The 121,447-nt window shown below is 40.4% G+C and overlaps 2 protein-coding genes across 5 annotated transcripts; both read right to left on the bottom strand.

The window, feature by feature from the left end:
• Window positions 1-20,134: 20,134 nt before the first annotated feature.
• CYTIP (cytohesin 1 interacting protein) lies at window positions 20,135-47,861 on the bottom strand. Its single transcript, XM_067549423.1, has 8 exons — window positions 47,691-47,861; window positions 42,538-42,587; window positions 42,053-42,107; window positions 35,690-35,792; window positions 35,450-35,543; window positions 34,403-34,472; window positions 26,103-26,169; window positions 20,135-25,375 (listed from the first exon to the last, which is right to left on the bottom strand). The coding sequence occupies exons 1-8, from the start codon at window positions 47,859-47,861 to the stop codon at window positions 24,906-24,908; spliced, it is 1,080 nt and encodes a 359-aa protein (XP_067405524.1). The 3' UTR covers window positions 20,135-24,905.
• Window positions 47,862-70,005: 22,144 nt separating this feature from the next.
• ACVR1C (activin A receptor type 1C) lies at window positions 70,006-93,061 on the bottom strand. 4 transcript variants are annotated; one of them, XM_067549885.1, is made up of 8 exons: window positions 92,893-93,061; window positions 82,665-82,910; window positions 78,643-78,873; window positions 77,369-77,536; window positions 76,351-76,507; window positions 72,338-72,462; window positions 71,367-71,497; window positions 70,006-70,720 (listed from the first exon to the last, which is right to left on the bottom strand). In XM_067549885.1, exons 1-8 carry the CDS (start codon window positions 93,044-93,046, stop codon window positions 70,595-70,597), a joined length of 1,338 nt encoding a protein of 445 aa, XP_067405986.1. In that variant the 5' UTR covers window positions 93,047-93,061; the 3' UTR covers window positions 70,006-70,594. The 4 variants fall into 4 exon arrangements, with proteins under 4 accessions (XP_067405986.1, XP_067405984.1, XP_067405985.1 ...); XM_067549883.1 differs by having other exon boundaries at window positions 82,665-82,904; window positions 92,893-93,046; XM_067549884.1 differs by lacking the exon at window positions 82,665-82,910 and having other exon boundaries at window positions 92,893-93,046.
• Between the last annotated feature and the right edge of the window lie 28,386 nt (window positions 93,062-121,447).

Here is a 121,447-nt window from a genome sequence, read left to right as displayed (position 1 = left end):
TGGCATAGAGCTGCCAGAGGCCACCAACGCCAGGCCACCAACCTCCACTGTCAGTGGTGATCCTGTGGAGTGACTTGATCACTGCAGCACCCTGGTAATCCTCAGCTGGTGGACCCACCCTTCATGGCCATACCCAGCAGGTTAGAGCAGCCCCAAGTCAGACCAGGGGCCAAACAAGTTTGGCTGGTGCCAGACTTCAACCTGGGAGACACCACACCAACGAGAGGCAAACAGGTTTCAGAGGATCATGGCCACCCTTCCAGTTTCTACTCCTCTGACCCTTTCACTTAAAAAGGTGTCTCTCTAGTCCTTATGGTTGCTGAGACAAACGTAAAAATGGGAACTGAACATGAGCTAGTGCAGTGATGCCTGCCAGGATCTGCAGATGGGCTGAAACAATAGCTTTGAGAAGCGTGAACTGCCCCATTCAGTTCAGTCCAGGACCTTTGGACACTGCCATTCTGTGGCCAGGGATTTTGATATCATAAAACAGCAGTTTTGTTATGGAATTCATCATTTGTCTGCAGCCAGGCAGCCAATGCTATTTTTTTCCTCTCTCCCTGTCCTGCCAGGACCTATCTGTAGCTGCTGCTTGCCCTCTAGGTTTTGCTTCAAAGGTAAATTTATGGGATTACAGTGTTTGCTCACTGCACCGTTCCCTACAGGCAGGCAGAAAAGTGTTCCTGACCACTCTCCCACCCCACCACCTTTCTTGTCTCTTCTGTGGATCAGCTGCTTGCAGCCTGACTTTTCGCTTTCATGGATCCAGACCAAAACACTCTAAATTACATATCAACTACCACAATACTGTAAGTAGTTCACAGTAGCTGTCCAAGCATTCCAGGATATGCATCTAGCCATTAAAAGGAGGAAACACTGAGCCATTTGAAGACCACACGTTCATCATGGCTGCAGATGTCAGGGAAAGCTGTTTGGAAGAGTTCAGGAGAGCCAGTTCTTCTCTGTACTAACAGATGAAACAACAGGTGTGTCTTCTTCTGCCCACCTTTTAACATTTGCCCATTATGAGTGGAAAGGAACTATAGATGAGGACTTCCTCTTTCTCTGTTCTCTTACAGGACATGCTACAAGACAAAAATATATCTTCCAAGCTACAGCTATCATGTCTTGCAGCTGGGTTGCATTGGTATCGCTGTATTGGTATGGCTGGTGCCTGAGCTATGACAGGAAACACAGTGGCCTTGTCACTAGAATCCAGCCTTCTGCACCTCAAGCCAACTGGGAATAGTTGGCAGCAAAGAGGATGCTGGTGGAGCTGAGAAAAGTCCTTGATGGGGCTGTAAAAGTTGCAATGTGTACAAAAGGGAAGCTCAGTTTATGACCTCTTCCCTATTTTATATGAAGAAATGGGAACTTGACATCATCAGCTCCTTTTCCACACCAAAGTTCAATGGCGCCCATGTGGCAAAGTTTTGAATCACGTGCTTCATCTTAGAGAAGAGGGAAGAATTTTCCTGGCTGACTCCCCTTGAAGAATGTTTGTTTGACCAGTATTGGTTTGCTTCAAATGCTTCTAACCAGAGCAGTAACATGGGTTCTCACCCTGGGGTCACAAACAGGAGTCAGAAGTTTACAACCACCTTTCCCATATTGCTAAATGGGAGGGAGTCTCAGGAAAAGGGAGTCCCCAGTATGGAAAAAACCACTGATCTAATCTAACTCTAGGATGCCAGTTACTATGGTATTTAGCATCACTTCAGTTGCCAAGAGAGCCAATGTATCTATAATACCCACAACTGGTCAGAGGACTTCAGTTTTGTGTCTGATAGAAATAATGCCAGTCCAGCAGCACAGTGTGCCCTTTCCTTAGAAATGCTACTGGCATCTTTACAGTATCCTACGTTCTTTATTGGAGCGACCAGGGGCATGCACAGCAATAAAAATGTGGCTGCTTTTGGAGGGGCACTTTCTGTGTCCCCGGCAGCAGAAGGAGCTAACTCCCTAACCCTACCCCCACGTAGCCCCGAGGCTGGAGGAACCGGCTCTTCCCCTCTCCCTGCAGCCCTGGGGTTGGTGGACCTGGCTCTCCCACCTAAGTTGACCAGACGTCCCGATTTTATAGGGAGAGACCCGATATTCTTTTATAGGGAGAGACCCGATATTCTTATATTTTCTTATATGGGCCCCAACCCGATTTTTCACACTTGCTATCTAGTCACCCTACTCCCACCGCAGCCCCAGGGCCAGAGGAGCTGTCATCTCATGCCCTAGCCCCGGAGGAGTTCTATGCCCCCTCTTGCGCACACTCCTGAAAGCGACAGGCTTGATATTAGCAATGAGCACCCAGATCTGATTAAACAAGAATTGACCCAAACTTTTGTCCCAGTTTTCAACCAAAAACAAAAGCTTTTTCTAGGTTCCTGAAAGTACTAGGAAGCCCCTTTACTCCTTCTCTAACCGCCAGCAAAACTCCTATTCTTACTGAAATCCAACATCTGGTCTTAGTATTTCCTGTACATTTTTATTATTGATAATAATTATTATTATTTCCAGCAGTCCTGTTAGGGACATTGTAGTTAAGGTTGCCTAACATTTCCCATTGTATGGCTGTTTTCACTTGCTCAGATCTTTGCCAAAATTTAGCTGTTTTGGGCTGAAATTTTCCGGGCTGGCTGTTTGTCTCAGGCTGACTTATTTTTAAGTTTCAGCAAAAAAAGGTCAGCCTTTTCCAAGAACGAGGATAGGGGAAAATGTATTGTTTCACTCATGTTAAAAAAAGCTTACACTGAGAACCTTTAGCCACTCCACGATTTGGAACGGGGACATGAAATTTGTCCTGGGGATCAATCCAGTGTCTGGAACGTGTCTTTTTCTATCCCAAATTTAACCAAATTATAAGCCTCTAAAAACAAAACAAAACAGTTTGCCCATGCTCAGAAGTGGTTTATTAGAAGCCGGCAGTTAAAATATCCAAAACTTCCACCACCACACAACTCCCATGTGCCAACCATATGTATGTGCACCATCCCCACAGAGCAAATGAGCCTGTACCTCTCAAGTCCTCTAGGGCCAAGCAAGATCTCCCTGGAAATTGCCTCTTGCAGCTGCTAAAGGCTGCTGTGGCACTGGACACCAGAGCTGAGAGCACAGAAATCATCTCTCCAGTGCACTGAGTGCTGGCATCCTGGTAGCCTGATTCGAATGCAGAGAGGTTGGAGGCAGGGGAGACAAGGATAGGGTGGGGATGACAGAGGCATAGTGGGACAGGAACAGGAGCTACGCAGGGGGAATTGGAGCCAATGACAGAACGGGACAGGAGATGAGTGAGAGGAGAAATGAGGGTCTATAGCAACTTCTCTCCATAACTTGGAATTGAATCTAGGAGCCCTGAATCGCAACATTCTTCTGCTCTCAGAAAATAGATGTGAAACTCACTGGGAAAATGGGTGTTTCTTCCCCTTCTATTTCTCCCAGTGACTCCAGAGTTCAAGTGGTAGAGAGCTGTGCTGTAGACCTAAAGGTCCCAGCCCAGCTGATGACCCATGTGCATGTCAATACGGTTCCAGGATGGAATTTCTGGTTTTTTCAGTTAGCTTTTTTAAAAAGTAGGGAATTATATTTTACAACTACATTAAAAGAATGTTAAGTTGCAAAGTCAAGTACTCCAAACTTAGTTTGCACGTGCAACCTTAATTTGGCTCCTTTGTATATATGCATACAATCTTTAATTACATGATCACATGCTGTTTTTTCCTCTGGATCTCTGCCTCAGTCAGTGAACGCTGCCTCAATGGGTGTAGCTCAGGAAATGAATCAAAGTTGTGTAGTGAAAGAGGGTGGTGTCTATAGGACCCCTGCCTTATTTGTTGCAGAAATTGGAAGGTGTGCAATGAATGAGACAGAGAAAGGATGGTCGTGTGGTTAAGACATTTGAATGCCGCTCTGAAGAATTGGATTCTCTCCCTGCCTTTGCCATAGAGTTCCTATGTTATGCTCAAAAATTATCTTAAATCAAAATTTTCACAGGTGGCCACTAACTGTTCCTCATTCTCTGGTGCCTATAGTACAAAAGAATTGAATAATATCCCTGCAGATAATTTGGGAGCTCTCTAGTGTCCTGTCTTTCACTGCAGAAACTGTCAGATCCTAATAGAGGAGACTGTGACGACATATACCTGTAGCGAGGCCTTGTATGTTGGACACAGTTAGGCAACATGGTTATTTGGAATGCAACTTTAGCTTCCTCATATTCTTAATGATGCATAGAGAGCAAAGAAACAGCAGAGTCCAACTTGAGACACTTGGGGCCTGATTTGCAGAAATGCTGAGGAATCGCTACTACTGCAAATGAAGGCAAAGGGTGTTGTGCTTTGAAAACAAAGTGCCTGTAAATATGCAAGGTGCTTTGAAAAATTAGACCTTAGGTGTCTTCAGTTGGGTACCCAAGATTATGACTATTTCTGGCAATTTTCTCTTTACTGTCTCTGTTCCTCAGTTCCTCATCCCTCAGATGCAGATAATAATACCATTTTCCTGCCCAGTGTTGTGATGAAGATAAGAGCTGTGATGTTTGTGAAGCACTCGCATACTACAGTGATGAGTACCATACAAAACTCAGGAGGTCATTAACAATTCTTTCTTTGGCCCCAAACCATGTTAGGTTCTACAGTATGCAATACTATACCATCACAGGGTCTGTTTATAACTCCATCCTTGCTATGTATTCATTGAAAAAGTGAATATCGGAGTGTTCAAAAGTTTATCCATTGTTACTTGTCACCAGTCTCACTAGCAGCAAAAAGATACCATCATGCACTATTAACCTGGATTTGTGGCAGGAAGACACTGTTCTAATCCAAGAACAAATTCTTCAGCTTCTTCTTTCCTGTCCTCCCCAGGCAGAGTAGTGACATGATCATATTTCAACCTTCCCAGTTAAAACATTTATTGCAGCACCTCTCGAATCTATTCAATGTTGAACTTTTTGTTCTTTGTGAACCATTGAAAAGAGAAACTCAGATTCCAGCTGGAGTTAAAATATTCAGCATTAAGGGCCCGTTCTGACAAGGTGCTCATCCCCCTCTGCTCCTATGGACCTCCTTGGAGATTGAGGGGAACGCAGCACAACTCAGAAAGTTCTCAGCATTTTATACGGCCAGTCCCTCAAGAGCTTGTCTACACCCCAGAGTTTTCCAGTATAGTTAAAGCTGTATAATGCCCCCCTTCTCTCTCCCACACACACATACACACCATACTAGTGTAAAGGGGCCTTATACTGATATTGTTTATTTTTGCATGGAAAAGGAAATAAGGTATACTGGTATAACCCTATCCACACAAGGAGTGGTACTGATATAACTATTCTGAAATCACACCTTAAACTAACATAGTTATACTGGTACAAAAAGTGTGTATAAAAGGTGGCATCTAGTGAAACCAAGGAAAAGCTAAATGCTCTTCAATTTCCTTTGCAATGTGTAGCCATGTTGGTCCTAGCATCTGAGACAAACAAGGTAGTGAGATAATATCTTTTACTGGACCAACTTCTGCTGGTGAAAGATACAAGCTTTTGAACTACACAGAGTTCTTCTTCAGGCTAGAAGAACTCTGTGTAGCTCGAACGGGTGCAGTAATACCTTTGATTGGACCAGCTTTTGTTGGTGGACGGTACAAGCTTTCAAAGCTCTTGAAAGAGCTCTGTATAGCTCAAAAACTTGTACTATTACCTCACCTTACTTACTCTGTGTCTCTTCACTTTCCTTGGGATCCAGAGGTATCATCTATCAAGATGAGCCTAGAGAAGCTGGCCTCTGGCTGAAGTAGTAGGATCTGTGGTAAGCTTGCGTCAATTTCAGTACTTAGATTGGAAATTTGACTTAACGGGGAAATCCATTCTCCACCTTTAAACCAATCTGCTTTCTTTGCTGATAAATATTGCTTTTCCAGTCAATGAAATTTGAAATAGAAAAGACCTGCCCATCTCCCAGCTTGTGCAGGATTGTTCCCTACAGTACATTCCTTAGTATTTAGTTCAGCCTGGGTTTAAATGTCCCAAGCAATAGGATCCCATTTTCCCTTTGTTTCTCTTGCAAAAGGATATTATAGCAAATTTAGATATTTACTAGTGCCACCTATTGGTGGCAAAATTAATTCTCCCTAATTCACATTTTCCCAAATTAGAGTATTGTAGGAAAACTCTGTTTGGATGATCTCCATTTAAAATCTTTTTACAACTGTCATTTTCGACTGGAAGTTTTTACCATAGGTGCATTTTGAATCTGTTTACTTCAGAAATAGTCCTCACAATATGTCAGGCACTAGACCACTCTGGAAATCTGATAGTGATACTCTTTCAGGTACTAACATAAAGCAAATCCTTAGAGCAGTATTAATCCAAACTCCTTTCAGGGATATTAAAAACTAATCAGAAGGATATTTTGGATAATTCTTTGACACTTGACTATGATTAATTCCCCAGAGCCCAATTTCTCTTTTTAATGATATGCCCTTAAAAGCAACTCTTCTGTTAATCTCTCTACATTTTAAAGATCCTGCATGTTAGCGTACATGCCTCATCTGTGTTTGCTGAATATGCCCTGGGAAATTGAACAAGACAAAGAGAAACAGAACCACTTTTTAAGTGTATTAGGGACATATGCTATATCATCCCTATCTGCATGCCCATAGGTTCAGTTTGTGTTCATGAGATTCTGGCTATTTTCCTGGCTTAGTTCAGTTATCCCTAGTCTTGGCTCCACAAAGCCCAAATATTAGGAAATGATAACACACAGTGTACATTCGATAGTCATCCTTAACTCTTCATCCCTTCCTCAACAAGAGACCCAACAGCCTCCCAGTTTAATCCTTATTCTCTCTCAGTTCCCCAACCTGCCTACTGCCCATCTCTTGCCACTTCACTCACGATTACAAAAGATATCTACTTTCATCTGCCCACCTCCCATCAGAAATGCCCAATCTACAGCCTCACCAGCTCCATCCCTGAGCTTTCTTCCCCCACTTGACACTGGCTCACAATGACTGGTCACAAGCTGAGAGTGTGGTTGGGGGATGGCCAGTGGGAGTGAATGTCCAGGGAATTGGAAAGAGTTTCTAGGAGCGGGGAGGCAAGGACTGCAGAAATGACACTAATACCAAGCAAGAATCCTACCCCATCTCTCAGTTGCTAGAACTCATCACACCTGCACTCCAGTATCTAGACTGGTGCTCCCAGCAGATCTGTCTCCTAATGACCCAACTCATAAATGTCAATGGAAAGTTTCCTGTTAATTTTGATGGGAGTTACATCAGGCCATAAATTCAGAATACAGCAACTTTCTGCACATCACTTCCCTACAAGCTACTCAGTTTTTCAAATGTGAAGATATTTTTCTATGGAAACCCTGTGCTTGGAGTCTCCCCCTAGAGAGACTGTGATGATGATGATGATGTAAGAACATCAGAACAGCCATACTGGGTGAGAGCAATGGTCCATCTAGCCCAGTAGCCTGTTTAATAGAGCTTCAGGGGAGTGAGTGCACAGAATAGGGCAGTTGGAGTGATCCACCACTGTCTTCTCCTCCCAGCTTCTGGCAGTCAGAGGTTTAGGGTCTCCCCGAGCATGAGGTTGCATCCATGACTGTCTTAGCTAATAGCCATTGATGGACCTATCCTCCATGAACTTATCTAATTCCTTTTTTAATGCAATTATACTTTTGGCCATCACAACTTCCTATGGCAATGAGTTCCACGAGTTAACAGTGTGTTGTGTGAAAAAGTTCTCTCTCCTATTTTATTAAACCTGATGTCTATTATTTTCATTGGGTGACCTCTGGCTTTTTTGTATTGTGGGAAAGAGATGTGGTTTCTTTTAGCCTATCTTTAATAATTTAATAAATTCATCAATAACAATTCATCAAAGTGTAAGAAAGGAAATTCACTCAACCTCAATGGCCAAAATAAATCTCTAACCGTGTTAGAGCAGAAAAGGTTACAATTTAGATTGCTGGTCCACATTCACCTTCATCCAGCCTGTCTCTATATGAAATCACAGACAACATTAGAGTTGTATGGATTCAGCTACTTTATTTAATTACTCCACACTCTGTGTTCCGGAGAGTATCACAATAATAAAAGTAGAGTAGAATCGATATTTCACTGCAACTCCTTTAAGTGGGACATCTCACTCTATGTCAATAATGTGCTGTCACCATGGCACTGAGCAGTTAATAAATTTGGCTGTGAAAAGCTGATTGTTTCCTTTAAGATGGAAAAAGTTCCTGCATCTTAATTAACTCAAAGGATTAATAAATTATCCCAGCCTCCTCATATTAACTTGTTTACAGTTCCTACGTATACACCGGGCTTTTGGAATGAAATAATAGTGCATTTCTGCAGTCATCTATAGCAAAAGAAAGGCTGATTTCTGGTTCACACTAGTACGCACCCATGAAGTTTTACTTTGAGTTTCTGGATTCATCCAAATTGAAACTCAAAGCAAAGCTGCTGAGTTTCACTGATATCAAATAGCGTGCCTCTGCTCTAGCCTCAGCAGGGCAGAGAGAGCTTTTCCAGCCTCCCCTCCCTTATACTCAAAGAGTCCCAGGAGAGAAGAGAGGCTAGGCCTCTCCACTGAGTCACAATAGGCCCAGGCTTTTCCGTACGTCGAGTTGCCTTCTTCAGAATGATGGGCTGGAAATTCCACCGTCCCTTTCAGTTTCTGCAGGAGGCTATGGCTATTCAGGGGCTGGCTGGCTGGCCAGCCTACATTTAACATCCTCTCCTTACTCTTTCCATCCCCCATTAGTTTTGAAAAGCTTCCACTCCCTCTTCACTCTGTTTTCTCCATTTTGGTTATTCCTTTTCTTTCTTTCTTTGTTTCAGATTTTAAAGCTTTCCTCTCCAGTGCCTCCTGTTCACCACGCTTCTTTTTCACCCCTTTCAACTTGCTTTAAAGTGTGGTTTTCTCATGAGAAGTTCTCAGGGCAGATCATTTTGCTGCTTTACATATTTGCTCCATTTGTGTCCCCCACTCTCTCTCTTTTCTTTTCCCATATTTGCATGGGAGGGTTTTGGTTTTCTGATGGGCCCAAGGGACAATTCCATCAGCCAGGGATTGCCAGGGTACATGGATGCCCGGCCCTTTTCTCTAGCTTTGCCCATTATATCTAAGGCCAAGAGAAGGGAGTGGAACAGCGCAACTACATCAGCACTGTGTCACTCAGGGATTCCTCCACACTGGTGTAATCCTTAGGTTGCTGGCTAAGCTGACTTTATACCCTTTTCCACCACCATAATGGACAGAGTGATTTAGGAGCATATTGTTCAGCTGTTCCTGGTACTCACTTAAAAGGCCTCATAATCCTCCATTGGGGCATAACGATTGCTCTGAAATATAATTATTATGCATTAATAGCAATGAATGAGACATATTTAGTGCCATAAATGTACATGACACATTACAAATGTAGATAAGGCATACTGACTGCCCCAAAGAGCATACATATCAAGGGTCCTATGCTCCCTTCCACAGCTACTAGCCTGCACCCACAAAAAGAGGGACTTATGCCTCTGTGGCTTGCCCTCTCCTTTCTTGCCTGTCCTGTTGAGATTTTTCCATTCCATATCAAATCAGTTCCAAAAAACATTAAACAGCATTTTTCTGTTGTGATACATTGCTTCATGGGAGTTATCATTTCAGCCCCCATTCTCACCTATGGGCTGGGCATTCTGGTGGATTACATCTCCCTTTAGGGAATGAGCTGATTTTACTCCGACCAAGCTGTGTTGTGTTTCATGGGAATCACATGACTCCAGGTTCTTTATGGGTGACGTAGTCCGGACAGGGAGGCTGGCCTGTAGGACAGAATGGGGCATCAGAGTGCCAAACTACAGCTCCCATAAGGCATAAAGATATGCCATTTAATGTTGAAAAGACTTAAAACGATGCATTTTGGGTCATTTCCACACACTGAAAATGAAATATTTCAATTTCAGGAATGTTGAATCATTTCATTTTGAAAATTTCTAATTGAAATTTCCCAGAATGTCCATTCCACTGAAATTTTAACTTTCTGTTTCATCCTATCTTGGATGAAAACAAGTGATGGAAATTCTGAAATTTTCTCAGCTCTACTGCTGCCTGTCCAGTGTATGCCTAAAATGAGCCCTGCTCATGATAATGAGCCTACCATTGCAGTAATTACCCTACCTCTCTGGTGCTGCTAGCTGCCTCTATTTCTTGCTCCAGTCCTCCTGTGCTTAGCATCTCCTCGCTCTCTCTCTGAATAGAATCTACTCCCACCTCTAATTCCATGAGTGCAGATAGCCTAGATATCTGTCCCCAGAGCTTCTGGGCATGTTTATTTTCTATCACTTGCCTGTCTACAATGAACCCAATACAGCTCAGAAATTTCTGAATGCAGTTTCCATTGTGATTGATAAGACCAAAGCCTTCCGGCGCTCATTAGTGCTATTTAAGCAAGGAGGCAATCTGGACAGCAATTGGGCTCAGGAACTCTGGTGAGATCAGTGACGCTACAGCTGAACAGTAAGAGAAGACATTTATCTGCGCTTGTTTAAACTTTTTACTTGGGCAACTAAACCCAACTCTTGGAAGATAATTTTCTCCACCCTTTTGTCCTGTAAATGACTCTCCTGAAGCAATGAGAAAAAGAGGAAACTGGGGCTAGATTAGGCACCTGAGTGCTCCCTTAGTGCCTACATCCAACATTTAGGTACCACTGACATTCACAAAAGCACCACTCAGCTGCTACCTAACCTTGCAGGCACCTAAATTTCCATGTGCAAAGCAACCTAAGTCCTGGCACAACCCCACAGCTAATGAGCTGCTCAGTGCCTAAGCCCCACAGATTCCCAAACTAGGCAATCCTCTGCCTAGCTTACCTGTGAGGCTTGATCTAGTAATTGTGCTCAGAGCAAGCCTAACCCTTGCAAAAGGCAGACAGAGGCAAGCAGGTCATATTGGGGGCTGGCTAGGTGGTATCTGCACAATTGTAGGTTGCTTAATAGCCTGGTAGTTAGGACCTTTAGTTGGCATGTGGAGAACTGAGAGTTTGAATCCCTACTGTGCCTTGTTTGGAACAATGACTTGAACTTGACTCTCCTCTCTCCCAGAGAGGGCCCTAACCACTGCAGAAGGGAAACTGACTCCTCTTCCCTTTCTAGGGCCCAATGAATAGTCAATTATGTAATACAAAATGAAACAGCGTTGACAGGCGAGCCTGCCCCTAGAACACCCGATAGCTTGGTGGTTAGGGTAGTCAACGGGAACATAGGTATACCTGGGTTCAAGTCCCTGCCCCATAGAGATTAGAAAACAGGTGTTGCAACTGGAATGCTCTAACCATTGGGCTATATAAGAAAAGTGGGGATATCGCTCTCTCACCTTTTGTGAGAAAGGGCAGACCTAGCTTAGACAACTAATTTCAGGAGTGGGTTCACCACTGAGTACCCCAAGTGGAGGTCATCACCTAAAGCCCTGAGCAGTGGATCTGGTTCCTAAGCCCCTCCCCTGTCCTCTGCATTTCACTCCTGGATACCTTTGTCAGTTCCCCACTCAGCTTGCTTGCTTCTGAAAATCCCTTTCTTAGGCACCTAACTCTCCCCATACAATACATGAGGAGCCTGGGTGCCTAACTCAGGGTTGTCTATTGCCCTGGATGGCTGGACACCTAGAAGTTAGGCATTGCATCAGCTAAGTCCCTTTCGTGAATCTAGCCCCTGTAAGCAGAGAAAGGCCAAGGCCGGAGGAGTGAGCTGGAGGAGCAGTAATAGTGGGTAGTCTGTGGGCTCACCTAAGCTTTGATCTGTAGGTGTAACTTCCAGCCCAAGTAGACATACCCACACTCCCTCTGATTGAGCTAGCACACTAACAACTGATAGCCCCTGGGGACACAAGCAGCAGGATAGGCACCCTAAAGAAGTGGCTAGTGTCTTGGACAAGCACATACTCAGGATGTCTATCCCCTCCTGCTGCTCATACCTCTCTGGCTACATGCGATTTTTAGTGTGCTAGCTCTGACTAAGCTAGTGCAGGGATGTCTCCTCGGGCTGGTATCTATGCCTCCAGCTTGAAGAGCAGATGTACTGTTTAAAAGAGTAAGAGGTTTAGTTTGGATAAGCACTTACGCAAATGTTGGGCCTGATTTCTGTGCTTGTTCCACATGGTATTATCCACCTTTTGTCTGATTTATCTGCCATTTACTTTGCAGAAACTGGAAAGTCATGTTAGCGCTAGCAATGGAAGTGCATGGCTGTGCTATGGGGCTAACAATTCCTTTCCGGTTGATGGGCAGACCAGTTTTCCTTAAATATAAAAAATAATGGCAAAAGGCAAAAAATGATAAGAGCCACTGTTAAAGATCTCCATGGGGATAGTTTCCTGCCTGAGGCAGAGGCACAACTATCATTTCCCTGTCACTCCATCAAGGCTTTGTCCATACTAGAAAAATAAGTCAACATAAAATATGTCGACTTTCAGTCACTGCTATAATTACAGCGGTGGCTGATGTCCACACCGTTCTCCTGGGGTCGGTCAAGCGTGTCCTCAACAGAAGCACTTCCACTGACCTAAGGGGCAGTGTGGAGAGCTGAGAGACCCATCTCAGCCACCACGTCCCACTCGGTCCTAGCTCAGAGCCAGGAGCCAGGCTGCAGCTGGCCATGTCCTGTCCGGTCCTAGCTCACAGCCAGGACCAGCCGCCCCGGTTTGAATGACAGCCCCTCCACCGCTGTAAGGGGACTCAGTGTCTACACTGACACTGCATTGCCCTAGCTATGCCAACAAAAGCCCTACACCTCTCGTTGAGGTGGTTTCATTTTGTCAAAAAAACAGTGCAGTTTTGTCAGGGGGAAAGGGGGAAGGCGTGATTGCAGTGTATACACCAGCACTGTTCTGTCGACAAAAGCTGACTTTTGTCAACAAAACCCTCTAGTGTAGACCAGGCCCAAGTGTAGCTAAATCTTGGGAAGAATTTTCTATTAAAGAGCAGGGGGTTAGTACTTACTGGCTGGCAACTTCAGTCATTGCATGGAGAAGTATTTTCTTTCTCTGCAAATTAAAAAAAAAAAAAAAAATCAGTTTAGGGTGAGAAAGCACATTCGGTAATAATTGCCTAAATATGCCAGGTAGCTAAAGCTTTGATAGTAATAGAACCAGAGAAACAAAACATTCCTCCTGGAAATCATTTTTGTAGGTTTCCAAGTGGTTGCTAATGTAAAAAGTACAGTCGTTGTTTGGTTTGAGATATTTGTCTTCGTGGCTTATACTCTTCAGCTCTTCAAAGTAGCTTTCCACAGAAACTGACTAATTGTCCATCAGCTGGGTTTTAGTTGTCATGGTGACAAGTGGTAGGGAAGTTGTCTTGACACCTAAATATTCAAAACATCATTAAACTCACCTGGAGAAGTCGATTTAAGGTCTTCCCACCAAAAGTATTGATTTCGAAGTTAAAGTCTGTATATCAGATCTCTGAATAGCATAGCACTGCAAGTAATTTAGGGGCCAGAATTACACAGGTGTGTTTGTGCCCAAAGATGCACATAGGTACCTGGAGGGATTCGCAAAAGCACCTAAGCAGATTAGGCACCTAACACCCATTGAAAGTCAGTGGGAGTTGGGCACCTACCCTGGTTAGGCAGTTTTGTGAACACCATGAGGTGCTTGTCTGCATCTTTAGACACCTACTCACCTTTGCAAGTCTGGCCCTATACATTTCACAAGACTGGATCACCTGGTTTCCCCTAGGCTAAGCGCCAGACTGCAGCCTAATGATTAAAAAAGGATACCTGAGACCTCCTAGGTTTGGTATATCTCAGCCTCCTTTAAGCAGGGTCACGTGGGACAAAGATTTACCTCTAACGCTGACAGTGTTGTTTCAACCCACAGTCAGTGGAAGCAGACATACTGTGGTGACAGACATGGTGGGTGCCTTCTAGCAAACAGAACTAAAATGGGAGCTTTCTGTTATTGAAAACACTTAGCAATCCATCTAGTCCATGGACCGTGAGGGTGGTGGTGCCTGAAAGTAATATACATGAAATTTTAATGTATCCCAAATTCTTCGAATTCAGAGCTGACAAATTAGTGGCCCATCATTGGTGACTATTTCTTCCGGATTGCCAAAATGGGAAAAGATGTCCTTACTTTTCTATCTCCAGTTGACTTGTAGGTCTAGTGGGGAAAACATTTTCTTCAAATCTTGAAAATGAGTCACTCCTTCCAGCTAGGTATGTTCCTTTCCATAGCAGAGGTCTCTTTGCCAAGATCCGCTACTTAGCTCTGCGAATCTGAGAGGTTGTCTGAATGTGGTTCTAGTCATTTTGCTCAGGGTTAGAAGACATGGTGATTAAAGTGTATGAGCCCATTCTACATTGGTATTTCACCACTGCCACTTCACTGGTGGTGAACTCTGAGTTTGAATTTTGCTAATGTTTCATTTGCACTGTGGGATTTTTTCAGCTTCATCTTGTGGTCTTAGGTGGGCCATGCTGGCTCTTCTCTGCTATGCACACAGTATGGCCACAGAAAGACTAAAGTGCCTGTCAGAAGTGACAGAACATGTGCACCTTAGAATGGTCACTGCTCCATGTAATTCATTACTGTGTCATTTTTTTATAGTTTCTTGGGCCATTTCAAACTATACTTATCTCATATTCTTTCCAAAGTCCACCCCAGAATGCTTTCTGCATTCTTCTTGATGGTGGATGAACATTTTGTATAAATGATTCATCACACAACTGTGCTGGAAACAATTTCTCTTCTTTCTCTTCTACTGGTTGGGGGGTGTTTCTGGCTATTACCATAGCCGCACTTTAAAGATACAATTCAAACGGGTTGTTTTAGCCAGTGTGGTTGCAACATTTTATGTTGCAGCAACATTTGGTTTTAATCCTGAAAACTACAGAATTAGAGCAAGTGTTGCAGGCACAATGAAGCACTGTAATCCATTGATTTGTGAGAGATGATTAGGTGAATTCCAAAATAATCTGAGAGTATTACCATATCTAATACTTGTGATTTTTTTTTATATCAGCGGCTGAACACAGCCAACTGCCAAGTGGTAGATGACTGGGCGAGGTACTTGTAAACCATCAATGTGAGGAAGGAAGTGTCCGATGTTAACGCAAAGAGTAAAATACAGAAGCGAAAACATTAAGGTAGAAAAGATAAAATGATCTGTGAGAGGCATGCATTTAAATGTTCACTGTAAAATGACAGCAGCACAGTCAGTGGTAAACTGAAATGGAGTAGCAACAAGAAATCGAGAAAGAAGTATGCGCAAATCCTTCAGTACCTCATAGGATTGAAGCTTAATTGTGGGAATTAACATACATTTTTTTCAGAAGAACTTGTACATGGAGCCAGAATCATTTTCTGTTTGCATCCTCAAACGTTCCTATCAGAAGCCTGCATCTATTTAGAGATCTTTGGACAAACTTCAGTGATAGAGACAATACATTGAAACCCAACAAGATCTGAGGGGACTGTGGGGTTCATGAGGAGCATCCAAGCTAGCTAGAGAGCAAGAAGCTATATCAGAGACTGAAAAAAAAAACCTGGGGACTAGTCTTATAATGGATCAAATGGGCTTGGGGAGCATCAAAAGATGCCCTTACTATAGGCTTTGTCCTGCAAATTGAGGAATGCCCATTGTGTAAAATGGAAAGACTCCCATTGACTTCAGTGGACTTTGGATGTTAGCTGAAGCTAACATTCTGCTTCTCTAAACAATACCGCAAAGGACTGCCTGCAGTGATACCATACAAATGTTTGATTTTGTACAAAGAACAAAACATTGTGGGGTGCTGTTCCTAAAATAGAAGCTTTGCCCTCTATGTCCTTTATAGGTAGGTTCTTATCCCAGTCTATTCTGAGAAAAAGGTAAAGCGTAATGTTTTGTTCTAAAATCAAGCCCAAAACCTTTCAGGACTGTCTATTCCTGCCACCTCCGGTGAGTCAGCATTCTTCAGCCTAGCTGCCACCAAATAACTGAAATCAGAGGCCATATTCTATGATTCTGTCTCCCTCTCAATTTTATGCAGGGTTTACAAAGTAAATTACAAGATGGCTTAGCTGCGGACCAGTAGGCTATAGCAGTTTAAATAGTTAAGAACTCTTATAGGATCAGGCAGAGTAGCAACGAGCAAATTAATTAAACAAGTTTTCTCTTTTATAGGGAATTTCACTCATTCAGAACAGCAGCTGTTATTTCCTTCTTTAATAAACTCAAGTTGCCCTCTTTATCCGCAGAGGATAAGCATGGTATAAAGTGATCCCTTAACTGGTAGAAAATCAAACAAGCCATTAAAACCTATAATCAGTGAAAGCTTTTCCTTTTCTGAAGACACACAGTGTGCCTTTCATACAAATGACAGCCTCCTGCTGACCTCTGAACAGCATGGTCCTAATTCTTACCCCAAAAGCCAAGTAAAGAATCACTCAAGGCTGTGTGTTCCACAAACCGATAGCCAACCCCCATGCCACAAAATATTAACCAACCAGCTTAAACTTCTGATAGTGAATTATAGGCACAGTTCAGACAAGCTATTTCTCTGGAATGCTCAATGGTCTTCACATGTGATTCGAGAGGTTAAAACCTTCATCCTAGCCTTTAATGCTTAACTTGAAGGAAGTTTTCAATTTGGGAGGCTCGTTTACTGGATGAATATTCTCTTTTTTCAGACATCAACCACTTCAACTGGGTATAAAGTATTCCCAACACACTGACATGCCTGCCCCTTTTTTGTGTTTGCAATGGAACACATAGTGACAGTGCTGGGACAGAATATAGAATCCATGGTGAGAAAGTCCTACTGTTGGGAGAAAATAGTGCGACAATGTACTTTTTAGTTGATGCCCCTACTGCTTTGTGTTTCTAAAGCGGGAAACTGATTTTCCGGTGTTGTCATTATTGTTGTCATTAAGCTGGTTTTGAGAACTTCAAAATAAATAAATATGAAAATACATTTTCATAAATCACAAGCTAATTTGACTACTGGACTATTCCTAAATAGCTCTCTACTTTGAAACTGCTAACACTATTTTTGGTGATAGTCTATGGCATTTTGTCTTTCATACGCCCTAATTCTTACATGGTATCTATAAAGATAGTTTGTCCAGACTATGGACATAGGTAAAAGCTGTTTTTGATGAAATCAGTAACCTCTGTTGTTTTGTATTCTGGCAAATTCACTGTTTCTCCATTAGAAAACATATTTTTCTATGTTTTCTAACAAGATACTCCTTTCAAACACGAGGGCAAATGATACTGAAAAGCTGAACAGGAATTGTTTAAAATGCAAATAAACTCAGAACTAAGTTACCCAGATTACAGCGGCCTAAACTAAAGGTAGTATGCTATGACACTGTGCACCATGTGAATGCGTGGCCATACAGCCTTAACCTACACTTATGCGAGATCTCATATAACTGAGGGGGTTAGGTCTGCTTAGGACTTGAGCAGGGCATTTCCAAGGAACATCCAACATGTCGCAAGTAGTAAGGATACAGTGGCATTCTGCTCTCCAAGTCTGTGGATAATGTTAGGGGTTATGTGCTGCTGGAGGCATTTTTCTCAAGTAAAATTTAAAACCAAGGGTTTCGCCTCTTGTCATTAATGAGCTCATGACACATTTTTTGCTAGTTAGCTCCAGTGCCCCTCGCTAGTACCAATTTGGGTGATTATTATACACTCTACCTTTCTTTCCTTAGTTTAAATAGAATAAATAAGGACAGTTTCTCTTCCAATCCTAAACTGATGTTTGGTGTTGCTATGCACTGGTGATAATGTCTGTGTCCCACCCAGAAGTGACTGCATTAGTAGTGGCTGATGTGATTCCTGTAGGGTATATTGATCATTTTGTTAAATGCCTTAGGATCCTAGTGAATGAGAGGTACTACTGTGTATACTATAAACGTAAGTCACCATTCATTGTCATTACCAAATGACAGTGGCCCGTGGAGAAATGGTAATGCTTCTTGCAGCACATTAAATAACCTTGAAAAATTCCCTGGACTGGATCTTACCCATACTGATGGGACAGCACCTATAATAGAGAACAGAATGACATTTAATGTCGATTCTTTCAATTTCAAGATATACCAGATCACTCAAACCCACTCTAGTAATACCGTTACCTTGTAGGTCAACAAAGTAGCCATCATTCACTCAGCAATCATTTATTTACAGATTCATCAGACACATTAAGGAGAAAAGGAACGTTGGTAAAATCTCTTGTGTTATCCTCTACTCTTTGAAAACACACACTACAAGTTCTTTATCTTCTATCTCGAGCGTGACCTCAGTTTAAAGTATGGCTGCATTCTAAAAAGTGATGACATGGAGGGGCTCGATGCTTACTGTCTCTGAATGGCTCCTTATAAAATGTGCTCCATTTACAAATAAAAATATGGTTGTTTCTCACTGTCAGCGAGGAAAGGGTAGCGCTGTTGTGGGCTAGGTTAGGAAGGGCACTCCATGCATGGCGTCAGCATGGAGAGGCTTGTAGGAGGAGCAGATGATATGAGTGTCAAGGGTAGCATCACTAATGGAACAGAAGGGGTAGAAAAGGCAAGGCGACAAGACCAGATAGGTAGGGAAGAAGAACTATGCAAGCCCTTGAAGGAGAGGATCAAGAGGGCTGTGAATCCCACAGAGAGATTCAAAGAGTGGGGTGATGTGGCCATGTCGATGAGGCAGGCGAGCAATTTTGTCGGCCCACATTTTGAATAGATGAGATGGGGGATAGCATGGGGCACTGTAGGTGTCCGGTGTGCCGGACTGCACAAGGACAACTCTGCTGGTTGCTGCAAAGTGGAGCAGGCCATAGCTCTGCCTTTACCCCTTCCTGTCCTGCCTCTTGTGGGGAAACTGGTGCTACAGTAGGTGCAAGCGTGTGCAGGGAAGAGGAAGGTACAGTGTGCATCATTCTGTGGAGTGTGTGTACAGTCTAGCTCGGAATGTTGGGGAAGCCCAAGTGGTTGAATAGGAGGTGCCAGTCACTGTGTCCTGGAGGAATTGTCCATTACAGAAGTGTGTTCTGCTTATAACAATAATTTCAGCAATGGATTCTAATGGCACATCACTTACATAATATTGGCTACAAACGCCTTCAAAATGCCATGGACATTTCATGTTTCTAGGGGAATAAATAATAAATAGCAATACAGGATTCCCCATAAATGGGGACAGCTTCATAGAGAGCTCACAGCCCACGTAGAGAGGCTGCACTTATATGTGTATGGGGCTGAATCCTGAGCAACTGAACAATAGCCAGTATGCAGCTGCTGTGTGGCAAGTGCTGCAGAGTACAAGGGCAGAAGTGATCATGGGCTGCTCCTCTCTTTGTTCACGAGTTTATGGGCCAGTTTGCAGACCCACTGGCCATGTTCCAAGGTCATCATCATCATCTTCATGCCCCTACCTCTGCTATTCAGTGCAAAGAGCTATTTCTCTTTTGTTAGCTTGTCCGTGGCTGTGGACAGGTGCAAGACGTGGTCTAAAATACATTCTACGTGGAGAAACATAGTCTAGAAAACATCCTTATTTTCTTTGCTTTATATGATATTTAGGTTACATATAGATTCTTTTTTCCTATGAATTAGTCTTCAGCACGCACACATAGGCAGCCTCACATGAATCTCTGGCACCCACATCCTGTTTTTGATCAGCTGAATATCTTGTGGCCTTAAATAGCTTGATGTAAGTGTCAGATTGTGGTGAGCGTAACAACCAGAGTTTGTTCACTATATGTTTGGGCATAGTTTGTTATAGAGTTTTCTCTTTCTTCTGCATGTTATATTTCCTCCATAAGATTTGGTTTGACTACATAAAAAGTAGACAATAGTTAGGCCTGCATAATAATATCTCCTCTGTTGCATCTAAAAGACATGTACAATTAACTTTGCTTAGTTCACATTCAAATGCACGTAAGAATTATGGGTCATAGAGCTATGCCAGTTTACACAGCTGAGAATCTGGACTTAAACGTTTATATCAGTAGATTATTTTAAATAGATTTTTTTTTAAAACTAAACTCATGCTGACATAGAGCTTAAGCAAAACACCAACCCACCCCCCATTTCTCCCTCCCCCACCATTCTGGTCTTTGTAAATAAAATCATTCAAAACATTATTTATAAAAGATTTCTGGAAAAAGAGAAACAGAAATATTTATTTTAAACAATTTCCATGGGTTCACTGTCTAGTCTACATTCTTTCAATACAAAGAGCTACAGTTTAGACTTTGAGGTTGCATTTAATATACTCAACACAAATGAAACGTCTGTTTATCATCACAGGGCAGGGATTCCTTACCCTGGATTTTTACTGCAAATATTCCTCATGCACACCAGTAGCAAGTTCAACACCAAGTGCTTTATAAATGTTCCCTGCAATGTAAGACTTTTCCCCAGGGTTTTACCTAATACCAAAGCATAGGGCAGGAGGGAGAGAGAGAGATCTCACCTCTCTGAGATAATGGGCTCCTTTGCCTTGCCTTCCCCCCTCCCTTTTGTCTCTCTTTTAACCATCTTCATCTGACCAGCTGAATCCCCTGGTTGATTGGTTAATCATTTGGTACTTAATATGTCATCACTTTGGCTTATGAGGGAATGCTTACCAAATGCATGGAGGGGTGAGTCAGCCTTAAGCTACTCACATTATTTACAGTGCAAGTGTTCAAACTTTCACCTTCAGGTCCAACAGGAAAGTCTGAGAACATCATTGGCTTCTGGAGATGAACTCAGACCAAAACCCTAGATCCAAACCTTGGGGAGAAGGAGGTCTGATGACAGTTGGGTTGCTTCATATGGAACAACTTCTTGAACTCTGAAGGACTTGAAATCCACATTTGGATCTGAAATGTGTGGTTCTGGCCTCTCTCTCTAGTTCCTCCACCACTGCTAAAGTGCAGCACAGAATTCAGATCCATATGTTTGGTTAAACTGAACAAGCCCAAATTAAAAGACTTTGACTCCAACCATTTTCATTGATCTAGTCCCTACACTGATGTACAGTAACCACAGATGTAGGTAAATCCCTTAAAGTGTCCAGAGATCCACTGGGGAGAAAAGATTTAGCCACACAAGGCCATATGATCAAAGGGCCCCTAATCCATGTATGTGCATATTGCTTATGCAAAACCCACCTTTGCATATGTCAATCACGTAGTCGTTAACTCCCAATTTGTGTGTATTTCATCACAAAGCAGAGGCCCTTTTCTGCATCAATAGTCTATGGTTTTAATACAAAATCATATTTTTACTTGTGAGTAAAATTTAACACATCTGCAGAATTCCTGTCCCTAATTAGGGTGAAATCCTGGCCCTGTAGAAATCAATGTATTTCAATAAGGCCAGGATTCTTCCCTACATATACAGTAGACATGATAAGAAAGTAAATATTTACTTCGGTGCAGGATTTTCACTTTCCTGAGGAACTTTCTGTACTTAAGAGGCCTGATTTTCAAAAATGGCTTCTAACTTGGCAGGTGCAATTTTGTATGCACAAATAACTCTGCCTCCATATTTGCACCTATACGTTAGATTGTTAGATGTCTAGGTACTACCATGTGCAACTGCAGTTATTTGCATATGCAAGATGTGGGCCCAATTGTTTGCATTTACAAAATTGCACCTGAAAATTTGGGAATGAGGTTCTCAAAGTGTATCAAAATATGTTCTCAAAGTGTATCATGGGCTTAATTTTCAATCTAGCCTTCACTAGATCATCACTGTGCCCACAGTCACTTTCACTTGGACACCTAAACATCTGATTTTGCCCACAAGATATCCTAGTGACACAACATCTGCATATAACAATGGGCAAAAAATAAAAACGAAACAAGAAAGCAACCTCCGAAAATACATGCTATGTATCTTAACACAGTAAATCACAGGCAAAAAGTTGACTCCAAAATGGGTTTCAGCTCTGAAAATTAGGTTGGATCCAGGTCAGGATCCAGGTGTGGGGTTATTTGGTTTTGCTCAGGTGAAGGGCCAGCCAGGAAATTCAGAGCTGGATCAAGTGTTGGACTCTGAATCACCAGAGATATGGGGGGTTTTGTGAGTGTGTTGAATTTTGTGGTTTAAAGCACATGTTCGGTTTTTAGCATAATAAATATATGTTAGACTACACAAAAAAAGAATGTGCTTCCCATAATGAACAACAGAGCATAAAGCTTCCCCCACGTGTATATAATGTTTCCCTTCCCTCAACTTCACATGGGGAATTGCTGTACTACAATCTTTTTAATCCTCCTAGAAAAGGATATAAAAAACTATTTGAAATGTTGGTTCACAGCTCTTGTTGGCCTAGCAAGAGTTGAGTGGCTAAATCACCTTGAAGATGTGCCTTTGAAACAAATTTATCAACTAGAGGAATATTAGGTACAATACAGGATATTTGTTTGACTTTTTGTTTGTTTGTTTGCATGTGGTGGGGGAAGTTGCTGGTTTGACTCTGAAGTAATGTCTGAAGTATAAACTACCTTTTAGTCTTCTTTTTTGTCAATTAAAACCAAGTGACTCATCTAAAACAAAGTATATTCTTAAAGATAATTACATTAACATTGCTTCCATCTATACTATGTTTTGAAAAGGTCTGCCACGGTTTAGAGGACTTAATGTGTGCTTGCTCTAAACTAATGATTTGCATATAGAATGCCTGTTAAATACATAAAGTGTTTCCTCTCCTTCCCAGTCTATATCCATAGTTATTAAATTATTTCATATAATCAGTCTTGGGTAAATGATCGCTTCTATCGTCATTCCGTATGCTATAGAAATGTTTAATTCTAAAGACACATAGACAATGGCTGACTCTTTTGCTTCAGTAACAGTACACCAAAATATTGTATATAGGGTTCCAAGAAGTCCTTAAAAATGCAGGTTGTCTATAGCGTTTGAATCCCAAGCAAGCAAACTTTGCTGACACTAGTTTGTAAGGAGTTTTCTAAGGTGAGACTCAAACCTTGCATTCCATTCAGAAACAAAACAAATCACTGGTAACTGCAAAACATCTCTTGAGAATGGCATAGGAAGGGCTTTCTTTATGTCTATGTGACCTTGAAGAAGGAGAATTAATTTGACGTACTGTATTTAGGTCATTGTTCACTGATCAATATTTTCCCAAGTCTGCTGAAATTCTGATAAACTTCTTTGCCTACAATAATCTCAACAGGTGACAGTGGAGAAGCATAATCTTTAAATGACTTGTTACTAAGCCATATGCACAGTACAGGAAATTATGTTTTCAATAAGCCTGATAAGAATTTCAGAAACCAGTGATGGGACTTACAGCCATATCACCATAAAGCAGGGATAAGGGGCCCACCTGACCTGTCATAGCAGGGCCTTGAAGCAGCCAATACACAAAAGTTATCAGACTATTTCATTAGTTTTCCAGGACGTTGTGCAGCCATTAGATGTTTCTTTTCCTTTCAATTTTCAGTCAGTTCACCCTAGAAGACTCCTCCTCTACCTTCTCATTCCAAACCACTTAAATCTATTCCAAACCCTTTGTTACCAAACTGCTGCAATGGAAGTTACTTCTCTCTGTACACACCTTCCAGCATTTTTCTGGTGTTCATCATTTCAATTATCTTTGTTACCACTGCTGCTAAGTACAAGGCCAATTTATGCTACCAAAGCTAATGTCTGTCTGATACCAGCAGCACCAGAAAGCCACTTCCTCTCTCTTTCTGTACTACCTGCAGGTGCAGATCAGATGAACAACATACCTCAGCTGATTACCTCCCCCACATACTCAATCATAGTCCAATGAGTGTGGCTTTATAATTCTTTTATTTCCAGACACTGCCTCCCTTTTTTTCAGCCAACAACCCTTTATGCTTTTTTCCACCAGGTTTTTTAAGAAAACAGAAATATTTTGGCTCACAAGTTCATTAATGTTCTATGGTCCCAGTTTGTCCCTGCTACCCAGATGACTGAAATACACATATACAATGTCTTAAAAGCTCAGTAGATCAGCTATTGTAGCCAGACCAGCATAAAAACAACAGACAATGGTACTCAATGAGCTGGGATGGTAAAGACTTAGCATGACATATCAGTTACACTCAATGATTTCAGCCATGCGGACCAGGCAGGTCTGATCAAGCGTGGGCCATAGGTTATGATGATGTGTGTTAAAATATGGGTATTATGAAGAGACAAGAAAAATCTCAATGGTAGCCCAGGAGTTACTACTACGGCCCCTGCAGTGACTGCACACTGTCCTATGGGTGTGACTCCGACTGGAGAAATGTGATCTCTAGTTTACTGACTGGAAAGACAATTGCATTTAAATAAAAATCCCTAGTCTCTGCTACAGAAACTCAAGAAACTAAAAAGAAACTCTAGCCTGAGCCACAGTATAGGCAATATATAAGGTTAACAAACATACAAGTAAATCCTTCAGACTTCTAGTTACTGCACATCTTTTCACAGTTTTGTTCTGTGGTGTACACATTTGTATACCTGTGGGGCCTACTCCTGCTGACAATGGGACTTTTGCCAATGATTTCAATAGAAGCAGGCCCTTTATTAAAGATCTTTGAAGAATATAATATTTGGTTTGCTAGCATAGGAAATAAATAGCTGTAACTCTCATATAGAGAGGACAACACAGGTAACACAAGGGTCGATGACAAGTGCTGCAAAGGTTTTTCACATACTAAAATTAACCCATGAAAATCTGTTTCGTACTAACAGAGCTGGGTCCAGAATGTGCTAGCTGTCCACAAGAATAATGAACAAACCCAGCATTTTAAATAATGTCAGTCCTGTCATAAGGTTATGTCAGTGGGGAAATGTGTGGCTGGGTGAGTCAGTATGAATCCAAGGCAATGTATGGTTTTATTGCTGTAATTTCTGTCTCCAGGTACTAACACAGTCCTTGTCACTGAGGAAGGTACTTAAAATGTCAGACCCGACTTTCTTCCTCTTCCACTGCTCGGTTAAGACCCGGAATGAATTTCAAAAGCTTTCGGACGCTTCCTCTCCTATTTTTTCGTGGAAGCGTCCCAAAAATATTTGTGAAACTGCCTTTCTCCCATAAGGGCGACATCGATCCATTGCTAGCCAGACTGATGTTTCTGTTCTTCCTCAGCAAAGATTTCCCTATTGCAGTGTCACTGTCCCTCGGAAAGAAGCAATCGTCATCTGTGCTCGACTGACGGCTCAGCGTCTCATGAGCAGAATCCTCAAAAACACAGGTCTGGTAGAAGCTATCCTCACTGTCCACTGTCATTGAACTCAGCCAGCTTTTACAACTGCTTTCACTGGAGAATCGGGGTTTAATTGGGAAGGCAGGCCGTGGTGTTGCACGGCTTCCAAATAAATTGGACTCCTCCAATTCCAGGGTGTCACACAGAGAGTTGTCATTCACCTCCCCTAGAAAATAGATATAAAAGCATTATACCGTGTAAATTATATAAAGACTAGAGCATGAAAAGTATGTGTATCAAAGAATCTACAACACCACAATCTCAACTTCCTGAAATGTCATTGGAGAGATACGTAACTGGTAATTCACGCCTACGTGTTTGGTTGGTTGAAGAGAGCTGCACAAACCATGTCTTCAGTTTTATTTTGTCTCCTCTAGATTTTCCCATTTCTTTCTTGCTGCCATGGTGTCATCTTTTTTTTATATATGGGGAGAGCCTCATAGGATTTATCATGCCAGATTAGAACACTGGTCTATCAAATTCAGTGTCCTGCCCTCAGGCAGTGGCCAATAACTGATACTTTAGAGGAAGGTGTATTAGCTGTGTACCTATAGCTTCCCCCTAGATCCATAGAATGAAGGTTGTTCCCTGGGTTAGTCAGTAGGGAAGGGAGGAGAAAATTATGTAACCAATGCCAACTTTTGTTTTCTAGAATTCAAACAAATGGCCTTTTGTTCTGTGCCAGCCAAGGATACAGGAATCCACATTCATTATTCCCTGAAACAGTTTATTCCGTTGTCGCCCAGCACCCTCATTAACAGTGAAAAAGAAGCCAAATGAAAATCAGACCCCAGCCAACACCTGCTTTCAAATGAGCACACAGAATTTCTGCAGAAGAAGTTGTGACGGTCATGAAACGTACTGTGGTTTCCTAACAGGAAATCAAAACTTACCATGCAGCAAACGTTGTTCCTGTAATTGCAGAGATCGGAACTCCACCCATTTTTCCTGCAAGGTTTGCTGTGAAGGGTAAATTGTGAATGATGATTAGCACTAACTTTCACAATGTAAAGCTGGGTTAGAGAAATAATGTATTCAGAAAAATTGCAGCTAGTTCTAGGAAGCAGGTACCTGCAATGAAGTCTTTGTTCTCTTACTGGTAGTATTAACAGAGCCCTGTTTGAAAATTAGTAAATTTCTCCCAGAAACAAATTATTCTGTTAATTTTTATTTTACTTCTGCTGATGCAACTAACACATGCTATTATGGAGTATCATCTGGGTTTTATTACTACCCATAGATACCATGACGCTAGCTATTGGAAGCCAGGCTCACCTCTATCAGGAAGAGAATGCAAAGGTTCACAGGCATGATACTATAATTACTAGTACCAACAACATTTGACTACTATCTGCACATCTCATAATAGAAGCAGATAGAATCTTGGAAGCAAAAGCCATAACTGTACTGCAATAATCACTGGGAAGGCCACTATTTAGTAAAATTGTATTTGCCAAAGGAGAGGCTGAAAGAGATATTATCTAGTTGTTTGGTATAAGAAGATCTCCAGAATTTCCAGAACAGATTGCTTTATTGCCAGTCATGCCATTGTGGTGTCAGCATCACGGGTTGCTGGGCAGTGTAGTCTGGATACTGAAAAATGCTCAGCTCCCATTTAGTCACCAAATTGAACAATCAGATTTTTCAAAAAAGTTCAGCACATCAGAAGCCTTAAGACTTTTGACAATTTTGCCCTATTAAGTGCCTAAGTGGGAGTTGATCTCTTCTGGAAACCTACCCCCAGTTGTGGGTGCTGAGCACTTGAAAACAAAGCACATGTGCTTCTGTTGCTTGTTCTGCCACGACCAATGGCTTGACGTCATGGTTAGTGACAGCACACACTGTTCTGTCCAATGCCTATAAAGGCTGATATGTCCTGAGGTTGCTCAACATTTTTGTTTCCTCCCTGCTGCATGTTTATCTAGACACAGCACAAATGCAGTTACGTATTTTAATTAAAACAATTAAACTGCTAACATTTTGCTTTACAGCAGATGCCATAGGCAGTGCCGGCCCTCAGCCAAATGGCACTCCCAGCAAGAAGTTTCTTCGGCTCCCCCCACTCCATTTGTTAAACTTTTGAATACCTTATTTTTTATTGCATTTGTAGCCCATTTCACAGCTTTGGTTCACAATTTGCATGCATGATTTATCCATGTCATATAAGACGATAAATTTGCACACTAGGATCTGTAAATCTGAATTTATTCATACTATATTTAAGCAAAAAAAAAATTCATTTCCTTTAAGCTTATAGAAACTTTTTAATTTTAAGAATAACTGAAATGTACTAGGAGATTAGTGAAAAACGAATCCACATACAGAATACTTTAAACATTTTACTACAAACATTCTATTTTCCCTTTTGCCACTAACAACAAAAACAACACCTTGAGCCCGGCATCCCAGGGTCACCTAGGACACCTACCCCTAAATCTGGACCTCGCAATAGGGTCATCTGCAATGATGTAATTGAACTCAGTGCACCTATATGTAGGTAGTTAGACACACCATTTCCTGATTTACATATGGAGAAGCTTGGTGTTGCACACAAACGTGTGTGCATACATTTGTGTGGACAGACATGTCTGCAATGGAATAGTAATATGTTTCAAGGTCAGTCACATTAGACTACTTCCTCCATTCTGAATTACTAGAGCTGAGTGGATAACTGATTTTTCCGTTTGGGGGCTGATCCAAAAAAAAACCAAAAGAAAATTAGTTTCAGGAAAACACAAAACAGAAATTTTTCATTTTTTCTTGGTGTAGTGAAAAAACTGAGGAAAAGGTGTTTGGAAACATTAGCAGCAAGCCTCTAACAAGCTTTGCTGAACTTTTTGCAAATGGTGATTTTCAGAAGCCTGTAATTTGGCCAAATATGGGCAAATTCTCCTGGGGGCAGCAAAAGACACCTTTTATTGGTTCTTCAGAATAGCCAAGATTTTCTCTATTCTTATCACCACCACAGCAGAATACCAACCGTCCTCTAATTATGGCTTCTGGCACCTAATTGAAATTTGGGAGCAGTTAGACTTTCTAATAAATGTTGTGCATCCATCTGTTGCTGCAAGATGCCCGATAGACCTCTCTTCAGTTTGTCTGCACACGGGTTTGGAATACCTCTCGGTGACAATGTCCTTATATGTTCTGTCCCTAGGACTATATAAATAACCTGTCACATTTGTAAAAATGGTCTGTCAAAAATCAAAACAATTCTTAAACTCTAAACGTGCTTATTCTGTTTGCAGCATTGTTGTAGCTGTGTCAGTCCCAGGATATTAGAGAGACAAGGTGGATGAGGAAATTCTGTTTGTAATTACACTTTTTATTGTGATTACCTATCACATTCTGTAGCAGAGTCTCAGTTATGGAAGCCTTTCTGGGGTGTGATCTTTTATAAACAAAAGTAGGCTTCTTACCATTTTAACCACACTAATATGAAACCAGTGGGCCCAGACCCACACCCTTACAATACTTAGATATATGACAACTATTTTGTGAGGTAGCGGTTTTACACTTCTCGGAAACTATAGTTGTTAAATTAACCCCCCTTTTTGAAAACAGATGCAGCAATTTTGCTTTACTAATGGCTTAGCTTGAAGATGCTGAACTCTCTAATGTGTGGCTCAGAAGATGTTCAAAGTGACCAGTTCCATTAACACCATCAGGGAGCATTACAATGTGGTCTGCATTGCAGTAAGCCGGCCAGCCATTTTGAAAACAGATAACAGCTTTATCTAAATTCAGAATGAGGGCAGAAGGAGGGAACGAGATTCTGAATCTGGAAGGGGAAAGGAGAGTTATGAACTTCCTGTTTAACAAATCCATTTAGCAGGCCTATGTTTAACTGCTAAGAAACTGGCTGGGGATATTTTAAATCCATCACTGTCAAGTAGCTCTGTTCCACCTGCTGTTTTTTAGAATCAAAATGGGGATATTCACAAAGTGCAGTAACTTTATTATGTTTTCCTTAGGCTCAGATGCTTTCCAAAGCTTTTACCTAAGATAGAGAGAGAGATCAATTGTCAGGCACTTTATCCCAGCCTGTACAACTAATAGTAATGGAATCTGTAGTGGTACTGGTGACTGCTGACATAATAATCAACTACCGCAGTCTCATTAACTGCAGCAATGAAATGTCTGGCTCTATAACATGGCTTATTTCTCCTTCTTTCTGGACTAGACGGCAGCGGCTGCTTACTTAGCTGATTTAATCAAAGTTGGGGTTACCATTCCAACATCAGGGCCATTTGGAGCTCACACTCAGGTGGTGGCCCCATGTGATTAAGCAGTGTGGCTGGGCATGTGTAGGTCCCCCACCTGCCCCTACCTTCCTAAATCTGCTGACTGAGGGACAGGGCAAAACATCATAGATTGCATAAAAGCAGCACTGTGTATGAAGGAGCTTTTCCTCAGAGTCAGCTTTGCAAAGGAACACTAGGTAAATATTACTATTAGAGTAGCTGTATTACAGTAGCACCAGGGGCCCCAAGGGAGAGTGAGAGACAATCCCTGCCTTTATATTCTAAATAAAGAAGACTTGCCCAAGGAGACACAGCAGGTTAGTGGCAGAGCTGGGAACAGAGCCTTGGTCTTCTGATTTCCAATCCAGTACCCTAACCACTAAACCATCCTGCCCTGAGAAACCTAAAGAAACCCCAACTTTATAGTAGCTCATTGGGAGATCAGATGTACTGTAATAGTTTTAAACAGACACTTTCTACTTAACACTTCTGGGATACTTTAAAAACTTAAATCCTTGACTAAAATTAATCTGTTTAAATTAGGAGCACTTTAAAGGTCAAGTAACTTCTTTGTAATAAGAGAGTAGGTGCGCACCATTCTGGTCTCAGTTACACTGATGTAAACCTGGAGTGTCTCCACTGAAGTCACTAGTTTCAGCAGTGTAAGTGAGAGGTGAGTTAGGCCCAGCACTATTTAAAAGAAAAGAAAAATAGTAAAGAGGATGGATCAGATTCTTCTCTCAACTGCACTACTGTCAACTCCAGATATGCTGACACTTGTTACTGGAGTTAGAATTCAAGATGTGATGGAGACTCTGCCAAGACTTATCAAGTTCTCAGACCACTACCCCTTCCTACTTCTCCACGTGGGCACCAATGATATTGCCAAGAATGACCTTGAGTGGAACACTGCAGACTACATGGCTTTAGGAAGAAGGAAAAACGAGTTTGAGGCGCAAGTGGCGTTCTCATCCATCCTCCCTGTTGAAGGAAAGGGCCCAGGTAGGGACCATCGAACTGCAGAAGTAAATGTATGGTTATGCAGGTTGTGTCAGAGAGAGGGCTTTGGATTCTCTGACCATGAGATGTTGTTCCAGGAAGAAGGATTGCTAGGAAAAGATGTGATCCACCTAACAAAGAGAGGGAAGAGCATCTTTGCAGACAGCAGGTATCAAGTGGACTGCCCCATGGGTCGGTTTTGTTCAACATCTTCATTAATGATCTGGAGGATGGCATGGATTGCATTCTCAGCAAGTTTTCAGATGACACTAAGCTGGGGGGGAGTGGTAGATACACTAAAGGGCAGGGACAGGATATAGAGTAACCTAGACAAATTAGAGGATTGGGCCAAAAGAAATCTGATGAGGTTCAACAAGGTCAAGTGCAGAGTCCTGCACTTAAGATGAATGATCCCATGCACTTCAGACTGGGGACCAACTGGCTAAGCAGCAGTTCTGCAGAAAAGGACCTGACGGTTACAGTGGACAAGCAGCTGGATATAAATCAACAGTGTGCGCTTGTTGCCAAGAAGGCTAAAGGCATATTGGGCTGCATTAGTAGGAGCATTGCCAGCAGATCAAGGGAAGTGATTATTCCCCTCTATTCGGCACTGGTGAGGCTTATTTGGAATATTGTGTCCAGTTTTGGGCCCTCCACTACAAAAAGGATGTGGACAAGTTGGAGAGAGTCCAGCAGAGGGCAACAAAAATGATTAGGGGGCTGGAGCACATGACTTATGAGGAGAGGCTGAAGGAACTAGGCTTGTTCAGTCTGCAGAAGAGAAGAATGAGGGGGGATTTGATAGCAGCCTTTAACTACCTGAAAGGGGGTTCCAGGGAGGATGGAGGTAGGCTGTTCTCAGTAGTGGCAGACGACAGAACAAGGAGCAACGGTCTCAAGTTGCAGTGGGGGAGGTCTAGGTTAGATATTAGGAAAAACATTTTCATTAGGAGGGTGGTGAAGCTCTGGAATGGGTTACCTAGGGATAAGAATCTCCATCCTTAGTGGTTTTTAAGGTGTGGCTTGAAAAAGCCCTGGCTGGGATGATTTTGTTGGGGTTGGTCCTGCTTTGAGCAGGGGGTTGGACTAGTTAACCTCCTGAGGTCCCTTCCAACCCTAATCTTCTTTGATTTTATGATTTTATGATAATGTGGGATGTTAACTGAAAAAGGGACTTGTCACTGCTGCAAACCTAGATCAGACAACAAAATGTAATTAATATTTCTGAGTACAAAATAATAGGAAGATCAGATAAAGAGAAGAAGAAAACTGATTTGGTTTCCCTGAACCATTAACAGGTTAGTTCCTCAATAATTTGTGACCTATTCATGCCACATGCTTAGAATATTCATGTCCTGCTCCTGCATCTCATCACAAGCCTGTAGCTGATGAAGAGTTTGTCAGCTTATGGAATTTGTCAATTTACAGATGCTATGCCTAAATAGCATCCTGCAAAATTGCTCAGTAGTTCATATGATGCCAAGCAGAGATGGGCAAATGTCAAAGGGTTCAGTCCAGATACAATAGCCATGGTTCAGATGTTTCTCGGAATCTTACCAGAACCACTTGGGTCTGAAACTCATGTACCCAGGCTCTCCTGTGAAATTTCTGGTATTTCTTGGTTTAAGTCAGTGGGAAATGTTGCAAAATTAAATTATTTTCATAATTTCTGTTTCCAGTCCCAGCTGAAACCAGGAAGAGCAGAGGCAAAAAACCCAACAGAGAGACATGCAAACCATTCACCAGACTAGTTATATTTAGCTACAGAGGCATTTAAGCTTTGATCCAATGCCCATGGAAGCCCATGGAAAGACTCCTATTAACTTCAGTGGGCATTCTATGGGGCCCTTAAACAGGTGGTTTTTGACTGAGACTATCTGATGACAATCTGGTTTGCACTGTTTTTTACAAACACCCTGTTGCTATGGCAATGGATGCTACATAAAATGAAATAAATAAACAACATCTTTTTCAAACCTCAAGAAATATTTGGGTTCCATTTCACTGGAGTATTGGGGAAGGTTCAGATCATTTAGCCCATAATATTGGGAGTACAGTACAGAGGGAGTGAGATATAATTGTTAAAACACAGGCCTGGCAGTAAGGACTCAAATTCTGTTCCTAGTCCTGCCACTGATTTGCTTCGGGACATTGGGCAAACCTCTACATACATCATATCTGGTCCATTTCTTTCCTGTCATAGGCATTTCTATGATGCCTGTTATTGTGGTAATCCCAAGAAACACTGCCTCCACTTCCTTCTCATTAAAATTACATCTAATATTTTCCTTCCACTTGCCAGTTTAATGATTTCTCCAGAAAAGGGTGACACAATGCATCTTTCCCTGTGGGTCTCCCAATTTTTCATGTATTATCTGTCTCTGATTTTTAAACTGAAAGGATTTCGAGGTACCGCCTTTCTATACATGGGTTGTTCAAGACCAAATGTATCTGTGGTGCTCCATAAACAACAGCAAAACAACAATGCCACACTGGATGCAACTTATACACCCCAGCTAACCAAGCAGAATTTTGTCTCTCCTGCGCTGACTTCCCACCTGTGCAACAGACACTAGAGTAAAAACATTTGTAAACATTGATGTAAATTTGTTAAACAAAAACAACACAAATAAAAGATGGCAGCACTATTATTTTATGGACAATAGCAAGGAGCGTTACCGCTGCTCAGATCTTCCACGGCTTACTCCTTTGGAGTCAGATGTATTCGTGTTGGATTAATGCTAATGCTCTTTTAAAGTACCGCATTCTTGGATAGAGGGATTGGCAATAACGTTTCAATGAGGGGGAAAAAATCACTCATAATAAACAGTGTCACAGCTCTGAAGGGCCTTGGCCTTTAGATATATAATGCCAGCATAACCAGATGGCTGATGCTGGGCCAGCAGAAGGGCACTGCAGGGATTCAAGACTCCTATACCTAAAGGTTGATTTTAGAAACTTAATCAAGCCCGGGCTCATAGGTGATTATAGATATTGTGTGTGTGTGTGTGCGCGCGCGCACACGTATGCGTGTTTTTTGTTTTGTTTGTTTACTAGTTATGAATTCCCTGGCATGGTACAAAACTGCTGATGGTGTTTGCTAAATACAAATCAAATTAAAATCATACCAACTCTGTTAATAATGCATGAATCAAGATCTGTTCCATAATACCTAGCACTTGTACATTAGTGACACTGACAAACAAATGGCAGAGATTATTATAGGTTTGCAGAAATTGTTGCTAAAGTACAAGTAATTCTATCTTCTACATATTTTAGGTGCTTATATGGCCCTAATCACTGTAATATTTGAGCGCTTCACAAAAGCACTATGAGATAGAGAAGTGCTATTATCCCCATTTTTCAGATAGGCACCTGAAACAGAGAGACTAAGTGACTTGCCCAAGATACACAGGATATCTGTGGCAAAACAGAGTCTTGAACTGCAATTGGCGGGCTAGTGCCCTAACCACTGTAAAATCCTTCCTCTTAATCAGTCTTGAAAATATCATTCAGCAGCTTCAGGCTATCCTGAGTCAGCAAACATTCCTTAGTTCTACTGCTCACACATACTCTGTATGAAAAATATCCCAACCTAGATGAATTTAAGCGGATGATTAAATGAGGGCTTCAGGTATTTTGGGGTTCCCCTTGTGGAGAAGTGTCCTCTTCACAAAGACTGCCAGCACACCTGGTATCCTCGCTGGCAGTAGAACTAGCAAGGTCAAAGGCATAGGAAATTAACTAGCCCCTCAGCACAAGAAGCAGGAAGGTTGATGCATGTTGCCAGGGCAATGCAGAGATGTTGCATTTCCATTGCCTGTTCCTTCTTTGTCTTCAGGTAAATAGATGACTTCGGTCTCCAGGAAGTCAATCAATCAATCTGCCACCTGTGACACGCAACATATTTACATGAGCCATACTGCATTAGAGACCAAATATTAAATTACCTTCAGACACTGCAGCTTGGTTTCCAGTTCCACTCTCCTAAGTATCCTGTCTCCATTAACAGTCTCTAATCTGCAAAGAACAAAATGTTTTCATTACTGAAATGTACAAAGAGCATTTAAACATGTCTGGGTATTACGTTGTTATTCTTAATAGTTAATGTTTATACTGCAGTAGCCCACAGAGGAGTCAAACCAGGCTGGGCTCCATAGGACTAGGCACAGTAGATACCTTAAAGAGCTCACAGTCTAAAAAAGGCAAGTGGAATATGGAGGGTTAGAGAGAGGGATGCAGTTATGATATATTACCTCTCTTGAATCAGCTATCTTAAGGAGTGATGTGTTGCCTGTGTTACAGATGAGTCAAGCCACTTTGGAAATTTCCAAACAATGGAGTGTGGAGAAACTGGAGCAGATGAAGAGAGTGTACTGGGCCAACATCCAAAGAATAGTAAATACAAAAAAGAAGATCTTAGGCCAATTGGGACAAGGAGACAGGTGTAATCATCTTCACCAGTTATTCCTATATGTTTTATGTCAACAACCAGTGAGGGAATCAGCACTACATACCACAAAGATCCAAGTGTGTGAGATTGAGGGATATTGATTGAGGGGTATTAAGGGATTGAGGGAATTCTTCAGATGTATCATCATTGTATAAATGCCAGAGATAAACAGCTTTGTGCTGATTCGCCTCAAGAGCCTGCCTACTTCGTGCTCAATAGTGGTTGCAGTTCCACTCCCATTAAGCCAATAGGGCTCAATTCCAATTTGGACACTTGCATTCTGCAGTTTCAATGGGATATAGCAACTCTGCACTTCTTGTCCTAAACTGCCATGCAGTGCGGCTCTGTGATTTTAAATTGCTCTTGTGTTCCTGCCTAGAGGCAGACCTGTGGATCTTATTTCTTTAGCAGAATTTGATTTAATCCTTTTTGCCTTAGCATCAGAAACAGCAACAGGAGCATCAGGAAACAAGTAAGCATTTCTTCTTTGGCTCATAGTGTGAGAAGTGATTAAACTAAAATGTTTGAAAAAACACTTAGTTACCTTAAATAATTCCCTGAAGATTTTATCAAGTCCACCATTTGCTTGTGATTAAAACCTTCGGTGCTCACTCCATTGATATTGGTTAGAATATCACCTGGTAAATTTAAATACAGGTCAAATGAACAGCTCAAGTACACATCATTCTTTCCATAGTCTCTCAAACAAAAACTAAATGATACAGAAATAAATGGGAAAAGAAACAAACAGAGCCACACCCCATAGGAAAACATAAATAGTTACCAGTTTGCAGGCCAGAAAGATGGGCAGGACTTTCTTCTTGTATTTTGCAGACATAAGTGCATATTTCCAGGGAACAAGCATTCTGGTGTTGTAAACTACGTGTCTAAAAAAATATCAGATTGACAGTGTTACCAATATTAAAATCTCACAACCAATTTCAGAAGTTAAATATTGCCTTACAACCTAATCACTGCACAGTACGTTTTTCATCTTATTTTTAGTGTTTACTTATTTTTATATTACATATTTTATTATTTTTGTTATTATTATGAATGAGAAGTCAGGAAGTCTGGGACTCAAGGAATAGATATTTCCTTCTTAGTAGAGAAATGAGTGGAAACAGAAAAAGGATTACTAAATTGTCCTGTTCGTTTTATTTACAAAATGTGCTGTTCCTACACAATATAGTTTTAAATGAAGATGGCTATTAGACCGCAAAAACAAGAGTTTAGGCCCATTTACTCATTAACTGTAGACAACAACAACTTTCTGTTTCTAGCCAATCTGGACCTAGATTATTCTCTTGTTTAACACTACAACAAGCTACCATCTTGTGGGATCCAGTTACTACATGGTAGAGTCTGACACAACCTGGGAACATAGTTTTTAAAAGTTTGGACCCATCTATGCTACAATATTTCAAATGTCATTTTAACCATCAGGTAATATTGGATGGAACAAGAGGCTGTATCTGAGATGACTGAGAAGGAAAGAAAATTGAACCTGCTCTTGTCCTAAGAAGTTTTTTAAGTTGTAAAAGTTCTGAATCCTAAGGCACAATGTTGTGTCCACACCTCTTCCAAGAATAAAATAGCTGCCTCTATCTTTTGTTTTGAAATGAATATTTATTAAATAATTCTAAGAAAAAACATCAAGCAAAATCTATCATCTGTGTCACATGTATTTAGAAAAATACACAGACAGGTCACGTAATTGTAAATAACTAATCAAAATCTCGGTGTTACCTTGCAAAGATATAAGAAATAATCAATCCTCTTGGTTACCTGGAAATATCAATATTTAACCACATCTGCCTACCACAATTCAGGACTGGAGCTATGCAAAATATAAATAGCGAAAAAACAATGACACCACCACTCACAATTACCACGTCCCCACCAACAGCCATAAGAAAAAAGAATCAACACTTAACACTAGAGAGCAGATGATACTGCACTCTTGATCATCACATTGATTGTTTCAGGAAAAAATAATTGACTGCAAAATCCTTAGTAAACATCACATCCACCATTTCTCAACCACTGAGAGGGTGGGACCATTGTAGACTTCAACTGTGATCACTACATTAATGAGGCCAACTGGCAAGTCTCTGATAGCACCTACTATAAAGAACTCAAAGAAACCCCTACACCACAATTTACCCAGGAACTTAAAGATATCATCAAATCCTTCCCCAATCAATTCTAAGAGAAACTCTACAAACTCATTCCTCATCGGCCCATCCCAGGGACCTTCTACATGCTTTCCAAGATACACAAACAAGGGAACCCGGGCAGACCCATCATATCTGGCCATAACGGGGCTCATAGAAACCATCCGCAAACCACGCAGCACACAAAGGGCACAACTGACTTCCTCCACAAATTCCTCAACGTTAACAATCTCCCTCTCACCTTTCTTGCCTCCATGTATGTCATCTCCCTATATACTGACATCCCTCACAATGATAGCATCGCTGCCTGCCTCAAATATTTACAATACAATGGACAATCCTCAGATATCCACCTCAAATACATCATCAAACTCATCCATTTCACCCTCATCGATAACAATTTTCATTCAACAACAAACACTTTGTCCAAACTATGGGAACAGCTATGGGTACTAGGATGGCTCCCCAATATGCCAAGCTCTTTATGGACAACCTTGAAGAAGAATTTCTGGACGAATGAACCACACAAATCAATGATATACCTGAGAAACATCAATGATATTTTCATCCTCTGGACCAACAGCTTAAACTCCCTCATAGATTTCACCACAACTTCAACCACCACCACCCATCCATTAAACTTTTTCTGGAATACTCCCACACTAGCATCAACTTCCTGGACCAAATCAGTTTCAAAAAATGGAATCACATAGACAACATACAGACTATATACAAGAAACCCACAGATCACCACACCTACCTTCATAGATTCAGTAACCACCCGAAACACACCAAGGAATCTGTTATCTACAGCCAGGCACTCAGATGCCACAGAGTATGCTCTGAGGAGAAAGTTTGGGATACTCACATTAACACACTTAAAACTGCCTTCACCAAACAAGGACACTCCACCAGAGAAATAGATCACATCATGGAACAAGCCAATCAAATACGCCAAGTGAACCTGCTTCAATACAGAAATAACCACACATACCCCCGACTGCACACCCCTAATTGTCACCTACACCCTACACTGGAATCCATCTGGAGTATCATCAAACGGCTATAACCCATACTCATTGGGCACCCCATCCTGAAAAAAGTATGTCCTGAGACCCCTACTTTTGGCCTTCAAACAACCCCTCCTCCCAACCACTTCAAGCTCATCATCAGAAGCAAGCTTCCCATAGACCAGGACACACCAACTCAAAGTGGCACCAGACCTTCCCAGAACAAGAGATGCAAAACCTGTAGATTTATCTTCACTGTTGCAACACCCTTCACAATACACCTTTCAAGATCCCTGGGTCCTACACATGCCTATCACAACATGTGGTGTACCTTATCCAGTACACTAAATGCCACAACAACAACTATGTGGGTAAAACCAGACAATCACACTCTCAAATGAACTCACACATGAAAAAGATAAAAGACCAAAACACCCTATCACCTGCAGGTGAACACTTCTCACAAAGAAATCACTCTATATCTGACCTATCAGTCCTCATCCTCAAAGGAAACCTGCATGTCATTTTCAAAAGATGAGTCTGGAAGAGGGAGCTTAGATTCATAACTCTGCCAGACACTAAAAATCAGGTACTGAACAGAGATACTGGATTTATGGCTTATTACAAAAATCTGTAACCCACTCACCCCCTCTTTTTGTCCTATGACTTCAGAGGTGTTAACAGGCCACTATCTTGAATGGTCCCTTAGAATATGTGCTAACTACTTATGCTAAACAATCTATTCCACCTTGCATTTAGCTGTCAAGGTCCTGAAGAAGAGCTCTGTGTGGCTTGACAGCTTGTCTCTCTCAGCAACAGAAGTTGGTCAAATAAAAGATATTACCTCACCCACTTTGTCTTTCTAATACGCAAACTAAGACAGCCAAAACCCACTCAGTTCTGAGTTAAATTACAACCCTAAAAATCTCAGCAAGTTCACAGATCTTTTTAGTCAACATGGAGCAAATGGTGAGCAAACCTAGAATGAGTTTTCAATAAACCTGGGCTGATTTACTGATTCAGGAGGAAACCATGCAACACTCAGTGATGTCAACATTAGGCATAACTTAATGCTTTCAGCTAAACACAATATTCCAAGTGAAACTTGGGGGTTTCAGAAACACACCAGTACATACCATTTAACATTTTCCTACCAGAGTAAAAGTTTATACCAACCTGAGTAATATTATTTAGATATTTAGGCCTCAATCTTCCATACACATATGCTCATTAGTAACTTTTTAAGCACATGCATGGTCCCATTACAACAGTACTGATTGCCATAGTCTGATTACAACTGATTGAGGGCATATATGGGTAGTACTGGTAGAACCAGTAAAATCTTTCAAACGGGTAGAAACTTTCATGTGCACCCACTGTAATTCTCATGAGCCCCATGCAAATGGAAGCCTAGAGATTCATATAGCCCTATTCAGGGGTGACTAAACTCATACTATAATAATGAAATAATTACATCTAAATAATGTAAAGCCTTCGGGCCAGATTTTTTTAAAGGTGTTTAGGTGTTACAAGGTCTAAGTGTATGTCCACACTGTAGCTGGAGATTTAATTTTAAGTTTAGGCAGAAAAACTCACGCTAGATCTCATCAAGCTGTCTCACTAAAACTAGAAGTGCAGTTGCAGTGTCAGGACAGGCAAGCCGCCTACAGTACAATCCTGCCTGAAACCCTAAGTACATATTCAGGGCGGCTAAGTCTATCCTGCTGCTCATGCCACCACAGCTACACTTCTATTTTTACCATGCTTGCTAAATCAGAGCTAGTGCTGGTGTGCGTATGTCTACCTGAGCTGGAAGTTACACCTCCAACTCCAGTGCAAACATACCCTAAGTGACTTTGGAGCCTAAATCTCATGTGCAGAAGTGACTTAGGCTTTTAGGATCCTAAGTCTTATTGAAAGTCAATGGGATTTAGGCTTCCTAAGAGCCTAAATCAATTTTGAAAATGAGACTTTGGTATTGAATTAGGTTAATTTAGTTAGTTTCATTGCAACACCTAAATACCTTTAAAAAATCTGGACCTACGTCAACCTATTTCAATACCAAACAGACATTGGTTTTTTGTAGACCAGGCTTTCAAGTGAGATGCTCGCATTGAACGTACATTGAGGGAGAAGATATGCCAAGAATAATTATTTTTAATCAGAATGCCACAAATAATGAAAATCTGCCATGTCAAATTCATACAAAAGCACAGTAATTGACTCAATTATCTGCACTTCTAAAAGTTCTCCACTATTCCTGACCCGAATACTTACATACTCATTAGTCAGAGAACTAAATTAGAAAAAGTTATGCTTCTCCTAATACACTAATTTGACTGAAAATATTATTTGATCGCTGTACATAAATATGGGAAATGCTTCAAAGATGCACAGCAACAGAACTGTAAATAAATGGGTGGTTTCATTTTTATGTATTGCAAGTGGGGAACCAGATCCTTATTTCCTAAAATAAGCTTAAATGCCTGATGCTTTCTTGAGAATATTTCTAAATATATTTTGTATTTTAAAGCTACAACCATGCCACCAGTAATAGTTATGCAAAATGATAAATGGACACAGATAAAGACTACCAGTATATAAACAAATACAGTACAAGTGTGTATAGATTAGAAATACAGTATGAAGAGGTGTTCTATAATATTTGTATTAGGCGACTGTCCTGAAAATTGGATCAGTTTTGTTTTTCTAGTGATCACGGTCAAAGTATTAAAGTAGTCAGCTGAAAGAGGAATAGCAAAGATTTACATCTCTCAAAACATAAAAAATCTGCAAAGGCCTGTAATCCTAGATTTAAGTGGGACTAATCAAGTAAGGATTACCTCCATGAGTAAAGGTTGCAGGATCAAGCTCTCAACTTACTATTAACCATAAGTAATTTGATTTAATTTTTATTATTTGATATGTTTTTATATTGACTCTTGTATATGTATGTGTCTCTCATAAGAGAAGATACACACACACTACAAATATATATACAAATATATACACAGTTACTTTTCATGCGATTTACTTAGAAATAAAATAGCTGAATTTATTAAGCTTATTATTTCATAATGTATTCATTACAAGTTCTTAATATATTTCCTCTGTGCATTTACTTCCAAGTATATATCTACTTAAAGTTTAAAAAGAGGTTTTAAAAAGATAATATAGTGTTTTCAGAGGAGAGCATTTTGTGACCTCTATATTTGTGTGTTATTTTCCCATAATATACTCAAACATTTATATTCTATACTTGTTCTATATCCCTTCCAAGTTTGCACTGGACTCTGTATAAAGGACTCTCTGTTGTTTCCCCTCTATGGAATTCCCATAGACGTTAGATACACACATTGAGGCTATGGAAAAGTGATTCCAGAGTTGGGTGGCATGAATGTCTAGAATACTTACACAGCACCTTTCATCTAAAGAGCTTTAAAACCAGCTATTCTCACAGCATCTCTACAAGACAGCTAAGCACTGTGGCTACCCATTTTTCAGATGGGTAAACTTAGGCCAAGATAAGATATGATGTGCCTAAAGTTATTCAAGAAGTTCATGACAGGGGTGGGAATTGATATTAGAAGTCCTCTTGCTTTCTAGCCCTCTATTCTAATTACTCCTTTTGGCAACAAGAAGCATATTATAAATCCAGATGGAGGACTAAACATCCATATCATAGACTAAGTAGAGCCATGGAGGTTGAGGACATCTGGATCTAGAGTTTTGTTTTGTCCTATAATAAAGGGCCACCTGCAAATTTTGGATCTGCATTCAGATCTGACTCTCTGAAGTTCAGGCGTAGTGGTCGAGATCAGAGGTTTTGGTCTGTATCCTTCTCTGTAAACCTTTTGAAATCCATCAACTTCCTGTTCCATCACTTCAATTTCATCATGTACACAGACCTGGGATAGTCAGTGAATTAGATAATCTATGCTCACAGGGCTAAAGTCTCACCTCAATTTCAAATCCAAATGTTTCATTATCTTCTTTGACAACAGCAAGAAGCCGCCTGTAAGAAAAATACGTAAATCTGCATATAAAGAACACAACACCTCATTTTGGGGGTTATTTATTACTAAGAAATGCAAAATGCTGCTATTTATCCAACTGTGACGTATCAGCCCTACCAACTGTCTGGATTCATGGCATGCACATTTTTACAGACAGTCATAAATCTCAGGTGCCCTTCCTCTCAAAATTAAAATTACTTCTTAAGCCAACCTGCTCTACACTGCTTGCTAGCTACTGTTTACAAACAAACCACCATTCTCTGCCTGGTAACTGAACTGTACCTGTTCTTGTTATTAGACTGAAAGCTTTCTGGGGAATTGGTGCTGTCATTTCATTTTCTGTTTTGTGTTTTTACCGTCCATACATCTAGAGCACAATATAAATCAGAGCAAACATCACAGTAAAAAACAAACAAACAATCTCTTTACCTTTGTAGCCCAGAAGAGTCACCTAAGGAACTTGATCTGGTTAAAGCAAGCTGGAAACAGAAATTAAAGTCTGTTATTGTCAATAGGTCCATAAATTAAACTTTACTTTCACAATGAATAAAATCAACAAGTCAATAGAAAACGACACAGTAGAGACAATTCCTCGGACCTTTATGTGTTAGTGAATTTCTATTCCCAAGAGAATTATTTTGGCAAAGTTGCTAACACAGGAGCACTGTGTGAAAAAACTGATGGGGGGGGGGACAGAAGAAAGTGACACCTGTTGAAGTGTTTGGTCCATTTTTCGAGTGCACATAACATGCTGACAGTGTTTTCTTGTGGACTCAATAATGTGCAAATTATACCTTCACTTGCACCAGCCTGGCACCCTGCACCCTAAAGGAAGACAGAAGATGTTATTGCTGCCTCACCTCCTTGGTGTTCCCCTTGGTGTAGGAGCCCGTGCAGAATACTTTGGGGATGTGCTGAATCAATACATCCCCCATTCATTCTCTCCAGCCATTCCTGACCACTTTGGGGACAGCGTTGGCTGCCTGCAGGTCTCTTAGTAGAGGAGAGAGTTTGCAGCCACTTTGCACCACTGCAACCTCTCCCCAGCAGTCTCCATCTTGTAGGTTCATCAGGGGCATGCACAGAAATAAAAATTTGACTGCTTTTGGAGGGGCACTTTCTGTGCCCCTCACGGCTGGAGGAGCTGGCTCCCCGCTCACGGTAGGTGGAGCTTGCTCTCCCCTTCCCCCCCAACCCCTGCCCATGGCAGGTGAAGCTCGCTCCCCCTCCCCCTTCCATGGCTGGAGGAACTGACATTCTTCTCCCCAGGGCACTAGGTCCAGAGGAGCTGTCATCTCCTGAGGCCCAGGACAGAAGTTGCTCGCTCTATCCACCTGGCCCTGGAGGAGTTCTGTGTACCTGCTGATGGGGGGGGGGGGGGGGGGGTGGAGCTGTGTCTCTGCTTGCCCTCCCTTGCGCACACCCCTGTGGGTGCTATATATTAGGTGTATCTGGCCTGCAGAAACCAATATAAATCTCAGATTAATCTAGTCCTAAAATTATGCTAAAATTACGCTGGGTAAAGGGAAACCAGAAAAGGCCCCATTCAAGGACTTGGCACCACCATATAAAGGTTAGCACTTGTGTGCTGTGTTCTTCCTCTATGAATTCAACAGCAAGGTTCAGTATTCTCCTTAGATCTGTTATAAACAAAATCCCTCTGATCTTCCACACCATTCCCAGCCTGTGCCATTTCCAAACGGAATGAGGAGGGAAGAGACACGTCTCCAGGAAGTTTGTAGATTGCATAGCGGTGTACCAGTCAATAAGAAAGGCACTTCTGACACTACATCCCCTCAGTAATAAACACACAGTGGTAAGCAGGAGTGAGTTAGACAGAAGAAAGAAGAGATTTCATTTTGTTAAGCAGTCTCCAGCTCCATAATGATGGAACTGGATGGTAGAAAGGGAAACTATAAACAAATTGGATTTAATTTGAAATAAAAGTTTTAATTAAAAACAGTCTATAAATCTGGTCAATCTGATGAAAACGACAACTGTAGAACATTAGTTTTATAAGCTAAATATAGGACTGTAAACTAATTTCCATCTCTCTTTTCAATGCTGGCTAGCTAATTCTAATTAATGACCATCGGTGCAAAATAAACCTGTCTGTTTTCTAGGGCTGGCATCCCATTTCACACACAACACTTGGTGGTTTTACAGGTCATTCATCAGACATTGTTTCAGTATTGTTATGATACAGAAAGTCACCAGGAAGGAGCAATATTTCCAAATAGGTGTGAAAGTCACTCAGTATGGTCTTTTCACACCATTTGTTACAGAGTGGAAATACTGCATGGTTTCTGAAGCTACCATGTGAAAACATTTTGGACATTTGGGACCTGAGATGCCATTCTGTGACTCTGTTGTAAAATCTGCAATGTCCTTCACTGGAAAAATGCAACAACAAAGTAATGAATCAAGCCTTATTTAAAAACCCCTTTAGTATCTGTACATCCAAATATCAGGCATGATCCTGCTGTTAATAGAATAAAGATGAAACCCACTAATATGTTGTATTACCAGTGGCCAATAGAAGAATGAGGTAACTCACAACACACTTTTGTACTGTGGATGGTCACCTATGATTTTTGTAACCTTTCAAAAACTAAGGAAGAGATGCCCTAAAAAGGAAAGTCCTGGAGAAGTATATAACTTGGTTACCCTCTAACTGCGATACCTGCTGAAGTGTTTGAAAGCTGTAAACATAATGGAAGGTGTTGTTTAGGGTAATGAAAGCGGTTGTAATTAAAAAAGTAATGGGATGAAAATACGAACAGGGAAAGTTGATGCTGAATATCACGAAAATCCTTCTGAGAGTGAGACTAGATAGACTGTGGATTCCAACACCCCACCCCATCCCCTCCACTTAATTGAAGTGGTGGGTGTTTAATTGCTTGGGACATTTTAAACTGGAAAAAGCAATAGGCAGTACTCTGTAGGGGGAAACCCTGCGCTGGTGGCATAGCTGAAGTGTATCCTATGATTCTATCACCTATTTTGCATAATGTAAAGAATGCCATGTGGCAGTATTTTGTGGAACTTTCAGATAGGAGGAATAAGACACTGTTCACCGATATGGTTGAAACTGTACTGCAGTGCACTACGGAAAATGTATAACCTGATCACAGTCTGAGTTGTGTGGGTTTGGACTCCCGCTCTCTGCAATCAAGCACAGTCTAAGCCTATGCATGGGCAGGATCCACAGGCCCCAGACGTGCTATCTTGTCTGTAAGGGGTCGTAGCTATATCACAAATACATTATTTGAAGGGGTGCTGGGATGTATATAATTTACATGAATCACTCAGTGCATTTTTCAGAACATTTGGGAGCCCATCAGAATGCAATCTGAAACGTGGCATTCCAAGGTCAGTAAAGGGTATGAGTATGGCTGGTTCTAGGGGCAGGAGAGCAGGGCAGTCAACTGCTATGCCACTCAGTTCTTATTTTCCTTTCGTGCCAAGGACTGTGGGGGGGCAGTTGCTGAAAATATTTTCCTTCCTGGCCAACAAAATAGATAGGGCTGCTCCTGATGTAGGTTGTTATAAACAGAATTAATATTGCAATTATTATTTATATAGTGTCAGTGTATTTTAATAACACTAATACTTTACACCTCTATGGCAAACACTAATACTTTACACCTCTATGGCACCTCCCAGCTGAGGACTTGAAAGCATTTTACAAACATTAATACTTAACACTCCAGGAGAAGAACAGCTCTGTGTAAGCTCAAAAGCTTGTCTCTCTCACCAACACAAGCTGGTCCAGTCAAAGATATTACCTCATCCACCTTGTCTGACCCCATGAGACAGTCAAGTAGAATGATCCCTATTTTACTGATGGGGAAACTGAGGCAAAAATAATTAAGTTAAGCTAATTGACAAAGCTCACACAAGAACCAGCTGAACCAGCAGTAAAACTCAAACCTTTTTGAATCCCACTCTAATGCCTTTACCACAAAGCTTCTCTCAGCTCTGCCAGCATTTACCCATGAATAGTCAAATGGCTCTATTACCTTCTCTACTTGACACTAATGGGAATTACAGATACATCAGGAAAACAGACCACCTGAGGTGGCTCCAAAAGCACTCAGTTTTGGCCTAACTCTGCTCCCACTGAAGTCAAATTTCCATTGTCTTCAATGGGAGTAGGCCAATGCTGAGCACTTTTGAAAACCCGACATTAGAAGTATTGCGTCCAGACAGTGGTACTTCCGGGAGTACTGTTAGAGCTCAGGAAATGCTGATTTGCTAATGCTAATTCCAGCATTTCTGAAAGCAAATCTAAGTTTCTCCAGCAGTACCTGGGGTGATTAAATCGCTGTGTGTGACCAAGTACAGGAGTGCTTGTGTAGCACTACTCAGTCACGGGAATACTCATATCTCTATGCAAGGCAGATTCCAACAGCGTAACATATTCATGATGCCAGAAAACCATAATGTGATATTACAGGCAAATCGAAAAGTATTGAAGAAATCAAGAAGGATTCTGAAAAGGGCTAACATTAATTTTAAGCAAAGATTCTTGCCAAAATGTAGATTACAAATGAGGAACCACTGGCCCGTATCATTAAATGTCTATGGACTGCAAGTTAAGGTAATAAAACATGTAACACAGACTTCAGTGTGCCTCATCATAAAACAACCATCTCTGAAAAAATATATTACAGAAATATATTAATCTGTCTCGTTCTGGCTCTGCTTTATCTTCTCCAGGATTTTACAAACAGAAGGACAAAGTGCACTTATATCGTTATACAAAGTGAATGCTTAAGTGCACAATCAGTATGCACAAATTCTTTGATGATAATTTGTGTTTATAATGTGTCTTAAGTACTTTCAATTTAGACTGCTTTACACTAACTAGATCTTTAGATATATCCTATAAGTGCTTATTTGCCAATTCATAGCAATAGAAACGGCTTTGTTAAAAACCAATTGCAAACAGAAATCTGTCATGTTCTGAAAGAAAAAAGAAAAACAAAGAATATTGTATTCTGAAACAATCCAAATTAAAATTACTTCTAGCAAAACGCTTCCACCCAGATGGACACACAACTAATGAGAGGTGCTTTCAGTCATAGATATGGAGGACAGTTCATGAAGGAACCTAAAGCCCAAGCAAGCCATTACATACTGAAGTAAATTAAATTTAAACTCTAAGGAACATCCAGAAATCAAAAGTCTGCTCAACACAGCTATAAACTGCAGCATAGCTAGTGCAGCACATTTAGTGACTTAGCTGCAAAAGAACTTTATGTTCCAAGTTGCCCTAGAATTTGAATTCATCCTGTGCACAAATTCAGGGCAGGAAACTTGCCATATTAGGCTTTTGTTTCAAAGGTTTAATCACAATCCAAGAAAACACGCAGGGCCAAATTCCCCAGGGTATAATTCCAGTGACTGCATTAAAGTTAAACCAGGGTTGAATCTGGCCTCTACATTCTACAGCAAACTTTTAAAATCACATGTTGATAACCCGGTAGCTTATACTTAGAAATAAAAAAAACACAGAAAAACAGTTAGCTGTCCTGTGAAAACTGGACCTTCCACAATATAAAAAACTGAAAACATACCTGTTTGCGTCCCCTGGGTAAAGTCCCAACTGTGTTTGCCAGAGTCTGAACTCTTCTATTATCCATCTGGGGGCTGCACATTGGTTCCGAGTAAGGTATGTAACTTGGACTAACACAGTAGTCCACAAAATTGGCATTGTGGTTTTTCTGAATGAGCTTTCTTAAGGACATGTTGGACGAAGGTCACTTAGACTAGCATTGCTAAATAACATTGCACGACTGAAGAAACTAAAACTATAACCTCCTCTACAATCAAAAGTATCAAACAGAAAGAGAGCCCATGTGACTTGTGGTTTAGGTGCATGTTACATAAATCTCTTCTTGCGAATCACCAACGTTACTCAATTTTTTTTTATGCTCATGGGAGAGCTAGGAGATAGATTTCTTTGATTGCAAAACCTACTTGTTTTTCCATTCCTGGATACAAACAGAACTCACATCATGCAGCTTTTATGTTCTGTGATGGCTTATGTTTAAAATACCATCTTCCTTTTAAAAGTCCCTGAATTTGACATATTCATTCTTCCTTTTGCTCAGTATCTCCTCACGTCCCTCAAATTATCTTTGGCATAAAAATCTCATGTTTTTGTCAAATAATGACTTGAATGCCGGGTCTTAGGGACCATCAGCAAGAATTAAAGGCACCAATCGGAAAGTATTAGCTGCAAAAGAGCACTATTCCCACTTGGCAATGCTCTTAAAAGAGAAATTACATTTTGCTGTTAATTAGTAATTAATCATCTAGCAAATTCTGTTCTGAAAAGAAAAATTAAGCTAATTATAGGGAAGCAGGAAGGCAATATCAGGCAGCCTATAGACTGAGCCATGAAAGGAGGAGGAGGAGATCAGGCAGGTCACGGTCCTGACATGAAGATGAAGTTAGGTCTTTGATCCTCAGTTTGCTGGTAGATGGTGACGCCAGGCAGGCATCAGACAGACAAAGAAGTCAGAAAGCGGTTCCAATTTGGCTCCCAGCAACTGGGCTAAAATGGACAGGCAGCACCATAGCTGATAAAGGCACTCCAGAGGTACTGGAGGCTCTACCACCTTTATCACTCATCAATCTGTTACCACACACATTGCATACTCACAAGATATTGAGCATCAAATTGCAAACGATGGGTGAGATTCTCTCCCCCCTGATATGACTCCTTTGTGCCTCTCTCATGATACAAAGGGGCAAGACACTGGTTGTATCTGGCCAGATGAGACTGCTCCTGGTAAAGAGTATCTCTCAGCTAGTGTAAAGTCAGAGCAGGACTGGGACCACCATCCACTTTTACATAGGCCACCACGCAGATGGTTGATTTTTGTAAATATCCATTTCTTGCACTTTCTTGCACTTGCATTTTGTAAATATCCTTTTTCTTGCACAGTTTTGCCTGTTATTGTCCCAGCAGCAAGTGGAAACATTTGAATGGGTCAAAGTCGGTTGCGGTTTTCTTTTTTGTTTGTTTGTTTTGCTCAGGGAGTCTTCTTGATTTTTCAAACTTCCTAGGGAGCCTTTTTACTGCTTGGTTCTCAAAATATTTTATTCTATGGACCAACCAAGAGGGAACCCATAGACCACAATTTCAGAAGAACGACACAAATAGAAAAGGAGCAAATAACATTCCAGAAGCCCAAATTTCAGATAGTCCAGCTACAATTTGGCCACAGTTAAACAGTTCAATAGGAGAAAACAAATAGAATACAGAAACTTTCCAAACAACACAGAAACCAACATTTTCTGATGGCCAAAACCAGCCTATGGGAGAGTCAGGATGGTCTGATGGAAGTTCTCTGAAATACACTTCGGCTTTTGTTCAGTGTATGAAGATAAACATTTGAGACTCATGGATGAGTGTGAGACATAAACGTAAAAGGCATCAGGATTTGTCCCTCTGTAGTGGTTAGTACTACCATGCTCTTGAAAGCCTGAACAGAAGATTTAGAACTTCAGACCTTCACGGCATCACAGAATCTCAAAAATTACATTATTTTTTCTCAACATATCCTTCCTATGCACCTTTAAAAAGCTATGTGGGTCTTGAAGTCCCAAGCACCAACAGAAAAGTCCAACACATCAGATGAGGGGAACTTAGGTCACACAGAATATGGATAGTGGTGAGTTTAGTACAAGAAAGTTCAGGGAACTCTGCCAAAATTTCAAGATGGGGCAGAAGTTACAGATGCTAATTCCTCTTATCTTCTGCTAGCCACATGGATTTTCAGTGCATTCTTTTGTGTCCATTTTATGCAGGGGTGATTTGATACAGTGCTTTGATTTAGATCTACTTTGTACTTCCCTTTTACTTGTTCCGTTTTTGTAAAACGCCCTCAGGGAGTGAGAGCAGAATCTCTCAATAAGATAACTGACGCATTGTGGAGGACACAGAAACCATATATTAACTTTTAAACAGATATCTTCTCCTTGTATCATCTTGGATGTGGGTCAGGCTTTCAGACTGCTGTGTATCAAAATAGAACTAGAGAGACAAAACAGAAGATCAAAGTCAGTAACAACATACTTGGGATGTGGTGAATGGGGCCCCCCTTTCAAATATATAAAGCAAGTAAAATGTAATAGCTGGCACAATTCATTTTTCTTTCTTAGCTGTTTTTAATCACTTTTCAGCAGTTGTAAGTTCATTTCCCCCCATTACTGAACTCAGCTGTTTCCAGTGTCTGTTTCAAAAGTAGAAAAACTTCATTTGCCTTAGCTCTGGTTTCCTGTCCAACTGTGAATTAACATACAGCTGGCCACAAGCACCAGAGTGTGAAGAGCAATAAGGTGTTTTTCAAAGTGTTCCTTACACTTTGCAGCATGTATGTGTGTTCTTCAAGCTACTCTAATGCAGTGGCTCTCAACCAGTGGTCTGAGGACGATTTCTAAAAGGTCTGCAAAAGACTTAGACTGAATACTGACTGAACAGAATTCAACTATATGTCGAGACAATAGATTTCCAAAGGGGTCCGCACCTCCATTTGACCTTTTTTAGGGATCCAGCAAATAAAAAAGATTGAGAACCACTGCTCTAATGGAACCACATTTATTTCACATAGTCACCATTAGGGTTGCTACATAATACCCTTATTTTAATTTTTTTAAAATGATATAGGGCCTGATCTTGCATTCCTTGTCAAGCAAAATGCCCAGTGACTTCAGGATCAAACCCACAGTGTCCTGCAATAGTAGTACAAAACAATGGCAGGTTACAAGTGTGTTATTAAAAGCTGTTGGACAATTACTTTATTGTTTTAAAAGTCTGGAGAAATGCGATGCACACAATCTTTTGTGCTAGGAAGAAAACCTCAAATAACTTGAAGTATGACCTAACATTCATTTTACATACTAAAGAGATTTGAAGCAGCTTATCATCACTTTCCAGATATTATTCAAAAGTGCTTCACATTCACAAATCCTTTCCTGTTGTGCTTGTATACCGGCACTGTTCAAAATGAAAGCCATCGAAGGCAAGATTCAGTAGCACACAGGTTTTGAAAAGCAATGGTCAAATCACCAAAACAGTTCACAAAATGTGAAATCAAATTTAAGGACTATAGGATTTGCCAGACTGGATTAGATCAATGATCTGCAAGTGACCATCTCCATATGCTTTGGAGGAAGATGCAAGAATCCCCACAAACTGACTTGTTTATTTAAACCAATGTAATATTTCAAACAGGGAGAAATTTCCCAAGCAACATCTTATTATTCTTATTAACGTGTCCTATATGTCCTTTCTCTATGTTTTCATTTTATTATCTTTCACATAATTAATGTAACATTTTACCTTTCTCTCCCACCCCCCCATTTAACCCCATCAATTTTTCTGTCTTCGATGCTGTTTCATATTTCTCCTCCTTTATTTAATTTCCCTTTATCCTTGCATGGTATTTATAGTTCAGATTAGAGAGATTTCTAGCCGTCTGAAAAATCAGTCCTTGTAGTACTCAGTCCTGCTGTCAGTGGGCCAACAAAAATTAATGAAAGGATGGGTCTGAATGAATGCTGTTCTCTCAGTAGCACTGGATTCCTAAAATTACCTAGACTTCAACATCGTTAGGGCAGGGACTCACTTTTTACAGTCTTTGTACAGCATCTAAGACAATAGGGTCCTGATCCATGCGACAGGCTCCTATATGTTATCGTAGTACAAACAGAAAATAGAAATAAACGAAACATTGAAAAAGAACAAGTGAAAAATCAGTGGAAATAGAGGTCATTGAATGGTGGCAATCTGGTCTAACTAACAAACCCCAAGATTAGATTACAATTTATCCAAGAGTACAAACATTTCATTCAGTTTAAAACTAATTCGATAATTAACATGGTAGTATTTTAACACAGACGTGACCTTTCCCTGACTATACTCTGAAAAAAAAGTTAGAGACAAAGGATGCATATGTGGTTAAGATATAGCATACGGGAAGAGATGATTCTGGCTCTGCCACAGCTTTTCTGTGCAACCTAATCAGATTTCACAAGCAAAGCAGGGTTAGACTAACTCTTGGGAAATTTCTAAGGCCCTGTCTAGCCTATAGTTTTGGGTTGGGTTCTAACTTATAGGAACATACGAATTGCCTTACTGAATCTGATCTGAGATCCAGCTAGTCCAGTATCCTGAACTAACAGTGGCCAGCACCAAACGCTTCAAATGAAGGTGCAAGACAACCTGCTATAGACAGACATGGAATAATCTGTCCTCCAGGAGAGTCTCCACTTAACCTCTAATAGTTAGAGATTGGCTTAAAACCTGAAGCATAAGCATTTTTATTCTTTCTAATTTTTATTTATTTATTTTAGTATTTAATTTTATAATTCCAGATATTATTATCCATATAAATGTCCAATACCAGTTTGAATCTCACTAAGATCCAGACTTCAGAAACATCATGCGGCAATGAGTTCCACAGTCTAATTACTCATTGTGTGTAAAAGAATTTCTATGTACTAGTTTTGAATTTGCTGCCTTTCAATGTTATTGAATGTCCCCTTTTTCTTCTCTGAGTCCCCTTGGTCTTATATTAGTTAATTGTGATCATTGATTGACAATTAAATTAGCTAATTTGATTTTAAATGCAAATGTAGACACTCCACCAAGTTTTGTTCTTGGTTGAGGATCACCCTCATGCTTAGCTAGGACCACATGAACCACAGACCCAGAGCAAGTGTGTGTGTCCTGGAACACATGTTTGTAGACTGTCTACAATAGTGCTAGTTAACTCAAGTCAATTGGCAATCAGTTAACTGGAGTTAAAACATGGTCAAAAATTCTAGTCACATCAGGGCCTAAGGAAAACTCAGGTTCTGAAGAAAGCAGGGCTGGTGATTCACAAGGAGGAAACAGAACTTTTCCCTCTGTCATTACCAAAATAACACTCCAGAATGGTGAACAGAGGCCGTGTGCTGAGGAAAGTGCCTTTTCTCAAATGAGAAATAAAATTGAAGTCCTGATCACTTGTGGTCATTAATCATCCTATAAGCTCTTTTCCCAATAGCAGGGAAGTTCTAGCTTGGGTAATTTTGCCTACCTAAATCCCCCTGCAGCTCCTACCTAAATCCCACTGCAGCTCCTACTGGATATCATTTTCTTCTTCACATCTTTTCTTAAAGTTTTGTGTAGTATTATTTTGCATTACTAAGTTGAGGTGGCCAGAAATACCGTTTGTTTCAAATGGAAAAATTTGAATTTTGGCAGAAATTCAAACAAAAAATTTTCAACTGAAAATCTAAATATTTTGGCCAAAACCCCAAATATTTCAATTTGGAAGTGCTGTTGCAATGCCTAGTGGGAGTTATAGTTCAGATCTCTTAATTCCTGTTTTCCTCTATGCACCATGGTCCCTGGTCAAGCTACATCTCCCATGATGACTATGGTCTCTTCTCTTGGAGAGGGGAAGTGGTGCACCATAGAGACCCTGGTCATGGTGCATGATCAGAGATGCAGCCAAGTCCGTAGAAGAAAATGGGGAGATAAGACAGCCGAAATAAAACTCCCATGAACCACTGCAACAGAATTTCCAAATAAAAATATTTTGGTTTTCAGGTATTCAGTTTTTCAACCAAAAAAACTGAATTTTTCCATGGAAAGCAGATGTTCTGTACCAAAAAAAATTTAGTCTAAACCCATTTCCTGTCCAAAAGCAGTTCCAATGGAACACTTTCAATCTGACTTACAATTAGGTAGTGGCTGTGTTCAACCCTAGAGATCGTTGCATTTCATTGTATATCAACAGGCTATAAAGTATTTGAGATCATTCCAAATGAAAGGCATTGTATAAATGCATCTAGATGGCAGAACAATGGTTGATGTGTAATACCTCACTGTGATCTCTGTCCCTTTCCTAGTAGACAGCATGCCCATCACAGAAAACAAAACAAGACAACAGATTCAGGCCCCTCACCTCAGAAAAGGGAGATGTCAGGTATTAAAGTGGGCCTAAATACTGAAATAACATCAGAGACAAGAAGTGGTTTCTATCAGTCAAGACTGAGGTAGATGAGTTGAAACAGCTTTCATTGCCACTGTCCATGCTGGCCCTATTCTCTGGTTAATAGTGTTCTTCATCCTAAGTAGCTTCTTTCACCAGCACTCATTCCACTTACATTTATTAAGAGCAGTTTATACATCTTCCAGCCTTCCTCCTCCACACCACCTAATTAGATGAATGCAGTTAGAGGAAAAGGAAACAAATTATGGTAGATCAGAAAGAGCCCTGTTTCCCTTAATACAAACTAGATAGTTATCTCAGCAATGACATCTACTTACTTGCTAAAGCAAGATGAGTAATGTACAACTCCTCTGACTCAAACCCTCTTTCCGATTTGCCTTTATTTTGCTGGTTAGCTCTGCAAACAAACTGCATTTAAATTTCTTACATGATTTTATTTTACCTTTTTAAAATCAAGTGACTCATCTCCTGACACACCGGAGAAAAAAATTAAGATCTCCCACCAGAAAATAAACACAAATTAGGACAGTTTGCAACTCTGGCAACTGAGTTTAACAGACGATAACAAAGTGCCCAGTAACTAAGCAACATAAACCTATAAACATTAAGATCTTCAGAGTCATTTAGCTTCACTGCTACCACTAATGTTTGTCAGGGTGGATTATCATGTTACCAGAATGGGATTATACAAGTACAATGATGAAATATCAATGGGGACGTGACTTTGCTAATACATTTGAGCCATCTCACTGGGAACTAAATTATTCCAGAAGCATGAGCAGACACAGACTGAGCTGAGGATTTGTGCACTTAAAAAACGTGCTTTCTCTTCTCACAAACCTGAGTCCTTACTAAATAGTACATCCCATTAATAAGCACAGCATGCTGTCAGTTTATCTTTAATATATGAGCTGTCATTTCTACATTTCCTGCCTGTCAAAGTCCTGATACCTAGAACCATGGTTAATTTAGGAGACAGCATGGACCAGGGGAATCAGCAGAAGATCAGTAGTCAGGAATAGAGCAAGACAAAGCCAACAAGTCCATTTCCCAGTGTTTCAAAGGTCAATGGCTCCAGGGCAGTCCCTGTATGAAAACTGCCTCAGGTCTGGGGAATCCAGGGCTTCAGGACTCCTGGGCCAGCAACGTTCGAGTCAGGCAGCCCAAATATCCAGCTAGCCCAGGAGTCTGGATGCTCTGGGTTCTCTGGGATGGCAGACCCTGGGAGCCCTTGCAGCTGCTGAGTGAAACTGGCACTGTCATTTTCACCCCTGCACTAGAATGTCAGTTTCGGTCAGCCGCCAGTCCCAGGAGCATTTCATTGCAGAAACACGTGTCAGTGGTTCCAAAACAAAAATTAGAGGATTTCTGGTTTGCAAGAAATTTTGAAAAATGTAGGTTTTGTTCCAAATTGGAACAAAACCAAATTTTGAAATGCTTGAATTTCTTGCAAACTGGAAATCCAGAGTTTCAGCCGGCTGGAGACAGGAACTGCTGAAGTGCTACTCCTTGCTCCACCATCCATTTACTCTGTGAGCTTGGAAAGTAATTTAAAACTTTCCACCTCAGTTTCCCATCTGAAGATAATGGGCCCCCGTCATTCTTTGGATTCTGCCGGCTGACCATGAGCTCATAGGCCCTTGGTAGCTGAAAGTCTGCCTTAGAGAAGTGGGAGTTGCAGTAACAACTTCCTGCTGCACTAGGGTGGGAGCTTGCCCGAGAGGGGCTATGCCAGGGCACAGAATCTGCACATCTCCCAGCGGTGTCCTCTGCACAGTCTCCATTGGCTGCTATTTAAAACTGCCCTGCCCTAGTAGAATCCCTTTCACATATCATGGCTACTCATCCCCCCCCCCACCACCACCACCACCACCACTCTGCTCAGGTGCAGATGCCTCTGTGCATGCATGCGTGTGTGTGTGTATTCAGGATGCAGCTTCTCCCCCAACTTCCGCCAGTGGGGTGAATCAAACCCAACAGCACAGTACTTATTGGGCATTTATATGTATCTTCACATACTCACTGTACAAACTATATTCCTCAAATCGCCCTGTGAGGTAGATCAATATTATTATTAGTTAATGCTTGTTCAGCACTTCAAGGAGAGAAACTAAAAGAATATTTGACATTTCTGCCTGGTCTAGCTCCGCAATTAGTATGTGTGCTTTGATGCAGATTCCAACTACAGAGAAAAATTAAATCGGTTACAAACAGGTGTGTTTCAATATTTTCCCCAAGCTCCAAGAGTTAACTACTCTCTTTCACAAGGATCTGATTCTCCAGCGACACTTGCCTGGATGCTGAGGTTTTGTGCACTCTTTCCCTCTTCCTCCAACTTATCTCCTATCCCCACAACTCTGGCTGTTTCACAGTGTTTCTGAACTACCCTACTTCTTCATAATGATCCCTGACACTCTGTGACCTTCCCATCATTTCAGGCTTCTTTTTTCATCTCCGAGTGTGTCCTCTGTGGTTTCTCTCAGCTCCTGCTGTCTCACCCTGTCCTGCCTGTGACCTCTCCAATTCCTACAATCATCAACAAGCGCTACTAGTTCCTCAGGGCTCCTTAAATGTACTTTAAAACAATTTCTGGCCGCTGGCACTTCCTGAGCCCACCAGATAGTCGGTAGCTTTAAACACTGCAGGCTTTAAACACTCAGTCAGTTGTAAGGCCAGCTCTGATTTCTGTAGCCAGCCCTATTTTGGGAGGGTTGGGGGCCAGATATAATCCTGGCAAACTATGGGCCCTGCAATCTGAAACCTTTGAAATAATCTGATATTGACCAGTAGCCAGCTGCAACTGGCTGCTGCTCTATCACAAGTATATCAATCAAAAGAACTATCCTTTTCTTTCTCAGTACCATTATTTCTAGATCATCTGCCTATATTGTCCCATACACACTCAATTTCTTGGTCATCCTTTTCTCACTAGTAAAATACTTGCTTTCTCCAGTGTCCTCGGTTCTATTTACTGAGCCCTTTTCCTAGTTGTTCCACAACAAAGCTGAGAACTATTGAGACATTAGGGGCCAGATTCTGCACTAAACTGCTTGGGTGCAACTCCCATTGATGCCAGTACGAGTTGTACGCTATAACTGAAAGAAGAATTCAGCCCCTAAGTGAGCTTCTTGGAAAGGCACAATAAAAATGTCCCAGTTAGTTGGTCTAGTCTGAAAAATTCCATTCCACAAATACATTGTGAGACAGTCTAGTTTCGCTGCAATGGACATATGCTAAAAACTGCTGTGTAACATCAGAAAGATATCTTCTCTCCATGTCTCATGTTCTAAATGCAGAAAAACCCACAGAACTGTCCTGTAAGATTTTGTCTACACATAAAATCTAAATTCAAACAAACAAACAGTCACATTTCAGCTTCAGAAGCGCACTTTACAGAAAGTGGTGCCTGGTCTCTTGGACCACAGAATTTTCCATCTGATAAGTAACATATGAACCATGCGATGACTCAGAATAACGGTTTGAGTATGTAAATGAGTAAAACATGTGGCATTCAGTACACTCGCTAGCATGCCAACTCATTCTACTACCCAAATTGAACATATGAAGTTATATCTGCTTTGCCAATCAAGTTTAGAACTTTTACACAGCAGATTTTGTTATGAGACAAATAGATGGATTTTCTGATTCACAGAACACCCTCAATCTTATTAACTTAAATAAGAGTTGCAGATGCTTTGAAAATCAGGTCATTAATCTCCAAATAACTCTAGTTTATGTTTAAATCTCAGATTTGCAAATATCTATAAAAGTACAAGATAGTGCTTTTGTCAGGTCTTTTATGATAAATAAATTTTAAACAGAGCTGTATATTTAAAAAGAAATAGCCAAGTCATTTTGAAACAAATCTAACAGACTGGGGTTTTAATAAACTAAAGTTCCATATACCAAAAACTTCAGCAGCAATTCACCACAACTTGTATAATGCAGTTTTAAACAAATACAAACCAAAAGTGCACAAATTGGGGAAATAATTAAACTGGAGTGCAAACCATCCAGAGGCAAAAGCTGCATAAAATAATCAACCAAATCCTCAGCTGGTGTAAACTGGTGTCATGCCATTGAAGTCCATGGAGCTTCACCAGTTGAGAATCTAGCCCAATGTTTCTCTTTGGATATATGCTGGAGAGTGAAAACTTGACGAATCAGTGTATCATGATTTCACAATTCATAAATGGTTTTTAGGAAATCTCATTTAAATTACCAAGCAAAATATGTATAAAGCTAAAGAAGGGTTTCCAAAGTGGAGCAAACTAACACTGTAACAAATCTATATACATGTAGGAACTCTATGATTGTCAGCATTGTGCTGCACACCCTGGGTACTTCAAAAGACAGGACGAGAGCTTATAGCCACTTCGTTGACAGCAGGGATAGAACTTCGATCCTGGTCTAAAAGCACAGCTCCTTTCCAGAATCTGTTAGCTGTTGGCAGTATGGAACTAATGACACACGACTTAACAGTTCTGATTCCACCCAAGAGCATGCCAGAGCAGATGTGCACACCCCTCCATACACATACCAGTTCAATGTTTACACAAGATGAATGTCATGAGTCATTTTCAGTACTGCTGTTAATATTTCAATAAAAATATTTCCCCTCAGTGTCTACCTTCTCCTATTTGTCCTTGCAGTGTTGCCAGGGACACAGGGATCTGAAATTAGTTTGATGTAAGAATATAATTTAGTGACTCAGCACTATGACTTCACTGAAGAAGAAAACAGGAGACATGGGGGATAATGTGGAAATTCAATAAAATATGGTCCATAAAAGTTATGGCCAAAAAAAACCCCAAAACCCTGAATAAACATCTGAAAGGGAACAGATCTACTTTTAACTCAATATATTTGAATTTTTTCCATGCTATGAAAGTCCATCTGAACTTGAATTTCATACCAACCCCCTTATTTTTTGTTTAATCTCTCTGCATATTGTCTCCTAGTCATTTGATGTTTCACTTCCACAGCAGGAAGGTTTATATTTTGTGTTTTAGCAAATGCCTACCAGATGTTCAAGAAGGGCCTTGGTATATAAAACAGGATCTGGAAATTGAAGATTTCACTATATTGTCAGGAGTCAGCTGAAGGAGGAAATAGCTGTGTGTTCATGGGCAAATGCCAACAAAATGCTTTTCACATGGTGTTCGGGATTTCCTTACTTCCAGCAGTGCACCTGTTAATGTTCTTTTCTGCTGCTAGTGATTTGGTGCTCAGCAATTCTGGCTGAGTACCAAAAGGTATTTGTCCTTATATACATATTGGATTTTGGCTAATGGGGGCTGAAATGAAAATCATCTTACAGTTCAGTCTGTTGCTGTTATTGTAGGTATTCAACGAATGTGAATATCATTACAAAATCCATAATGAGCGTGACCTAGCACAAGCCTTGCCTGTGTCATCTTACTTCTTTCCCTGTTGAAGCCAGATTGAGCTGACTTCTTCTAACTTTCTCTGTATACAAACACTGATGCAATGGCTTGATCAATCCACCAGATGGCCTGAAACTCTCTCACCCTACTTTTTTCCTACCATGTTTTTAGTCCTTATAGCTCTAGAAATAAATTTCTAAATAGGAAATTCAGTACTCTCATAGGTGCTGCAACATACCTGTGCCATGACAGCAGTTTTCAATAGACCATCCCTCAGTTTCTCAGATTGGCTTGAACTCAATCCAGCTTCAAACACTGCCCCATTCCCTAGCTTTGGAGAAGATTGGATCTGGATTCTGCTCTGAATTTTTCAATTCAGTAAATAATTGTGATGCAACTGGGTGCCAACTATGTGCTCAGAAAGCTGCCCTTGGGAGTTTACTTTGTTGAAAGGTACGTTGTGACATACCAAAAGAACATCTTTGCAGGACTTAATATACAGTACGTGGAACATTGAGTTAATTAAGTTATTACAAATTCACTTAATCCTCTGTATGAAATGAATATTACACTATTGAAAAGCACAACTGTAGAAATATTTTTTTTTAAATTCCTGCCTTCTCTTTAGAGTTGCTTTTTATTTCTTCTGGTCCCAAACACTGGACAGCTATGAGACAGATCCTGCTCTCATTCACACTGGTATAAGTAATCTCTGTCCCTGAACTCTGTTAGTAAGTGACAGAACCATAAAATGTAGTCACCCATCTCTAGGTTCCAAAAGCATAGGAGAGTACACTGGCTGTTAGACAAATTCATAAGTTTCTCTCTGGTGATTTACATGGTTGCAATAAGTTAAATTCAGTAAAGGATACAGAGGTACTTATAGAGGCCACAGTGTAATGCTACGATTCACTTAAGAGTGGGTGAAATAAATTTTGAGCAAAGAAATTGAATCCATATCCAAAGCATCATAAAGATATTGCATAGAGCTATTGGTTCTGGATAATTCTTGTTTTAGTTTCTTCTCTTTTGTCCCTTTTCATTTTCTTTGGAGGCTTTTACTTCCTTCTTTTGCTGGCACTCTTAAGCTCACACACTTCCCTAAACTCCACTACCCATCAGCCCGTGAAAAATCCTGATATATAAAACATAACACAAATTAAGTGAAAACAAAAATGACATTAACAGAGCCAGATTTAAAAACCCAGGGTCACTGACAAATACATTCCTGATTTGTGGTTGCAAATGTAAGATTTACGTGCATTACTTAGGCACACAATTGTACACAGCCACTCAGCCTCTTAAAAAAAATCTCTCCGATACCTTACATTTCTCTAACATTTCCCATCACAAACACTTTACATATAATGGGCAGAACCACTAAGGCCAGGTCTACACTTAAAACATTTGCTGGTATAGCAATGACTGTAGGTACCTGATGTTTTATGACATTTTTCTACTGACAGAAGTCCTCATTGTACATGCAATTTCCCCCCCCCACACACACACACACACAAAGGGGGGGTGAGGGGAGTTCCAGTATAGATTATTTTGTTTGAGGAACTGATATAAGCAAAAACACTCTGTACATACATACACTACAACATAGGGCTACGTTCCACCAAGCAGCAAAGCTGTTCTTTTTTTCATTGTAAAAAAAAAAAAAAAAAAAAAAAAAAAAAAAAAAAAAGCGAGCAAGAATTTATACACACAGCTAAAGGGCAAAACTTGTCTTCCTCTACACACAGCATTTTTTCATCCATCATTAACCCAACAGCAGTCTGAAAACAGATGGGACAACACATCTTACTGTACCCCAGCAGATGGCAGACTGCTCTCACTAACAAGCAACAGACAGTGCCTTGCTGGCAAAGCAACTAAAGGCAGATTAGACACTGCTCAGAACTTCTAGCTTAAGTTAAGAATTTTTAAAAACTGTTTTAAAAACAGAGGCATATTTGGCAAGCAAAGAGTTCCCTAAAATATGGAGGGTGTGATTATTACTACAATTGTGGAGAGTGCCCAGAGTGTGCTTGGCATTTTCCAGAGATCGGAGAGAGCTGTGTCCTGCCTTTTTGGTTTTTATATATTATATATATTAATTAAAAAAGCCCTCATTCAAATTTGTAGAGCTGGTTATATATACTAGCTATTTTACCAGCTCTACAAACCTGAATGAGGCCTTTTAAAATCCTAGATAATTGCAGCCACAACATTTATTTAAGGGAAAAATCTTCAAAAGCACCTAAGGGGTTGAAGAGCAAAGGCCTGTTGAAAGTCAGTTGGACAAATGCTCCTAAATCCTGTAGCCATTTTTGAACATCTTTGTCTTAAAGGTTCTGACACCAGTTGCCTCTTTCAAGTTGCTTGGTTCATGTTTGCAAGCAATTATGAAGTTCCATCATATTATGTTGTCACTTGGGAATTGTAAGTATTGTACCTAGCCTTCAGCAGCATGAGGGGAAGAACAATGATTTCACTGAATTCACTGCTAATGTCCCCTATTTTGTTTGGGTGATTTCATGCCCCATCAGTGTCATTCACACTCATAGGCACAGACATTACCATCAGGACATCAAGTCCCTTCTTTAACCTTATCCACTCCTGGTCCTCTCCTTTCTCATCCATGGGCCCCTTCTCTGTTTCTTCTCCCTCTTCCAAACCATTTCCTCAGTTTCATATACCGACAATATAAATGTCTATAGGGATATAAATGTGTTCATTAAATCCATGTGCAATAGTGACAGAGTTCAATAGGAACTTGTGTGCATAGACTTTAAGAAGTGCTAATCAAGTTCAGGCTAATTTCTACTAAACCAACTGTTACGCTAGACGAACTCCAGTGAAATCAATGGAATAAGTACTCCAGATTTACACCGTTATAACTGAGAAGAGAATTTGGCTCATCAATGTCATATTGTAGCCCAATCAAGTCAATGTGCAAAACTCTTGGGCGATGCTTTAAGGAAAGTAGATTACCTTGGCTAAAACAGGGGGCACCTAATAGCAAGGCATATTCTACCCTCCACTTAAGACATACAGAAGGGAGCAAAGAGCCCTAATTACAAAGAAGATCAGAGTGGTAGGATACTCATGGAAAGGAAGACAGATACATGGTTTGATCTCCCAAATATGGAGCTGCCTCTCCTCTTCGTGGCAACTATGTAAGCTTCCTGTGAGAGCAGAGCGGCAACAGAGTGGCAGAGCCATTTTCTGCAGCACATTCCCTTCCCATAGAGCTCCGGAACTGAGGAAGCAAAATAAGTTAGCGCTGCTTGGGGCATCAGTAACCCCTCTCCAGAGTTTTGAGAGACTTCAGAGAGTATGTGGGCAGAAGGGCAGCCAGTGGCAATTTGGCAGTCTTTCTAGCCAATCTGCCACTGCAGCCTGGAGAAGAGCAGAGTGTCCCCATTTAGGGTCTAAAATCTATAGATATGCATACAGCAGGAGCTTCCAGAACCACCAAAGAGAGGTGTGAGGGACCCACTATGCAGTCTCCCCTATTGGAGAGGAAGTTGTGGCAGAGAGAGAGAGAGAGAGAGAGAGAGATAACATTGCATATTATGCAAACATTTTAATCTAAGTTTTCCATGGCAGGGAAGATATGACCCAGTATACTCAGACTCTTAAGGCCTTTGTCTGCTGCGTAGAAGTTTCAGCTTCCATGACCCATTATTGAAAAAGAGTGCAACAATGCATTGTCCAGGCTGTAGAAAATACCAGCTTTTTAAAAAAATTAAAATAGAATTTTATGCTTCATAGGAACAATGGCAAAGAGTACTTAATTTATTACAATTGCCACTTTCTGAAAGTCTATTATGTGAATTATGCATATAAAATACAACATTTAAACAAATTATTTACATCCAGAGGCAGCTGCAATATTAAGCAATAACATTAAGCAATTTTTTAAAAAATAAATACATTTTACTTGCTACAGTATGGTAGGTTAAACATTTTACAGTATGAAGATTGATTTCATCACTAAGTACTGTACTAAGTTCTAAAATATTCTGTTGCTTCTAGATAAAATATTAGTATTTCTATAAAATGCACAGCTTTTACAGACACTTGTACAATGACAAATACGATACATTTCTCTTTGGGGACTGAGCTCCATAAAGTTAATCACTAAAACTCAAGAGTTATGCTTAAAATGCATTCAGTCCATTTATCCACAAAATACATTCAGAGCCTTTGGATACAATTTATTGCACATTTCTCATACTGTAGAAATATTTTGTACCTTTTAATACTTATTTCCCTGTACATTCATAAATTGTGCAGTCTAATAAAGGGAACATTTACGTTCCATCCTAAAAACTTCATGAAGACAAATGTGTCTCAACAGATGATCCTTACCACAGTCTTTCAAATCACAAACATATAGCTTGCAATATGAAGTTAAGATAGTTGCCTTGTACAAAATAAAACAAATTATTAGTTCTATTTCTTATACAGAACATACAATAATTGGCTTGGTGCTTTAGAAATTGTCAAAAACAGCTTTATAAAACTAGTACCTGAACAATGGGGGTTTTGTGAGCCACAATCTTCACATATAGAGAGAGATGCATTCTGCCCGCACTGTTTTCACAGTAAATTCTACTGTATTTAGGCTGTAATCCTGAATTCTTTACTCAAAAATCTCCCGTTATGTCTGCTTCTGATCTCATATATGAGACTCCATTAATTGCTATGGAATTGTTCCTGTTGTATGCTGGTGTTTCTGAAATCATAATCAGTCCCAGTAACTTCCGTGAAAGATTTGCATGGAGACAGCGCAGGTCTTCGGGCCAAATTTTGCTCCCTGTATCTAAGTTACCTTACTGCAGTAAGTAGCAACCTGATCCTGCCTCACTGAAGTCAATGGCAAAACTCTTAAGGAATCCAATAGAATTGGGAGCTGGCCCCAAGTGGGCAGGAGTTAACCTTTTATTTGTAAACATTTGTAAAGTTAAACCTTAGAGGCTGTTTTAAGGCAAGTCTTAGACCTTGTTTCAAATGCTGATGAAAATGGGGCCTTATTCTGTCCAATCTGCAATGTGAATATCTACTGTATAGACTATATTCTTTATCTCTAGGGCAATACAGCTCTTTACTACAGTAAGAGACCCCCAGTACAAACTGAAGAGAAGAATTTCACACTATTATTGTAATAACTGTTTGGATATAAGTTCCACACTCTATATTACTAGGTTATTTATGTATATTGATGTGAGATAATAAAGTATCGTAACAGAGAATAGTGAAGTAACAATGAGAAGTCTAGTATTTAATAAGGGCTAAAAATATAGGCTCAACATAGGATTCAGATAAACATGCTTAAGTGCAAATAAAAATAGCAAAGTGCAAAAAAAAGACCTATATTAAAATGATGTCAGGATTTTAGCTTGGAGCAGAGTTAACATTTATGGAGGAAACTTAAAAAAAAAAAAAAAAAGTCAGGTGCTGCAAAAGTTAAGATTTAAACCATGCAACTTTAATGTTGCATTAATGTAAGTTTTTAGTTTTCATTTCCCAGGTTTTTATTCAAAGGAAAAGTCTCTGGGTACACAAACAGGCAGCACTAATTGGTAAAGCATGCCTCTTTATGGTGGCCACACTTAAAAAAAATTTCAGTTATGAAATATGCTACCAGCTTGAGGCAGCCCTTGTTTCAGAACTGAGGAATACTAGGAGAATCAATCATTTATCTTAAACAAGTAGTTTTCCTCACTGTAACTCAAAATGACTCAATGCAATCTGCTCAAATTTAAAGAGAGAGAGAATGAGCTTACCTTGGGGCAGAGACCAAAAAAAAGAACATTTCCAGCACAAGAGGAGACATTTTTAGAATAGTGGTATAGTTTATCAGTGTTTTAATGGAAACGTTTTTAAACCAATATTAAAGCATTAACTACCATCAAAACAACTATTATTATGTTTGGCTCAAGCTCATTTTACCCAGAACACGCTCTTTACAAGCAAAACAAGCGTGATGCAAAAACCAATTATATGTTTGAACCCAAGGAATGCTGCAGAGAGTCCATGGCCTCACAAGCACTGGGACTTTCATGGATTTAATAGAGATGAAAATATACAGGATTTGATAACAAGTTACCTTTAAATATGAATGGATTTTCATTGAGAATAATATCCTTTTTGACCAACCTATAAAATTCTGTAGGAGGGATATAATTCAAATTCCAGGACAGTTCGACAATTTTACAGAAAAGTTGTAAATCCTCTATTAAATTTCTATAGGGTTTTTCCATAAGGGTAATGGAAACTCAAAACAAAAAGAAGAGAAATAATACATGTAAAGAAAAAAGAACTTAAACTGATAGGAGCAAGAGGTAGAAAAAGTGCAATGGAAAATGAGGCAAGTACTACTAAAGATGAAGAAGTAGGGAAACAAATAGAGAATCATGAAACTGCAGCTAAGATATATATATATTTACAATTTTACAGAGAGAAATCATGAAAAAATGAAGTGGACATGACTTGGAAAACCAATTTTGAATAAAATGAGTTGGTAAGAGGCATGACAGTTTATTTTGCACATTCCAAGATGAGAACAGATGTGAGAAAGGTAGGATTATATAATTATTTGTTTTTCTTTGTTATAAGAAATTTTCCTATCTATCAAACTCACACAGTTTTTGTTTCCTTTCTTTTACTATGACACAATAAACTCATTGTTGCCTGTGTTTTTACTAGGGCACTACAGAATCCCACAAGTGTTTGGCTCCACCTGTAATCTTATTCTATGAAGCACTGTAGTTCATGTAGTCTAAATGTTGGGCTTTTATGTGGTAGCAATTGGACTGGGGCAGGTGAGATTTTTCTAGCATTTAGTAGTCAACCTGCAGCATAGAATTAAAAAGCCTATTATTACAATAAAAATTTAACATGGGAGTCATGCTTGTGTATAAAGGATAATTGCTTAGAATAGAAAATTGTTAGCATGGACGCTATCTTTATCTACCTGTAGAGCCCAATGCACATCTAAGCCACGCTACAAAGAATAGCAGCAGCAGACTTGTTTCTTTAAAATTATCTCTGTGCATGATTTAATTCCATAGTTTAAATAAAAATGCTGCCTAGCTTTGATGCAACAACAGGTCTAGCACAATCTTTTATTACTGAAAAAAAGGAAAAGTGCCAGATCCGAATTTGTGGGGAAGCCAGCAGTGGGTTCAGTTTTTACTTTAGTATCATATATTGTACACAGAAGAGTAATATTAGTACAGAATGAATAGTAGCAATCCAAAAATTACATTGTAGCCATTTTTAAAGTTACTTTAAAATAATTGGGCTTACACTGGATTTCAGACTACCAAAAGCAATTTTGAATAAGAATATTAGACATTTTAAAACACATTTTGATATTATTTTTGTGCTATAGACAATTTTAAAATTTTTCTCTTGGTATCAATATGTTGTAGTGGAAATTCACAGATATTTTATTTCTCTTTTATATGGATAAAGTCTAAGAGAATAGTGAGAATAATAAATAGTGGTTGCAGGGTGCTGAGCCCTTTGGAAAATCTTGCCCCAACTGCATATGTTGATCACGGTTGAAAATGCGACTTCATGTTAATAAAAACACATCTGAAAAGTTGTTGAAGTACTTTGAGCTTGATCTAGCTTGCAATTAAGTCAATGGGAGTCTTTCCATTGATTTCAGTGGGAGGTGGATCAGGTTCTTTTCTGAAGAAAGTCCTTCACAATTTTTGTTTTTAAATAAAAGCTGTTTTTTAATTACAGGGTTTGAGCTCAGATGCTGGATTTGTCTATCTTTGCACATTCATTGATGTTAAAAAGAGCCACACCATCTTTAAAATTTGTAAACAGATAAAATGCAAGCCTAAGAAAAACTCTCTGGTAACAGATTTGTGGTGATTGATTACTTTTCATTTAATTTTCAAATAAATATTGTAGATTAGAAAGTTTGTCTCTGACAAAACTGCCTGGTAAAATTTACCCATTTGGGACATACAAAAAGTATTAAAAATATATGATCAGTTTGACAGCAAATCCAAACATCTAGAAATACAATTTATAGCTATCATTAGTGACACAGGCTCATATTTTAAAGGTATTTAGGCATTGTTCTACTCAGCACTGCAATACCTAACTGATTTAGGCGCACTATAGAACTTTTAGTGCATCTGAGCAGGGTCTAGATGGTCAGTTGGAGAATGGCAGGCTAGAGCATTGTATACTTACACCGTGGCTTGTCACACACTAAGTGGCCATGTGGACAAGGCAAGCCCTACATCTCATTTTAAAAAGTGACTCAGGCAATGGTACTATGCTTCTAAGTCAGTTAAGAATTGCAATGCTGAGTTGAACACCACCTAAATACCTTTACAAATCTGGGCTCTAACCTAATTACAGGAGCACAAATAACTAAATCTTCACCTCACTTTCAGCAATGTAAAGTGACTGTATAAATTGTACAAACATTTATGCTACATATCACTAGTATCGATTTAAAGAACAAACATCCACCGCAACAGATGTCAACCTATCAGGATAAAACAAGGATCACTGACTTTGCTGACTGAAGGCTATATTCCTGGTTTTCTACTTGAAGTAGAAGTCAAAAGGCCCAATGACAGAGATTAATCATACCCATAAAACTATCAGGTATCTATGGTATGTAAGATCAACCACTCTTGTAAAGTTTTCCTCCTCTCCCTGCACCGTAAAAGACCATATTGCCCAAAATAAGTGGTGTTGTAGAGAGATTTATAGACCTGATTTTGTATTTCCTGGATTTTGTGGCTTTATAATATATATTTTTAAACTGTGGTTACAGTAGGTTAAGTAATTATTCATGTAATAAAACAAAATCAAAGATACATGAACAGACTCTGTCTCAAAGTGTATGAGAGTTATTTATCCACATGACTTCTGAGCCATTACAGGAAATCATGAAATATTAGATTATTTAGGAACTTTAGAAAATGCCCACTGGTGCTACACTTCTGTAAGCTAACATTACTGTGAAAATACCTATTTAGGGATTGGTTCAAGGTCCTGTTACTTATCTACCCGATGCTCTGGGGCTGTTAATGAAATGCATATTTGACCCTTCTGAAGAAACCAATATGTCAATGAGTACCTTATGTCAATGAATACCTTTGTCCAATGGTGCCAGAACTGGGGGGGGGGGGGGTTCAGAGGGCCTACTTTTAAAAGTAGGCGAGCCATGCCCCCCACTTTTTAACATGGGCATAGTTGAGGGGCAGAGGGTGGTGTTGGCCCCCCTGCCTCAAACTGCAAGCTTCGGGTGGCCATGGAGGGACGGTGCACTTTGCAGTGGGGGAGTGGTCAGCTTTTCCACGAAGCGCAGTCCCTGCCAGTGCTGCTCCACGCCTGCCAGAGGCTTGCAGGGTTTGTTTGTTTTTTGGGGGGGAGGGAAGGATGGGGGGAGGGACACTGCCCCCTGTCCCCAAACTACACCCATGTTACAAAGTGTGGGGCATGGCCCCCTGCCCCCTCACCCCCAGTTCCAGTTCCACTGCTTCTACAAAGGTTCTGGTGCCTTGCCTTTTGCCCTTTAAATCCATAGATTTTCTTAAACTCTTGCACATGCGTAGAACATTCCTGTACATTCCTAGGAACACTGAAAAAGTGACTGTGTCTGCATAGTGGATTGGACTTTTTAAAAATTATTTCCGTATGGGGGAAATGGTTGGTGGGAGGGAAATACATCCCCCAACGCCAGGTCAGCGCACAGGGACGGCAGTATAGCCATTCATGACCACCCTATGATCTTGAGCACTCAGAGCCAGTGCTAGGCGTAAGCAGACTGAGTAATTGCTTAGGACCCTGAGCAGATCAAGGGGCCACCCAATTCACTTTTTATTGTGTGTTTGGGGGGAGGTGCAAAAATATTCCTGCTAAGACCCCCAGTGGGTTAGAACTGCCCCTCTGAGAGCTGTCTGTACCACTTACTCACAGTGTAGGAGCTGCTGGTTCTGCAGTTACAGATCGTGTGGACTTCACCCTGGCCCCCTTGAAACACAACCATCTGTGCTTGTGTGTAGGGGGTACAAGTCAGGTTATATGAGTCTCTGCAACTGGATCAATTTCATCCAATAAATTGTGCTTTTACAGCAAATAACTTTGTTAGATCTTCCCACTCCCCAAAATACCAAAAGACACTAAAACGTTATTGACTACTGATCTATAAAAAGGTGGGTTAAAAATACATGCTTTTTAAATTACGCTGTAGCAGTCCTATCATTTCCCCCCACAAATACCAGGAAATACTGCTCAAATTACTTTTCCTCACAATTTGATAAGAAGAAAAATTGGTCCTTGGTTGAGACTTTGGAACAGTTAGCTCAGAGTAAGTGTTTGTGGCTGTTTGATTCATCCTTGAAAGAGGGGTACATAACAAAACAACTGCCAAACCTCAACTACGGTGTTGCAGATGGAGCTGTAATAACAATTTGAGAGAGAGAGAGAGAGAGAGAGAGAGAGAGAGACTCACATGTTTACTTTAGCTTCACAGTATACATTTTCAATGGAACATTCTTATTTGTTTGGTTACTAAATGATAAATATAATATAAAAACATATAAATGCACTTTACTGTCATCTATTCTACAGGATTCTATGGAAAAACACCTAAGAGGCTCAATGGATTTGGTCTATTTGTTTTTGGTTTGAGGATAAAACATGTGGTTTCTTTTGCATACCTGTCTTTAAATTCATACAATCCATCTACAGTGAATTTTGGTTTTAATTAGAATAAAAAACTTAAGAATAATAAAATAGTTTAAAACTGCAATGTTGTTTTGTAGCTCAGTTCTGCTATTTTCCTAATATCAACCAACTTCCATTTAGAAAACCAAGGCAAATTGGCTAGTTGCTTTATAAAAACGGCAACACCAATCAAAAGCTGCAGCTGGTTGTGGCCAACTATGAAGTTATTTTTCAGTGCTATGGTTTGGGCACTTAAATACTGTACTGTATATATATATATATATATATATATATATGTGAGGTAGACAGAAAAAAAAAATCACATGTAAAAAATGGAGAATGAGTCCTTCCTCCTTCCCCCAAATCACCCATTTAGGCTTTGGAATCTTCCTGTACACAGAGCTGTGAAATGGTCTTCTTGATGCGGAGTGCAGTCAGTCGAGCTGCCCCATTAGCATACCAGCACTCACGCATTATTCTACCCAGGATTCGGAGTGCCTTAAGACAAAGAAAAAGAGGTTTAGGACCACACACACACACTCACAAAAAACCCACTGCTTTAGTGCAGCAATCAATTAAAAATCCTCCAGTGTAGGGTACAATAGAATACTTTGAAATAATATTCCAATGGAAGTGACAGAAACATAGAAAGTTTTGTTTTGGTTCAGTCAAAGAAAGAGTACTTTGATACTGAGTGCTGTCAGGCCCCATGTGCCATATTCACCTTAAAAATGCCCCTTTATTGTACTCAGCAGAAGAAGGATCTTGAATGGGCTTTAGGGGATGCAAGACAGTGCCCAAAGGGGGTTGTGTTGTGGGGAGAGGGAGAAGGGCACAAGAATGCATACAAAGCAGAGGCTGGAGGGGGGATTGCCCACCTCCCTAAAGCCTGCTGCCTTCCCATTCACCGGAGAGACGGGTTTGGGCTACAAAATGGCTTCTGAGTGCCCCAACCCGCACATTTAAGTTCTGCCAGTTTTTACAAAAGTCCTTTGCTCCTGTCAGCTAAGAAGCTAGACATCTAAAGCCCATTGAAATACAATGGAAATCTGGCACCTGACTTCCTTGGGCTACTTTGAAAATGCCTGCCTTAAAGAATAAATTTAAATATGCTTTCAAAAATGGGGGGGGGGGGGGACCTCACCTCACAACTTTGCCACTGGTTTGGGATATTTGGTCTAAGTTTCTGTTCACAGACTACCCTTCTCATATCTTCTATTGAGGGATCCGAAGGCACAACATCATAATAAGGCAGCTGGTACTCCTCAATGATTCCTACATGAAGAAAAAGAAACCATAATCCCTAACTAGGTACCACAATAAACATCACTGTCCTGGTGCTCACTCATGCTGAGTCCTAGGATTGAAGACCCTTACTCCCTTCACCAGAAAACCCTTTGGATTGCAGCAGTGGATAAGACTTGGTGGGAGGCAGCCCTGGGAAGAATGCCTCTAAAGATAACAAAGATAAAGTGAGTGATGTTGGGTCTTGGGAGAAGGGGGCTTAGGAGTAAAGAGATCTGACTGAAGTGGGGAGGCAGTGGAGTTTCAATGTAAAATCCAAACTAGTAGTAAACCACTTTGTTGCCAACCCTTATGCCCTGAACGCGGCAGGATGTGAGCATGTCCACTACATTCCCTGACAACATGGGTCCCTTATTTTCATATTGCCAGCACACACATTCATCATCATCATGAGGTTAATTTTGCGGTTCTTTTCAGATCAAGATTTAGAAAGATGAATTTACTGCAGATTGGAAACCCATCAACAGGGAAATGGCTTGGGAGGAACAGATTTTCTAAGGCATTCTACAATACACATCAATTTCTTTGACAGGGGAAGAGAAAAATAATTTACATATCTATGTTTTGTTGCTTTGATATTTCAGAATAATTAAACCAGCTAAGCATAAACTGCTATTTGTTGACTTGTTAACTCTTTCATATCAATAATTGCTCAGAAGGAAATTTGTAAGTCATGCAACTCTATCTACTTCCACATGCTATCTGAAAAATTCAGTTAAAATGGTGCATACATTGTAAGAACATCTTTCCTTTAAATTCACATTATTTTATCAAGTCTGGAATACAACATAAAACTGCCAGAAATTTTACCTCCAATTGAGCATCTTCGTGATATCTCCCAGTACACCAGACCAAGAGAGTATATGTCTGCACGTTTGAAGGACTCAAAGATGTTCATGTTCATTACATCATCAAGTATTTCAGGAGCCATGTACCTTTAAAAAAACACACACACAATTTACTTGAGAACAACATGTTGGAATGTCGTCTTCAATTACCATCAATTTTTCTCAACTTCTGTTCGCCACATTGCTGATAGTTTATTTCTATCACATTCATCAAAACCCCAGAGGCAGTATCAGGCTGTCTATTGAACCAATCACATAAAGTTTCTTTTTTTCAAAAATACAAGAATCACCATCCTAGCTGGACTACACTTTCTGACCCAACCTCAGAAGTAATGGTTGTCATGGGTGTCCTGAATATATTTGTCTTAAAAAACAAAAATAGCTAACAAACAAAAAGCCACTCTTTAAAACACTTTTCTCTAAACACTAGATGTTCCACATGACCATTATCTATTCAGTGCCAACAGTGAACTTAGCTCTATATAAAAGGCATGACACATTGTGGTCCCTTTTAAAGATAAGTAAAGCACAAAAAGCACTGGAAGATACAAAGGCGGATATTAGCAGACCAAGACAGCAATATATATTTAAAGCTTTCTATTAATCTTCTGAATTTTTATGAATTTTCTCTCTGAAAAAATTTGTATTGGGAGGTTTGCGACAAACTGCTTTTAAAGATTTGCCTAGATGGAAGCAGATTGGCAAATGCAGAGATGTGTGGACATTGTTAAAGAAAATGAAAGGCCAGACCACAAATGCTAAAAGGATCATCAATGGATTAATACAAGATTGTCAAAAAAAGAGAGAAATGGCCAGAAATCATACCTATTAAAAGCTAAGGTAAAGCATGATAATGGCAGAGAGAGTACACTTATAAAGTCTGCGAATTATACAAAGAATTATACGAGTTGCAAATGCTTTGGAGGATAGGATTAAAATTCAAAATGATCTGGACAAGCTGGAGAAATGATCTGAAGTAAACAGGATAAAATTCAATAGGGACAAATGCAAAGTATTGAATTTAGGAAGACACAGTCAGTTGCACGCATACAAAATGGGAAGATTGCCTAGAGAGGACTACTGTGGAAAGGGATTTGGGGGTTACAGGCGATCACAAGATAAATGAGAGTCAACAGTGTAACACTGTTGGAAAAAAAGCAAACATCATTCTGGGATGTATTAGCAGGAGTGTTGTAAGCAAGACAGGAGAAGCAATTCTTCCTCTCTACTCAGTGCTGATTAGGCCTCAACTGGAGTAGTGTGTCCCCACATTTCGGAAAAGTCCAGAGAAGAGCAAGAAAAATGAGCAAAGGTCTAGAAAACATGGCCTATGAGGGAATATTGACAAAATTGGGTATGTTTAACCTAGGGGACAGAAGACTGAGGGGGGGACATGATAACAGTAGAACCTCACAGTTACGAATACCTTGGGAATGCAGGCTGTTTGTAACTCTGAACAAAAATCATTGTGATTCTTTCAAAAGCTTACAACTGAACATTGACTTAATCCAGCTTTGAAACTTTACTATGCAGAAAAAAAATGCTGCTTTCCCTTTATTTTTTAGTAGTTTATATTTAATAAGGTACTGTACTGTATTGGCTTTTTCTGTTTCCCCCCTGCTGCTCCCTGTTTGCGTACTTCCAGTTGCAAATGAGTCGTGTGGTTGACTGGTTAGTTCGTAACTCTGGTGTTCGTAACTCTGAGGTTCTAGTGTACATAAAAGGTTGTTACAAGGAGGAAGAAGAAAAATAGTTTTCTTTAACCTCTGAGAATAAAACAAGAAGCAATGAGCTTAAATTGCAGCAAGGGTGGTTTAGGTTGGACATTATGAAAAGCTTCCTAACTGTAGTTAAGCACTGGAATAAATTGCCTAGGGAGTTGTGGAATCTCCATCATTGGAGATTTTTAAGAGCAGGTTAGACAAACATCTGTCAGGGATGATCTAGATAATACTTAGTTCTGCCTTGAGTGCAGAGGGCTGGACTATAAGACCTCTCGAGGTTCCTTCCAGTCCTACAGTTCTATGAAGCATCCTCAAACTTGTTTGAGATGAAGGTATGTGAATAACTGTACTCTGTTGGGATGTAAGAAAGGGAGTGCAGAGTTCTTTGTTCCAGTTATAAGATTATTTTAGGAGACCAAAGTCTGCTTTCATATAAAGTAAAAGATCAACCTTGGGACAGACAGAACTGGTCCTTGACTCACATTCACCTTTTTGACCCCTAGATGAATGTAACCCTGAGCTGACAAATGCAGGGAAACACGCATACACATACTTAAAAAACACAGCTTTTGACCTGCAGGTCAAACAAGGGGCTTTCTATGATGAAAAATCCCTATGTTTTGTTTAATGACTAATAGCCATGCAAGTGCGAAAGCTACTCCAGCCAAACAGGTTCATTCTACCTCCATTTATATTCCATCTCAATGTTTATTTTGCTTTTCAGTAATAAACTTTGTTCTACAAGACAAACTGACTGGATTTAATGAAATAAGCGTGAAAATGCACCATCAAGAAATTGAGAGAGAATGAAAATGAATTCAAACTGCAGTGAAGACAGGAGTAAAGGTAGCAGTTGAGCATGCAGTCAAGGGTGAAAAGGTATTGCAGTTACTACCCCCAAAAGTGCTGACAGGATGCAGTGAGGCTGTCATCACCATAAGCAGGAGGAGGACCTAAAGATAGGTGTGGTATGCAAGGTGGCAGCCACGCCCGGAGTGCCCACCTGCAGCAGGCTGAGGCTTGACAGGCATGTCTGCCTCAGTTTCCCATTTCAGAATCCTTAACTCCACTTCAGGCTCTCTTGCTACACCACCACCCCCTCCTTGGGGCTGGTTTAGAACAAATAGTCCAAAACACAAGTCCCAAACATATAGTCCATTTCTCATGCCAGTGCAAACAGTCATTAAAACGCAAGACATCTTGCCTCTCGATGCCTCACATACCACACACTGGCCCCTTCGGCCATGCCTGGACTCCCTGTCAGCCCTCTTCTGTCTTTCTACCATGACAGCCATTCTAGCCCTTCAAAATGGAGTGCATCCCTGCTCTTCCCAGCAGGTATCACCCACCCACCCCCACACACCCTCTCTGCCAGAAGCATCCCTCACTCCCCTGGCTCTCTCATGGCTCCTCTGAGTCCATCCCTGGAGATGGCAGTGGGTAACCTCTTCCATTGCTCTACTGCTTTCAGCCCTCTCTGGCCCTCGGCTCCAGCTCTCCGGCTTAGAGCCAATGGGCAGGCAACACTCCTCTACTGCTCCTCCTGCCTTCAGGCCTTGCCAGGCTCCTTGCCTTCAAGTCCAGGAAATACCTTCTGCTTCCTTCCAAGACCTTACACAGTCCCCTGACAGCTCTTCCATGCCCCTGACTCCCACTTAAGCAGCTCTGATTCAGCAGGTCTCTTTTCTCCTTGCTCTAGGCCCTGATGCCCTCTTAAAGCCCTGGTAACCGGCCAAATTGGAGTGTGCTGATAAGGCACAAGTGCACAGGCCCTGCTCCCTCTTAAAGGGTCAGTGTCACCCTATGATAAGGTGTTTGTTAACTAGTCTTTCATCTGACTAGCTTTTGTATTCATGTTACCTCCCAGATGCTTAAAGCCAAGGGGCACACAGTCAAGCCAGGAGCACCTATTATTTGATGTCTGAATCCGTCAACAGAATCATAACCCAAGTCATTAGAAACTTTTATTTTAAAGCCAGAGAGGTCCCAATATACTTGTGTGTCCACAAAAAGGGTTGGACCATCTCCATCTTGTTTTCTCTATCACAAACGTGTGTATCCTAGATTAAGGATTAGGATCTGCCCCAACTGGCAAGATTCTGCAAAAAGAAAAGGGAAGGGGCTAGAAAAAGAAGAAGCATGCCTGCTTCATACAGTGCTCAGAAATCACCCAGAAATAGAAATCAGGCTGAATAAATCTTCCCTCATGCTTAAGGACAAAAACGTATCTTGTCTATTTAAAATGTCTTACCTCTTTGTTCCCACTCGAGGATTCTGAGGTATGTCAATTGTGTTCAACAGAGCATCATGTCTCACAGCAAGTCCTAAGTCTGCAATGGCACAGGTTTCATGTTTTTTCACTAAGATGTTCTTAGATTTCAGATCTCTGTGTGCAATAGCTGGTTTGCCTGTTAAGATAAAACGGCAAGTAGAGGCATTATTGTGAATCTTCAGATACGGCTTGTTTATTGCCATCTCCCATCTCAACAGAGAAAAATTAGGGCTGTGTTTAGCACAAAATAGTTGCTGCATGTGTTCCAATGCTACCCACAGGATCCTAACAAAGGCGTCTTTTGTTCAGACATTTCCTTTATTCCCAAACTCTAGTCTTGTTACAGGAACCATAAATATCCTGTTCTCCATGCTCCTCCTCTCCTCAGGTATGGATTAGCTGGTGCATGCCTCTTAACATCCCAGCTTCTTCAATGGACATGTAATGAAATTAGTCACACCTGGAGGCAGATGGATTCCACTGAGTATGTTCAAAAACCTTATGTCACTAAATTCTACGGCAATATCCCCTGGACTTTCTGTGGCACTCCAGTGGAGCGGACTGGAGAACTTGTGGCAGCGTCAAATAAATAAAAACCTCCATTGCATAATTTAATAAAATGATAAATAAATACAATCAATACAATATTCCTTACATAGTTTGAAATTAAATTCAGTTTATTTTATGCCACTCCAAAATTTTCTATTTTCAGTGTGCTGCAGAATGTGTACTTCTAGATGATTGGCAGCTGAGTAGACTGCAAGCACCACTGAAAATATAATGTGTCTTACTCTCTATTTATAAAGCACCATGTACATTTAGGGTTTTATTTAATTTATTTTATAATTTTTTAAAACAGCTACTAAGATGCCAAGCTGTTTGTAAAAGAAGTCTTTACCATTCCTTCTGACTAATAAGCTAAAGCATTTTTGTAAATACCACCTAAAGTTTCCACTCATACTTCCTAAAAGGACATATGAAAGAGAAATCCAAATACCTTGTGTACCAAGTATCTCCATATGAAGGTGTGCTAGGCCACTAGCTATTGAAAATGCCAGCTTAATCAGACCATCAATTGTCACGGCATTTCTGTTTAAATAATCAAATAAGGAGCCTTGCTCATGGTATTCAGATACAAGCCACAGTTGAGTCCAAGTTCCATTATCTACCAAGAGAAAATAATCTTATTTAGCATTGTAAAGAACTAGCCAAATTTTATATATATAAACAAATGGATCAGAATTTTCAAGGTGAATGGATTTTTTAAAAAAAAGCCTATTTAACCACTCTCATTTAGCCCCCATGCCACAGGAGTGATTTCAACTTCAGAATTTCAAAGTGGATATGCATACCAGCTAAGGGAGGCTTACACTGCATGCATTTTGTGTTATGTATCTGGTATGTCACACAGCACAGAGATCCCAACAAATTACTGGCCAGAGTTTCAGAAGTGCTTAGCACTAGTAGTCCCACTGAGAATAATGGGAGCTTCTGGAACGCGAGTCCTTATAAATAGCTGGCCACAAAAAAATGAGGTGTGCTCTGTTTCCCTAACAACCAGAGCACCAAAGGAAATGCAGCTCATTGTTCTGCAGTGAGAGCAAAGTCACCATCAACTCTTGGAAGGTAAAAAACATTAGTTCTTCTTTAAATGTTCCAGTACAGAAATCCTGAATTTCAAGACATTGTCATATCATATTCTACTTTCCCAGATGAATTACCATATTTAGTTCTTTTCCTGCTATGAAGTTATCTATATGAAGTGATCTATTTTTATAGCATTGGCTGTACATGTATGGATTAGAATGGAGGGTATAAAGCACTGATGCAGCTTGATTATCAAGTTGCTAGCAAAAATAATAATAATAATAATCAATCATCAAACTAAGTAATATTTTACCCAGCATTATTCTAATTAACAACCTACCTGGTATGAATAGGACTCATTTAGACTTTCCCTTAAGTCAGTGAGGCCCCAATCCCACACTGAGCTTCCTACAAGCAGCCCCTGTATCTGTGCAGAGCCTCATGGGTCCATGCAGATACAGAGGTCTGCTTAATGCAGAACTGCAGCCTAAAAATTGTAAACTGATCGCACAATCCTAATGATCAGATTTAAAATTAATTTTCTTAATCAGCTCCTCAAATCATTAAACACACAGTCCTGTGTTTTAGCAAAATAGAGCAGGGTTGTGGAAAAATCAACTTCATTGGGCTGCCACAGTGCAGAGAACAAAGATTGTGAAACTAATGTTTGGAAATACTGTATACCCTTGTTATCAGCAGCAATAAAACCCAGGATGTTCTCATGTCTCAGCATAATTGTCTGATAGATTTCTGCCTCACGAAACCAAGACCTTTCATCCCTTGAGGAGAAGATTTTCACAGCTACATCTTCCCCACACCATTTTCCACGCCAGACTTCACCAAATCTGCCTTTTCCTACTATTTCCTGAAGAACAATAGTTCTTGCAATTGTTCTTTGGACCAGTAGAGGTAAACCTAATGAACAGAATAAGGATACTTGTAAACGAGTGCATCAGCGATTATTTTTTAATTCAAATTAAAAACATATATTCTAATATGTTGTAATTACCATGACCTTACAACACACACACACACACACACACACACACACACACACACACTTTCCTGTGACTATTTTTTCCAATTCTGACTAACAAAAGTGGATAGACATAGAAGGCAAAGTGTATACAATCCTCATCAGAGTGAAGGAGTGTAAGTCTATATCTGAAACATTCTTTTAACTGTATGTATATTGTCATGGTTCTCTACGATTTTTCAGTTGAATCTTTAGTATAAGATTGTGGACAACCTTCCGCATATGGACAAGCACGACTTCTTGCTCCAAACCATTCTAAAGATGTTGCTAAACCCAGAAGTTCACATGCTGAAGTAATACTGCAGTAAATCATTTCGCTTAAAACTAAGTAGAGCTGGCCAGTAATATTTCAATCAAACAGCTTTTCAGCAGAAAACACTGATTCGTTGAAACCTAAACTTTTTGTGAGAACATACCAGCTGTGACAAAACATTCACTGAGAAAGGTTTCTCAGGTCCAGGATGGAATTTCTGGTCAAAACCTAGAGAAAGAGGTTCAAGTCCCTGCTTTGCCTCATTTAGAGTAGAGACTTGAAGCTGGGTCTTTCTACATCCCCAGTGAATGCCCTCGCTACCAACCCACTGGCTATTCTGGAGATAGAGCTTGTCTGTCTGCCTGTCTCATTTTTCACAAAAGAACCTTCAAAAGGTCTTGATTGGGTCCTGGTGGGGAAAAGAAAAGTTTCTGAAATCTTGAAAAGCCATTTTCCATCCAGCTCTAAAAATAAGACTAAGACTCTGGAAGTAAAGTCTGTTGTGGGCAGAGAGAGAAGAAATCAAATTTAGTGGTAAACTGAACCCTCAGTTTTCTAATAAAAGAGTTCAACTTATTTCCCCCCTTTTATGAAAGGATTGTACATCTAGGTATCAAGAAAGATTGGGTCAAGTAGACTTATCATTCCTTCTGCTTAAATAAGATGTAGGTTCCATTCCAAACTCTGGAGGTGTGTGTTTGCTAGCAGGCACAGACTTTTCTGCCCATTCCTCCCCAGCCCCCCAAAGATTAATCCTTTCTGCCCATTCCCTCCAACCTGTCTTTGTACTGTCTCTTCCAGACCTCAGGCTCCTTGTCCTAAATCTCATTCTCCTCACCTATCCAGTCTCAATCTTCACTCCAAGGCATCTCATCCCACTCCCAATCACCTTGCACAACAAGTCCTAATCTTATCCCTCCAGAATTCCTGTCCCAATATCCCCTGCTCCCGGTCCCTGTATCCTTGCCCATCCAGTCCCAGCTCTTCCCCTCCCAGGTCTTCATCCAATCTCTCTCCCCTACACATTCCTTGGCCCCCTGCCATAAGCCCTCTGCAAACATTCCCCTTCTCCAGGGGTTCCCAGGCCCAATCTCCCTCCCTGGGCTCCTCATCCAATCTCAGATTCCACCTCTCCCACCGCTTGCCCCTGTCTATTTGACCATCCAGTCCCAGTCTGCTCCTTCCCACTCTCCTCATTAAAATTGAGCAAAAACTATAAGCAATCAAAAACTGGGTCTTATATTGAGAAGTGTCGGGCTACCTTAATAATAGGAGGTGCTACCAGCCCCACCAATAATAAAAGAATGACAATCTGGTCTTATTTTGGAGCTAGAGTTAAGCAATTTTAGTAATCTGAAACTATATTTATTACAACACTGTTTTGGTTGTTTGGATCAGGAAAGTCACCATCATGAGACTGACCTTTGAATTTAGAACATTTATCCTTCATAAACATAAACATGCACACAAAAAGAAGCAGCTTACAAAATGCCTTTAATTTCTATTTTTGTTTGGATCTTCTAACAGTGACTCCTGCTTCACTTGGTTTATTGTCAGATTTCTCTTGGATTATCAAAAAATCCACGCTCTTCTGGCAGCATTAATCCAACTAACCTCAATGAAAAACTGTATTTTTATAGGAAGTACACAAAAGAATGCTTCTAATGGGATAATATATTTTGTACCAAGTCTTCCAATCTTGCAATAGGAACAGTATCAAAGGCCTGTTTTTATAAACAGTGACACTGAGTTTTAAACAGCTGTAATTTTTACCTTGGTTCAGATTGTCTTTCTTCTGGCTGTTTCCTGTTACTCCTATATTCCCTTCTTATACCATAACTGCTGTAGCCTTATCTACACTCAAGATTTGCCCAAGTTACAACCATGAGTGGACAGCTACTGGTGAGAACCCCCTAATCTAGACAGACAAAGCCACTATTTGCTTGAAGCCATGAAAAGCAGCACCAGTGTATATTGTGGCTTTCTCTATGGTAGGGGTTTGCCACAATACGGTTACACCACTGGCTGGCCAAAGATGGCTGTAACTGTGACAAATCCCCTGTGTAGACAAGGCCTAAGTCTATTGACTGTGCTTAACAAAGAGCTATCTAAAAGTATGCTTTATTAATTCTGGTTTTCTTAAGCACAATTTATTTATTTTCAATTCTAAATAGACCATTCTAATTATACAAATCTGGCCCATAAAGACAACAGCCCAATATGATAGTTATGAAGTTTGAAATTTCCATTGTAGCATCTTTTCATATAATTTTAACTCAACAAGACCTCCTCAGCAGTTGACTCATTATACCATGCAATTACCATGATGAATATGATACCTCTTTAGGTAATACTTTGTCTTGAAAAACTCTTAAAGGTATGACTAAAGATAAGATTTTGTCACGGTGGTCATGGAAATCATGGATTCCATGACTTTCAAAGACCTCCATGAAATTATCCTCTTCAGCTTCAGCCCCGTGCTGTGGGATGCTGGTGGGGCGAAAACTGTTAGCTGAGGGGGGTTGTGGGGGCCCTGGAGCACTAAGCCGCCACAGGCGGAAGGGGCCCCACAGCCTGGCTCTAAAAGAGTTTGCACCCCGAATCATGAACACACTTACAGCTTATGAAGAGCCCACAGTTCATGCTCATCAAGTCACAAATGACATTCATGATCTTGCACTGTGGACAGACAGCGGCTCTGAAACTTGCCAACACCGAACACTCCTCATTTTATAAAAATGTGCTTGGGGACAACAGACGCCACATAAAAAATAATCTGTCTATGTATATCTTGTTAGACCAAAATTGCAACAGTTTGCAAAAGAGACTTTATTTAAAAGAATCAGTTATTTTTGTTCTATAGTTTTTCATTATTTTTGTTCGAAAAATTATTGCACAATATGTGTATATAATTTCAAAATAGTTTACTTTGTCAAGGAAGTGAAAACTATTGTATTAACATTGTTTGTTTCATGTAAATGTTACACAAATACTTTATTGTTAAATTACTAAACATTTTTGTTGCCGTGACCGTACCATGATTTTGTTCATTTTTACCATGACTGTTCTGTGAATTTTGCCTAATTTTACCATGACAAAATCTTATCCATAGGTATGATACATATTCTTTCCATAAGGCAACACATTTCACGCAGCTACACAGTGGGCACATTTGAATGTATCTTTTAATTTCTTTGTCAGTAAGAATGATACTATAGGTTCTAGTAGTATTTCCCATTCTAAGTGTCAGGAATACCCATACAAACCAATAGTTCTGTACTTAACAGTAGAAACTTTAACTGCCATCATTTGGCATTTTGAACTAAGAAAACTGAACACATAATATTGTGAATCTGTTCTCCTGGCTATTTATTAATAAAGATAGACATTTTAGTGTGTTTAGGAGTGCATACATACCAGATCCAGATCCAGATGTCGTCATATCATAAATAAGATCTTTAAGAGTTTTGCCAGAGTTTACTAGGTTGTACTCAGATAGAGGTTCTTCAATATTTTGTCGCTTCTTCTTTCTGAATGTACAGTGACGGCTTTGACATGTACATACAGTCAGCATTACAGCTATAGACAAGATACAAACTGGTACAGTAACTATCACTGTCAACACCACAGGTCCTAGGTTTGTTCTGCTTGAAGATTCTGAAGCTTTAAAAAAATTACATTACAACAAATCAATATACAGTGTATTGTATTGTAAATGTTTTAAAATTTTCATTATTACAATTTTACTTTTAAGGGATGATCCAAAATACATTTAAGTCAATAGGAATGTCTTTTCACAGAATTCACAATAGATTGTTGATAAAAAGTCCTTACTTTCTATGGGTATGTCTACACTGCAATGTAAGCCCAGGGTTTGAAATCAGGTTCAGACTTAACTCCCCATCTGTCTACACACAAATCATGCTAACCCAGGGCTCAGACCCAGGGTCCTAGGATCCCACGAGGGTGGAGAGTGCAAGCTTGAGTCAAGAAAGAACCCAGGGTTCAAGCCCTATTGCTTTGCAGTGGAGATACAGCCCTACGGGACTCATGTTCTGGAAATCTGCCAAAAGTATCTACCTGCCGACTTTCTTTGTCCTCTGACACTCGAGTGTGGTGGATAGTCAAGTTCTCCCGCACTGCACCATAAACAAAGAGCTAAAGCAGCCACATTTTGTGAAGGCACCAGGAAGTCTTGGATGTGGGTGGCCAGACTTTACACTGCATTATGCAGTGTAGACAATGGAGCCCCAGGTTGGAGCCCAGGATACAACAATTCCTAATGTGGGGTTACAAATGAGTGTAGTCACTCAAGCCCAAGCGTAACAAACCCAGGGTCTACTAACCTGAGTTCTACTAACCCTAAGTTTACATTGCAGTGAAGACATATCCTCTAGTTACATTGTCACAGGTTAATGCACATTCACATAGACTCAGACTTTAAGATCAGCAGGGACCAATATGACCATCTAGTCTGACCTTCTGCACAGCACAGGCCACAGAACCTCACACACTCTTGTAATAGACCCCTAACCTATGACTGAGTTATTGAAGTCCTCAAATCATGGTTTAAAGACTTCAAGGTACAGAGAATCCACCAGCAAGTGACCCGTGCCCCATGATACAGAGGACGGCCAAAAAAAAAAAAAAAACATGTAAGGTTGCAGAGAAATCTATATTAAATTACCATCACCCATAAGGTGAAAGTTAATCTGTCTCCCCAAACGTATTATTTCCATCTCCTATTTTGGATTAATGTATTAATCATTTTTACTTCAGGAAAATATGTATCTGTTCTCTAATTTACTCAGAATTAATGCAAATGCTAGTCTGGTTTTAAAAACAAAAACACACAAATCCAGTTCTAAATGCAGAGGCAAGTCACAATTTTGTACTTTCATAAAGTTGTGGTTGTAACTCTAGAATTATATAAATTCTGGTAACAAGAGACAGTAAAAATCCCACCGTATGTTTGTGCAAGATGGAATTCTCTTAACAGCAATATTCTCACTCTGATTACCCCCGGAACCTTTCAATATAGTCCTACTGCCCTAAATCTAGCAAATTACTTACTTGTAGCAGTTTTGTCAACAGCTCAGTTCTTGTAAACAATGTCATCATCATAGATAAGCTAATCACTAGACTGAAGAACCAAAGCACTGATCAGACCCATAGAGTCGGAATTTGACAAAAAGCACTGAATGAACAGGAATCTTAAGGCCTTACTCATTTAATGAATTTATATAATTTAAAGTATGTTTATAGTAAAGTAAATAAGTATATTTACATAAGTTTTAGAGACAGAAGTCTTGCTCTCAGTTTATGAAAATATTAGGGTACACAGACTGTACAGTCCAAATTATCCCAGGTTTCAGAATACATCCTAAATCTTGGGATAATTGAGGAAAAGATGAAGATAGACAGAGAGGCTGGTTGGCCCACTTTGAAATAAATAAATAAATAATAGAGAGATATGAGAGACACAAAGGTAAGTTATAAAGCTTTAACTTTTTTAATCTTAACATCTATCATTAAACAATTTCCCACAACTGTGAAAACTGATAAAAAGAGGAAAAACAATATTTTAAACTCATAATTTTGCAGGACTGTGAAAATTTAAATAGATACAGATCTTTAAAATGCTTAATAAACATTCTTCTTAACTGTTTAAAGCCATTAAGTGAACATTAATCAAAAAGTTTTGAAACCTTTATTTAAAAAAATCAACACTTACTACATAAAAAGAAGCTGTTTATAAATTAATACGTATGAAACAGAGCAGCACATCTGACAGCTGTCTAATGATTTCAAAATACAGTATGAGGTATTATCCAAGTTTTGTTAATAAAGAGTATTTTTAAGCAAGAGAAGAGAACACTATTTTGATAATAAACAGTTGAGAATATATAATTTTTATTCTTATACTTTACAAAGTTTACCTTTCTTTTCATATTTATGATGTATCTTTGCAGAATGTCCACAAATCTCTGAAGACTACAGGATTGGGCCCCAAATCTCAATATATACAATATATCAATTAAAATGCATCCATCCAAAGCTTTGGCTGCATGTACAAAAAATTAATTAAGAAATCCATGCAACACAAACTGCAATAAAGTCCACAACTAACAGCTTCCAAATCCCCTACCTCATCTTCTCACACTCCCCATTATCCCATTCTGTGCATTCAGAGTAAACTAAGCAAAAGGTAAAATCTTAGGAAACTGAACACATAGGTCCACTGGAGCCACAGCTAGAAGTTTATCAGAAGGGCAAAAGGAATTGCTAAATCAGCTCTTTATCTCCCATCCCTACTCCTCACTGCTCCTTGAAACAATTGGACTTCTGGAAGTTTCTTCAGGAATTGAGAAAGTAGACCCCATAGGAAATGCAGTAAATACAGTTACAACATTGCTGGAACTGGATACTTCATGGGATCATCCATACATCAATACATAAAAGTGCAGGAGCATTCCCTACAGTAGTCCCAGCAAGGACAGATGATTAGAAAACTAGACTAAGGGTACATCTACACTGCAATAAAACACCAGATGCATGGCTGGCCCAGACCAGCTGACTTGGGCTCACAAGGCTTGGTCTGTGGGTCTAAAAATTGCATATACAAGGTCAAACTGGGTTTTCCAGAAACCAACAGACAAAGAAAGGGCTTTTGATATAGAAAAGCTGTGTTTAAATTGACTCAGGGCCTCTCTTCTGATCCAGCAAATGGACAGGACCTTGTGATCCAAGGGAGGCTCCACCCTTTGCAGAAAGGTTGGAAAGATTTTGGTCTACGAGGGCTCCAAAAGACTGATGGGTGACTCCTGATATGTTTAGTGTGTGTTTACATCTATTTAAACTTTATTTTTATTATGTTTTTTCTTAAATGCTTTTACCTTAAGAATAAATGTGCTTACTTAGTAAGAGCTGTGTGGTAACTTGTAACTGCTGGCAATATACTGTTCATAGACCTTGGGCAGAAAACTGCACACAGGCTCTGGTTTGCGAGGGATAAAACCTCGGGTGAGAAGGGAGTGGAACAATGATTCCTGCCCAGAGATAGGTGGTGGCTGGAGCCCTGAGACCCATCTGGGCACTTCTGGAGTGGACCACAGAAGTGATACAAGTGCAGTTAACCTGAAACTGTGACACTATTGTAACTTTAATCTCATTCATTAAATCCTACTTATTTCATTCCTGGATTGTAGTACCCCAGACATAGAGCAAAAAGTGTAATTTCTGCAAAAAGTCTGTCCCAAGCACAAAGTCTAGCTAGATATTCTATCTCCCTTCAATCCTTTGATACCAACCAACAAAGTGCATGTGAAAGCTGTCAGTTCTTTCTGCAATCTTCCTTCCATGTTTCCCCCTCTTTGAAGCTAGAATCTGAAAAGCATGTCTACGGAAAAACAAACTAAACCTTTAAAGTAAAAAATCTGCAGAGCATATCTCATCATATGTATGAGTTTGTCACCAAAATTATAAATGGATAACATTACAAACTGCATATATTGCATAAGACCTATCTACCCTCTTACTATGGACACAAGCAGATTAGGTTAGGAAATACTAATATAGTTTACCATGCCAATAAAAGTTATTGAGTTTTTCTTTTATCAGTCATCATGGGAAAGGGCAAGCCAGCAGATTTTGCACCTGGGTAGCTAAAGTTTCATGGCAAATTGGCAAGCCTGTACACAACCCTCTATGAATAAGTTTTTCCATCTATAAACTGAGGATAATGGTGTTTTCCCACCTTTGCATAGTGCTTTGAAATCTGCAGGTTAAAGCAATATTAAAATATTAAGAATTATTTCCACATTGGCAGTTTTTGCTTGAACAGCCTCATTCCGTCTTCAATTAGGCAGTTTCCCTGTTATTGTAGGGTATTGAAAAACCTTAGCAAAACCAGCTGAGCAATTAAATTACAATAACTTTGCTGGAATATGTAGAGAATGAGGGAGATATCTATAATACTGTAGGTACCTCAGTATACCTGCTTGATAGTATTCTGTCACGCTGCATGGAATAAAATCAAAGGAGTACGTAAGGGGAAACAAACAGGAAATAAAACAATGACAGAAATAAGGTATCTGCAGCAAAAATACCAAGACAACAATGGGAGAGCTATTAATTGGGATATAAATGCCCACCTGCACGGCTTCAGTCAGGTAAGCAGGCTTCCCCCCCCAACTGGGGGCCTAAAATTGAGAGAAGATTAATCAGTTTAAAAACTCCAGGCCAGAAAGGAGGGGGCTGAGCGGGTTGTCAGTAGCTGCTTGAGGCAGGAGACCATATCGGAGTCACTGAGATGGGCAGAGCATGCAGCAGGGCTGTGGAACTAAGGCTGGGGCTCTGCCAGATGCATCTCTCAGGCAGTTGGGATCACCTATGTTTTGAGAGAGGTAATAAGGGGTAGGCATGACCCAGACTTGCAGGGCTTTTGCCGTTTAACCTTTTCCCCTGCCTGTTGTGTATCTTTGGGTGAATAGACAATACACCTGTTAGGAAGAAGCTGTTTGGAGGACTTTACTCAGCTGCTGGTAACAGACACACAGAAGAGTACCAATTGCAGGTACCAATTGCAGTTTGGCCTGTCGTGTTAACACAGTTGGAAAAGGGGGGGAGGGGAGGCGGCTCCTAGCCCAAGATCCAGGCTCATCATGATAGAAGCATGAGATTCCACTTGGAGAGAAGTGAAGGTAGAGAACCCTGCCACCCAAGGGATGCTCTCATAAGGGACTGCAAGAAATACAAGGCTCTACTTGCATGACAGGACAGAGGGAATAGCAGCTGTTGCAGCTTAGTGAGTCTGATTAAAGTGGGGTGAACCATGGAGCTCCACTCTGGGAAGAAGGCAGGTAGAGGGTTGTCCCTTGGAAACAGTTCCCACTGGGCATGAAAGATCACAGGTGCAGCTTGCCCCTGTACCATGGCAGCATGACAAGTTACAAAAGCCTTGCCTCAGTTAATACTTCAGGTATCTCTGATTATAGGGAAGATGGGTTATATTCAGTGAGCACAACTTGAAGTACTATCAGTTCATAATATGGTGACAGATTTAGTACATGTCTGATGCACATTATGTGGTCTCTCTTTCCTTTCTCCCATGTCACTGATTTTTCCCCCTCAATTATGTCAATCTGGTCAAAAGTCTCTCCAAATTATACAAAAGCTGGAATATGACCTGATAAACTAGGAAGGTCAGTCACCTATTAACTGAGTTTGCAACCTGAAAAACCTCACAGATCTTATTAGCGACTTCTCAAAATAACCAGTAACATACTGAAAGTGTATAGAGCTATTTCCCCTGTCAGAGATAGAAGCAAAAGAAGACCCCATCAGGAAGCAGTGTACCATTCATCCTAACAAGATTTGTTGTGACTCTACCTACTGGCAGAGAAAGGTCAACTCAAGTCACAGACTGGTGCAGGAAACATTAGAATTAGAAATATTAAGCAGAAGCAAAAAACTCCAAGCAACATAATAACCTAGCCAATACTGATCAAGGCAAATTAATTTTGCATTGTATTAACATTAATTGAGGGTAAATTTTATGAAGGAGTATAAATCAAGTCACTGGCAGGAGCTGTTACTCTGTCAAAATTTAGTTATCCAGACTATTTTATTGTTTGCATATTTTTGTTGTCACACCTTTACACCTCATCAGGTGCAAAATAAGAATTAGTCTTGGTTCATGCAAGAGGAAAAGGAATGAGAGAATAGACAGAAAGATTCCGTTGTTCATGCTGCTATCTATGGCTTTACTAAGGAAACTCATGAATGGGCAAATTGCACAAAGTAAACAAACTCCCTTGTGGTAAGAATCCCTCATGACACATCGGTCATCAGTTAACGGAATTAAAAAACAAAGCCACTTTTGACATATGTAAAACATGAGTTTTTGATTTAGGAAGTCTGACCTACCCAGATTATCAATGAAACTTTTTCTTCCCACTGAACTAATCTTACATTTGAGGGTAAAGTTTATGCGTTTTATGTGATCCGCTTTTAAAACTTTTCCTTGCATGATGAGAATTTGTTCACCTCGTCCACCTCACTGTGAAAACACAGCCGTCTATGTGTGTGTGACATTGTATGGTTACAAGCAGAGCTATAATTTCAAAGAATACATTTTACATTTTCAATAAAGTATAATTAAGCATGAAATAGTGCACACAAATATTTGCATGCAGAAGATGCCAAATGTCAATGGAAATGAGGTCTTGTAGATGCACAAGTTGGGCACTGAATCACATCGATAAACCATTAAACTATCCCGTTTTGTTTTTTGTTTTTTAATTTTAAACACTATGTTCATAATTTTAGTGATCACACATTGATCATTAGCACATGCCTGCTCCTGATTTGCACTATGCCAACAGCTTCTTTTCCCCATTCATTTAAACAATGGCTTTTATAATAAAAATACTCGTGATTTAATAAAATGTGCAGCTATTGGAAAAATGGAACAACTTGAACAATTTATTCATAGATGTTGCTTTCTATAGCCTTTGTGTCTTTCGAACATTTGAATTGGTTGTTGCAAAACATTTGGTTTCTTATTACTTTTAGCAGCAAGGGTAATCTACTCGGGCTAAAAACTAAGCCCTTTGCCCTACACATTTGGGAGAGTTCATGTTAGATGCAAATTGCAGAACTGCCAAGGTTACTTGATTGTTAATCTTTTCTGACAATTCATATTCATATTACAGGATAAACATTGTCTAGGTCCAAGTGAAAGCAGGTTTCTTGGAAATTACTGGACTTTTAGGCCCAAAACCTTGGATCCCCCCTTAGGGCTGTTTTGCCCCATATTTCTGGTGCAAAGTGTCCCCAAAGCTGGTATGTCTGACCCTGGGAATATTAGAGAGACAAGGTGGGTGAGGTAATATATTTTATTGCATCAACATCCATTGGTGAGAGAGACAAGCTTTTGAGCTACAGAGTTCTTTCTCGGGTCTGGGAAAGGTCCTTAGAGAGTCATAGCTAAATACAAGCTTGAACAGATAGTTTAGCATAAATAGTTAGCAAGTATTCTAAGGGGATGTCTACACAGCAAAGAAAAACCCATGATTGGCCTGTGTCAGGCACTTGGGCTTTCAGGGCTCAGACTGCAGGGCTATTTCATTGTTATGTAGGCTTCTGTGCTTGGGACAATCTGGCAGTGACAGTGAGCCTGTATCTGCTGGCACAAGCCAGCCTCAGGTTTTTCTTTGCTATGTAGACATACCCCAAGGGACCACTCAAGGTGAAGTGGCCTGTTCACACCCCTGTAGTCATAGAACAAAAAAGGGGGTTAGTGATTTATGGTTTGTTGTAATAAGCCATAAAACCAGTGCCTTTATTAAGACTATGGTTTTGAGTGTCTAGCAAAATTATGAATTTAAGCTCTCAGGCTTGTCTAAGAGCCAAGATAATGGCTTCTGTGCCAACCACGTCCCTGCATCTGGCATAGGGAGTGTGTCCAGGGGAAGGACATTGCTGGAGTTTCCCTGAATCTTGACTATTTCCAGTTGCACATGAGTTGCAATGGTACATTGAGATCACTGGCAGTCGCTATGTAAAAGAGCTTCTTCTTAACTCAGCAGATCTGCAGACTTCTGAATTCAAAGTAATATCTGTTTTGCCTCCATGGCTAATAAAACATTACTGGTCTTTACTCACATGAGCACAGCAGAACCTATACAGCTGAGAGATTAGAATTTTAGCTTGTAATTGACAAATACGTCTGAGAAGTTTAAAGGGAGTTTGATGAGAAGTTAATATTTTAAGATAATTAATATTTTGGTCTCATCCTCACTAGAAGGCCTTCCTCAGGTCTCTGGTCTCATTTCTGAGTGTCCCACTTGCTCCCTACATTCTTCTTCTCCTTTCACTGCTCCCTTCTTTGTCACACACTTTCATTTTTGTCCTTCTGTGCTGCTCCCTATATGTGGAGCTCCCATTTCTCACTTCCAAACCTCACCCCAACCCACCCGCCTTTCTTCCTTCAGACTATGTCTTTAACCCACAACTTCCAGGAATGTTTCCCTCTTTGTTCATTTCATCAGGAGTCCCTCCTTGTTCTGCCTTCCCTGAACTGCTCTCCCCTATCTCATTTTATGCTGGATTACAAAATCTTCAGAGCAATAGACATATCTAATTCCCTTGGTAACACGCTGTGTAACATCACAACATAAATGACTAATTATAATATAGACTGTGAATATGTTAACTTCTTATATAAATGCAGTAGACTTTACAAATAAATACTATACCACTTGCAAGGATATTGGAATAGATTGAATTAATTAAAAACTGAAGGGGGAAAATGCAATGTTTTTCTGTAACTAAAAATAGAGTGGAAAAAGCATCAATTAATCTTTTCTCTGTTACAACTTTTGCGAATGCATGACTCAAATATGGCATAACTTTATGGTATATAGAGTTCCTAGAAAAGTAAACCCTTTTCTCCCACTTGCCTCTCTAATTGGAATCAGGAATCTATACCTACTGGGTAAAGTTCAACAACACCAATATAACCTGGCCAAAAGCTGTTCAGTCAGTTGCTACAACTCTTTACAGAATTTGAAAGCTTCAAGACATGCACACAAATTTGCTGATGCTATAGAAAGAAATGATGCCACCCTCGTATGCTACACTATGAACTTAAACAGAGAGGTCTTAGAATGTAATGTGATCCCATTGTCCCAAATAAACATGATACACAAGACTGGCCCTGAATTGTACAGAAAGCAATACTATGCACTTTCTTCCCCCCACCTTTGTCCTTTTGATCTTTACGTTAACAGACATTGCAATAAATAAATATTCCAATATAAGCTTTACCAATTTCTCAACCACGTATATGAAAAATGACATGACACTTAAAATTACAGGACTCTAGAAGTAACTAGTCAAAATGAGAAGAAATATGTTACAAGTCAGGACAGCTGCCCGTACCAATGATTAAAATAAAAGACAAATGCAGATTTTCCCCTGCCCACAGATGGAAGGGGAATTTCAGTCACAGAATTACCCATTTTTATCTTGCTAGTTGTTATTTAATTATCCCCCTAATTGGAAGTGTACATACATTTTCTAACCTCTCTACCCTGTTTGCATATCTAAGACATTTAATTCCAGACCTCAACCTTTAAATATTTATACGTCCAGTTTAGACTGCAAAATCCTTGGGGAAGGAACTATGTCTCACCATTTATTTGTAAAACACTATCACCTGTGACACTATCAAATAAAATAATTTCTGCATGGCCCATTTCTTTGGCAACATACACAGCTCACTGTGACCAAGCAATTTTTAATTTATGGCCAAAATTTATATTTCTCTGCGGCTACACAGTACAATGTCTCCACTATACTGGTTACAATTTTGTGAAAGGTCTAAATAGGACACCAGTAAATCAGTTTGAATTATTAATTATGGTACTCCATCACAGAAAGATTTTTTTTAAGCAATCAATTTTTTTTTTACTTCCTTCAGCCAGCATTCTACCATCAGCTGTGCACACACCTCCCACTGGCTATAGTGAGAGCCACACACGAATGTCCGATGGCAGAATGTAGACCTATTTAAAACTGCAATATATCTTTGCTCCTGTCATGATAGTTCAAATAAAAACTAACTGAGATTATTGCTTACCTATAGGCAGGTGGAGTGTTATATTGTTGCAGAAGTCGGTGTAGCAGCATTCTGTTTTTGTAATGTTTTTAGAACTATGGCAGAAGACTTGAGCATTCAGTTCTGGGAGGGATACACACGACTTTATCACCTCTTCCTTGCCATTAGTTAGCATGACTGAAGCCCAACATGCTCCTTCAGTTTGACAGGTGAAGTTTGTATGCTCACACAACTGGCACACGCACTTCAGACCTGAAAAAATATTTTTAAAGTATTATTTTTTATTTAAAACAATAGAACTTCATAACATTCTATGTACATTTATTTAGTAACTCAAAGAAAGGAAGGTTGTCTTTTGCTTAGATAAGGAGACGGGGAGTGAAGACTGCTGAATTCCAGTCTCATTTGTGCCATGGATTCACTGCAATACCTCTAGCAAGTCTTCTAAGCCATTAGTCAGCAGAAGACTTAAGCACATGTTTAACTTCATTCCTGTGCTTAAGTACCCACACATTCAGCAAGGCACTTAAGCATGAGCCTAACTTTAAGCATGTGAGTAGTCCCATTGACATGCTATAGTGCTTTCATGGACACAGCATGTATGTGCCATAGTGCATCTGTAATGCTGACAGCCCTGATCAACAGCAGCCGGGGACCTCTGGAACTTAATGCATCCACCTCTACTGTATGAGCTAAAATACATGCCTCCCTTAGCCAAGCCCTTAGCACCCTTATCAATCCCTAGCTGGTCTAGGTGCCACTAGAGAGGGGCAGGGTGCCACATCAAGCAGGCATGAGTTACACATAAATCTGCAAAATGGGTATGACATATCTACCTTGCTGGGCTGTTGAAAGGCTTAAATTAATTTCTGTACAATTTTTTAGATCCTGTGAATGGAGGTTTTATAACAGTACACTGCATTAAAAAAAAAGTGTACAAGCCCCAACTTCATTATAATATGTGTTCATCCCTGTAGACCGAATACAAGTCAGGGATAATTTTGAAATTGATGCATTTGCTGCCTTTTACCTCAGGCCCAGCCATTTACAGGATTAATTCTGCCCCAAAATCAAGCAGTCACATGTGCATTAAAGTTTTGTTTGTTTTAAAGAACGCCTTTTCTGTACTAATTAAAGATCACAGTATGCAATCGAATATGAATACATTAATAAAGACTACATTTTGCAGGCTCTGTTGAAAAGAAGAAATGTCATGGCCACTCTGAGTACATGCTGTCAGTTTAATGGAGAAATTAGCATTAAACATTGGTCTTCCCAGGCGAAGGAAGTAGTTTCTACCATCCTGTCTTTCCTTTTTTTCAAACCAGCAGAAAGTCTATTATCCTAACTCCATGACTTTTTTTACTAGCCCACAGAACAGATGGGTGTCAAAATACCCTGGGATGGGCCCAATGTCATTTCTAAAGAGTCAAAAACCTTCCCTTGCTGCATCTACCATGTATCTCCAACATTTTATGACTGTTTGGTACAGTACATATGTAAGCAACTCACTTAAACAGACGTTTTCGGTACAGAACCCCCGTTTTCTAAAAGCACAGCCAATTTTCATTCGTGATTAGAATTGTTCAATCATTACTTATCAATCATGAACAGTACAAGAAAGCACCATTTATAGAATGGAAACTAGTCCAACTTTTTACTATTAAAGCTGCAAATATAATTCATAATGAATAATGTACTCAAGCTCTGCCTCTTTTAGAAGGCAGAATGAAACGGATTATACAAATTCCTTCATGAAAACTTCCCTATATGCCTTAGCTTGCAAATACTTGATATTCAAACTTACAAAGATGCTGTATTGCTGATTATATAAATCATATGATATTGTTTCCACTTCCTAACAGAACTAACCAACTCAGGGTGTAAAATTTCACACCTCAGAATCACAACAATTTGAAGTTCACTTGCTTCTACATACTGACATTTGAGCTTAAAATTTGCTTGTTCTCTGGCATTCAGTCTAAAAAAGCTCTACAGCTCACATTTGTAGAAGATAAATGTGACAGTCATGAACTAAACAGAATTTTTTAAAATTTGAACAAGTATTTGCAAAAAAAATTGTATTATTATGCACTCGGCTCTGCTATTTATACCATTTTATGCTTTATACTTAAGAATGGATTAATAGACCAGCAGGAGACAGGACAAAAGACATTCTAAATTGCACAATGGGCAAATAAGGAGGACAGGAAAGAGTATCTGTTTATATGAAAATTTCCTTTCTTTAAGTAATAATGTCCACAGGTCCATTACAATGAGTTCTTCAGCCTGCTTGCAGCTTGGAGACAAAACCAACTCTGTCAGTCACTGGCTGAAAAGGAGTGCCCCGTACCCTGAAATTCCCTCCAATTGAGAATTTCCACAGCCAGGATAATTGAATTTTATTTTCCTAAATTACAGATTGTGTTAAATATATACAAGCACAATAATTTCTGCTACTGCAGAGCATAGGAAATTCATCCCAAAAAACAATCCCAAATCTTTGAATGTCAATTTCCTTCTCTACTCTAGATGACCCATTTGTCTCCAAGGCGGACCAGATCTGTGGACTTTATTACTCAAAGAAAAGAAAATTTCAGGCAAGCACATAAATTTTCCCTATTCTTCATTGTGCTTAGTGTGACCCATCCGTGCCTAGGGTAGCCACCTGAAAATGCCAAGGTCAGGGCAGGCTGTAAAAGGAGAGCAGATTCTCCCAGCACTAGTGGGCTATACTGAAGTCAGACTTCCCAACCAGCCACAAACAGTGCTTCTGATTCCCCACACTGGTTATCAAGAAGCCAGAATAAAAATATACACAGCCCCTTTACTGCATTTCAGTCTCTGGCTCCCAATCAGCCACTAGGTCCAGTAAAGAGACCAGTTATTTAAAACTCTATGCTCTTTACCAAAAAGGTTTCTCCTGACCCCAAAGGGTCAGCCACAGTACCAGATCAATATAAGTTTGGATCTTATCCAAAATAGCATGCTGCCAGCCAATCCTTTAGTAACTAAAATTAAAGGTGTATTATAAAAAGGAAGAAACAAACTATAAGAGAAATGTTAAAGGATTAAAGCAATCACATACATACAAATGATTTGAAAGTCCATATATATCAGGTTTCTAATAGAACTGTGGAGTTTGCAGGCTTGTATAATCCCTCTGGTATACATCCAGTACCTGGATGGGTGTCAGTCCTTTGTTTCACAGCTTCAGTTCAGTTCAGTTGTAGATGAGTTGATCCAGGGGAAGGGTGGAGACGACTGAAAACAAGATGGATGTCGTGCAGCTGCCTTTTATGTCCTTTGGCCTTCGCCATGCTGCTTGTGGAATTTTACAGGAATAAAATGGAGTCCAGAGTCACATGAGTAAGTCCTGGTGACCCATCAGGTATATCCCTGGCTTCTCCCCTTGGGCCCATTGTACCTGTAAATTTCCCTTAATGGGTCATTAAGCAGGCTAGTGCTGCAGCCATCCTGTCTGGGGTGTCGCCGAGACACAGACAATTTGAAATACAGATATATCAACCATATCCATAACTTCCATTACACATATAACACATGAACATAAACATTATCATCTTACTTAGCACATTATAGCCTTTCTAACAGTACCTGACAAGGCATATCTCATATGAATTATTATGGTTTTGACGTACTGATGTTAAATAATATAATAAATACCCCCCCCCTCCCCAATCCAGCCAGCGTGACACTAAGGTCCACAGATCATTACAGGGGAATTTACATAGAGTGCCTCCAGGGTGGAAGCAAGATTAGCCTTTAAATACAGATTTTAAAAATGAGATATATTATATAGCCTCCATCTTCCTTTGGGCACCAAGGCGCTGAGAAGACTTCTGCCAAAAATGGCAATGATGAGGGACTGGATGGCCAATATGAAGAATAGATGAATTTATGTATTGGGAGCCATGCGGCCACCTAGCAGATCTCAACACAGGAGACATGACTACTCTGCCCTGAGATGGTCAGTGCTCCTAATGGGTTCTGAGATGCTTAAGAGAACAAAGGATATTTTTTAATTTATTTTAGGAATGAATGCTAGGATAGCTGTGAAACTACTTCTATGAATTAAAAGTGCAATCATAGCTCTCATCAGAAAGAGCTCCCCGCTTCAAAAACTTGTCTGACTGGAGACAGTAACTATCAGGTGGTCTACTTCAATGGAAAGAAAGTATGATGACACCTCCTGTCACATGACACATGACTCAATCTGATTCAAGTACTCTAAGGAGTAGAACGAAGTTTCAAGCTCTGTCACCTAGAATAATTAATGATCTGGAGGATGGGGTAGATTGCACCCTCAGCAAGTTTGCAGGTGACACTAAGCTGGGGGGAGTGATAGATACATTGGAAGGTAGGGATAGGATACAGAAGGACCTAAACAAACTGGAGGATTTGGCCCAAAGAAATCTGATGAGGTTCAACAAGAACAAGTGTAGAGTCGGAAGAACTTAGGATGGAAGAATCCCATGCACAGCTACAGACTGGGGACCAACGAGCTAGTCAGCAGTTCTGCAGAAAAAGACGTAGGGGTTTCAGTAGACAAGAAGCAGGATTTGAGTCAACAGTGTGCCCTGGTTGCCAAGAAGGCTAATAGCATATTGGGCTGCATTAGTAGGAGCATTGCCAGCAGATCGCAGGAAGTGATTATTCCCCTCCATGCGGCATTGGTGAGGCCGCATTTGGAGTATTGTGTCCAGTTTTGGGCTCCCCACTACAAGGAGGATATGGACAAGTTGGAGAGAGTCTAGCGGAGGGCAACAAAAATGATTAGGGGGCTGGAGCACAGGACTTATGAGGAGAGGCTGAGGGACCTAGGTTTGTTTAGTCTGCAGAAGAGAAGAATGAGGGGGGATTTGATAGCAGCCTTTAACTACCTGAAAGGAGGTTCCAGGGAGGACGGAGCTAGGCTGTTCTCAGCAGTGGCAGATGACAGAACAAGGAGCAATGGTCTCAAGTTGCAGTGGGGGAGGTCTAGAATGGACATTAGGAAAAAGGTTTTCACTAGGAGGGTGGTGAAGCACTGGAAGGGGTTACCTAGGGAGGTGGTGGAATCTCCATCTTTAGAGGTTTTTAAGATGCGGCTTGACAAAACTCTCGCTGGGATTATTTAGCTGAGGTTAGTCCTGCTTTGAGCAGGGCGTTGGACTAGATGACTTCCTGAGGTCCCTTCCAACTCTTTGATTCTATGATAATAATGCTTGTTGCCCAAAGTAAGCATCTAATCACATCCCATATCTTGACACAGTACTTTTTACTGCAGTGTCCATTAACAAAAAGTCAATCACCAGCCCACCAAATTGACTTACAATGAGTGAAGATATTTCTGGGTGCAGATTCCATTCTGCTTAATTCAACATTTGTCAGTTATATCTTGTTGTTCATCTCCTGCTCTATGGGCACTGCACTTAGAGATAGCAAACTTTGCTCTACTCAAGACAAGAAGTTGATTTTCTCACTGGCAGATAGGGTTCTTCCTAGTTTGTTTATGAAAACTGCATCAGATACACTGATGGCAAAACCAGAACAAGTCTGTTATCCATGGAAGAAACAGTGCACTGAAACATCAATGAATCATTAGATTAGGGTGGATGCTGTGCTCTCTCTTTCTGATACCATGCCCTGGATTGAACTGGGACTTGAATGAGGCCCCTCCATTATCCCCATTTGGCATCTGACATAAGAATAGCTCTGCCTGGTTCACTAAGGATGGATCCCTTAAAAAAAAACTAATTATCTGCACTTACCAGATGAAGAGACAAGAGCACATAAAATGGGACCTTGATTTTTGACCAGAGAGGCAATAGGATGAGATGCAAAGGAGATAAGAATTACTGGCTAAATTTCATATGAACTCTGATTCACTGAAGCAGGTCTGTGTGAGATCAGCAATCTCAATAGGCTTCAATAAGAACTGGATTTTTGTTTCTCTGATGGCTCTTTTCCTTTATGGCCACCTTCGTTTTCATTAACATTCTTCTGAAATGAGACCTTGCACCTCATAGTATACGTCCTTAGCCCATGGCTATAACTGACTTGCTTGGCATTGTATGTCTGGGTTTTTTCTGAATTCAAGATACTCCAAGACCCACTCCAAGAACATTGTGTTCATTTCAGTGTTCTCTCTGTACGGAGGGCTGATCAGAAAAATTGTGCAGGAGGAGATGCATGTGAAGTTCCTTCTGCCTTAAAGGCAATATTTACTTGCTCATAATCCTGGATGAGATCCTGGTAGCACTTATCAGATCAAATGGTAATGATTGAAATGGAAAATAAAAAAGGTTGCCCTTCATATGCAAAATGTGGGGTTATAAAATGGAAACATGAAGAAAAGCCTCCTTTAGCAACTAATTGAGATGTTTCAGATGGAGCCCTGCTCTGTTTATTCCCAATTCTCTGAAGCTAAAAATAGGATGGGAACATGTTGTATTGCTTTAATATGAAGTAGGTGGTGATGGTTTCGTTCATGTCCTGGCATTTCCATGGTTGCTTGAGACTGGGAATGGGACAAAGCTGCTCCTGTGATTCTTACACAGTTCCCTTTCTGGACAATATCCAGTGTCCTCATTTTGACCAAAGACCTGGCACGAGTTGGGATCTAACTACAACTACAGCTGTTTGGAAATCATGCGGATAGTTGTGAGGACAGCTAAAGCCCTTGCCTCAGCACTTGTCCTAGCTACCTCTTGCAAAGTGGTATTTCTACTGCTGTATTTCAGGCACTGCTTCAATGTGCCACATGATTAGAGATGTGCAGGAAACTGTTTTCCTATCCTGCAACAATTTCCAAGATTCCAAATATTTTCCCATTGCACACCGAGACAAACCAGACACTTTCCAAAACGTTTCACAAAAAAACAGAGAGACTCACCCCAGAATAGCCATTAGCCTCTAGCCTGGTTGTTAGGGCACTCACATAGGAGGTGGGAGATGCAAGTTAAATAACCCTGCTCTGAAATTAGGCAGCGCTGTCTCCCGACTTGCCCCACCCCCATTTTTCCCACATTAGTTCCTAATCCCAGTCTCTCTCCTTCCATTTCACTCATCTGAGCTCAACATTCTCACCTCAGCCAATTGGATCCCAAGTCCTCCTCCCTGACTTGTTTCCCTCACCGGCTTCTATCCCAAGTCTCTGTGTCCGCTTCCAGTTCCAATATCTTTGCTAACCAATTCCATCCACTCCTTCCCCTCCCCCACCAGCTTCCAGTCCCAGTCTCCCTTTACCAAGCCCAGATCCCAGTTCCACTCTCCCCTCACCATCCTCAGCTCCCAGTCCCAGCCTCTTTCCACAGCCAGTCCCAGTTTCTCTTCATCCTCTCTCCTGTCCCAGTCTCACCAGACTCCTTGTCCAAATCTCCCCCGCCCACCCCCAGTTCAAGTTTTGTGCCCTCTGAATTCCAATCAGATATCTTTCTCCTCTATGCTGCCTGGACGCCAGCAGAGGGTCAGAAAGCACAGAAGAGAAAGCATCTCTGCCCCCCAGTTCCAGTGCAAAAGCCCCAACTCAGCCCAGAGCTACTGGGAGCAGCCCTTACGGGGAAATCTGGGTTCACCCAGGAAGCCCTGACCAGGAGGAAGAATGTTCAGTCTCTCTTTGGGGATGGTGCATGTACAATCACATGTAGGAGTTGTAAGGTGGAGCACTTACTGAAGATGGAAGCTTCAGAAAGTTTAGCTGATTAAATCAAAGAAGTCTCTACTGAGCATATGCAAACTGTGATTTTTCAAAGGCTTATAATTTGGCCAAATTAAGGCAGATTTTTATGGGGATGGCAAAAGATAGCCTGAGTGTCAGGGATATATCTCCTGCCAAATTTTAAGTTCCTGCTCCAAAGCATGGGGGGCACTAGAGCTGTTCAAATAAAATGTTGATTCTTTTTTTTTAAAAACATGGGCAAAATCTCTTATGCTCCCCTCAAAAACAGCCAAACAAACAATTTGGCTGAAATCTCAAAAACCAAAAAACAAATCTTATACCCACAGAGACTGAGGCATCCTGGCATCCAAATTTTCATCCCGAATAGTTAGTTTAGCAAAGTTATAAGCAGCTGAAAACAGTGTCTTATAATGATAAGAGTCAGGCAACCTTAAGAATGGGCAGTGCACCAGCCCCACCTATAATAATAATTCAATAGAATTACTAAAGGCCATTGACATCACTGTAAGGCCAAAAACCAATTTCAACATCTTCCTTTTAAGGGAAGGGAGAAAATATCCATGATTTTGACAGAAAACAAGCTTCAGCTCATCCTTCTCCAACCACCGCCCTTCTTAAAGGGCAAGGGTGATGTTCTTGTTTTATACCGCATTTAACTATGTTAATTTTTGCATTGTCTTTCAGTCACAGGTTTGTAAGCTAGGATTTAATAAAATAAATAAAATATCCAGATATCAAGTTGACACTTTTCATTAACGCCAAGAGCGGAAATTCTGGTCTCCCATACAACAAAGCCAGACTAAATGACCCACCACATGGTCTGGGAGACAGGACAACTAGTATCAAGTGGAGTGCCCCACGAGTCAGTTTTGTTCAACATCTTCATTAATGATCTGGATGATGGGGTAGATTGCACCCTCAGCAAGTTTGCAGATGACAAAAAGAAATCTGATGAGGTTTAACAAGGACAAGTGCAAAGTCGTGCATTAAGGATGGAAGAATCCCATGCATTGCTACAGACTGGGGACTAACTGGCTCAGCAGCAGTTCTGCAGAAAAGGACCTGGTGGTTATAGTAGACATGAAGCTAAATATGAGTCAGCTGTGTGCCCTTTTGGCCAAGAAGGCTAATGGCATATTGGGCTGCATTAATAGGAACATTGCCAGCAGATCACAGGAAGTGATTATTCCCCTCTATGCGTCATTGGTGAGGCCACATTTGGAGTATTTTGTCCAGTTTTGGGCCCCCACTGCAGGAAGGATGTGGACAAATTGGAGAGAGTCCAGCAGAGGGCAACGAAAATTATCAGGGGGCTGGGACACGATTTATGAGGCGATGCTGAGGGAACTGGGCTTATTTAGTCTGCAGAAGAGAAGACTGATGGGGGGGATTTGATAGCAGCCTTTAACTACCTGAAGGGGAGGTGAATTCCAACGAGGATGGAGCTAGGCTGTTCAGTGGTTGCAGATGACAGAACAAGGAGCAATGGTCTCAAGTTGCAATGGGGGAGGTCTAGGCTGGATATTAGGAAAACGTTTTTCACTGGGAGGGTGGTGAAGCACAGGAATGGGTTACCTAGGGAGGTGGTGGAATCTCCATCCTTAGAGGTTTTTAAGGCCAGCTTGACAAAGCCCTGGCTGGGAAGATTTAGTTGGGGTTGGCTCTGCTTTGAGCAGAGGGTTGGACTAGATGACCTCCTGAGGTTCCTTCCAACCCTAATCTTCTGTGATTCTATGAAATGTTGCCACTCTGGTTAGGAGCAACAGCCAGAATATTTTTGTGGCCAGGCTACTGCTATTATATAGCTATATAGGCAGGGTTTGTAATTGTGACTGTACTGATCTATTAGACCCACATGGTATGCCCCAACTACTGCCCCAGTTCATTCATGACCCCCTCATCCTTCTATTTCTGAAGAGAAAAATCTCACAGAATTCAGTTCTATAATGCATTGGGGATGCAGAGTCCACTTGCAGGGTGTCCACATTATCAGGACCACCATGCAGCACGAAGCAGGATCTGAATGAGCTCCCTTGACATCTAGTGATGCACTGGGGGAAACAGACATGTTTGCACAGACACACACTCTGCGTAGGTGCGCAGCATGATGGAGCAGTTTTTGCCAAAATAATTAATTTTGACTGGTTTGGGGTAACAAATCACTCTAATATTCAAATGCAGGGGGTAATGAAATGTTATCCTTACAGCATGAATAAAAGGCAGCAGACCTTTGCTTAGCCTGCCCTGATTGAGGGGGTCACCTTAAACTGAGCCTCACTTGCTAAGCAGGGGGAATGGATGCCAAATCCCAGTGAAGATGAGAGGGATGGGACTGGTGCTCCTACCTGGCAGTGTGGACACTGGCAAAATACTCCTAGACACCATTTGACCTTCCCCTCTCCATTGTTTAAAGGCAAAGCAGATTAGACTCAACTGAAAGTCAGTTTCTGTTCAGTGATTTCCAGAGCTGCATCCCTGATAAACAGGTCTAGGGGCTATGCCTTAGACTGCTGGAGGGACAGGGTGAAATAAAAGACAATGCAGAGGCAATACCAGTGGTGAGGTTACGTGCTATGCAGTGAAATCTCTAAAGACATGGGTTAAGTGGAACCTCAGAACATGGCACAGCACAAGTGGCAACGAGTGTCCAACAGCAGCAGCAAGTTACCAGCAGCAGCAGAGAAAAGCAGCAGCAGCAAACAACCAGCAGCAGCAGACAAGAACAGCAGAACCAGTGGCAAACAGCAGTGGCAGAGGCACTCAGCTACCACAGAGACATTGCTCGATGCCCTCCTCCTCTTTCTGGGCTGGGAGGTAACCTCCCACACCTCTGAACTCTGGGTCTTCGCTAATCAAGGACAGCCAATTGTGAGTGGGGAGCAGCAGCAGGAGAGGGGATGTGTTAAAGGGACTTTCACCCCCACCACAAGGTGGGAAACTGAGGCAAAGGACACTGTCCAATGCACTGTGGACTCGGGTTTTTGTTTATGATCTCATGCTTTTGAATGTGGTGGTGGTGATTTCCCACATTAGTGCTTGGTTCCCTTTCCCTTCTAATAAAAGTTCTCTTTTGTTATATACAGACTCAGTGGTTGCAGGTAGGGAGGCACCTATGGACAGTGTTAAGTTTTCCCAGGTTACTGGCTGGGGGTGCAAGCCAGTTCTGTTCTGTTTTGTTAAGCGGAAACCCTAGATATTGAATCCAGTCCTTGTTGCTGCCGACTCCACCTGGTAGAAGGGTTACATGCAGAACAGCAGCAATTCTGTATAGTTTCTATCTCCTCTGTCACAGAGAGGCTGGGAAGGTTTACACACATTTTCTTTAAAAATTCTGGGGGTGGAGAGGAAAGGAGAGAGAGGGTTCCCTTCATAAGAGTTTGAACACGATGAAATAATCTTGCCTATTTGCCTAATCTAGCTATAGCTAGCAAATCCTGCACAACCATCCCAAGAAGAATCCATATGAATGCATAGCATTCCCCTACAGCACAACTGGTGTTTCTATAGATACTAATATGCATATTGCTGATGGTATAAATGATGCTGGTGCATCATTGGAGATGATGGCAATGGAGATGGAGATGTTAGCAAAAGAACTTTCACAGTATTAGCAAAATAAGATGCTTATGAAATGGATACAGACAAAATAATCAGAAGAGGGAACTTGTGTATTTAAGCTTTGATAAAAAATATTATGAATTAGTATTGGAAAGGGAATTTTCACTATTCGATTAAAGTTAGAAAGAAAGCAAGCAAATAATGTGTCCTTAAAACTTTACATTCTCTTGTTCTTGGGAAATTAGGAGAAAGTGACAAGACTGAAACATTTCATGGCCTCAAGCAGCTGTCTTAGGCATCCAGCTCTGGTTGCCCAACTCCTTAAGGATGCAATTCTCTAACAGCATTTATTTACCAAGCGCTACATCTCTGCACAAATAAGGAAGCAGAGCTGTCCTATAAGGCGTCTGTGCATCCCCCTACATACCATATGCAGATTGTTACTATGGTCCTGCATAGTCTGGTGAACAAGACCACCATGGAGGCAGGCCAGAGAAGCATAAAATCAGTAATTACTCTTTGAAGACCATCTGTTTTGTAAAAACAACGAGAGTCCTGTAGCACTTTAAAGACTAACAAATTTAATTTCTGCAGGCATAAGCTTTCGTGGGCTGCAACCCACTTCATCAGATGCAAGAAACAGAAATCAGATAGGGGGTATATATATACACATCCAAGGGTAAGGAACAACAACGGGGAGGGTAGGTATTTAGCAAAGTCCATTCAGTTAGAGAACCTATCTCTGCAACAAACCCTGTTGTGAGCTCTGCCCGCACATTGATTCTAGTGACACCATCACAGGTCCTTACCACATCAGCCACACCATAAGGAGCTCATTCACCTGCAATCTACTAATATAATATATGCCATCATGTGCCAGCAATGCCCCTCTGCAAATTTTAGACAACTGGGGGTAGGAGACTAAAGCCCTCTCCCCTACACAACATAAAAAAATGTAGGGATCACATCAATAAAAGGAAGAAAACACTGAGCTTGGAACAGAAGCTCATTTATCTCACTTTATTACAAGTGGAAAATTTTAGTACACAGTACAAAATGACAAAGTGATATTCAACAACTTTTTTTTACTTTAAACTCTAGCTCCCTCAAATAAAAAAAAAGTTGTTTATGCTCCTGCATACAGTAGAAAACTAGCAATTAGTGTATTGATTCAAAACAAAGCAAAGCACAAATGGATAGAAGATTTTTTAGCATTCTTCAGTTTTACCAGTAACAATTCAGGTCCATTAAACACTAGATACAGGGGCCAACACAGATAAGTGAACAACAGATGGAAGATTTAATTATTTGGGACCGGGGATAGTTTTAAAAATAAGCAAACACTTAAATATTACAAGTATATAAGACAACTTCAAAAATAAAATAGAAAAAAAAAGCAAGAGTAGATCTAGCATATGATGGCTAACAGTCTCCTACAGACTGGAAAAAGAAATTGAAAACTGAGGGGAAAAAAGATTCCATACCATTTATAAACCTTAGAGGGTTCTGCACTTCACCTCTAAGCCATTTTCACTATAAAGAGACAGATTACCAAGGTATTATTCTTCCTTTAGATTATAATCCCAATGCTATCTGTTATACCCAGTAGCTCCTTATTGTGGCTGTAGGGCAGTAGACTGCATCACCTAAAACTGAAATTGGCTTACAAACTACATTCTTAATTCATATTACTGTAATCATAACCTCTGTTCTTAATCTTGATGAGAGGGTAAAATAAATCCTGATAAAATGTTTCTATTTGCAATAACTTCATTTATTGTGCACCTAAACTTTTATGGTCACTTTTTCATAGCTATTTAAAAGAGGAAACAAACCACATTTTACCCCAAAAATTAAGAACTATTTTGGTCTCATTTAGCACAATTGCTTAGATTTTCTGTTTACAGTCACTTAGGGCTATAATGAGCTCAAGCATGCCTCAAAGAGCAACCAATACACAGACACTGCAACGCTGCTTCATGAGATGGTGACATTTACCAACTGCCTATAGGCAGCCTATAGGCTGGCCTATAGTGTGCATACATAGCTCTGCTTCCTCCCCACCCAGTTTGGAGCACCGTGAGCTTTACTGGGAGTAGGGAGCGATTAATCTTTCGCCCATTGAATGCAAGAACTGCAAGTCTGCCAATCCTTACACAGACAGAGAAGTATCTTATTCCCTTCCCTATCACTGCACACTTGCTGAAAGACCAGGCAGAATGTGACTCTTGTAAAATAAGTATACAAAAGATAAGATGGCAAATAAAATTGCAAAACTAGTTAATTTTCTTCTGACATTATGTATTTTCTTCAAGATTCTACAGTTTTCATGATTCAAAAGTCAAATAAAGTTTTTAAATCCAGATTTTGGAGCTATGATTGATGATTTCAAACTCCTAAAAGGAATTTAAAGTGCCTTCCATGGATTGAGGGGATGAAAAGACAACTCTGAAAAGGATTTAAGGGTCATAGCAGATAAGCAATTTAACATTAGCTCCCAGTGCAATGCTGTGACAAAAAGGGGTAATGCAATCCTTGGATATATAAACAGGGGGAAATGAGTAGGAGTAGGAAGTTGATTTTACCTCTGTATTGCACAGTGAGACACAGATAGTGTCATACAGTTCTGGTGTCCACATTTTAAGAAGGATATTGAAACACTGAGGAGGAAACAAAAAAGGGGCCTGAAAAATTATTTAGGTGCTGGAGAAAAAGCCTTATAGCAAGAGATTTAAAGAGCTCAATCTGTTCAGCTTATCAAAGAGAAGAGTGAGTGGTAACTTGATTAGAGTATACCAGTACTTTCACAAGGAAAAAATAAATTTTTAATCTAAGAAAAAAAGGCATAACAAAGAACCAATGGCTGGAAACAGGAACTAGACAAATTCAAAGGAGAAATAAAGCACAAAGTTTTAACAGTGAGGGTGATTAACCAAACTAGCAAAGGAACAGGTGGATTCTCCATCTTTTGATATCTTCATACTAATACCGGATGCCTTTCTGGAAGATATGTATTAGTCAAACACAAGTTATTGGGCTCAATACAGGAATAACCATGTGAAAGTAATGGGCTATCACTAGATCAAGTCAGATGATTTTATGTTTCCTTCGGGCCTTAAACTCCATAAAGAGAGAGCTACTGAAGAAAAGAAAAGAAAAGAAAAGAAAAGAAAAGAAAAGAAAAGAAAAGAAAAGAAAAGAAAAGAAGAGACATTATGATGGAGGATTATAACAAGATGCTGTCAGGGAAGCAGCTAAAATTTATTGATTCAATAAAAGTTAAAATGGCTTACATAAAAAGGTGTGGGAAATCGTCACAGTGAGATGAATACACTGAACATTTTAATTTTGTATTAACTCAAAAATGTGAAAATTAAAATAACCGCCAGGTTCAAGGTATTTTAATTTTAAATGGGAGTCTTTCCATTGCAAGAATGCTGTTTTCCAAAAAAAAAAGGTTTGTTAGCTAGTTTGTCAAATGTACATAAAAGCAAAATATGAAGGCCCCAAGAGAGCCTGAAATGAAGTAGCACAAAACATTATGGAAAATTTTCCAATGTTTTTATGCACCATGCACTCCAAAAGTGAGTGCATGGAGGGATTGACCAGGACATGAATCCTGCATGCACTACTCCACTTAACTGAAACCAGCTTCCTTACAGAGAACACATTGGAGATGGTGGCGTTTGTAGCAGAAAGTGAAAGCCTGCGACAATGAGGCCTAGGACAACAGCTGTTATAAAGCAAAGTTAGCAGAAGTCAGGCTGTGAACCTGCATGCAGCTGGCAAGAATAAAGCTGGCATTGCAAAAACACACATTCCTAAAGAAGTACTAGGCCCAGAACACTCAGCAAGCACATTCCAGAAAGGTGGTACCAGAACATCCCAATACCAGGAACGGTACAAGCTCACTTCTCAAAGATAACAAGGACACACTGAGCCCTCTCTAAGATCAGGATGACAATGTGATGGGTAGAGATATTTTGACAATGTGATGGACAGAGATGTTTTGACTGAACCATCCTGTGCAAGGTAAAGGGTGGTATCTTACCATGTCAGAGGGTGGCAACTATACATGTCAGAAGGGCAATACGCAACTTGTTTGTATCAGTGTATAAAAGAGGATCTCAAAGGAAGCATCTTTGTCTGGCCAAGAGAGAAATGGAAAGTCCTGCCATTTACTGAACTGGTCCATTATCACGGGCATAAGTGTATTAAGTGTACTTGTAGCACATATAGGGCGCTTTTTACCATGCTTCATCAGCAATAAATCCGGCCTGGTGCCTTCATTACCGAAACATATCTCAGATCTTATTGGTTAATCCAATCATGGTTTGCTGTATCAGCTATCTGTGCAGACCTGGGACAGCATACACACTGGGAGAAAAACCGACAACAGTGCTGACGACAAAAGGCTTAACCATATGAGTCAGAAAACTGAACTGAAGATGAACTGCAGCAAAGTCAATTTTTATGGTTTACTCGTAAAAAGAGCATTTGTTTTATCTTTTATTCTGCAGGATCTCAGAGTGCTTCACAAGCTATATACGTCAATGAAATGCAGCTACCCTCCTAGATAGAGAGTGGTACTAGCACAAAAAACTATAGCTCATACTAGACAGAAATCTTAAGCTAATGGGGAAAAAACCCACATTCTTCTGGCAGAAGCTTACATCAAAGAGAGAAAAAAAAATCAAGAAAAGAAATCAGCCTAGAGTTGTGCATGGAGATGATAAATAAAGAAAAAGAAAAATCTGTCACCTGAAGCAGAAGTAAACAACAATTGAACCAAAATACATGAAAGCAGCAACCTGCATGAATCTTTTTAAAAGGCAGACTTGTGCCCTTTTATGCTTCTTTAAAAACATCAGAGATGTCAAATTTTGGGCTTCACTGGCTCTAAGGGAAGATTTGTTGGGGGATCGCAGAAGATGTATATTGTTAATTCTCAGAGTTTAAAGCTTTTGTTCTTCACTGTTAGATTTGGTGTTTAAACAAAAGCAAAGAATTTTAGACAAGGTATTTAGGCTTTGCTGTGCTCAGCACTGTAGCACCTAAGTGATTTAGGAACCTAAATCTCATTATCAAAAGATTTTATGCACTTAGGCGATAAAATCCTATTGACAGTCAATAAGTGTCTAAATCAAAAACAAAAAGTAGGCTCCTAAATCAGGTAGGAGTTGCAACACTGAGCATAGTAATGCCTAAATACCTTTAAAAATCAGGGCCTGTGTATATAAATCTCTTTCCTTTTTAGTTTCTCAGCTTTTATTCTCTTTGTTCATATGTCATCATTTCACTAGCTCTCCAATTATCAGTCTTCCAGGATAGACAGGATTGGATTTCTAATGTACAAAACTAGCAGAACACAAAACATTTACACAAATACATACATTTCAGGTTTTTTATACATCATAATGAAAATCAAAACAAATCATACTTTTCCCTTCCCCATGCAGGTTGCTTTTAAGCTACAGGAGAATTTCTATTAGTTGGCAATAGTAGCATTTCTACCCCCTCTCCAGGCTAACAGCAAGTGAACAAAACTGTTATACTAGACTCAAGTATTGAGGTTCCTTGACAAAACAACTCCAGCCCTTCTTTTAGAAGTTCCAATGCTGTCCTCAGAGTCTGACATCTCAGTGTAGTATCAAGGAACTCAGGGGCTAATGATACATGTATGCAATCTCTCTCACAGGAAGATAAATATTGACCTGCAAGAACACAAAATGGCCTATCTGGCCTCCGGTGTTGAGCTTTCCAAAAGGTTTCAAAGAAACAAAGACATATGATCTTCCAAGCTGTCAATAAAAATATTTAACACCAAGGTTAGCAGCACTGCTACTTTGGATGCTTATTGTTAACATCTACTCTAAAGTCAGAATTGGCAGCCATTTATTCCTATTCCAATTCCTAACATTTAAACAGGTTTTCATTCCATAACAGGTCTACGTATTACACTGTAGTTACTAAGTCTTAGTGTGTACATGGTTTTTGTCCTGGTGTAATTATTTCAGTCGGTTCTGTGATTTTTTTTTTTAAATCAGTACAACTTCTAGCATGGTATATGGTACTAACTTATTATAGCTTATTCCTCTTTTTGTACAGAAATAGCTATCCCAGCATAAACACCTTTATACCAATAGAACAGCATCCACATGGGCGGTGGGTGGATACTAAGCCTCCTTAACAGCCCCCTACCAGGGACTATCCAAGGCTGCTCAAAAAAAATTGTACCTCCAGTTCTCTTACCTGCTATTTTGTTAGAACTGTTTGCAGAAATTAATAGGTCAAAGAGCTAAAATTTACCCTTACAAAGGTCATATTAATTCATTTTTATTATGCTCATATTTCTTATCAGATACTTTATTAATTTATCTTAGCTTTTTTTGCTTTTTTTTTAAAGATTGGCAACCACACTTTTAAGATCCCCAAGGTAGTAGCTGATTTTAATTGTAAATTACATTGTGTGCTAACAGCCCAGCTACTTATTCTTTGGTTTCTTTCCTTCTAAGTGCATAAAGATAAGGGGGGGAAACTGGGCATATATATATATATATATATATATATATATATATATATACACACACACACATATACAAACACACACATATACATATATAAAGATATATTTGTCCATATATCATACATATTTATAAACACAATACGAGTTAGAAATTACTAATTGTGCAAGGCATTTCAGCTGAATGAAAGGTTCATTCATACATTGTATATACATACTTTAGTCTTTTCATCAAACTATACCGTATTTTCTCCTTGCTCGGTATTTTAAGCTTATGTTTTATCTTTCAACTTCTTCATAATACTCTGCAGAATACAGAGAGTGACAGAATTCAGCCTCAGGATTCACTGTGTTTATAGCTCACTATTACTGTGTTCATGTGGCATGGTAAGATTGTCATGTGATAACACTTTAATACAACTACTTCTTTCCTAATATACAGATTTTCTCTTTTGGTATTTTGACATGTGTATCTTATTTGACTATTCTCAATAGTGGCTTGTTCTGCCTCCATTCCTCTTACACAGAAAGCCAATAACATATTTATTCTTAAGAAAAAGTGTTTTGGGACAATTACAGTGCACTAGATCTCAGCTGTGTAAATTGATGAAGCTCCATTACACCAACTAAAGATCTGCTCTTGCATGTTTTTTTCACACTCACACCTTCTCACATACACACACAGAATGGCATCCACAGAAAAAGCCTTGCCATTCATAACATCAATAGGGATGATCTTGTGGTTTTCACATTTTATTATTAATTCCCATAAAGAAAAAAAATCTTCATTTAAATGAAACAAGTAATGTTGCTTAAGGGGAGAATGCCCTCACTAACTCTTAAAAGCAAGGAAATATCTGGTTAAGATTTTTTTTTTAATAAATAATTATAGAAGTGAATTTAATGTAAATGCTATACTCTTCCTACGTGGACTGTACTATAATCCAATGAACTAGCCACCAGAGCTCAGACCATGGGGTCAAGCCCAAGCTACCACTTGAGCCACAATGTCCACATGGCCATTTTTAGCATGCTAGCTCAAGCCCCATTAGCATGAGTCTGTCTACCTGGGCTGGGAGGGTGGCTCTCAGCTGCATGGTAGACATACCCATAGAGGTCTCTCTGCCAAGTCCACAGGATCAAGGCTTGGTAACTGTGAAGAATGAATACCTAAGCAGAATGAAGGCCTTCCTCATAAGGATTTGGCCTTGATCTCAAACTCGCAAAGATACAGCAGCAGAAAACTATCCTGACACTGCTCCCTGCAATGAGAAACTAGCCTCTAAGTAGTTTGACAGGAAGCACAGCTGTTGAGGATCCCAGAAAAAGTATAAACTCATGGTGTTTCTTCCTAAGTATCCAGAAAACTATGGGCACTTTCCCTCATATAAATGGCAATCTAGTATGATTTATTAGGCTGTGGAACAGTCTCCCAAAAAGAAGTGATGAAGGCCACATAAAGAGAAGTTTAAGTTTTAAATGAAGAAACATACTACAGGGAACAATCCTTCATTGCCCTAATTTTTATGATTCAACACCATGAACAGTCAGTTTAGGCAAATAGTAAAACGATCAAAAATGGAAAACCCAGAGGGTGAGGCAAAGTATGTTTCATTTCACAATAGGATTAAAAAGCATACCAACATATACAGAAAGTGAGAAAAACTTTTCAACTCAATTATTGGATTCTTTATTGAGAACCTATGTAGCACTGTTGTCAGCTGCTAACATGTGTCTCCATTTATTGTGTAACATAAGGAACATCAGCTTAAGAAACTACTATCGCAGAGGTGAATGGAAAGAAAAAAAAGCAGCTTTTGTAAATGATGGCACTATGTTTTTATCTGTGTGCTTAAAATAAAAAATTATGAAATATTTCTAGAGACAGGATTGGGCCCAATCCAATATTTGTATTGTATCCAAACCTCTCTCTCTCTCTCTCTCTCTCTCTCTCTGAAGTTGATGGAAACTCTAGGCTCACATAGAATACAGGATTGGGCTTTTTGTGCACTGCAATACAAAATAGTCATTTAAATATATTTTTCTCCACTATAAGTAACTGCACTAATCCACATTTGAAAGAATAAGAAAAAAAATCCATAAGCCACTGAAAAAAGTATGCCCACATTCTCAAAAAGTGACTGCTAAATGGAATGGCCCACTTGAAAATTTTTAAGGGGGGGGCTGATTTTTTTTTATTTTGAAAATCAGGCTTCTTCAAGTTGGGCACCCAAAAGTCCCTAATTACTTGAGAAACATTGTGCCATAATACACATGCACAATCGCTCACACCTGGGCTAATATCAGTGCTTAATTTGTAAGGAAGGAGGTGCGAAGGCTGAAGCAATTTTTTGCACATTTATAACTTGATGCAGCAAGCCCAGAGGTGCCGGGCTATGAACTGCCAAGCCTGGAAGCTCCGGGGCTCAGCCCCGACAAGCCGTGGCACAAATTAAGCAGGGGCTCACTTGCAACCTTCTCTCTAAATGATCCCAAGCGGGTGCAAGCCCAGGGACTGTCCACTGCCCCCAAACAAATCTTCTAAGTCGGAAGATCCCAGCAGGCAGCCACAGACAAACACGCACAAGCCCCTGACCAACGGGGCAAGCAATTTGCTTCAAGTCATCTTTTGAAAATCAGGGCGTCCTGGCAGCTCCTTAAGAGTCTGTTTAAAAAGTGCCGCGGCCTGTGGCAATCCCTGCAGCCGAGCAGGCAATAGTTCTTAAAGCCACAGAGCGCAAACTTCTCTGGGATCAGAACAGCTCTGCCCCGAGCACCTCACTTTAACAGCTTTTGGGCTGGTTATTCCGTGTAAACGCTAATCGGCTTCCTTCTGGCACATGCACATGCGGACGGTAATAATTAAATGCATTAAGCTTCTTCTGAACTGCCCGCCGAACCCTAGGGGCTGAGCTGAGCAGCTGTCAGCGCGGATCGGACAGGCTGAGAGCTGGGGAGGCACCGTCTCCTTTCTGGTCCGCTGGCACAGACAGCGGCGCCTCGGCGCGAGGACCCCGGGGACAGAAGCCACAAGCCCGCGCGCCCCTGCCCGGGCCAGTGCGGCTCCCCGCTGCGCGCCGGGAAGCAGCGCGAGGAGCGAGCCGCGCCGTGCAGCCCGCTAGCGCCGCGCGCGCCCAGCCATGCCGAGCTGGACCGTCCCGCCCCGGCCCTTCCAGCAGGTGCAGAGCCGCCCCTTGCCAGTACCTGAGCAGAGCGAGGCGGCGGCGGACAGGAGCAGCAGCGCCCGCCGCATGGCCGAGGTGCCCGGCTGAGGGGCGCAGGGGCTCCGCAGCGGCCAGGTGCAGCGGGACTCACGGGGCGCCTCGCGGTGTCTGCCCCCCTGCTGCCAGCTGTGCGCCTAGAGCTCCGCGGTCCCCACCGGCCGCGGCACCCGGAGCCGGGGGAGGGATTCCCTGCCAGCTCCTCCCCGCCCCAGACACACCTTCCCGCTTACTCCGGGCAGGGGGCTGTGCTACGTGTGAAGGCGCTTGTCACTGCCCAGCCTCCTCCGTGTCTGCAAGGACAGAAGGCATCGCTGTTACACCAGGGGGCCGGAGGGTTGCAGTTAGTTGTCTGCTCAGATTCAGCCTCCGTCTGCCAGCCTGCTTGATCGTTCTGGGGGATGCGCCCATGCCCCTACAGACATCTGTCAACGAGCACGCTCGCTTCTTCGGGGATCAGTACCTAGCCTCTCACTATTTTCTTAGGAGGGGGAAACCCCGACTCCTTTTTTAAGACCACTGTTACTGGGTCCAGGCTTTAGACAATGAGCGATTCCCCTTCATAAGCACTTATGGTCTTGGCTTTAAAAAAAAAAAAGTGCTAGTTATTTTAACAGCACCTTCCCTCATTTAAAAAAATAGCTGACCCACTTTAAGAAAAAAATAAAGACATGCTCCTGAGACACACACACACACACACTCCATCACTATCCATCCACCACTTCATGGACCTACTCCTGAAGTCATAGGGCTTTGTCATTGGCTTCCAGGCAGTAGCATTGGACTCGGTGGCAAAACACACTGAGATGCAGCTCCCCCAGTGCAGCACTGTAACAGCTAAGGAAATCATGGAACAGCTCTAAGCCTGTTAAGTTGCTGTAAATAAAATATTTTTGTGACTATTTATCACCACTAAGATGAAGGGGTTAAAAGAGTTGAAGCCATGAACTCTTGTGCCATGCCCCTATCAGATAGCCCCTAACCCTCTCCTCCAGCTAGAGGCTGTGAGTACTCAACCTTCCATTGCTGACTCCTGCCACTGGAAAGAAGAAATGTTTTTTCCTGGTAAAGCCTACGTCTACAAAGCCATTTTATTATTGAACCGAGTTTAGTTTAACAATCACATTAAAATAAATGGACAAAAGTCAGTTTTATTTAGTCTATTCCTACAAATTAGATGCCAGATCATCCCCTCCCCACAGTAAAACCTGCACGGAGGGAGGAAATCTCCATGAGGATCTCTGAGGAGATCCACCTTCCTCCCCCCAAAAGAAATTGTCCTGTACTGTCAGGTGTCATGAACAGTATTTGCTCTTCCTAGGAAATTTCACACAAACCTCAAAGACGGCAGATCCTAAGGGATCTGTGGAAGGGTAGGCCCATCCTTGTCACACAGAAACTTATGCCTGAGCACCAGCTCTTCAGTGTAGCCTACACACTCCCATCTTCTGCTGCCTCTCTGGCACCACAGCTCCACTGAATCCACATTATCAAGGACTCCCGTTGCCTGTAGCTGCCAATGGCAGGACCCTAAAGGCAGGAAGATGGTCCCTAGAAAAGATTGCATTATCTTGCAGTGCATTGCTGTCTACACTATCTTTCCTCTACTGGGTAGTTTTAAATTGAATTGAAGGGTAATCAAAACCAGATCATCAGTTATGACTTTTTATTTCAAAAGAGCAGACTTTGGGAAATTAAGGAAATTAAAGAAGTCAACAGACTAAAGAACTCAAGGACTTAAATGTGGAGGAGGCTTGGAATTTCTTTAAATCAACTATACAAAACCTGTCTGTAATTTGCATCCCACACAAGAGGAAAAATCTTGTAGGGGGAGGCTCCAGACCCATTTGGATAAATAACCACCTCAGAAAAGATTATTAGGAGTAAGAAGAGATCCTATAGGGAATAGGAATGGTTAGCAAAGAAAGCTATATTTCATAGGTCAGAAAATGTAGGAATAAAGTGAGAATTGCTAAAAGTCAAGCTGCATTAGCTCTTGCCAAGGAAATTAAAATAATTAGTAAGAGGCTTTTTAGTTGTACGAAAACAAAGAATAAGGATGGATGAGGTTGGGCTACTATGCAGTGTGGATGGGGAGGAGATAAAATCTAGATATGCCCTAAAAACTAAATTAATATTTTGCCTCTGTTTTCCATAAGGACGATAAGATGGAACATGGGCATGAAGGCAGGACAGCTGATGGAAATAGTGTACAGAAATAGAAATTACCACATCTGAGGTGGGAGAAAAACTCAGTGTTTAATGCACTCAGATCGGGAAGGGAAGAGGCAAATAATTTCCAACCCAGAATCCTGAAAGAATTGGAAAATGAGATTGCTAGTCTGGTAGCAAGGATTTTTAACATATCTGTATAATTGGAGGTAGTACCGTATGACTGGAGAATAGTTAAAGTCATACCTATATTTAAGAAAGGTCAAAAAAGTGATCCAGAAAATTACAGACCTGTTAGTCTAACTTCAGTAGCATACAAGATTTTGGAACAAATTGTGAAGTAAATAATTAAATTAATGGGGGGTAAATGGAAAAGGGGATGTAATGCAACATGAGTTGATCAAACAATTTCCTCCTTTGAGAAAATAACTGATTTTTCAGAAGATGCAGTAGATCTAATATACTTGATTTCAGTAAAGCATTTGATAAGGTACCCTATGGGAATTATTATTTAAATTAGAGAATATGGGGATTAGAACAGTAATTGCAAAGTAGATAAGGAATTGGGCTAAGGGGAAGAAGGCAATGGTTTATGCTGAGAGCTGAACTATCAGACTGAAGGGATGTTATTAGTGGAGTTCATCAAGGATCAGTCTTGGGACCAATCTTATTTGATGTTTTTATTAATGACCATGGCACAAAAAATTGACATCTTTCTTGCCACTTCCCTATTCACCGTTGGTGACTTTTATAGTCTTCTTCCAAAACTCATGATTGTTTGCCTGGCTTTCATGCAAATTGGTTTCTCTAACATCCATTTATATCCCTTCCATGTACCAAGTCTTTGGCCTCCCCCTCACAAGGGTCATGCTACCAGTATAACTCTCAGGTCTCCACTGGATATGGCCATGCCAGGTGTAGTCTAGTCTACCTCAACTTATCTTAAATTGGGACACCTAGATTAGGCGTCACACAACATCACTTCATTTCCTATCACTGAGCATCCAAGCATTTGACTTCTTAATATCTCCATTTCCATGGTGGAGAGCATACTGATTTTTTTTTTCTTATCTCTGTTCCACACACAGGAGGGGTCAAATTAAAGTTTTATACATGCTACTTTTAATTTTATTGGCATCTGTTTACACAGAGAAACTGGGTCAATTCCTGCCATTTGCACCAAGCAGGTTTGGTACAATGATGAGGATCACTCAGGAGGGCACCATTGGTCAGCAACCATTGGCACAAAAAGGAATGCACAAATGATTGCTAATGATACAAAGTTGGGAAGCATCGTCAACAGAGAGGAGGATTGGAATATTACACAGAAATATCTGGATGATCTTGAAGACTGGAGTAACGGAAATAGAATGAAATGTAATACAAAGTATAAGGTCTTGCACTTAGGGCCTAATAATACAGCTTTCTGCTACAGTTTATATCATTTGGAAGCAACAGACATAACCAGACATGTTGGTCGATCAAAGAATGACAATGAGCCACCAATGTGGCTGCAAAAAACAGAAATGCAATTCTTGGATATATCAGGTGAGGCATTTCCACTAGAAATAGAGAATTATTAATGCCATTTTCATTGCACTGATAAGACCTCATTTAGAATACAGTGTACAATTTTGGTCACTAATATTCAAGAAAGATTATCCAAACTGGAAGAGATGCAGAGAAGAGCTCCTAGGATGATCAAAGGAATGTAGAGCCTATCTTACGAAAGGAGACTGGAAGAGTTGGATTTCTTTAGCCTTGCAGAAAAGACTGAGGGGGAAATAGGATGGCTCTCTATAAATACATCAGGGAAGTAAACACCAGGAGGAGTGGAGAGCTAATTAAGTTCAAGGACAATGTAGTAGGCACAAGAATAAATGGGTATAAATTGGTCATGAATAAATTCAGGCTGGAAATTAGGTTTCTAACCATCAGAGGAGTGAGGATTGGAACTCCAATAGGCATTGTGAGGCAAACAACGATTAGTTTTGAGAGCAAGCAGGACACATTTATGAGTGCAATTGTATAATGGGGTGATTGTGATGGTGGGGGACATCTACCACCCTTGGAGACCCTTTCAGCTGCATCTTATGTTCCTAAAGCTTCAGAGTTTCAGCCAGCCACCTGCAGGGCTCAGAAAGAGATTCCCCCCACACCCAAATAGATTCTGGTGTTATCTTCTTCCTCTGAAACATCAGAGATGGCCACCGGGCTGGGGGTGGGACAACAGGTGGGGTGGGCCAGAGTTCTGAGGTGGCACCAAGCATTCTCTCTCTCAGGTGTTTGGCTGGTTTTTTCTCACATACTCAGGGCCTATGATTACCATATGTGGGGCCAGGAAGAAAATTTCCCCTGGCCAGATTGGCAGTGACCCAGGAGTGGCGAGGGGGAGGGGAGGGGAGCGTTCTCCTTCCTCTGCAGCATGGAGAATGGATTACTTGCCAGGATTACCTAGGACTATCTCAATCATTTCCCTTCCATTGTGCGGGCCCTGGGCACTGGTGCACCTTGGTTCCTCCTATTCTCTGCCTGTGGCACGTAATAGTTTAGTCTCCTATGGGGCTGTGATACTTTGGTCTGATTTGGTGTGTGGATTTAGTAATGGATTTAGTGTGTGGGTGGTTTTGGTGGCCTGTGACATACAGGAGGTTAGACTAGATGATCTATTGATCCCTTCTGGTCTTAAACTCAATGAATCTATGTGCAATCCTGGCCCTGGAGCACCTACTCCTCTCCCTGCATACTCAGTCTTCACTCCACCCTGCAGCATGGACCATCTACCAACAGAGTGCCCACTGCAGAGTCAAGAGGGACACATTGGCACAGGCAGGGTTAAGTCACCTCTCTGTAGCTGGGAGATGCGTGGACAGAGAGCTCTTCTATGCACGGATCACAAGGGGACAACCTGGGCTTATGATATTAAATATTTGTGCACAAACAAAATTCTCTTAGTCACTTACTCGTAATCATTTCTGCATATCATCATAGTCATTGCCATAGCAACTATTAAGAGGCCAAACACTGGTTTAAGATATCTACATTAGAGTAAACAAGAGGAAGTATGGCTCTTCAAGGGGAAATAACGCACTTACCAGTTGGATCACCTATGGTAAAGCAGCCAGTGAGATAAGAGCTACAAATATATGAAACGAAAGAAACATTTTTAAAGCAAAGCTTGACTGAATAATATAGTAATATCTTAGACTTAAATAGACCCTTTCATCTCAAAGGATCCCAGAACGCTACAAAAAAAACATCTAAAAATTATGCACAAAGATCATGTTACAGACTAATGAAATGCAGCCATCTTTGGATCAAACATGGCAACTGTGTAACAATGCACTGAAACTACAGACGTTTAGGAAAGGAACAGTGTACAAAACCATACACAAAAGAAATAGCGAAGGGGAAGCTAGGAAATGAATATATATTTTTTTTAAATTAGATTTGACCAAATCACAGGAGAAAAGTACCAAAGTTTGTTTGTGACCATAATTGTTTCGGGACCTCTGTTTTGTGCATCTTCTATAAGACATTGCCTCTGGCAGCACAATGCCCCCTAACACTATATTATGATTGTTTAAATATCAGCTCAAAGAAAAGAGGGCCTCCTACTGAATCACCAACAGTGCTCTACAACACTGATTCAGGAGGATCACCAAGGAGGAACCCAGCCGAGGTGACCAATTTGACAATGATCCTAGACCAAGGTGGTATAGCTTACACACCACAAGATCAGTTGTAGCTGGTGTATAGTGTTCTGAAATATGCATAGCCACCAAATTTTGTGCAGCTCCATGTGATGTTTTAAGCAAGTTGTTTAGAGTTAATTTATATATTTGCACAAAACTAACTTCCATTTATAGTCAATGCACCCTGCCTCAAGGAGTAGGGCATGAGGCTGTATAAAACTTGACAGCTATGGCTGGGGTGACTGGAGAGAAGTTGGTGGCTGATGTGGGGGTGGGAGGCAGTAACTGTATGGATGGGGAATACTTCGGGAGAGAGAGGGTGTAATTGGCAGTGGTGGAGTGCTGGAGTTGTAGGGGGTGGGTGTTTGTTCATTGTTTATGGCTATTTGGTTCCTTGAGATGATTTGCTAGCTACTAAGAGGGGTGCAAAGGTTGTGGGTTATTGAGGGTGTGGATGGGCCTGCAGAAGATGGGGTGCTGGCAGAATGACTGAGGGTTAACTGCTGGGGTTATTGCAATTGGGATGTTGTGGGTGCTGTTACTGGGGGGTTGGCTGGGTGCTGGGGATGCAACCAGTGGGCTTGGGTGTGTTTGCTTAGGGACAGCTTGGTAAAGCCTGATGCAAGAGGTGCGATGGAGCCTGGCACCAATGCTGAGTCCTTGGGGTGGTGCTGCTACTGACATCCATCCTCTGGCTATTGCCACTTGTGAGTTCCTGCTTGGGATCCAGCCAGTGTGACAGCATGAAAGAAGGTGCCTAGTTGCCTGTTCAGTATGTGCTGCTGCTGAACTGCAGAAAGGCATGACAGGGCTGCCAAATGTGTGAGTGTCATATAGATGCATGTCATTTCCTAGCCTTGGCTGTGGCTAGAACTATCGGGTCTGTGTTCTGGAATGCTTTTCATTAGCACGCACACCAAATGGAAGGGCAGTTGTGGCCAGATTAAGTTAGTCATCTGCTCTAAATCTCATCTTGAGAAAAGGAGTGGGCATATAATAAAATGGGAATTTCCATAGAGGAGAACTTTAAAACTGTGCTAGTTTCAGCTAACTCTCCTCTAAAATCAGAAGAAGGGTGGCAGTGAAGTGACAGTATAAAATCCGAACAATAAATGCTAGTCAGTATGTGGGTACATTGTGGGAAAAAAAAACATACATCACAGCTATGGATCTTATTTTCAAACTTCTGTGGAAATTGTTTTACAGGTGGTAAGTAAAGTCCATCAAATACACATTTTGGTAGAAGTTCCATAGAAACCTAATGATCATGTGGTACCATGCAGACAAAAAATGTTTAAAAAAAAAAAAAAAGAGTAACAGTTGCTTACTGAAAATATAGGATTAAAGTACAGAAGACAGTTTAGATTAAAATAATTTTATTTATAGTTAATTTAATTAAAATAAGATACTTGACACACAATTAGGACATAACTGAGTCTTGTATTTAAGAAAAATAATCAGCATGGCATTAGAGTAACAAAATAATAAAATGGCTTTTGGGTGCAAACTTAAATGCAAAAGTGAGGTTGTGGCATTTGATAACTTCAAAGAGTTGAAGGACTGTCCTAAGCATGATTATTATTTCTATGCTGTTTTCATTTCAGGCTCTCAGTATCACAAATTTTCTTCACCACATAATAATCTCTCCTTATTTTAATCACATTTTGTTTATTTCGTTTCATTTCATCTCATCTAGAGATGTCTTGAGACAGAACCACAGATCCAA

The sequence above is a fragment of the Emydura macquarii genome, unplaced genomic scaffold, assembly GCF_026122565.2.
Source record: "Emydura macquarii macquarii isolate MOO-44397 ecotype Brisbane River unplaced genomic scaffold, CSIRO-AGI_Emac_v2 contig_1253, whole genome shotgun sequence".
NCBI lineage: Eukaryota > Metazoa > Chordata > Testudines > Chelidae > Emydura > Emydura macquarii.
This window is presented reverse-complemented; position numbering and strand designations above follow the sequence as displayed.

Excerpts from the sequence above, each read along its gene's own strand:
- CYTIP (XM_067549423.1), bottom strand. The coding sequence starts at position 47,861 with ATGTCCTTAAGAAAGCTCATTCAGAAAAACCACAATGCCAATTTTGTG. Across the intron at positions 42,588-47,690 it reads TACCCAGGGGACGCAAACAG|CTTGCTTTAACCAGATCAAG; the intron begins GTATGTTTTCAG and ends TTCTGTTTCCAG. Across the intron at positions 42,108-42,537 it reads GACTCTTCTGGGCTACAAAG|GCGGCTTCTTGCTGTTGTCA; the intron begins GTAAAGAGATTG and ends TTTTTCTTACAG.
- ACVR1C (XM_067549885.1), bottom strand. The coding sequence starts at position 93,046 with ATGCTAACTAATGGCAAGGAAGAGGTGATAAAGTCGTGTGTATCCCTC. Across the intron at positions 82,911-92,892 it reads AACACTCCACCTGCCTATAG|CTTCAGAATCTTCAAGCAGA; the intron begins GTAAGCAATAAT and ends ATTTTTTTAAAG. Across the intron at positions 71,498-72,337 it reads ACGAAGATGCTCAATTGGAG|GAATCATTGAGGAGTACCAG; the intron begins GTAAAATTTCTG and ends TTCTTCATGTAG.